The sequence below is a fragment of the Taurulus bubalis genome (genome assembly GCF_910589615.1).
Source record: "Taurulus bubalis genome assembly, chromosome: 4".
In the NCBI taxonomy this organism is placed as follows: domain Eukaryota; kingdom Metazoa; phylum Chordata; class Actinopteri; order Perciformes; family Cottidae; genus Taurulus; species Taurulus bubalis.
The window spans coordinates 15,167,548-15,311,726 of NC_136592.1; the positions used below are offsets into that span (position 1 = coordinate 15,167,548).

The 144,179-nt window shown below is 39.6% G+C and overlaps 8 protein-coding genes across 11 annotated transcripts in view; 4 read left to right on the plus strand and 4 right to left on the minus strand.

Annotated features, from left to right (window-relative positions):
* Positions 1 to 686, plus strand: part of myo1ea (myosin IEa) — a 30,930-nt gene extending 30,244 nt beyond the window's left edge. The window contains exon 28 of the mRNA XM_079216679.1: positions 1 to 686. This exon is cut by the window's left edge and continues 882 nt beyond it. The gene's annotated coding sequence lies outside the window, so the exon portion shown is untranslated.
* Positions 687 to 2,395: 1,709 nt separating this feature from the next.
* On the minus strand, positions 2,396 to 26,222 carry rnf111 (ring finger protein 111). Of its 2 annotated transcripts, XM_079217413.1 has the most exons (15): positions 26,152 to 26,222; positions 22,730 to 23,689; positions 19,316 to 19,448; positions 12,440 to 12,594; positions 11,022 to 11,210; positions 10,411 to 10,793; positions 9,722 to 9,974; positions 8,129 to 8,492; positions 7,899 to 8,024; positions 7,624 to 7,741; positions 6,194 to 6,274; positions 5,461 to 5,556; positions 5,090 to 5,176; positions 4,592 to 4,698; positions 2,396 to 3,908 (listed from the first exon to the last, which is right to left on the minus strand). In XM_079217413.1, exons 2-15 carry the CDS (start codon positions 23,604 to 23,606, stop codon positions 3,791 to 3,793), a joined length of 3,087 nt encoding a protein of 1,028 aa, XP_079073539.1. In that variant the 5' UTR covers positions 23,607 to 23,689; positions 26,152 to 26,222; the 3' UTR covers positions 2,396 to 3,790. The 2 variants fall into 2 exon arrangements, with proteins under 2 accessions (XP_079073539.1, XP_079073540.1); XM_079217414.1 differs by lacking the exon at positions 5,090 to 5,176.
* A 2,617-nt stretch (positions 26,223 to 28,839) lies between these two features.
* Positions 28,840 to 40,536, plus strand: sltm (SAFB-like, transcription modulator; the record flags this gene model as incomplete). 2 transcript variants are annotated; one of them, XM_079217265.1, is made up of 20 exons in its annotated part: positions 28,840 to 28,977; positions 30,334 to 30,421; positions 30,514 to 30,569; positions 30,971 to 30,998; positions 32,263 to 33,058; positions 33,620 to 33,663; positions 33,777 to 33,889; positions 33,995 to 34,144; positions 34,264 to 34,376; positions 34,464 to 34,624; positions 34,715 to 34,806; positions 34,943 to 34,999; positions 35,101 to 35,246; positions 35,339 to 35,519; positions 36,033 to 36,157; positions 36,623 to 36,796; positions 37,591 to 37,899; positions 37,994 to 38,150; positions 39,167 to 39,321; positions 39,412 to 40,536. In XM_079217265.1, 20 exons carry the CDS (start codon positions 28,843 to 28,845, stop codon positions 39,521 to 39,523), a joined length of 3,192 nt encoding a protein of 1,063 aa, XP_079073391.1. In that variant the 3' UTR covers positions 39,524 to 40,536. The 2 variants fall into 2 exon arrangements, with proteins under 2 accessions (XP_079073391.1, XP_079073390.1); XM_079217264.1 differs by having other exon boundaries at positions 28,843 to 28,977; positions 36,623 to 36,787.
* A 4,307-nt stretch (positions 40,537 to 44,843) lies between these two features.
* mindy2 (MINDY lysine 48 deubiquitinase 2) lies at positions 44,844 to 59,537 on the minus strand (the record flags this gene model as incomplete). The annotated part of the gene is made up of 9 exons (XM_079217451.1): positions 44,844 to 45,032; positions 45,967 to 46,185; positions 47,186 to 47,359; positions 48,290 to 48,432; positions 49,368 to 49,470; positions 49,993 to 50,151; positions 56,257 to 56,321; positions 58,255 to 58,312; positions 58,629 to 59,537. 9 exons carry the CDS (start codon positions 59,535 to 59,537, stop codon positions 44,844 to 44,846), a joined length of 2,019 nt encoding a protein of 672 aa, XP_079073577.1.
* Positions 59,538 to 61,859: 2,322 nt separating this feature from the next.
* adam10a (ADAM metallopeptidase domain 10a) lies at positions 61,860 to 88,290 on the plus strand (the record flags this gene model as incomplete). Its single annotated transcript, XM_079217257.1, has 16 exons — positions 61,860 to 61,911; positions 67,560 to 67,710; positions 75,410 to 75,528; positions 76,823 to 76,981; positions 79,222 to 79,322; positions 79,794 to 79,955; positions 80,125 to 80,217; positions 80,429 to 80,616; positions 83,347 to 83,506; positions 83,643 to 83,826; positions 83,913 to 84,063; positions 84,165 to 84,348; positions 84,473 to 84,584; positions 84,742 to 84,962; positions 86,253 to 86,379; positions 86,648 to 88,290. The coding sequence occupies 16 exons, from the start codon at positions 61,860 to 61,862 to the stop codon at positions 86,752 to 86,754; spliced, it is 2,271 nt and encodes a 756-aa protein (XP_079073383.1). The 3' UTR covers positions 86,755 to 88,290.
* A 2,569-nt stretch (positions 88,291 to 90,859) lies between these two features.
* On the minus strand, positions 90,860 to 97,424 carry lipca (lipase, hepatic a; the record flags this gene model as incomplete). The annotated part of the gene is made up of 9 exons (XM_079217036.1): positions 90,860 to 90,974; positions 92,008 to 92,226; positions 92,660 to 92,774; positions 92,948 to 93,190; positions 94,301 to 94,534; positions 94,661 to 94,778; positions 95,028 to 95,207; positions 95,532 to 95,716; positions 97,343 to 97,424. 9 exons carry the CDS (start codon positions 97,422 to 97,424, stop codon positions 90,860 to 90,862), a joined length of 1,491 nt encoding a protein of 496 aa, XP_079073162.1.
* A 5,164-nt stretch (positions 97,425 to 102,588) lies between these two features.
* Positions 102,589 to 112,318, minus strand: aqp9b (aquaporin 9b; the record flags this gene model as incomplete). The annotated part of the gene is made up of 6 exons (XM_079217281.1): positions 102,589 to 102,751; positions 106,489 to 106,706; positions 107,616 to 107,734; positions 108,062 to 108,199; positions 111,335 to 111,461; positions 112,217 to 112,318. The coding sequence occupies 6 exons, from the start codon at positions 112,316 to 112,318 to the stop codon at positions 102,589 to 102,591; spliced, it is 867 nt and encodes a 288-aa protein (XP_079073407.1).
* A 2,949-nt stretch (positions 112,319 to 115,267) lies between these two features.
* Positions 115,268 to 136,652, plus strand: aldh1a2 (aldehyde dehydrogenase 1 family, member A2). 2 transcript variants are annotated; one of them, XM_079216693.1, is made up of 13 exons: positions 115,268 to 115,400; positions 122,997 to 123,101; positions 123,833 to 123,973; positions 124,408 to 124,537; positions 126,483 to 126,544; positions 127,210 to 127,338; positions 129,765 to 129,878; positions 132,618 to 132,720; positions 133,291 to 133,475; positions 133,605 to 133,769; positions 134,365 to 134,522; positions 135,470 to 135,544; positions 135,726 to 136,652. In XM_079216693.1, exons 1-13 carry the CDS (start codon positions 115,284 to 115,286, stop codon positions 135,796 to 135,798), a joined length of 1,557 nt encoding a protein of 518 aa, XP_079072819.1. In that variant the 5' UTR covers positions 115,268 to 115,283; the 3' UTR covers positions 135,799 to 136,652. The 2 variants fall into 2 exon arrangements, with proteins under 2 accessions (XP_079072819.1, XP_079072820.1); XM_079216694.1 differs by lacking the exon at positions 129,765 to 129,878.
* The last annotated feature ends 7,527 nt before the right edge of the window (positions 136,653 to 144,179 follow it).

The following is a 144,179-nucleotide window of genomic DNA, read 5'->3' on the forward strand; positions in this document are numbered from 1 at the left end:
CTACCTTGGACACAGACATCTTCACTCGTTCATGCCACAGCCGGTAAGTCAAGTGTATGAAGGACAAGTTGTAAAGCGAGAAATAAGCGGAGTTACTGAGGAGAATCATTTGTTTACATGAAATGATAAAAAAAAAGGCATTTTAGATCTGATTCTGTATATGTGTTCATATTTTAGGAGTTGTTGTTGGATAGAGTTTAAATTAATGTTTTCTTGTATTTTCTTTGAAGGATCTTACTATTCAGATTTTTCTCTGCTTTTGATACTCAAAAGGCTGCTTTATTTCTGGTTCAGCTACAGATGGATAATAATGGTTAGCACAGATTAGGGTGAATGGATTTTCGTTCGTGCAAAAGTTGTTTTTGGTGAAAGACATTTGTTGACATTTTTCCGTGGCACTACAAATAATTCCTTCTGCTTCTGCCCGTTTCTGCACATATTTTGCACTGCTGTTGCATTACTTACACATTCCTTAGTATTTTTTAAATCAAATAACCACATTATGCTCTAGTCAGTAAAAACAAAAACACCTGGGATCTTCTGCATCTTCAAATATGGTTTGGATCTTGGATGGTTGAAAACATCCTTGTGCAATATTAAAAAGTGGATGAGTCTTTTAATAAAGCATGTCATATTGCATTTTTTATGCTTTTTTGTTTTATCAGAGAACACATTAAATGAACAATGATCAATCAGATGTTTATGTATTTTAAAATATTTACATCCCATCCAGACTGCAGTCCAACAATCTATGAATACAGAAATCATTAGTTCAGACTACTCTAACAGACCAAACCCCGCTAAATAGTTTTATTTTTTCCACACAGTTTTTAGTGAATGTTATTGCTTATTTATAAGCAGTGCCACACAGTTTCCTTACATGGTCAAACATCTATTTTTACCTTTTCTGTCCAAAATAAAGTAAATCGTTAGTAATTTTAATTTCATAATTTATTCATTTTTTTTAAAACTAAAATACAAAAGTGTAATTTGAAATGTAAACTGCATTTATAGAAAAAAAGAGGCAAAAATCATGGCAGAATAATATCTAACTGTATGTGACACCTTTCTCTCAGATAAACACAAACTTTTTAATGGAAGGCATTTTGACACATGCCACAGGTACAGAAACAACACAGGTGTAACAGTCATGAAGGTCACCTGTCTTGCAGAGCCATAATGTGATAATGGTGCTTTTGACACCTGGTCTTTTCTTTATACAAGGAAACTGTCTGCTGTTAAAATCTGAAGCAACACTGCATTGGATTATTTATCTTGGGGAACCTGGAGACCTCTCGTCGTGTCAAAGTGTCTTTTGCGCTCCACTGGAAGTTCTTGGTTTATGGTATATGGCCACAGTATGGTACTGCACTTCATCTTATATTTTTATTTTAACTTAAGGTTTCATTTGAATTCCTCAGTCAGAACATATTTGGACTCTTACATATTTATGTTTTCTCTCTGAACATCACTGGACTGTGGACCATCCCCTTTATTTCACGTCCGAAAACTGACCTCAATGGCCCATCTTTGATACACCTCTTAAATATTTTAGTCTCCTCTGTTCAGTGGTTGCTACAGATTGAATTAAACATTTGAACAATTTTCTTTTCACATAAGCATATTTTAGGCAATCCTTTAGATATTTGTATAACGACATATTTTACTTTACTGTTCTAGTAAACACACAGGAGATGAATCTTTGTCTTGCCTCTTCGCTCTCTGTTATTTTACTCACACTAATTACCTATTTGACTAAATTTGGTATGAGAGAGAAGGGTGACAGCGGTGGTTACAAACCTGTTGACATGACCCCCACAAGGAGCTCCAAGATGTTCCAAGAAACATATTCCAACTTACAAATTAACATATATACTATACATGTAACATGTTCTAGTATTTTTTTTTTAAATGGTCCATAGTGAAATATTGTACTAAAGGAGCAATTCACCCTCCTGTATATGTGGAGTGTATTTGTGCCAAGTGAATTTACGTATTTAAATCTTGCTGCCAAATTGATAATCATTTAATACTCAGTAAAATACATACAAATAAATAAAAAATTGGAACTGAAATTGTGTTATCTTAAAAATCCAACTAAGAAAAGAGAATATATCCAACTAAAGTGTTTTTCTGTAAAGTCTTTCTTTCTATTTAGGGTAACTCTTAAAACTCGTATTGCATTTGATCATTTAAACAAACTGAAGATGTTAAAGGATTTGTGTCTTTACATTTTTTTCAATTGATTCTGATTCATAACACTGTTCTCATGACATTTCATAAAACAGCAGTTTCATCAAGAAGTCCACATTCACTCAAACATGATTTTCAAAGAGGAGACCAGGGAAAAGAATCAATTAAGAGTTATCCAAGTTTATTAATATTATTTTTTTAAACTAATATAAATCCCACAGAATATGATCCTGGTGCCTTTTTAAGTCAATGAATGCATGGATACCTGCTTTAAGTACTGCATTTCAACACTCCATTCAAATTATTATTATTTTTTTATATTCAGAGTGGAAATACATGGCCTCAGTCATATTCACTACTATTTTCTCCTACCTTTTTCTCTCTTGTGCAAGTCTATGCGAGTAAGTTAATCAACAGTATTAGTGTTTTTCTTTCAGCAGCCAAAAAGGACGCTGCTGCTCAACTACAGAGAGACAAAGGGGGGGGGAGGGAAGATAAAATGGTTTGAAGTGTGAGAACAAGCAGTAAATATTTATCCCAATAAGAGCTGTGTGCACGCACGCACGCACGCACGCACGCACGCACGCACGCGCACGCGCACACGCACACGCACACGCACACACACACACACACACACACACACACACACACACACACACACACACACGTTGCAGGCTCATGTGAAATGTCTTACACACATGTAGACCTGAGATCATCTTAAAAGACACCTAGTTAATTGTCATTGTCACAGGCCCATCTGCAGGGAGGAACCCCAACAAAAAGAAAAGATTCACAGCCGGTCCCAACGATCGCTCAGTTTAGAAAGAACAGTCAAGAGAGGGATGTGACATTCTTTTTCTTGTTCTCAAAAATACAGAAGACGGTGATAACGGTGTTTTTGTCAAATGAAGGTGCTGGAGGGAAGTGTAATCGTAGCAAAGCATGTGCATATTCTGGGAAGTGAGGTGAACATTGGAGTTTATTTCCACTCGAGAAATACTGGGTGTGCACTAATACAGCAGCTCATCTGTTAACTTATTTCCCTAGTTAGGAATGTCTTGATTTACTTAAAAAACATATTTCACTAACAATCCACATCTTCTAAACAAACTAATCAATACAATGATTGGTAAAATGAATCCTGCAATGTTTTTTTTTTACTGGAGGGTGACATTCTAGTAAAGCAAGGCATTAGGTTTACAGAAATGCATCTTTACTAGAGCAGTTATCCTCACCTGCGAGTTGTTAGGCTGTGATAAGCCAACGTTATATGTGCAAAGAAATGCATTGCAAGGAAACATGCAGAGAAAACAAAACAAAAAATGACACATGAGGAAACAATCAAAAGCTACATAAAAGCTTTATAAATACAATAAAATCTTAAACCCTTAATGGAAAATTCTAGCTGTTGTAGTAATATGTGATAGCTGGCACTCTAGGCTCAATGCTTTTTTGTCAGGTGTTTTTTATTTTTATTTTCTCGTAGTAGGGCTGCGCAGGTCATTCATGCCATCTTTGGTTGACTGCAGTACTGAAGAGAAAATTAATATGATCTCAAAATAAACTTTCAACAAAAGGGGTGGTTAGAAAAACAGCATCAACTCTCAGCAGACAGCTGCGCCTCAATGTCCACTCTGCAGATGGGGCACTTCTTATTGGTGAGGAGCCACTGATCCACACACAGCTGATGGAAGAGGTGCATACATGGTAGGCGTCTGGAGGGGAAACAGAGGCAAAAACAACAATGACTTCTCTTTTGGGTAAACCAACAGTACTGAGCAACAGATTTGGGTTTTGGTAATTTCATGGGATTTGTAGTCGATAAAATATCACCAACCGTATTAAAGATCTGCCCTCTGATCTTTCTTCAGTCTTTGCACTTTTAATAAGTATAAATGATAAACACAAGCAAGGAGATACCGTACTAGCTAGGAAAGTTGAGCAATTATGAAAACATTTATACTTCAAACGTGGGACATGAAGAACTAATTCCATCAGAAATACAGAGAAGCTTTTTTATTTTTGCGAGAATGAACCAACAAATCTAAAATAAAAACACTTTGAAATTTGTGTTTTCCTTTTCCTTTGTGTTATAGTTTGAAAATGTATACTCAATCATTTAAATGCTATAAGTGATGACTGAATAATTAATTTAATTAAGAAAGAAGATAAAAACATGACACTCATCACTTCCTACAGAGGGCAGAAAATCACATTGAAAAAAACCTGAGAGTGCCAAAAGGCCGTTCCATGAGGCCGGTAATATTAAGGCACTCTGAGGTTTTTTGTTAATTACTATACCTTTGGATTTAAAAGAATAAATATCTCCAGAGACTGTGGCAGAATGGAGCTACTACAGCTGCCCTCCCACATGTCACGCCCCTGAAAACGTATTTACCTGACGTCCTCCCCCTCCTCCAGTATTGACAGACAGATGGTGCATTTTTCTTCTGTGTCTTCTTCATCTGCCGCCTCATCTTCGTCTTCCTTAATATGCAGCTTTCTCTGTTTGTGAGAAACATTTGGAAGCATGACTTTTGATACAACGCATCGATCGGTAAAGCTGCCTCAGAAGACACAGTACATATGGTCTGTTTAACACATTACACTGCTCAATTTAAACACGGTGGTAACATCAGTACATATTATGTTTGAATAGAAATATATTGCCTATAAAACTGTTTAGAACTAACATTTAAAAAAAGAAAATACAAATTCCTTTGGGTACAGAGGAATGGTCATTTTGTCATGAAAACAAACACTTTCTAACTGCAAATTATCCAAATCAAAGTTATTCTAGAGCCGAATTCCCTGGCCCCCAAGACACTAATCCTAACATCTACTGTACATGTGAGCAGAGACATGTTTCCAAATTGATTTGTTAATTATTTCTCACCGATTCTGGGGTTGCGTGCATATTTTTCCCAATAGATGCCCAAGCTTCAGGGGTTAACTCTTGGTCAATGTCTCTCTCCAACACCTTCTGTATTGGGTGGCAGGGTGTTAGATTGCTTGTTTAGATACATTTGGAAACCTCTATGTAAACTTTTCCTCAACAAAGTCTTCACAGTTGCAATCTAAAACACACTACAGTATTTTGCTTAAACATCAGACGTTTGCAATGAATAAACTGTAACAGACAAGCACAACTGTCTGTGCTTGTCTGTTACAGAATAAACTGTAACAAACAAGCACAACTATATACAGTATCTGCAAAATCCAATACACAATATATACATAGCTACACACACTGTCATTAGTCCTCACCTTCTTGTACTTGTGTGGGTAAGTGCACCTCTCTATGGTTCCCTGAGAGGCTCCTCGGTTCACAGTCCCCAATCTTTCCTCCAAATGCAGCAGGTCCTGAATGGATGCAGTAGAAACAAACCACTATGAGAATGATGCACATTTTGGCTCTGTTGGATACAATTAGTCTTAAGAAAAAATCACACCTGGACAGATAGGTTTCTAAGCTGGTGCTTTTTTCTGACTGAAGGTTGTCTTTTCATTTAATAATCTCATGAGATTTAGTGGTTGAACCCTGTGGCTGCGTTAAACTTGTTTATAAAATGTTTAGAGTTCAGTTCATGCAACGTGGGGATCTGCTGTGACAATTGAATGTCAAGACATTAACTTACTTCCCCTAAGGATGAAGACTGTGACATGTGGTTGAACTAGTAAGTAGACCTTGAGTTTGAGATTGTCAAGAAATTAAACGTTTTCTTTGTATACACTTCCACTACATAATTATATCCTACTTTCCCTGTTCCCTATTTTGAATACAAATAATCAAATGTGTTCTCTTATTACTGTTATGTGTTCTCTTTGTAGTAACAGTACGAAAATATTAATCAATCAGGCGGCGTTGAGTAAAGCAATTATAAAGTTAATATTTATGATGGCAGTGATAATTAAATGGGAATAAATTGCATCTGAATTGCCTGAGTTGTGTTGGAAATGAACACATTTAAAAGAATTAATGAATAAAAGCAGTCCTCACCTCATAGGTTCTTCCAAAGCCAGTCATCCGAGATGAGATGTACCGAATGTGCGGGTAGGTCACTTCAGATATGCCAGTGTGCTGTGAGGGACAAAAGAAAAACATGCACAGCACATTTTCTCAGAATAATATCAGCATTTCTCTCTCATAAATGAATACATTAAATCCTTCTGAACCAAAGGGCTCATTTTTCATCTCAGAATTTCACAGACCTTACTTTTATTTACTCTTAAACTTCTGGTGAAGGTTCAATATAATGCATGCTATTAGTCGGCGAGTCATTTGACTTTATATATTGTATTTGAGCAACTGGCATTATCTTAGAGAATAAACCTGCATTTAGAAAAGTTCACTTCACCACATTGTTACATGATCACCTTTTAAGTTGTTATGGTGAACTTGTTATTACAGAGTTTCTTATTTAAACATCCGGCAGTTACGGAGCAACATTAGCATTCATTTGGAGTCATGTTTCGGGCTTCCTTTTAACTATTCCGAGTGAAAAAAAATATGACTCGTTTGGTGCTAAATGCTGCACTATGATCCCCAGCTAGTCGCCGATAGCATCTATCTGCCGTTTGGTGCTGAGCTGTTAGTATACATTGTGGCCATGAGAAAGTGAGAGTGAACCAAAACAGAAAAGCTGAAACTCACTATAAAGCTTGATAAAGCTGAGGCGAGCTGCATATTTGAAGACTATTTGTAGGTTCATTATTATGAACTTTCCCTTTTGCACTGCCATTTGATACATTGTTACTATAGAAATATATATCATAGCCGCTTTAAGTTAAAACTACCCTCTGTAAACCGTTAGTGTTAGAGGCCGTTCTCAAATTATATGTGAGATTTAACATGATTTTTCTCTTTTAAATTATATTAGAGGGGCCTATGAAAGTGTTCACATGGCAAATATGCAATGATGAAGGTCATAGATGTACACAAATTAGACAAACTAGTGAACTCTTCCGAGACTGTTAATCAAAATTCAGTTGCATTGCTTTTGGTTCCATATTTCTCCGCCCTAATTTCAAGCACTTGTGCTGTGATGAACTTTGGACATGCTCAAAGCATTTGGAAAACAGCTACCTGACTTAATGTGAACTTGCATCGACGCTACAGAGAAGAACCGATTGTAGAAGACAACTAACGTTCGTATATCTGAAGATGACCAAGTAAAAAAGCAATAACATCATAAAAAAAGTCTACTTTTTTTTAACATGATTCGTCTCGAGGCTTGTGGATTTGTTGAGTGTGCACTTGAGCTACTATTAATTGCTACTGCATTATTCATGTGGTTAACCAAACCATCCTTGAAATAACTGATGTTATAAATAAGGGGCAAACACCATTAATCTAAGCCAGACTTTATATAAAAGTGATTCTTTCTCATTTATGCTAATGTATGCATTTGTGCTGGGGGTTTGTCTCACCATGAAGGGGATGGGGAAGTGGTGCAGTCTGGGGGGAGGGTGGTAGTGGGGCAGGTGGGAGTGCAGGTGCCCTGAAGGGTACGGTGCCACAGTCACTCCAGCCTCGATGCCAAGCTCCCTGTTGACAAACACATTCATCATCGTCAAAACTTCCTCTGGTCGATCTCAACATAAAACCAATAAACCGTGGAGTCACGTTCAAAAGGTGTAATATTTGATGAACTGGCATTAAACTAAAACGAGCCATCTGCCAAACTTTGTTGCCCAAGACTGACCATGCTGTTCTCTGCTCGGGCTGGCGAGGGTGGGATGACATAGTTTGTGGCACATGGATGTGGTGTCCATGTCCGTAGTTGGGGTGCATTCTGTGGGGGTGTGGAGGCGGACGCTCGTGTGCTCGTCTGCAGGGATAGCAAAGTACAGGTGTTCACGCATGGAGTTCCATCTTTTACAAAAATATGAATACCTGATGAGGAAAAACCAGCTGGGTTTTGGCGGTACTCACGTTGGGTGCTGCATCATCCTGCGCCTCTGGACCTCCATCCTCTGCAGTATCTCGTGTTGATGGAGTCTCTGCACCGAGGCCCCCAGCGCCGGCATATGGTGCGGCAGGGTCTGGTGGTCCGTAGGCAGGTGCTGGGCCAGTGGGGCACTTGAACTAGAGAGGTGGTGGGCAGTCAAAGGTGGGGGAGGAGCAGGGGGCACGGCGTGGCCTGAAGGGTGGGTTGGCAGTGGCGGATGAAAGGTGACAGTGTGGGGAATAACATATTCGCCTTGTGAAGGGGGCTGAGGTGTAAGTTGGGGGTTCCCATGGGAATGAGGACAGGCGGAGGAGGGCTGATGATGCAGTGAGCGTGCTAGAGAGCCATCTGGGTTTGAGGAAAGAGAAAAGGAAAAGAAAGAACAAGAAAAGAAAAGATAATATACTCTATATTTTTGCTATTGTAAACAAATCCCATGGAAAAACAAAATTCCAACATGCGTGAGACTCTCTGTCAATACTTCTGTGTGGCGCTCAGAGTCCACTCGTTCTTACTGAAGGCACGAATGTATGCTTTCATTTTCTAAAAATGTATTTGTGAGTATCCAGTATGGAGTTGACTCGAAATACAATGTGATCAAGAAACATGATAGCTAGTCCAAACAATGTGGCTCATTGATGTGTTTTTAATCATTTTTGTCTTTGGTTGAGAGTGAAGTTTTCTTCTTGGACAACAATGGTGCTCTACAGCACAGAGGACTAAGCTACATCAGGCTACACAAATACTTGCTGAAAGGATCCATTCATTTTTTGACGTTGGTCATTTTGTGGGATTTGTTATCATTAATGTAGAATGTCAACAGGCTTATTATCCTTTAAGGAAATTACAACACGACAAAGTTCTACATTTGTACTTCATGCCAGCAGACACACATCTCGGCTCATCGTGTTAAAGATGATGCCTTTGAAGCATTTTATGCAGTTTTTTTTGTTGACACAAACCTTCACTGTTCTCTGGCAAAGACAGAAGTCCACTACTGTGAGTCATCCTCTTAATAAATATTCATGTGTTCTATTGTTGTAGCTCTTCTTGATGCTACTTGTCAAAGCAGTAGTACAAGGAGAAGAGGAAAGCATGAGATGCGAGCATCAGCAGCAACTAGCTTCACTCTCCAAACCGAGCTGTTCCGAGGAGAATGATCAATTAACTACTTCTGCTTGGTACAGTTCCCACAGCACTTGGCACATTAACCACCAGGCTCTGTTAATTACTATTAGCATTAGAAGCGCAGCTGTCTTCCAATTTTTGCAAGCACTATGGCACTGCAAATAAGTGAATTCTCCAAATGCAGTAGCACTCATGAATGTCCAACTGAAGTTACATTTCATAATTGTATTTGTCTGCGACAGCATATCTTCTCTGTCAAATTACTTTGTATGTGTTCTCCTTGGACAAAATCAGAAAGTATATGTTTGTATGTATAAATATATATATTTATCCCTTTCTGGTTTTCTTTCATGATGGCGCCCCCTAGTTTTGCATGAATTCCAACAGAATAACAGAACAACAGTAATGAATGTCTGTTTTTTTCATGCTGCTTATGCCAATATACTCACAGGAGGGGTGCATGTAATGTCTGCAGGGCTGGGGTTGTGTTTGTGGCTGGGGCTGAGCCACCATGGAGGCGCTAAAAGATTCCACCACAGCTGGCTGGCTGGGCCCAGGGGTGGCCTGGGAAACGTAAGTAGGAGGCCGTAAGGTGGAGCCTGGGCAGCAAGGGTCAAAGGCCGAGGTGCTGCCATGGAAACTAGGCCCGTTGTTTCCACCGCTCCGAATACTGCTGTTGCTCAGGTCCACTGGCAGCGTTTGCTGTGAAAGAAAGGTGGAGGATAAGTTATAGAAAGAAGAGGGGTGAACTTATCCTATGGAATGCTGAATGAGTCGCGCACAAGTCACTCAATTCTAGTCATATACTTTTCATGTACGATGAAGTATCCTTTTTTGTGTTGCATTTTTCTCTCCAAATAAATAATGTATCTAGGAGGAACCTTTGTGTGTTCTGTTGTCCTCAGTCTCCTGCTAAATGCTCTTTCAAGAGTTATGGAGAGTTATGACGGTTATGAATCAATGTGGGTCAGTGAGTTGAGATGCTACACACCTTTTTTACCTGTATTATGACATTCAGCAACACCCTGATGGATAGTCTCTTTATCAGGAAGTTCCTGTTCAAGCTCACCTTTACATAATTAGCCATTTAGAGGCAGCTGACTACAGTATGTTGCTACCGAGTGCAGCATGGGCATACCTGGTCATGGTAGAGGGTTGTGTTGCTGCTGCTACTGCTGTTACTGCTGCTGCTGACTCCAGCACAGGATGCGGGCAGAGCACTGGGTCGCTCCATGGGGCAGCTCGGCTCTTGAAAAGGCAGGGTGCCCGGGGGCTGTGGAGCTGGGTGATGGACGTGGTGGATGAAGTGGTGAGCGTTGCTGTGGCTGTGGCCATGCTGGGAGCCACTGGTCTGCTGAGAGGACGACACCTGCAAGCAGCTTGAATGGGAGTGGCTCAGGGACAGGTGACCAGGGGAGGGCCCTCCACACGGGGAGTGCTGCTGGCAGCAGGATGGGAGTCGGGGCATGGCCGTGCCTGCGTTTTCTCCTGCTGTACTCGACAAACCCGGTCTGCTTTCATCTGATGAGAGTAAGATCAATAATTTTAAAAAAGTAGAAAAAGAAAAATGGTGACCTATAGCGACATGTGACTACACAATATAGACCATTTCTCACTTTGATATATTAACATTTCAGTAATATCAACAACGGAAAGGAAGTCATTTTGGACCCCAGCCGCCTCAGAGCAAAATTGTTTAAATGAAATGGTCTCCAGCAGCTAGTTTCAACATGCCATGTCCCGTCTTACCCTCTGTGCGAGCAGAGCCGCCTGGCCTCTGTGTGTGCATACTTTCAGGTATTGAGCCTGGGCAGCTAGTGGAAGGGCCTGGGGCATCATGGAGCTCTGAGGTAGAGGCATGATGGGAAGATGATGAAGAGGATGACCTGATTGTTTGAGGGTGAATGCTGCCAGAGGTTGTTGGCACAACTGAGAGATCTGTGGAGAAAATAAAGGCAGGAGACGATTTAGAAAAGGAGGATTGATATGCATTAACTGTACGACAGGTATCACTTCACCAGAGTCAATGCATTTAAAAAGGACAGTCATACAAGAGCACACAAACAAAGTCTTATTAAATATACATGACACCATATAGATGTACCAATTGGTATTTTAATTCATGTGACAACCTGAAATCCAACTTGACACTTAGTCTGGAATAAATAACTGAGCGTAGACTGTAGCATGCGAGTAATTGTAGAGAAGAGCAGGAGAACAGCAGGCCGCATTAGCATTCCAGTGTGTGCACTACATCTGCTTTTCATATTCACAAATTAATTTACCCTCTTTCTCCTACGAAATGCAAAAACTCTAATATGCACTGCTCTATCATTTACTATCGGTCATAGTTGTGGGCTAATAAAGAGTCACACAAATGCCTTTGTGACAAAGTCCTTTATAGAAATTAAAGTAAAAGGGGTTAATGTCGACAACAAACTCTTAATTTTTATTGCGGAGTGATTAATGATGAACATTAGTTATACAAATTATCATGATCAAGAAACTGTTATTGTTAGATTTCTCCATGTCTAGCACATATTTAGATAGAGATCAATAGATATTTTATTTAACCCCTGGGGTAAATGCTCATGTCACAGCAGCAGTAAGCAAACGGAGCCACACTGAAAATCGTGGAAAGAATTAAATATCAAAAACACAAGCACTATCATAAGAGTACAAACTAATAAAGTATGCCCATTAAACATGTGCATGCGCATAATGTGGAAATTGATGTACGCTGTGCAAAATAATTTCTTATTATGAGTTCTATCTACAATGTACAGATGTATTACACTGTGCCAGAGTGTGTATTCGTGAGTTCAGTCCACTGATATCCATATTGCGACAGTTGTGCAGAAATAAAAAAGAAAACCTGAAGAAACTTTGTGACATTAAAGTTGTTAAGATGCTTTTCTTCACCTCATCACCAATGCCATACGTTTGACTGTATGGATTCAAAGCTAATATCACAGATCACTTGAGAATACAGTCTAAAACCTTCACATATTTGCAGCAGAAGATACAGCAAAATATAAAAAAGGCATCACCGCTGGCAGATGACTTGAAAAATGAGACCTGTGGTGAAACTATGTGTAGTTATAATTTAAACAGACACAGTTTTAAAAGTATGTGGATGAAGGATCTTTCACAATTGTAGTTCTTACCATCTTCATCGACAGTAAGATCTACCACCTCCCCAGCATTCTGACGCAGTGGTTGGATGACGGTGGAGAGTCGGTGACGTCCACGTGGCTCCTGGAGACGATTCTGGGAGCAGCTATTAGCCCAAATCCTGCCAAGACCCGCCACTGAGCGTGACCTGTGGACATACAGACATGAAAAAAACTATTACAGCCAACTGCAGTAGAGGAACCAGGAATATTCTCACATCTCAGTGAAGTATTTCCCAGACTCTAAAGCTCATTTCCAGTACAGCGGGTGCTTTGACAAAAGCCTGCTGGTGCAAAGGTAGGCAAAGAAGGAACAGGGGACAACTCTGACAAAAGCATTTGGCTCCGGTCTTAATATCTAGTACATTAGTTCTGACTAAAAGCTGTTTTTAAATATTATCGTGTCAGTCAATTAGGTAATTTACCTTTTGTGAAGGAAATACAATAGCCAATAAACAGTATTCACCTTTCTTCATGGTAGACATCTTGACATTGCAGGAAAAGCATTGCTGGAACTACTTACATTACAACGGCTCTAATCTGATTGGGTATGTTGGTATATTTCCAGGGTCTTAGCTCTGGCACACATACATGGAATTACTTACATCCATGTTATGAATGTCCACAGTAATGAACGGTTATTAAGAGAGCTTGATTTTTTGCAGAGCTGGCAATCTGACTGCAAAGTATCAATATCACACCTGATGCAGTTTATGTAATTTGGGGATTTAGCATGATGATCAATCCATATATGATTATTTATACAGCCTTTGTCCTTTGAATACACATTGTATTTGTAGCATGATAACAGGTACCAACCAAGAAATTCATTTTAAGACACTAAAATGATAGCCAATATATTCATCAGAACTTTCCGACAACATAAAACAGGAAATATTACCATAGCTCAAAGTAATGCCAGCTAAGATTTACGGTAGGTTTAGCTGAACACATCACAAAAACTGATATGGAAATCAAGCTTAACTTACATTTCTTAATTATGTACGTACAAGTATATGAAGCTGCTTCATGTTCTCAAAAAAATTTCCATTTGTGTCCACACTGATTTTTCTCCATCAAGTTGTGGCACACAAGTTGACTTCAAATTATTAGCACATAAGCATACATTGTAACTATAAATGTACAGATAGCTTGTTCTCTCTGGACAACCACCCCCCACCACTCCCATCTACATATCAGCATTATTTCCACCAACCTTTTTTCTTTTCCCGCTATCTCGCTCGAATGCTTTGTACCTCTCTTGCCCTACCTTGGGCCCTTCCTTTTTTTTGTCCTTTTAATTTTCTCTCTCAAAGGCTCCTATCCCTTTCCCCCTTGCTCTCTGAGACTGGAGTGAGAGCCCAGGGAATAGCTGCATTTCCCCCCAGAGTGCTGTAAAGCCAGGTGATCAGAGGGAGGAGGGATGAGCCTGAGGGACAAGGGACTATTTGCGAGTGCCGTAAAGCCGGATACCATGGAGCTCTGTGGCCTGGGGAGTTCACTGTTGTTCCCCGAGAGCGTAAAAAAAAAATGCACAGGCGCAGAGGGAAATGGCTGTGCCTTGTTACCCACAGTCGTCATCGTAGCTACAGAGCTTTTGGTATGTCAAACTAAACCATAGACTAGCTCAGTGGCTCTTAATAAAGCCATAGAAACGTAACAAAGTATTAGGTAATTCAATACATTCTTATTGCCCGTGTTTCCTGCGGACCAAATACACACATACGTGTGTGTGTGTGTGTGTGTGTGTGTGTGTGTGTGTGTGTGTGTGTGTGTATATATATGTTATGCATCTCTTTGTCTCGTTTCTTTGGCCTCCCCTGATGGATACAGGCTACATATCGGCGTACAGGAAAAAGTGGTTACAAGGACTACATGGATGGGAACTATGCACTTGATAAAGTTTGCAATTAAAAAAAAATGAATTGTATCAAGACTTTTTGGCCCGGCCTTTATGAAGCTATGTTATTAACAAAACTGACAGATATGTTGTTGTCTTTTTTGATGATTTTCCATTTAAAAACTTCAATAACTGGAACTACGGAGCAAACATTCGGTGTCTTGTTGCTCAAAATACATGAGTTCAAAGACTTCAATATTATACTGTGTATAAAGTGTCAATCAAGCATTAATAGTATGTAATGCTATGGATTGGTTAAATTATTGATCTATTTCTCTTTATACTAAAAGAGTTTGGCTTTGATCTCATTTCCCTGATGTGTTTAACACAGGAAATGCCTTTCACACTGCCGTTTGTGATAGGGGGGGATTCCCATCAGCTTATACGGCCGGCTTCCAATTCAATTTCCTGTGAGACATGCCGCACAATGCAAGTGGAATAAAGTAGGAGGAAGCTTATTAACTTTCATATTTCACAAATCGCTAAAGCAAACTTGTACACACACACACACACACACACACACACACACACACACACACACGAGGGTGGTATGCCGAGAGGGGCACAGGGTGGTTGTGTTGGTGTTTAATTGGCCGGGCTCCTCCGCTCTGGGTTGATTCCACGGAGCAGCAAGAGCCACCAGGGAGGGGTTCCTAATTAAGTAGACCTGGGATTATTTTGTAAATATCTGTTTACCACCATGATCTCCTGAGGGTAAGGGGGTGTAGCCAGGAGGAAAACAATACATTGTAAACATGGACACTTTGGGAATGGGTGCCTTGGCAAAGCGGAGGTTGTGCCAAACCAAGGTGATGTGAACCACATGCCCCAGGGGTCAGAGGAGGGCTGAGCACTGCAGTAATATAGAGTCAACTACTGGTTTGGGAGTTAAAAGGAATGAGATCATATAAGGCGGGAATAACACTGTGTACTAGTGGAAAACAATTTGGGAATTAAACTTTGCAGCGATATCTAGTTTGTCTTCACAATTAGAGATACGAGGGCTTTACTTCCTAACTCTCAGCAACAATAGAGAACTGCTGATAAAATGAATACTGATGTTTATCACTTATATAAAATAAAGAAAATGTATCATTGTAATTACAGACCTGCCTTGCAAACCCATTACATTTTATTTAAGCCCATCCTTAATCCTAGTTTATGGTTCTCCGTCAGGTCGACGGCGTACCTACGCTGTAGCTACGCCGTCGACGCAGACCCCTACGCCGTAGCCTGACGCGCACTTCCAAAAAATCCTAACTACGCGTCGCGTTGACGTGGACCGTAAGCGCTGTGATTGGTCCGCTCAGAACGTAATTTCCGGCAGTTGCTTTTTCCCAGCCTCGACCGGTTTAGTGGTCGTACAGACCACCTCCGCAAATGTCTTCTCTGTCGCCTGCGCTTCAACATTTGCAATATAAGCATTTGCTCTTCAATATTGATGAGCTCCAACTTTAATGCAGCCGCTCCAACTTGGTCGCCATTGTTTACTGTGACCGGAATTCGGCTATAACCCCTGAAACCACACAGACACCCCCCGCCCCCCTGGCGGCATGGCGGTAATTGCAAGCAACGCGTTCCCTCGACGCAGAACTTCGAATGCTCAACGACTAACTACGCCGTCGACGTGACGGAGAACCATAAACTAGGCTTTATCAACACAAGAAAAAAATATATATATGCAAAATAACTATTCCATGTCATATCGTTCAACTACATTTTTAAAATTGTCTCACAAATATACTTTTACTCAGCAGCACATTACAATAGAACATACATGGCTGAACCTTTTGTAATGCAAGAGAAACATTTTGGAAATATATATTCAGAATGATGTGTAATGTATAAATAAGACAGAGGCTATACGTATCATAAAGCTGTTAAGTGAAATCTGTTTAATGTCCAGGTTGAGTGGAATTGGTTAGTTTTTTAGGTTGATGGGATATGTTTGGGGATCAGTCATTCAGTGCAAGTGACTTTAATAACGGTTTGTCTGTAGCCATCTCATATACAGGCACATCGCTTTTTTTTTATAGATGGAAAGGATCTACTCTGTAACCATGATGGCAGTAGTGTTGTAGACACAAAGTCCAATGGCATTTAAAAGGTTTCCTGTCCTGAGCTGATATGCAGAATAAGGACAGGGGTTGTTTTTTATATCCAAATCCGCTAAATAATCCATGTTTATTGTAACTCAGTGCATTTTGGGTAAACTCACTGCCAAACATGCCGCACAGTGCACTGTTAAAACACTTGATTGTTCTCATAATGCACTGCTTTGCAAGTGAGCGACAAACAAATAACCAACAGCCAGCAGTTCAAATGAAACTGAGGGGAGCAGGTTTGGGTTGTTAATGGTTGTTTTGCCCAACTTTCTGTAAAATGTTGCTCCATGTTCGTAACGTGCTGCTGTTGGTTGAAGACTGTATTTGAACCTTCTGTACAATCTGGGGATGAAGAGAGGAGACAGTCCGAATCCTGTCCACAACAAGTTACAGACAGACACTCCTCTGTCCACAAACATGACAGATAATACCACTAGACACCACACGAAGCAGCAAAGGAAGTGAGAGAATTTTCTTTATCAATGAAGGTCTGCTTGAGGCTACAAGCGCAATTGTGCACCTCTTTTAAGTAGGACAACGTACACTCACTTACTAATGGAGTCTAATACAACAGTCCTGCAATAACTCCTACCTCCAGAAAAGTTCAAATGTTCCATTTTTGTTGACATTGTTCTCAACATTATGATAGTTTGAGGATGTAGTTTATTGTGTATTCTATGACCATGAAGTTGAACTTCTCTGAAAAAGTTTCAACAAAAACTGATAATGATATACTCTCATGAAGTTTGGTAAATATCATATTTTACTTGCTATTTCCACATAAATTAAATTAAATAAGTTGCATCAGGGGGAACTAATCCATCAAACAATCACAAACAACAACTCAATTAATTGAGTTATCCTCAAAATACTATAACAAAAAAAGCCAGAGCCATGATACAAAATGTGTATGTATTTGTGTATGTGTGCACATGTATTGTTCCTATATTGACATAAACTGCTCACAAACACATTCCCAAATCAGACCACTGGCGGTGTCAACAAAGCTTTCATTGCTCATTCTGTTGGCCTTTGGTTCCCCGCCCTCCTGCTCGCTGCTGCCCATCCCCCCCGTTCAGGGAAGCTCATCCCTGCATTCTCTAGAGAGCCAAGACATCTTTGACAGTCGGGAAAACAGGAAGATTAGACAAGCCATAGCATTCCAAGCATGGCGCAATCCCTTCTGGCTAGAGAACTATTTTCAAATAGTACTGATACATTAGTATAAAGTAGGATGGAAGGAAAGACACTTTGTTGGAAAAGATTAAAAAGGGATACAGATAAAGGTTAACACAGAGGCAGAGGTTTGTGAATTGAGCTGCATAATCACCTACATGAGGAATTAGGAGAGTATTGAGACAGGAAGTCATATTATGAGAATTGGGAAATAAGACTGAGGTTGAGGAAAATGGGGTTGGCTGCAGAGAATGGCAGTGGGAGCTATCTAATGTATTGCTCTCACTAAATATCTAGCAGTTCTCTGAGAAACAGAGCACTATGTTTTAATTCTTACATTGTCCACTTATTAATCCTCTGAATATTTCTTAAAGCCTTCTTGACAACCCTATTTAATCAAGTCCTTAAAAGACCATAGCATATGATGACATGGTAAGCATGATATGGAATAGGTTACATAGTTTGTTCTGGTCTACAATGTGTTTTAAGTTACTCACTGATAGTGATTGATGAACATTGGCTCTGTACTGATCTTGTGGTCAGAGATATTCCAGTAAGCAAGTAGTCAGACATTTTCTTCTTCAAGCTCTGAGTCGTGCATAATTAATTCTACGATATCACAGTCATTACCGGTGAAAAACCTCATACCCCTGTGTGCGTCTACTTATAATCATAGTTGAGATTTTTTGACAATGGGCTTTTAATTCCCATTAAAAGGTGCATCTGAAACCCAAACATTATATATCTCAAATTTGTTTCACTTCCTATGGCACTTAGTGTTAATTAACAAGCAATAAACTAATAACGGTAACATATTGTTTTAATATTAAAGTGGTATATAACTAAAGGATCCTACAACCTGCTCAAAGTGACATGTTTTGCCCCTAGCTGTTCACCCATGCCACTGGCTAATTATGAACCTTTATTTACAGAACCGGTTAGCTTTACTTTCTCGAAATAATTAAACAACATGGGCACTGAGCGCGATGTAGCTACGTTGCTAAAAACAACAAGGCATGCAACCGACTTTCTCTGGGCAATGTAAGCTAAGGAAAATTCATGAGCAAAGCACTGGAGTACACTGCAACCCACCCACTCAGCTCTTTCGTCCTGAGAACCATAAGCTCCTTTCACACATGCATTGCAACCCTGAATTTATCTCAACATTACCCCGCGTAGCTGTATGTGAGAACGCAAGTGTCCGAATCCGTTGGACCACATATTAAACCTACTTTCCCCTGCCAGCTCCCTAGTTCAAAGTCAGTGTAATGTCTGATTGAGCTCACGTGTGAATAGAGCTGGTCACTGTCTAGAGAATTCACGGTGAACGAGTGGGCGTGTTGATGACGTTTCCATGCAATTGGCACGAAATCGGAAACAATACAAACATCCAAGGGTGAGCAAGTGAGGTCATTTAAATGAAGACGGCAATGGAAATGTCTAACTGGAGAGACAACGCCAAAACCCTAAGACAAATTCAGAGAACAACAAGAGACTTAAAAAAAAATACAAATAGGTGAGAAAGCATCTGGCATGGACAATCTCCTGTTGTTTGCTATATGTGTGAAAGGGCACCTCCGGCCCTGATTCTCATAATTCATAGCCCTTGCCATCTGGGGAAGTTGAGTTTATGTAAAATGAATGGAAGCTCGTTTTTTCAATGCATGCTGAAAAAGCTGAGGGGCCTACCTGAAACCATCTCCGACTGTGACAATCTCCACCTCACTGTCTGTTGAGGTGACGTTGATCTCCTCGCTTGCAGGTACAACAGGCGCAGGAGCTGGAGTTGCCTCAATCACCACAACATCCTCATCCAGGGCACCTGAGCACACAAGATTAATTTAGTGTAGAATAGACATACAACATACAATTTGACAAAGGCAACAAAAGCATCCAACTACAATTAAATTAACAGAAAATACAAACTTGATCCAAAAGTTAATTCATTGGATTATAACACTTTATTTATATTAATCTGCAACTTTTTACATAAAAGATTGTTTCAAATAAAACAAACAATCAACAAATAAGAACATTTAAGTCTGAGCATGCTTTCTGTACTTTTATACAGCACAGACATGTACGTCACACTTTTCCTGCTTTAAAAAAAAAAAAAAAAAATAGATTTGAAATACAGCAATCTCTTTCTTTTTTCCATGGCTTAGTCTAAAACCAAGCATGTTGTGTAAGTGGCCAGATAGCATGTCTCCAGTTTCATCATGCTAACAGCAGTATCATCAGGCTCAACAGTTTAACAGAAGAAATGTAGGTCATCAGTGCTCAACTCTAATTTGCACTGGGATTGGCTTTTTCTCCCAAATCTGTGCTGTGTTTGGTTCACTGTGCACTACATCTCACTTTATCTCTGCCTGGGCGAGATACCACGAGAGCCCCCTTAGGTGTGTCACTCAGAGTAGGAGCACTCGTATATATCTTGACACAAATATTGACCATAAAAGGCCAGACTATAACACCAAAATCTATATTCATACTACCTACTTTTTTCCATATTGTTTGCAGATGAGTTTTTTTAAACGATAATTAAAATTCTATGATCTACACAGTGATATGCTACAATTACTATAGCTATTCTTTCAAGCAATCTTCACATTTAAAATGAGATAGATGTTATCTATATTTCTACCCATCAAATTGACCCCATGCACTTGATCCAGGTCAATATTTCATCTCCAGAGTTCCTGCATGTTTATTAATGACACCCACATCACACATGTAAGGACTGTAGTTCATCAAAAGGCACTGCTCAAGCAAATCATGGCAATATAACCAAATGCATTATTCTCCTCAACCTTTGTAATGGCGCTGCTGCCAAGACCATTGCAGGTCAATGAGGGTATTGCCTTACCAAATAGATGTTGCGTTATTTTATATCATGGAATGCACATCTTAATCAACAGGTTATATGTAGGGTTTAGGGTCAGACATAAATCTATTATTTGAGTCCCCCCCCCCCCCCCCAGATCATATACACACACACCATATAGTAGCAGACACTATATGTTTATTTGAGCTTACAGTCTCATGCCTGTTTGTAATTATTGTTGCAGTTTCTCAGTGCAAGTAAGAGTTATATGCAAATATATACATACAAATGTGTGTGTGTGTGTGTGTGTGTGTGTGTGTGTGTGTGTGTGTGTGTGTGTGTGTGTGGTTAACAAAGTAACTAAATTCTGCTGCAGAAGAGTGTACTGTGTTTTTGTGCACAACAGTAAGTGCCTTGCCATAATTCCCCAGTGTGATTTCTATTCCAAATATCTCCTGAGAACTGCTGCTTAGCACCCTCTGCAAGACTAGCAGCCTGGCACTCTGGTGAAGCCTTCATGAGGTTACACATACAACAACACCTTACTCACAGCTTGCAGAGAATTGTAAGCAATTTGTGCAGTGTTTGGTGAGGTAAAAATACCTACTACTACTAGACTTAAGATCACTGTATATCAAACTCTGGAACTAAAATATCAAAAGGTCCATGTAACAGCTCTCTGAAGTCCAACTAGCTAATTGATCAGTTTTTGGTCACAGAACAAGACTGAACAATATATACACAATACACAATTTGTAATTGCTAATTGTAATTGGCGCTGCCAATCATTTTGTCTGACAAATCCGCAGATTTGTGGAGTAGTATTACACTGCTACATCACACACCTGCTGCAACACGGAACATCTAGAAGACGGGTTTCATCACTTGCTTCCATGCTTTCCCCTGCTGTAAACAAATGCCTTGTTTTCCCTGCGAGACCTGCTGTTTCTATGCAAAGGCTGTCACCAAACAGTGCCTGAATTTTCTCCCTCCTGCCTCCTACCCTACAACTAACTTTCCATTCTCCCTTAGGGCCACAGCAGCAGATACTATTGCTGAGGCTAAATGGCTACGTGAGGAAAACAATAAACCAGGGTAAAGGTGGGGCTTTTTAAAAGATATACCGACTTCTGTTTGTCTGTCTGTCTGTCTGTCCTACTTTGCTGAGAATGAGAGCAGAAAGCTATGGTTTAGATTTAGGAGCTGTATAAACTCGTTGCTCCAACAGGTAACAGAGGGCTGCAGTTTCCATTACAGACTGCCAGGTGTAGGGCCATGAAAAGCAGAAGGGAGTAGCTATTCCTTTATTAGCTGCGCCCCAGCAATAACAAAGACATACAGACTAAAGTCGAATGCGTGTTCCTACATTCATCATGTTTATGGGAGACTCAAAAGCTATAATATAATTTCTTACTTTTTTTTTTATAAACAGACTTTGGACACACTACAGTAGCAGTGGGTTGCCATGAGAAAGACAAGATATATTTTGTGCATGTTTTACTACAGGAAACAAGATGACTACCCTTTCTCTGGTTGAAAGCCAGAATTAAATTACCTGGCACAGAATACAAACCTGTAGACTCTTGATTAAGCTTCAGTAAACACACATTAATAGAGATTGCTCACCTTCTGCTATAGAAAATGTATTTCTGATTGTTCAGTGAAGGGAACTGGACATCTATGGTTTAAAAGTTTGATAAATGACAATACATGTGTATTGTGGTATTTGAATGGACACACTAACAAACATTTTTGTTATGAAAAAGTCCAGCTGCAATTGCAAGTTGCACAATCAATGTCGACCTCTTCTCCAGCACAAGCACATTTCTGTTTTTCTGTTCTGCTTTTCAGTGCAATGTACTTCAATTACAATGTTAATTCATGGTGGATTGTGATTTTTTTCTGCGACTTTCTCTGTTACCATTCTGCTTGTTGATATTAAACCCATGCCATCTAATAAAGAAGGTTAAAAAAAGGCCCTGATATAATGTTTAAACCATGTATAGTTTATTGTATTCACTTTTTATCAATAAACTTAATATATAAATAAATGTAATGAACGTCAACACTACAAACGCACAGTCTGGCCTCATATAGTCCACAGCATTACGGTGATCACGGTGTGAACACACAGTATTATGCTGCGCAAGCCTCAATTCTTTTAACCATATGATACAGCCTATGTAACCACACGTGATGCCGTAAAACAAGAAATGTTGGATAGAATACAGAGATTAAAACGAGACATAAAGAAACAAATGTACTAGAGTCGTGGTTACCTGTGGCTACAGTAGCACTGTTGGGCTGGCTGCTGGTGCTGCTGACATCTACATACAGCTCATCTTCTGCTTCAGTAGAAGAGGGGGAGGAAGAGTCACTACTCAGCTCCTCGCTAGAACTACTGGTGCTATGGAGTAGAGCATACTTCCTACGGGCAATCACTTCACGTTTCTTCCTCTGCAGCAGTAGTCGCTCCTTTTGCTTCTGAGTCCGCTGACCCCCTCCAGGAGCCGTTTTTACAAAGCGCTTCCTATGTAGGGGCCGCCGGCTGCTCAGACACGGCCGCTTCAGCAGTACTGGCTCAGCTTCAGACCGCACCCACTTATGAGAGCGATTCCCCCGAGTTCGACCCAGAACAGGTTGCAGGCCAACTCCAGCGGCGCCTCCTGTTGTCAGGGCAGGAGCCTTGTGTTGGCCCCCTGTTGCTCCAGCTTCCCCCTCCTCCTCTGAGCTGAGAGTGTCCGAGTCCCCAAATCGCAGGCTAGAGGAAGGGGAGGAAGCGCAGTCACTAAAAGAGGACTCGTGATTATGTTCATCCTCACTGGGGTGCTGTAAAAGTTCTACCCTGGGACGCTGAGGGGCCAGTGAACTCTCACTGATGTGGCCCTCCTTCAGTGAGCAGTCTGATGGCCCTGCCTGTTGGCCTTTTCTTTTTCTGCGACCAGGGAGGGTCCGTTCTGAGTCTCTGTGTGTTTCTGTGTCCCTCAGTGGCCGATGCCTGGACTCACACAGGGTCTCAAATTCGCTGCCTGCCTTTCCAATCACCTCCATGTTGTTAGGGAAGCTCTTGGCTGCTTCCATAGGCTCTGGGTTCACCAGTGGCTCCTTCAGATGCTCCTGTCTGCTGGGGGCCTCTGACTGCACCTCACTCTTCATGGTGGCAGGTCCGTCCTTAAAGGGCAAACAGCAAGTGCACTCGCATCCGTTCCTAAGAGTCTATCCGTTGCATCTCACAAAACCTGAAGAATAAGGAAGAAAGGAAATGATTACGGGTGCACAAGCTGCTGTGTTGCACGACTGCCAAAGGGCAGATCATCATGTTAGTGACATAATTAACACCGTAGGAGCATAAAAGAGAGGCGTGATCAGTAGTAGCTGATGACAGAAAAACAAAGTGTATCATCTATCTTTAAACGTGTACCATATTTTTTTTCCCATGATGTAGATTATATGATGATTGTAGTTCTCCTTTCGCTGTCTTCACTGAATTATTGAAGTGGTTGCTTTATTGTTGATTTCACACAAACTATCAATCAGACAGAACTGAAAATGTGATCTCAAAAGGGGATATCTACCATCTCATGTTTATGTCTTGACTTTTGGACATTTATGTCTTTATTTGGATCTACGCTTACAAATAACTCCCAAGAGAAACAGACTCTTAAAGCATGTGGTAGTGGAGACATTTTCACAGTAGTGTAAAGTCTCCCAGAGCAACGCCAAATTCCAGGATTGCTGAAATGTAGGCTACTTCATAAAAACAGAAAAAACTTTGTGTCTCTGGTAAGACACTATGTGTATTTTCATATGGCACATGGCTTACTACATCCTCTGTAAGCCAAAAGTCAGCTGTCAATAAACCTGAAGGCTCCTTTCAATGCGATGAATACATTTTGTACATTACCGATTGCTGCTTTTAAGAAAACTGTGATAGTTTATGAATAAATACTCTTTGTCAGTTTCAAATACATTGATGTAAAGAAGACTCTACTTAGCTGACTTTCTTGCAATATATCACACACCTTATTGCCCCTGAATGATGATATAATTATTATCATGAGCAAGATATTGTGATACTGCTGCATGTTAGGAATCAATTCCAGTGTTAAAATGAAGTGAAATAGGAACGTTACCTGTAGTGTACACAGTTCAATACACCAAGGTTCTACAGGGAATGCTCAAAAAGTTGAGGGATATCTCTTTTGCAGATGTGTGTTTTTAATCACAAAGGATGTTGCATATCTGCAGTGATGTTCACTGATCAACTGTGTTTTAATAATGTTAGAGACAGTGTGAAGAAAATGCATTGTTCACACGTGGTGATATTGCCCACAGCAACAAGCCAGCTGCACTTATTGATATGATGTAATCAGAAAACAAATTCATGGAGCTACTTCAGCAACTGATTTAGGAAAGTGTTGTACTGACCCTATCTATGTGATTATGTGTACAAGTAATGCAAAAGTCTCATCTACATTGAACACTATTCACAACATTGAGATTTGGAGGGTCAGTCAACATCCCTAAGTAATTGTACCGAACTTGGTATAAGCAAAGTATGGAATGATGATAAAAATGTAAACATCCAACTACTGCATTAAGCCATTTAAAGCCATTTGATTCCACTATAGGACAGTTGTTAGCAAAATCAAGACTCATATAGAAAGTTTAAGAGGACACAGCAACAAAAACTTCTATCGTGTCCCCATCTCTCTGTCAACGTATCAGCAAAAACATGTCACACAACATTCCTGGTCATGGTTGCTGCAGAGTATTTGTACTGCAGTAGGTTGTACAGGGGTTCATGGTGTTCATGATGTTCCTGTATGAGGCAATCAATTATATATTCTGTCATAGGCAGAAAATGTACCAAGCAATGCATTTTCATTATTCATTCACAACTCATGTCCTAATAATAATAATAATAATAATGTCACTGGACCTGAAAGCTGCAACACCTGTAAAATATGACTGATGAGGCTGATGATTCTTAAAATAAGCCGCAACGCTCTTTCTGCTTTTATAGACAACTCACTGATAAGTGAGAGTCCTTCAGATGCCACAGAGGAAGCTGCGCAATGACATGCATGAATTCAGGGGCCTCAGAGGACAGCCCTGAAGGGAACCAAACCCCCCTGCACCAAGGCTGAATAACGCACTTTTATAATAAAGCAGCCCATTTAACAACAAATAAAGGATACTGCTGAAATCACCAGGTGAACCAATCGCAGCTACTTGTAGCAGAACATGTATGGTGCACCAGAAATGGCAACAGTAAACCAATTGAAAATGTACGACTGAGACAGGACTGCTAAGCTACTGCTGACGATACTCACAGTGCCTTCTGGCTGTGAAACGACCATCAACCACTCTGACTAGGCAAGCAAAAACAGAGCTTCATATATTTATTTAGCTCGACAGTATCGAGCCTGAAACGGAGGCTAAGCATAGTTTCTACAACGCTTAACAATTCCAATAAGCTCGGCTGCTGTCGGTCTGTCTGTGCCACAAACGCTGCTGGAGGGACTGGGGCCAGTATAACTCGTGTTAATGGAGAACCACTAAAAATACGATGATCCAGTGTTAGTAACCTGTGGTTAGATTATCACGACGACAAATCAAGAGAAACCCAAGTGGACAGCTAGCCACCTAGCTTGACACATAGTTAATCCAGACAGAAGACAACAAAGACAGCACGTACCTGGGTCTAAGTCCTTTTTCACACTGTGTCACCGTCCTTTCTGTAACATGGGATGTTAAATCCTGTGGGAAATAATGACAACCGTTGAAACCGAGCATTTGTCGAAATGGTACTCTTAACTACAACTAGGCAGGCCTACAGCGAAATCGCGATCCGAGGACGTTAGTGGCTGGGATTGTGAAACTGACAACACAGTCCCGAGCTGAGCCGAGAGGCAAAATCGAAGGCAATGGGCCCTGGATGGCTACGAGCTAAGCTATCGTAAAGGCTAGTTCACTTCACTCAGCAAATACCCGATTAAACACAGTCATTTTGACTCGCAAATTAACCCTGTGGGGTCTTAAAAGGTAGTGCGGTCTCTCGCTTATGTTTCTGTTTGACAAGATAGAAATGTCTCACTATTAGCCCTCGACGAAGTTGCCATTCCTGCCTCTCGATGCATCCACTCTTGTTTACCCAGCAGGTCGTCTGCTCGCTGGCTCCGGATCCAAGAGTCGTTCTCCTGCCTGCCGCACTGAGGCGCCAGATCGCGGCCAACCGTCAACTACTTTTCGACACTTTACGACAGCTTGATTTAAACACTTTTTACTTTTCGAAGATGGACGTGTAGATGTAAAATACTTATGTGGAGAGGACACACTCTCCTCGTCCGGTTTCGTGTCGATAAAAGAGCATGAGGAGCTTTGTGTCATTATATACATGTACGCCCATGTACAGATGATAATAGAAATTCATGCATCATTGTTGCATGTATTGCTTTACTTAATCCCAAATCCTCGATTCCAAATACTGGCGCGCCCACTAGCGGATATGTCTGACGTGTGGAGACAAAACTAGAGCCAGTGATTGAACCCAAATCCAAGAACATCAAGAATGTCTAATTGCAAAAATAAAATGTCTATCCATACTAATAACCAAACGGAAACGTAATAAGGAAAATGAAAGGCAGACATCCCACAATATCTAATTATATATGCCTGCCAAATGAAACATTTTATACATTACATGTATTAAGATGACACTTTTATCCACAGTCACTTTCAATGATTTAAAGATGTCAATGGGTTAACCATGTGGATACAATTTAAAAAATTGCAAATAGGCCCTCCTCAATTTAATCTGCACACCTTGAAATACAACATTTTGAGATAATAAAAGACAGAACAAGTTTTTATGGGCCAAGGTGCAGTCTGAACAGATGAGTTTTCAGTTCAACAAATAATCCAACCAAGGGTCAGTTATATATCAAACACATATAACCAGAATCAGAAACCGTTTATTGCCAGGAATGTTTACACAAACGAGGAATTTTGCTAGGCGGAAGGTGCATACATTAGACGAGACAAACAATCAACAGTCAACGACAACAACAGTGCAATGATATTTAAATCAAGTATAAGATAAAGTGCTCAGACAAACAGATAACGTTAATGTAAGTGTATGTTAAAGTGACATGTATGTTTAAATATGAAGTGTGCAGTGGAGTGACCGGTAAGAAGAAAAGAAAAATTGTCTGAAAAACTGTCCGAAAAATTGTTCTGGGGGTGGAAAAATTGTCCTCGGGGTGACAGAATCAGTCAGTGGTGGACCCGGGCTCTGTTGATGAGCCCGACTGCCGACGGGAAAAAACTGTTGGTGTGGCGTGAGGTCTTGATCCTGATGGACCTCAACCTCCTGCCAGAGGGAAGGGACTCAAACAGGTTGTGACCAGGGTGAGAGGGGTCAGCTACGATCTTTCTAGCTCGCTTCAGAGTCCTGGAAGCGAACAAGTCCTGGAGGGACGGCAAATTGCAGCCAATCACCCTCTCAGCAGAGCGGATGATGCGCTGCAGCCTGGCCTTGTCCTTGGCAGTGGCTGCAGCATGCCAGACGGAGATGGAAGAGCAGAGGATGGACTAAATATTATAGAATAAGAGGGAAGGGTGTCTATAGTGTCGGTTTAGATGTAAGCCGACACACACAAATGTTGAAGTTACTTAAATATGGGTAGCCTTCAAAATAAGGACAAGAGCACATTTATAAAGCATGTGATTGATAAAGTGCAGGTGCAGGGAAACTCAAAGCCAGATCTTGCATTTAGTTCTGAACACGATAGTTTGCTCGAGTAGATTTAAGTAGGCTATCTGAGACTGGTGAAGTTTAGGATCCAGTCTAGTGGAGAGCATATATGTCTTTTGAGAGCAACAGGAGAGGCAGCTGAATATATTCTCTTTACATATGTGCACTAATTTATGGGCTAATTATAAGGAGGAAACTCTGCAGGTCACTGTATATTTTCATTAGCCCTGATTTGCTCAAGATTACATTCCATATCATAATTAGCAAGGCCTGCATTTCAAAAATGGTTCTTACGTTTCTCACTCCCATTGTATTGAAAAAACTTGAATCACCTGCCTGTAAAGCTTTCTTGAATACACGCTGCTAAAGTCAACGCACTCCGTCAAGAATACAGTTACCCCTGGTTTTATTCTTCACTAAATTAGGGAAAGAACGCGTGATTGAATAAAACGGATGGGAGACTATTCTTCCCCTGAAATACAGTGCAGTAGGTTTTCAATGTGCCAGTTCATTCACTGATCCTCCAGGACAGGGGGTGGCGTTGCGGCATTTAAAAACGACCAAAATAAAGACACGAAGAAGAAACAGGAAAACGGTTTGCGCTCGCGCACGGTTCAGTGTATGGGAGGTAAAATGGCGACGGGTGCCATTTCCACGGAGTCAAAGAAAATATCAGATTTAAGAGTTGTTGATCTAAAATCCGAGCTCAAACGAAGGAATTTGGACACTTCTGGTGTAAAGAGCGTTCTTCTCGCAAGACTGAGACAGGTAACTAGACGAATAAGCAAAGTCCGAGAAAAGGTGACCGAGCTGGGGAATGCGATACAGAGCTGCTAAAGCTAACGTTAGCTAACGTTGTGAACGGATTCCTGCAAACATTAAGTTAGCGTTATGTTAACTGCTAAACAAATGTAAATGCCCACTGACTCTGTTTAGCTTTGGCAATGTGACTACAGCCTATAAACCGCTGCACACACTCATATATACCTACAAGGGGAAGGTTAACACACGTTGGAATGGATCCTGAGAGGAAACGATAGTGTAAGTTAGCAGTGAAGTGAGGGGCCACAACACACAAGAAAGGCCCATGTAGGCTGTCGGTTCCTCCAAACAACGTGAATCTCCTCAGCGCTACGATGTCAAGTTGACCATTTAGCGTGAATGTTCTTTTAACATTAACAGATTGCACGCGATAGACTTCAGCCGTTAAGGAAGTGTCTTTAACGTAACCTAATTGTTGACTGTGGAGGAACTTGCACTTGCGCGTTTAATAACGTCTGCAGCTTTGTGTTTCGACTTTAAGTTGTTAGCATGATCACGATTAACTAGTGTTTTGTTCATTCTAGGTATGAATACATGTTTTCCATATTTATCAATGCCTATTATTTAATTGAAATAGACTGTCTTGATGATGGGATGCCAAAATGTGCTTCGTTGGAAAGTTAGACTGAACATATTTTGGGGGTTAAAAATAACAATCACATTGTATTATATATTCGTATGATTAGCAGAGTGAACATTTTTTTAAATATTGCAATTGGCCGAAATGTTTTAAGTTGAATTTTAGGTATTATAAAATTCCCAATTATGTTTAAATAGTGTTGTGGTTTGAATTCATTGAATTGTTAGTATCAAATCCCTCCATTGACTCTAGATTGTTTTGGTTTAGATTTAATACATTTTAGGTTACAGGTATGACAGACTGAAAATGTAGCCATAGTAACACATCTTTGGATGCTAATGTCATAGTCACTATCAAAAGCCATTCACAAGAGAACCTCACATGTTTTACTTTTACACATCAATTTGGTCAAAGCTTTTGCTGCCTGATAAGGCAGAAACGATACACTATTGAGTGGTGCCGTTTTTATTGGTCATCACTTCCCTTCACAAGACTGATGTGATTGAACAAACAAGCAAAACATGACCACGATTGAAACTAATTTGGATAAATTATGTAATCTTTTATGATATCTAGCGCACAGTTTATTCTGTCTTCCTGGCAGATGAGTTTGCAATTGACTAGACAATTGGTGATGTACAAAACCAGAATGGACAAAGATATTGTGTTTTGGGTAAACAATATTTGAAACAGTTTCTTTTTTTAATTAAATCTGTTTATAGGCTCTTGAGGATGAAGATGGTGACACAGAAAATATTCAAATCCAGCTTTCAACTGATGCATCAAATCGGAAAGGTGGGAAAGCAAAAGGTAATCTTGCATTTGATTTAGTCCATGGCATAGGGTGGCTATGTAGCAGTGTTTTATTTATTAATTTTCTTTAAATATATTTGACCTATTAGGGAAAAAAGTGGATTCCGATGCGGACACAACAGGGGAGGAAGATGTGCTCTCTAAGGTGATTGGCATAGATTTCTGTTGCATAAATAGATGGATACTTTATTTATCCCTAAGGGGAAATTAGTGTGTGTGTGTGTGTGTGTATGTATGTATGTATGTATGTATATGTGTGTGTGTGTGTGTATATATATATATTTATTTATTTCTCTGTTGCTGTTTTGTAGAGATCAACCGATGCCATTTTCTTTTTAACATAAAACAGTTAAGATACTTCTAATACTGAACATGCTTAGATATATTCAACACTAACTGAATGCAAAACCATAAACTCAATTCACACTGTGTGTGTGGTTAGTGTCTGGAAATAAACTTTGGAAAGTCTGTTTCACATACTTATAACAACCTTTTTGGTGCTGTAACTAAACAGTTGTGAACTTACCTCAGTGTTTTCTTTTCTAGGAAACTGAAGAATATGAATCGGAAAAAGGTATGTATAATATGCTGGCGCGCTAATTCCCAACGCTAACGTTTGGTTGTTTCGCCTTTACAGCTTGCATTTATGATAAGACCTCCTAATAGAATGCATAACCAACATCTCAAGGTAATTGATGCTTCTGCTAGCTACTGCACTATATAGGTCACAGTGTGCTAAAAAACAGCATCACAGATATGCTTAGAGACCAATTCTGTTTTTTTTCTGTGGGTTTCCATTGCCTATGGCATTCAACTTCCCACATTCCCCAGGGAAACAAAAAGTCATGGTTCACAAACAAGCTGACATTTTATTATGTCCAATGAATTGTAAGAAGCAACAACTCGTAGAACTCAAGGATCATTGCACTTTCCTGTTGACATTTTAATCGCCGAAAGTGGACAGACAAAGGACAAGGACAAGTGCAATTGGCAGGTCTGAATACTTCGCTACCCTCACCTCGGGAATCAGACACCTTATTACAGGTTGTATCAGGTGAGATGGCCTGAGAATGAAGCTAGGATTTGGGTAGCTCAAGGACCACTAGACTCCTCCACTTTGTCAAGATGCTGAAGCCTCGAGTCAGGAGACAACTGAAAGGTCAAGAGACTTCATGCATTGCAAGCAACAGCCATCAAATTGGCCATATTCCTGCCAGCTGACCGCAGCCCCCTGCATGATGTGGGCAGTGAAGAGATGTGACTTGCACCATGGCCTAGGATTGGAAGGACAGACCGTTGTGACCAAAGGGACAGACTTGTTCTACACGGTTGGGCACAGTTGACGAGACACATTAACAAAGCTGGTTGGTTTTGATGATGAAAGATATTTTTTCAGAGTGCTTTAAAAACCTACTGATAAGACACTGATATTGATTATTGAAGAAATATTGGAAGATATTTAAATGACTACATGGACTGATCAGCTGGGGATGTATTTTGCACAATGGAAGAAAACCTGAAGGATGAACTGATGATTTGAACTTTGTCACAATATTCCTTCCTGGAGAACTGCCTCACATTGTAAGAAGCGTCTGGAATTGCACGTTTAGTATAAAGTATGACTCGAGTACTTAACGTGTGTCAAGAAAGGAAGAGCACTGAATCATCCCCCGTTTTCAGTGAAGAATGTGTGTTTTGTGTCTTCCTGTGGTGTCTACGCCCTCGATGACCATTAACACTAAATGTGCTTTCTATTCTACTTTTTAGGTCAAGTAACGTGCAACATGTCAATGCTAAAAAATGTGTTTTGCCATGTTTATCCTTGTTAAATCCCTCAGATGTAACTGATACAGATGATGGTACTCGTGAAAAGTCTAAGCCTGCACCCTGTGAGGACAGCCTTGCTCAGCCTGAGGCTGAGGCACTGGCCGAGGCTGAACCAGAGTCCGGAGCTGTGGCGGCTGAGACGGATTCAGAGCCTGAGCCAGAGATGGATGCTGAGCCAGAGATTGATGCTGAGTCCGAGGCAGAGGTGGATGCTGAGTCTGAGGCCGACCCAGAGGTGGATGATGATGATGATGATGATGATGATGCCGACGCCGCCGACCACCCAGAGGTGGACGATGATGATGATGATGACGACGATGATGATGATGATGATGATGAAGCCGCCGACCCAGAAGTGGAAGATGAAGACGCCGACCCAGAGCTGCATGGGGAGGCTGAGGCAGGGCTGGAGATCAAACTGGCTGAGATCGATGCTGAAACCATGTATTCCTCTAAAGAAGCCGAGGACGATCACCTATCCGTCTCAATCCCAAATGAAGATGCCATCACCCTAGATGTTGATGCTGATGATCTCCTGGAAACAGGTAAACATGTGAAACTTCCAGATCCAGAGGCCGAGAAGGGCACTGATGAGCCAGGGGCCTCTGCTGAGACGGTCCCAGATGATGACATGACGGTGGAAGAGACCGAGGGCCACAAAGATGGTAAGAAAGATGATGGGTCCAGGAGTGATCCCACGAAGAAAGACGGCAGAGAGGTCCTGAAGAAAGCTGAAATGGGAGACAAAGAAAAGGATTCTGGGAAGAAAGGCCCCTGCGCTACTGGGGCATCAGGTCAAGCAAAGAGGTTTGTCTTTCTATGTCAGTTATTCAAGTCCAGCTCACTAAGAACACAACATTGTGGGTAGCCTCAAGATTTTTTTTGCCATATGGGAAATGTTCACTGGTGTACCTAATCCTGCCAATTACTACTGAGTTATTTTGAAGTTGGTTAACTTTTGATATTAACCAGCAGCTGAGAAAACACCTTATTTTGTTACTTTGACCTTTGCAGCAATTTTAAAGCCATTTCCAGTTTCTACAAAAGGCATTGTAAAAGAGCTTTAGTGTTCGTGATTTTTTTTTTTTTTTTTCTTCCGGTCAAATGATTCGCTGTGAAGTTGAACAAACCTCCGAAGATTTCATTGGTCCAGGGAATAAATTGGCTGTCAACCTGACCCATCTCACCACTGGAAAAGCAATGAAGCCTTTGAGACATTGGTTCAGAGCCACACCTTGCCCACAGGATTTTTTTTTTCTGAACAGTATAAAATATGTTTTTATCCCGCTAGATGTATGCCTATCACTTTACATCTGGTTATATTTAAGTTCACTCATTTTGTTTGTTGTTACAACATTTGCTTTGTAGCTCTTCAAGAGACAGAGATGGAAAGGATGCAAAAGATGAAAAGGGTAAGAATTATGTCTGTTAGAAATATAAAATCCAAACTAATTTAATTCAACTTGATGCAATATTTTTCATTCCCAATGACTGCCGAATGTGTTTTGGAAAACCTCTTTATCAGGAGTCGTCAGCAGTAGCGGCAACAGCAGCTCTTCTCGTAACATATGGGTGAGCGGCCTGTCTTCAAACACCAAAGCAGCTGTCCTAAAGAACCTGTTTGGCAAATATGGAAAGGTAATTAACGTGCAGTTTTTTTCTGCTTTTGAATACATCTGCAACTATCACTTTTACTATATGTCTAGTGTCATAGAAATTTTTTTTTAAATTTTCTTCCAACAGGTTTTGAGTGCCAAGGTGGTTACAAATGCTCGCAGTCCTGGTTCAAAGTGTTACGGCTTGGTGACGATGTCGTCCAGTACAGAGGTGACACGGTGTGTCTCCCACCTGGACTGCACAGAGCTCCACGGACAGCAGATATATGTTGAAAGGGTAAGTTAGGAAGCAGATGTCAAAATGTTTTTTAAGCCAGATTGGTCTAATGCGATCTTTTTTCATTTATGGAAAAAATGTATCCCTGTGTCATTTGTATGTTACTGCTTCCATTTCAGGCCAAAAGTGATCCGTTCAAAAAGGAAAGCTCAAAGAAAGATGATGAGGACAAGGCAAATTCCACCAAATCAAGTGATAAGCGCAGTTCTACGGGGATAAAACTGGCCAACAAGTGGGTGACAGAAGGAAACTATATATATATATAATTACTTCTGTGTTGATTTGAAAGCATTTATCATTTGGTTCTCTTTATGTTCAGAGCACAGCAATCTTACAAAAAAGAGGATAAGAAATTGGATAAACTCTCAGAAAAGGACAAAGATTTGTCCAAGAAACCGGAGGTCAGAAGTGGGAAATCTGAGTCGGTTTCCTCTAACTCGGGGCAAGATTCTTTGAAGAAAGATGACAGAAAGCATGGACGTAGGTTTTATTCACACCTCTCTGATTTGGAGAATATGCAAGTAGATATGTCTGTCTTCTCTGACTATTAATTGAAACTTTTTCTTCTAGGGATGAAGAGCCCAGTCATTTTACATCATGCCAAAGGAGACTCTAATTTTGGCAAAATGAGACCTTTTAGAAGGGGACGGTATTTTGATAAAGTAAGACCTTTATTTGTATTTAATTATATTTTTAAGCACATTTTGAATTTGCCACTAGACAATGTTAAATAAGTATTTTGAATATTTAAGACTCTTATAATAAAACGCTGATATTTTTTCTTTTCTTTTTTTCCAGCCGTTCGTCAACATGAATATTCAAAGGAGGCCAAAATGGTTAATTCCTCCTGAAGAGGTGAAAAACTTGATCATGCAGCTTAGTACTGTCTTTTAACATGTTTGACCTTTTTTGAGCATTTAAAAAAAAAACTTGAATTTCTTTTTTTCCTCTTCCAGTTAGAGATGATGAGATTCAAACCGCGACCTTTCATGAACAAGGGGGAAGACAATGACATCCTGCCTTTTGAAAAGATGAAGGAGCAAAGGATGCGTGAACGGGTGGCTCGTATCGACCGCGTTCGTAGAGCCGTAGAGTTGCGCAGGTAGTCTGCTATAGCTCACTGTTTGTAATGCATTATTCTACATGTTTTCATTGTCTTAAAGTTCTAAGAGGAGGGATGTTTTTTGCTTTTAGGCGGCGGGAAATTGCTGAACAAGAACGCAGGGAGCGTGAGTGCGTCCGTCTGTTACGGGAGCGTGAAGAGCGGGAGAACCTTCTCCGGGAGCGCCAGAGACTTGAGATGGAAAGACAAAAACTGGAGAGGGAGCGCTTGGAGAGGGAGAGGCTTGAGAGAGAGAGAATCCGCATCGAGCAGGTAGAGAGAGCCAGCCATGCTGCCATGAACAGTCATTGGGGCTGCTGTAGGGTAACAGGGTGCCAGGAGACCAAAGACCAGCAAACTACGTGCCTCTTGATGGATCATTAATGCATGAAATCTATCCAGATGTCAAGGAGTAAATTAGTTTTCCTTGTAACGGATTAAATGTAACTCTGGACGTGAAAAACTCAGGCCATGTATTTATATAGATTTTTATATATACATCCAGATTTAAAGGCTAAACTGTCCTAAACATTCACAACTGAAATGAATGATCAATCTTTTTTTATTGAACAGCGACAGTCAAGGAAGGACAAAGGGGATAGACAGCTGTGTGCAAAAGCAAGAATACGTTGGCTTGATATTAGATGGCTTGTTTTTATAGGCATCCAAATTGTTTTTAGAAAGTTGTTAAAGCCACTCAGACTGATATTCCTACTGCTTGTAATTGTATAATGATATTCAGGTTTCTCAGTATTTCTAATGATGCAATTTTAATACATCTTTCAGGAGCGACGTAAAGAAGCAGACCGCATGACACGTGAACGTGAGGAGCTGCGAAGGCAGCAGGAGCAGCTCCGTTATGAGCAAGAAAAGAGAAACAACCTCAAAAGGGGCCGTGAAGTGGAACACGGGTATATACACAATTTAAATATTTTTCCCTCAGCAGTTTAATGGTGTAACTATGACCCAAGTTGTTTCTTATGGAGAAAACCAACAACATTGTAGTTCTTCCCGTTTATTGTAGCCTCGTGGTTTTGCTGCTCAATGGCAGTAATGGAGGTTTTACTACGAGACATTTAAATCAACCCATAGACCCTTTAACCCTCGTGTTGTCTTGGGGTCAAAATGACCCATCAACACACATACATATACACTCGTACACGGGTCATTTTGACCCCAAGACAACACGAGGGTTAAAGCAAACCCAATGTTGTGGTTAAAGGTTCTCTATACAATGTCTTAAAAAAAGCAGCAAACAACAATTTGCTTTGTAAAGATATCGTGGAATAACGTCTTGAGTAGAGAATGATGTCGCTCTCCCTGTGTAGAGGCAATAGATATGATTTGAATGAGGTATGCTATATTTAATGTTTCAGCCGGAGAGATGATACTTATTGGAATGGCAACAAGAAGATGCAGTCTGAGTCTGATGCCCGTTTGAACCAGGGCTCAAACTATAACCGACAGCAGAACCGCTTCTCAAACTTCACTCCCAGGGAGAGGGGCCGGTTTCCGGAGGCTGCTGCCGAGCAGCCCAACACGTACGACAGGTACCGGTGACGAAAATATAGGAATTGAGGTAGTCCATTGTGGCAACAATATTGGTCACAAGAAGATATGTTGACATGTCGCATTAGGTAGACAACATGTGTCATTCAAAAACTAGATTTACTACCTCAAGTTGCCAAATAGTCATGGTACTCTTCCTTGTTTGTCCAAAATGTCATCACCTCATCATTTTATCAACCTCTGGTGAAACTATACATTTAATGTTGCACGGTTTATCGATACTAAAAAGATACCGCGGTAGCTGTACGTTAAAAATGATACAATGTTGCATATTTTTTGTATTGATACTTCATTAAAATAACGCGCGATCAGAGCTCGCCACTGTTCCGCTCCCTGTCATGCTGCCTGCACACATTGACTGCATGGAGGCGGGGCTCAAGGAGGTGGGCCTGCCCAGCGCACGCATGCACACACGCACAGCACTCACTCACAGCAAGTGATCAGGGGAGACATGGCCTCCAGTGCAGGAGCTCTTGCCGACCATCCTCGACTTGTTGGAAAAAAAGATACCAGAAGTGAAATATGGAAATACTTTGGCTACATTGCAGACTGAAGGAAAGCCCTCTGAAACACAGAGATCCGTTTGCAAAACCCGTTTCAAAGCCACACAGACAAAGGGAGGCAAAGCACCTTTCAGACAGACACCAAACAATAGGTGTGCGTGCGCGCCAAACAGCATCCCGTCATGCTCGTATTTATGTATACGATATCAGACCTAGGTATAAAATGCACGGCCTGCCACTGGACTAATCCCATTTTGGTCTTTTGTTGCAAGACGTAACCGGTTTGACGGTGAGCCAGAGGCAAAGAAGAGTCGCCCTGCTCCTCACAGGGAGAGCTCTGGCTTTGAACGCTACCCTAAGAGCTTTGAAACAGTCCGCAGAGCTGAGCCACCTCCTCCTCGCGCCGATCTCCGGGACACTGACCGCCGGGACAGAGATGAGAGGCGGCCTGTGCCCATGCATGATCGCCCTATGGGAGCCAGAACGACGATGCCTGGCATGTCGCACAACCGCTCACCCAGGGATGGAGGGCATGCATGGAAGACCGATGGCGGCATGAACTCCAACAAGGGAGATATACGGTGAAACATATTATGAGTGAATAATAATCATCAGTTGACTGTCTCTCCTAACAGTAAATGCTAATTAATTTGGTTTTAAATCTCTCACCTGCAGTAATGCTGGGATGACCAGAGGACCCATGCGCATGCGTGCAGAGCGGCCAGGCAGAGATGGTCCAGGCCCAGTACTCAGAGGAGGCACCTCAGCCAACCGCGGAAGGAGCAGCTTTAATGATCGAGACGGAGGGCGACCCATGGGGATGAGTAATCAGGTCAGCCTACCTTCAGGCTAAAACTCTGTTTATACTAGCTGTAGTGAAGCCGGAGCAAGGCATGCGCCAGAAAATGGGTTCGTCACGGCCTGCGCGTCTGCAAGTGGTAGTGGTGCTTGGTCATGCACGTCGGAATTTCTGTAACTTTGCACATGCGGTCACGTGTCACAAATAGTTTACTGATTTTTAAAAACACTATTTACACCTCCTAGGGATAATACAAAAGGCCATTTTGCTTTAAAATGCTTTAGAAACAGGAGGTCTTGATCTTCAACCTTCGTTTCTTTATAATGAATGCAATACAGGGCTTGTATGAAGGCAATACAGTAGTCAATGAATATGAGTTTTTCCACAATGTTAATAAACCTCAAACCTGAATATTTAAGACAGTAAAAAGTGATGTTTCTACTTTCTTAGGAGAATGTGTGTGTGCACAGTTATTGGGTAACTATTAGTGTGCAGACAAGTGTGCACACAATTCCAAATAATTTTCAAATTAAATAAACTGTTAATAACATTTTAATAAAATTTAAAATATAGCCTTATGATGTGAATGATATGCTTCAGCAGTCTTCATTTTTGCAGAACCAGAAGTTGCTCTTCATATCTGTGACGGCTGGCTTTCGCAGCACATTTGGAGTTGCTTGTCAGTGACAGGACAGACCTTCCCTGCATCTGGAGCCCATCGTCCTCTCTTGAAAAATCCCACCGGCTTTCTCACGAGCGTTATATGTTTTGTCTTTAGATATCGCTTTAGCTTTGAAGCCTTCAGTGCTGCGTTAGCTAGCGAGGCTAGCGTTAAGCCACACTCAGGGCTCCGCCTCGTTAACTCCGTTCGCAAAACTCTACTTTGTGAAGTCAGGATTATACTTGCACACACATTTAGACGTTTGGCATGGTGTTCGGCAGTACTTTCGTCTTCATTATTTCGTTTTAAATACTACACTCGCACTCAGTCTCTCGCTCTCTACAATTCAAGCGAATTTGAATCTGATGCCAATCTTCTGTCTCTGCAGCCATTCAGCTCTGGCCGCCAAGTCGTGGTGGAGCGTCACAGCCGGGATCAGGGACTGAGGAAGGAGTGGCACGGTGGATCAAGCTCCCAGAGTGGGGGCTTCAGTGATAGTCGCAGAATGGGAGACAGCCGGGGGAGCATGATGGCTCCTTCGAGGTATGCCAAACTTACAAACCGTGATTACTGAATAGTAATGACCCCTTTTCTCACACGTCTTACATTTGGGCTTTGTTTGTTTTTGTGCAGTCACTCTTCTTCTGGAATGAACCGTATTGTACAGATCACCAACAACTCCATCCCCAGTGGTGGCAACGTGGGTGGATTCAAGCCCTTCAAAGGAACGCCACGGCAGTTTTAGCTGCATCCAAATTCTGCCACTTTAAAGCACCTGCAAATTTAAAGACTTTTCTGAACTCTTTATTTTTAGAATATCGGCTGTTATAGGTGGCACATTTGTAACCATGAAGTTGATAACACTGTTTTATTTTGTATAGACAAAGTGTTGAACTTGATGTGGGGTTTTCCTGAAAGTTCTGCTGTTACCATTGAAGAACCCTGTGCATACGTTTGACTTAACATTTAGGAAGATATTGTGCAGCCCCAGGTCTTTGTAACAACAAGGTTTCAAGTGCTGTTATGAACATCTCCTGAGTATTGTATGTATATTTTCAATAGCATAGTGTCACACTCTGTAGTCCTGTGTAATGTTTCATTTTAGTGTATTATAGAGTGCATTCAATGTCAGGGATCATTCACTCATTTGGATTTTTTCTCTATGAGGAAACAGATGACATAGGAGTATTTTTTTCTTTCTTTTCTTTTGAAAAGTCATACTCTGTGTGGATGTCCTATTTTGTAAAAAGTAGTTGGATTTGCTAAAACCATGTCAAACTGTAATCTATCATAAAACTCCCTAGGCCATGAGTTGAGACAGGCTTTTGTGTTTGAAATAAAATGTGACATTAAAATCTGTTAATGCAGAGCATTCAGTGGTGTTAGAGTCCCTGAAAGGACCCTCGCACTTAATTAGATTTGCTTATTGTTATTCCAAGTATTCTACAAATTCGATTCCATTTTGTAAATCGCCTGATGTTGGGACACACTTTGTACTTTGACAGCTCGCAGCATGAAATCTGCATGTTCATTTAAAAAGACAAAAGGTTGACACTTTAGTAGCGCAGGCAGTTTAGTCACAGCTCACCATCTTTTAAGCGCCGTATTGCTTTCCCCCGTTTCAATTATACGTTTTAATTTAAGAACTGTTAAGAATTTCTTTTTAGTTGGACCAACAAATCCAGGTCTGCACTGCATGGGTTATCACACATAATTTACCTAAACGCCTGTAGCAAACAGTGTTTGATAAAGCTTAAATTAAAGTAAACTGATGAGCAGAATTATATTTGCTGATTGTTGTAGCCTCATTGTCTCTCCTCCGGTCAAGGCCAGATTAATCTGGTAAAAATGTTCCGATGTGATTTGCTGACCCCCACCCAATCGTTGTCACTGAAGTGTATGCTTAATCCATTTCTTGGAGGATTCATCTGATCAAACATATCAGATTGTTAAAGTTATTAGAGATCATTACAAACGACAAGACAACTGTTGATCTTAGTCTTTTATTATCCTGGTACTTCTAATCAGGTTGAATGTCCCTCGTCTATAAGGCATTTTTATTTATATATGACCAAATAATGTATGTGGCCTTTCACATCAGTCACATAATGTATATGGTGATATATCACCATATATAGATATATCACCATATACATTATGTGACTGATGTGAAAGGCCACATAATTATTTGGTCATTTATGTAAATAGATGAACATTGAAAACACAAATGAGTAACCTCCCATAGTCACAAACACCTTCCTTTTGCTTGTATGTTTCATGTGAAATATAAACATAATGGGCCATACAGTGGAAATTATGTTCTCAGGGTAGTTAATATTTTTACTCTGCCTAACTTTTCAGTTCACACTATACATGCACCACAAAGTATAAACTAGGAGTTTGACATTGCATTAAAGAAACCGTCTCCCTTTAGATTGTTCAGCACTCTGTGTCTCATACAGCAAGAATGAACATTTCCCTCTGCCACACATGACACACACTAGCCTTAGCAAGCAGCCTTTCCCTTTTTTGTAAAAGCTATTAGTATTTCTAGAAATGTGTGTAGTTAAATGATGGACTCTGGTCTGTAAAAATAAATTAGGGGTGCACATACAACATTTTTTGCTGATTGAGTCGAGTACCAGTGTTGGCTACACAAACTTTCTTTGTAGAAAAACTGCTTCTGTTCCACTCAAATGACATCTATGTTTTGTTGTAACTCACATCTTCCTTGTCATCTATGAGATGTGTGCTGGTACTCAGGCCTTTGTACTGGTAGCCTTTTGTCTGGTATGTGTGTACCACTAACCTGAATATATCAAATTGCAGCAAGTTCTATTGAAGTGGTACTTTTTTTACAAAAGTACTTTCATTTTAAGCCCAAAAATGCAACAGCCCTTTTATACTTTTACAAATTAATATTCAGCTGGTTTAAGATACCACTACCATGTTGAGATAATTCTTTTGGCCATTTTTTTTTCAGTTTTCAAAAAGGTACCCAAAGGACAACAGCACTCTGTATGTTCTGTATAAAATGAGGTATGTTTCTCTTCTGTTAGTGCATATCAATGTAACAGTGCAAAACCAATTACAACGACTATTTGTTCAACGACCACCTTGTCAAAACACTACTTTTACAGCATTTACCCCACCATCACTTTTACAAGGCATACAATAAAAACCACTTTGAGACACTGAACACACAATCCTTCTGATCAATTAGTCTTCGGAACGAGGATGAAACTAACACATTACAACAAAATATCAAATTCTGATAGTAATGGCTAGGGATAGCAAGCTAATGCAGTAGTACATCTGAAATAATAAGTCACTCTTCAGTCATACCAACACACTCATACAAACACCAAGTTAAAATGTTTATCTTCAAACTGACCGACGTGAAGTTACATTTCTTAAAACTTCCCCTGGAATGTTTAATCAGCATGTTCACTTAACGGGCCAAGATATAAATGAGGTGAAACTCAGAAAAGACAGATTAAAGAATAAATAAAAAAATGGCACAATGATGCCGAAAGCTTCCCCTCTGCCTTTATGCATTCACCTTGTGAGTATGTGTTATTTACTTAAGCTGCATGGGGAAAAAAATGCTAAGGAGTCAGTGAAAGGTTTACATAATTAACAATGTTTCTTAACCTTGTTTTTATTGTTTCTATCAGGTAGTCCAGGTTAACACAAAATTAGTAGCTTAATTCATATTTTTAGAGTGTAAAGTTCAACAATGAGGGTCTTAAATAATATTGTGTTCTTCAAATTGTCAAAATAGTTGTTGTGTTTATACATAAGCAGATACTTAAAGTTGTAATGGAGAAAGTGACTACAGGCCAAGGAACCGTGCCAATACATAAAAGACACTGGAGGATATGTCCCTTTGCTTAAGGCCTGAGAGCATTTCTGATGTTCATGTGAAAAATGCGTGGATTGTCTCGTTCTAGTAACACGCCCGGTTCCTTTTGTCCTATAAAATGTTGAAATGTTGTAAGGCGTTATATATATTTACAAAACATAGACTTGTTAGGGCCGAACAAACATGGAGCTCAAACTCCAGCCATCACATGAAGCCCATAAGGGTTCCCACACAGTAGGTAGCCTGCTGTAATCGTCCTGTTCAGTTGGTTCTCACTGAACACTATAATGGAGACCGTTTTACAAGCACTGCAAAGACCTTCTATGACAACCGTCTCCCTCAGTCTGCAACAGAAGGCTTGAGTCAAGACATCCACTTGGAATGTATAGATAGAAAAGTTTCTCTGGAGGCAGTCCCATGGTACAATAATGGCACACACCACTAGCTAAATCCATTATAAGAATGCATCAGGTAAATATGTACATCATGTGTTTGCTCGCTGCAATGAAATGTGCACAAGTTAATAGGTGATACCACAGAATTTAGAAAATATATCTTATGGTCCAGGACAGTTCAATAGGTGAACTTTCATTATTAGGCCTTATTTCCAACAAACTGATTAATCTTGCCCTCTGAATTTGACATTTGTGAATTTTTACTCAAAAGAGAGCTAGAGAAAAACTTAACTGGGAGAATTGTGGAGAACAAGGGAGAAACTATCAACTCAACACAGCTACTGCATGAAATGAGTCGCGTTACCAACATTGTAATTGGAGTTGAAACTCATTTTGTAAATCTCGGTGTCACAGAATTGGGGGTTTCAGGTTTGTGGCAAATACCAGTTCATGTTAACCAATATTAATTTAACTCTCATAGTTTTGAAGAATAATACATGCAAATTACGGAATTCTGCAGTATTTCCTTTCAAAACCTGACTGCAGTGGAACTTCCACATCCAGAACCAAACAGAGGAGATTATGATAGTGCGTGCGTGCGTGCACACACACATGCACGCACACGCACACGCACTGCAGTTTATCAGGAAGCTGCAAGAAGAGACTGAGAAAGAAAGGGCCTTTCAGAACTAGCATGAACTCTAAACCGGGTGTGATCTAGTACACACTGAATCTGCTCAAAGATAATTGTGTCTCACACATAAACAACTTCAGATTCAGATAAAAATGTGCAACATTATTCTCAGTTTGACTGTCCCAAACATAGCTTTTGTGAAACAGGACATGAACATAAAAGACTAGACGAATGTGTCGCTGAAGCACAAAAGATTTAGCCATTTCCAAATTGAGACTTGTTACATCAACGATGCTCAGTAAATGCAACATGTATACGACACGCCAATTATACCCCAAGTGTACAGTACATACCACACACATGAAAACAAACACATCAAACAGAGCAGAATACAACACCACCATACTCTGGTAAGGCAAATCTGAAATGGGCAAGCTGTGACGAGTATTGTTCCATAGCTACAATAACTGGCAGCTATCTGGCATTAAATAACCCTTCGGTACATAGTGTTTTGGAGGGGACACAAATAGTGTTAAACTGATTTCCTACACGTGTTATTGGGAGAAAATCCATCTTCGTTTACAGAAAAAAATAAAACCTCATCCAAAAGCTACCGCTTACACAGATACATAAATAAAATGTGAATCTTGGCATCAACTTAAAGAAAAAAGGATGGGTCCGTCTATAAACATTTTGCAAATATTGATACGTACCAAAAAGCTTATGAGCTTCAGTCATGACAAATGAATGATTTTGTTTTTTGGAAACGAACATGGTGAGAGGGTGACATTTTGTCACTTCAGATTATGTCGCTATAAAATATACAACCCCAAATAAACTTGACCCCACATCACAAATATAGTGCACTGTGCAACTTGTAACAAAGTTTGGCCGACTATGAAAGATACACTGTCGTTGTCATCGTAGTGTCCCTTCCTCTGATGTCCAGGTTCCTCTGAGGAAAGAGGATAGCAGGCACCAGTGGTTTGGGAACAGCAAATCCTCCGTTTGTCATTTTGCGTTTCTCCTCAAAACGTCTCCTTACCTTGTTCGTCGTCAGGTGGGGACCGGGCGTTGTGTGTCCAGTCCATGGAGGAACAAATGCTGTCCCCTTTCTCACAGATAAGCAAATGCACAAAGCACACACACACTCACAGAGACACACTGTATGTTACAAAATAACACATTTGTCTTTATCCTTCGATTCTTTCTTGGCTTTGCGTTCCCCGCTTGAGGACTGTTTTCCTGGGCTGGGTGTGGCTCCAGCAGCTGCTGCCGTCCCGGCGCCAGCTGCTGCTCCGCCTGCTCCTGCACCTCCTCTGTCGGCCTCATCTCCCTCGGCAGGCTCCTGCTGGCCTTGCTGCACAAACAGGACAGTGGGGCAAGTCAGGATACAAGTTCAGAGATATGTGTATATCACAATGCAAAGCTACTTCTCTGTACTGGAACATGGTGATAAGGTTTAATATTAATGTTTGGTTTAAAAATATGGCAGGTTGTATGTACAAATTACAATCACCGTAAGTGTATGAAGCCATTCAATCTTTATTTAAAAAAGGCACAGTAATGTTGGGAATCTCCTCGTGAATAAGGTATTGGGCTATATTTGAATATAAATGTAATAGCATACCGTAAGATATAACAACCCTGATATGGGGTTAAATGCAGGCTCTGTTACTTAACAACTTAACATTTTGACAGTCAATTTTATGATTTAGGTATAGAGAGAGGTAAGAAGAAAGTAGGAATAAACATGAGGAAATGATTTTAGTTTTTTTTAACACAATTGATATGCTGTACAAACATTTATGATGGAAAAAGGCACGCATATTTGGAAGAAAAATTTAAATAAAGATTCTTTAAAAAAAATAGGACTGGTTGGAGAAAGACAGAGAGATCTCTTGGAGAAGCTAACAAAACCAAGAGCTTCTAAAAAAAAGTGGATTGTCAAATTGATTCTAATTATGCTATGTATAGAAATAATTGAATCGATATGCTGTACATCTCGCATGTGTGCAACATGGAACAGTAATGACTTCAGTGCCTCATCAGCTCCAGGGACAATGCTGTGTCTTGACCTCAGTGAAAGGATGCAGCTTCACAAGGACAAATAATACTATATACTATCCCTCATCTTCAAGTTCTCCTTTATAGTTAAAGTCTCTGAAGCAGACAACCACCTGTCTCCAAAAGGCAGCATCTTCCCTCTATGCTACTTTAAATGCCCCACGTTTGTTCAAAGTCCTACTTCTCCTCCTTTTCTCACTTGCTTTTATCTCCCTCAACCACCCCACCTGTGCCTGTGCTGCTGCTGCTGCTGCTGCTGCTTCTGCTGCCGCCGCCGCCTGCTCCTGCTCCTGCTCCTGGTCCTGGTAGTACTGGGAGGCTCGTCGGTCCTCCTCTTCCTGAAGTTTTTTTGCCAGCTCTAGGTCACTGATGCCCTCAGGGAGCTGCTCCAACTGTAGATCCTGGCTTTGCTGCTCCTGCTGCAGTGACAGCGCCATCAGATAGTCCTGACACATGCACAAAGAGAGAGAAAGGCTTAATGATTTATGAGCAAAGCTGTCACTGTGCTATACTGTGCTCTGATTAGGCAACTGCTGAACTACCTCAGCCTGTACTGCAAACAGACCAATCCACACGCAAGCATTGTTGCAATCCACAACTTCAGTCATTTTTTTTTTATTATATTATATTTTTTTATTATTTATTAACAGGGCCATTTGTGTCGGTCTTCATTCATTTTCATTTGCTGCACTATCTTCATTATTCTTTTTGTAGTAATTAGTTGCAGTGCAATTGACAAAACACCCTTTATGCTGTTGCTATCCATTGTATTACACTATCTTTGTAATATGTCATGTACTTCGTCATTTACAAAAGACCCAATTTCCCAAGTGCGGTCATTACAAGTTTTCTCCAATCTAAGGGGATTGACTATGAGTGCAGAACATTGCCTGAATGGATTTTTCTCACCAACCCCATCTCGGAGATAAGGAGGTGCTGGGCCGGAGTAAGCAAGGAGAATAAAAAGTAATATCCCCCATGCTCTTGTCTAGTCTGTGTGTGAGAGCAAAGGTAGACCATTTATCAGCAGGCGTTTGGACCAATGTCAGCCAGAGCTACAGTTAAGGATGGAGGAGGTGGGCGCCATGCTACCCTGACATGTGCTTTTCAGGCTGTCGTGTGTGTTTAAAAAGCTATTATTATTATTATTATTATTATTATTATTGAGCAACTTCCTTTGTATTCTCTCTTCTTTTTTTATAACCTAGGCTGAATAACCTGAGCTTTTTTAATCTAGTTTCTTTTAGTCTCTCCTTTCCTCCAGTGTTTCTCCAATTTCTGTACAGTAGCGCAGTAAAGACCAGTATGACCTTACTGTTCTGGTATTCTGTCTTGGCCTATGTGATACACTGATGTGTGAAAAGCACATCATGATAAAGCGCAATCATGGGTTTGGAGTGGATAATTTGCTGCTTCTGCTAGTCTTGCCTGCATCAGTGCTCAGACCTGGTCTATCTGATCCTGCTGGCCGCGGTACACAGTCTCTGGATTGGAAGGAGGCCGCAACCGGAACTCCGAATCACAAAAGTTGCCGTCTCCGTCGACATTGTGCAGACTTTCCCAGACGACCTTCTCCTCTGTAAGGAAACCTTGGTCTGTAACCAGGAGGTATAGCTGGCCCTAGGAAACAAGCACACACACATATTACCAGTGTCGCACTGTATGCCGACATACTGGACTGTATGGTTTCTACTTTTAGTACACACACCCACACCATCTGTCTATGACTGTTGATCCTGTGTGATTGGTGTGCATCTAAAAGTGCAGCTGTGTCATTTCAAAAGAACTTAGGCTGCCATGATGCTTTGTCAGACGGTTATAGGAGACATACAGTTTCTAGTACTATTCAAAATGAGAGTAAGCAGGCTCCATTGCCCCTCCTGCAGATAAAAGGAAAGGTCTGTACAAGCTGGAGTGATATGGCAAGCCAACTATGGGCAGGCACTGCTAGAGATTGGATGAAAACCTCCTAAAGGGTCATCATTATCGGTCTAAATCTGTTATACATAAATACGTAGCTTTCCTCAGTTTGAAAAACATGTTATAGCAAATCTGTGAACACTGCAGGAAAGTACTGAGACTATTATACAGAATAGAATAAGAAGTAGATGGCAACACTTGATAGCAAGGTATTTTTCTTAATCTACTGTGAATAATACTTACAAATGTAAAACATGTAATATATTTTTTTATCAAACTTAACTGTTCATCAAAGAATAAGTAAGCATTTGAACCATTTCTTATTGAATAGCCTGCAGAGGAGCATTTCATTAAATCAAATGCATACAGGGCCGTCTCCTAAAGATTGCAGAAGGAGTTTTGCTGATATATGAATGAACATTAGCAATGAAACAGAACAAAATATATCTGTGGAAGAGGCTTAAAAATTGTCCTGTAAAAGTAAACGGCTTCAAGGTGCTCGTCGCTGACTGAAGGGACAGTTCATAACACATTCTGACCTATTTAAGTTGCTGCAATCTCTAAAGTAAACTCCACAAGTGATTCTCAATCTGACTCATGCAAATGATGCCAACACTACTTGGTGTTTACCTTGTATTTGATCATGGTGCTAAAGTGGTTGTTCCTGAAGAAGACACAGAGCTCTCCCTCCTGTACGGTGGAGGTGAGCTCACATAAGCCGTGGTACGTAAGCTGAGTGGCTGTGCCGCTCAGAAACTGCTCCGCCACGATGCCTGGGGCGAGACAAGGGGAGGAAGACACACACATGAACACAAACACGAGAGATTGGATTTGTGATTGATGAGCAAACGAGGAAACATGGAACCATGATGAGTGTTACATAAATGCTTTATCGCATCTTTGATCATGATTGTAGACGTGTATTTTTTAGAATATACAGACAAATTAAAAATTGACTTGACATTGAGTGATATTATGTCCATGTTAGTTATGATGCATTTATTTTGATAAGCTTCACCTCTTAACCTCTGACAAATGCAGTTCTGAAGATACTCAATTATTTAGCTGAGCAAGGAGCGTAACTTTTAATGTGACTAGTAAATTAACACATATTCACTGGATGAGTCATCTGCACAACAATCAAGCAAACAGTACTTATTGATAGGCCACCATTTGGAAATAATGTTGAAAACCCTGCTGTCATGCTTGTAATAACTATTTAAACATTCAGACTCTGCTCCGACAGAAAACTGCCCAACAATGAGACACAACTTTTACAGATTGGTGGAATAGAGCTATTGCATACTTCCTATTAAATATTTAAGTACGCTTTAGCATGGCCACAATCATCCTCTGAGATCTTTATAATTAGAGTATATCAGTCCATTTAATGTGGCTGGTAGCATCAGCGTCAAAACACTTAAATAGAGCCCTCAGCTAGAAAAACTAATATCACAGAGGGAGGTGAATCTCCCATCTCAATATCATGATCAACAAATGTTGATTTGGCAGCAGACCAGCTGACAACTACTCAGGAAGCTTAGTGTTGAATGAGCAAATATTTTTATTGGAGAAGTTACTGACAGCTGGGAAGACAAATGTGAGCTGTGGAAGTAGGTCATTTAGATGAGCCACATGTCCTGGTTTCATTTGAACTTGGTCTGTGGTTTTGGTCAGAAAGCAGAGGGAGTGAAGAGAAGGCACTCACCTTCCCCTGCCAGCTCACTGTTGTCTGACTGCTTGCAGGATATTATCTTCTCTACCAGCTGGTTGTAGCTGCAGTTGCCAACTGCCTTGACAGTGTCATGCATCTGCAAATAAAAACAACGAAGAATATTTACCACGCTGTGATGCCGTTTTACTAAAAGCCAAGGAAGATTTATACAAAATGTCTTATCGAGAGAAACATTCTGGTGACAAGGGATTCAAACTTGATCCCTTTTTGATACAGTTCAACTAAAACGCCCATTTACCCCTTACCTATCTTCATTTAAATGTGGTGTAAATGCTGTAATCTCAAATTAACAAATCAACTGCACATAGACTGCTTCCAAGAGAAGTCTGAAACTGGACCAGGACTTTGTGGAAGTAGATATTACATTAAATGTAATTCAAAAGCTAAACTACTGTTAAATGTATGCAACCCATTTAGGTTGATCCAAAACAGACAAAAACTGGAGGGAAAAAATTAACCGAACTAATATGAAAGCGACCTCAAACTGCAGTCGTTGTCAGGTACAATATTTCATTACTTTCAGTGAATTTGAAAGAGACGTGTCCAGGATAGAGAGGGGGGCAATACAAGTAATTTGCTTACGGGAGGTCCATCTCACCTGCGGGTCAACCAGCCAGCCATGGTAGAGAGGGATGTCAAGCAGATCAAAAACAATGCATTCTGGGGTGTACTCGAAGACTCGCACCCCTGTGAACTTCACGTTCACATCCAGACCGGTCTGCAGCTTGTGCAACACTGCCATGGCATCACTCATGTTCTAGGAAACAAGGAAAACAACGGTTCAGACTTTTGGAAGGAATATTTGGTAACAATGCAGTAGAGAGATGAAACAATATGAACTTGAGGTATACGCAAACAAATCTCTAACAAAAAGCCATATTTGCTTGTGTATTGAACACATTATACAGAACCAAAAGCTGTGTCCAGTCCAGATGTTTTCGTGGGCTGTGTTTGTCTGCTACATTATTTCTGGTTGTCTGCATACAGTCAGCATAGCTGAAGCTATCAGGGATTGATTTTTCTACCAATCAAGAAGCCATTAGCTGCCATTTATTCCTGTACCATACAAAAACAGCTTCCACACACTCACACCTTAATTGATTTTATTTAAATATATGTTCTTTATAGTTACTTTAATGTGACGAAGTTGACTGTTTTCATATTTACTGCACTTACTAGGTTTCACTTTGATTACTGTGATTCAATGTCCAAACACAAGAAGAAATGGAAGTCACTGCTAGGAAACCATTTAATGGTACATCTCTGACTGAGCTCTCAGGATCATCAAGAGACATGATATGAATATTACGAAGGAGTGGACAAATTATCAGGTGCATGTGACAATATAATACAATCCACTAGCCCTGCAAACTACCCAACCGCTGTTTGATTGTCTGATAGCTGGCAGTAGAAACGTGACGAGGGAGGAGGAAAGGCATGCAATACAATGGTCCTACATTTAGGCTTTAGCTGCAAAATATGTTTTTTAATCCATCAGGGATTTCTTTATTTTATTAGTCCCACAGTGGGGGCATTTATTCTCTACATTTTGACCCATCCGTAGCATTTTAAGGAGCAGTAGGCTGCCCCTAATGAAGCGCCCGGGGAACAATTTGGGGTTAAGTGTCTTGCTCAGGGACACTTAGACATGCAAGCTATGGAGAGACTGGGGATCGAGCTGGCTACCTTGTGGTTGCAGGACGACCACTCATCCCCATGAGCAACAGCTGCCCGCCCATGAGCTAAAGCCAGCAATATAACGTAGGACTCAAACTGTGACTACATGGTCAGAAACCTAAACCCTGAGCTCACCATGCCCCTAAAATGTTTTTCTGTAGTCAAGTCAGATGGTTCACTTCTTTGGCCATTTTAGTGATGTAGTCTCTTAACTTAAAGTGTATTATACTGATAGTTGTTCTACAGAAATCAGTGCTCATTTTTGATATTTTCTCAGGGCTTTAACATTAAGTTACAGGATGATTCAACAATGTTTCAAACCACTACAGAGTTCATACTATAGCTTGGATCTCACTCTAGTGTGCGCCATAATTAGTTAAGAAGGTCAGTAGACCTTCGCAACAAAACAATTATAAATCCAGGTAAAATATCGACTTTAAACATATTGTTGTGTCTTTTTGTCCAGGTGATGGAAGTTGACTCATTGGATGCGGCAGTAGCATTGACATCACTGTTTCACATGATACTAATGCCCATCACTATGAACTGACTGAGCTGTGATACCAGAAGGAAAACACAAAAGTCTTGAAAAAGTAACGGCCACTAGAGTCTAAAATTCCCCTGGCTTTGTACGAGACAGTCAGTTGACATTGAAATGTAGACAAATATCAAGCTCATGGATACGAGGTATGTGTCATCACACCAGGGAAGTGATGTTACACAAAACAAAGCCTGAAGGCATCAAGATGTCTGGGGCAGGTTTACTGTCTTATCGAGATACATCTACTGAATTAAACCCAGAACACAACAGGGTATAAGAAAAGCTGTTCTTGATTGACAGCTGCTAATGATACTGTGTGCTTACTTTATTAACGTTGCACAGACCCTGAAAAAGTATTGCTTCATTTTTCTTTGGCCTTCAGCAGTTTGTAAGAAGTTCAGCATGGATTTGTTTAAAGTTTGTGTCGCCAATTCCAACAGCTCTTTACCACCGTGTTACCACTGTGTTTCTACATGTGGTGAATCACAATGGCAGATGCTGATTGTTGCAAATGTGACTTCCCTAAAACATTATCCAATTTACAAAAATACTATTTTAGGTTTTCTTCTTTAAGCAGCTTTTAAGCGCTCATGAAGAAGAATGGCTTCACCAATTGCAGGGTGTTTCCAAGTTTCAATAACATAAATCTACCACTCTGTTTCCATGGTTTTAATTGTATTTGTCTTCTGCTCTTTTTTCTTTTAACACTGATAAGCAAACATCAGTTTTGTGAGGTAGAAAAATCTGAACTGTGCCTTAATTTAAATTATGTTTTTATCTCTTGAAGCAGAGAGAAGAGTTTAAATAAATAATTTTTTTTCAGTGACTGAATGATTGAAGAGACCGTTTCCACTACATCCTTTAAGTATGAGTGAGGATTTAACCACGACTGCACTGTGACCACTGTTGACGTTAAATACACATTGCATCATATATATTCCATATAGTATGTCACGTGTACGCATCCATACACACATGTGAACCCAACAAAACAGACGAGTCTCAGAGAAATGTTCCCCAGCTGGCTCGAAACCTCTGCTGCCATTTAAGTCATGCAGCGGAGCCCTACAACTCATTTATGAGCATGTAATTGTGAGTTATGTCAAAGCTTTCACAATAAACTACTAGAGAAGGTAAACGGTCACAAAAAATGACTTGGAAGCAAAGCCAAAGCCAAACTTGAGTCTACAAACTGCAGATGTATTTGCAGTTGACCAGCTGGGGAACAGGGCTGAATATTAATTAAATACAACTGTTCAATACAAAAATGCCAATAAAAGAAAAGAAAAAAAAGAGTTACAGTGTGTAGAGTGTGAAGAGTTTTGCCTGGTGTAAATTACAACATTGGAACACAATTCCATGCACGACACATTACATTATATTTGATATATTATGTTATAGGTGACAACGCTTCAATATTCAGATTAATATAATTAAACTATAGTATCGACCAGATCACTTTAAAACAAAAAACACATATTTTTAATGTGAATTTTTATTTTTCATGATGATTGCAATCATTTTGTGTGTGCACCAATTATGAAATGTCACATGCAAACATTTTCAAGCATTTCAAAAGACACATTTTGATTATTTCATGTAGATTAATCAGTATAATGGCCGTCAAATTGAAAAAGAAATGAGCAAAAGGTCACTGGGCAGTGACTATTTTTCAGTTTACAGCAGAGATACTGCACGTCCCATGAACGGTGAGCTACGGTGAGAGCTGAGGGGAAAAGCCTTCAGCTAATCCATCCGAGTGTGTGGATTAAGACACTTATGAGCAGAAGTGATGTCAGGATTAGCAGGGCTGTGTAATGGACAACATCTCTTCACTGTAGGGCAGAGGGCTCCAACAGCAGATGATTAGCATAGCATCACTTGCATTCATCTGTGCTCGTGTTGGACACACTTCCACAGTATAATATGAGGACCGGGCTGTGTCGAGGACTTTCTGTATTCTTACATTCACTCTTCAACCTAAGTGTTTAAGGAGAGGCCGCTCTGCTCAACTCTCTACGTTGAATTTCCCCCAAAAAGCACCTGAAAATATAATAATAACATATAATCCTGAGTAAATGTAATTAACTGGTAGTTGACAGAATATGGCATTCTGTGCCAAGATGAGGGATTTGGTTCCAAAGCGTTCCTTTATTAACGCCAGAGTCCTAGTTGATAATAGATGTGTGGCAGTTAAAACATGCAGCCAAGAAATAAAACATGTATCTATAGGAAAAAGAATATTGGAGAATGAGCCATCTTCCTCGTGCTGCATTTTAATGTTAAAATTAAATATGTTCTGCTCAGCAACGTACTTGAAAAACTGTTTTGATTGTGAAATACATAGTATTGCTGATACTGTGATCAAGTGGTGTGCCATTGCTAAATCAACCCATTTTCAGGGAAATGCAACTATCAGATTTTTTCATGAGCATGTATGTTAATGCAAACTTTATGAGGCTGTCTGCATTCATGTGAATAAAAAAAAATACACAGCAGATCTATAAACCTAAAGAGCAACATGTCAATCACTGCAGGACAAAAGTAAACCATTACATAATGCTGTGACCCATCAGTGGAAGCTGTAAATAATGAATAGTTTACAAGACTGTAATGTCCAACAATGTGGGTCATATACGTTCATGAATCCTGGTACACATCAGCACTGCACTGCTCTACATTGCTGCTGGATGCATCATTGTCTAATCTACAGTTTCTAACATTTGTCAGCACCTATATACACACATATGGATGACAGAACAGCTCTTAACATGAAGCGACTAAGCTAAGATGCATGCGTGTGCATTGGAGCTAATGTAATAGATTGCATTAGATTGTGCATATGTACCTAACAAACAGATTATGTATAGCTTAATCTCTGATCATATAAGAACATTGATGCTGCTTGAATTAAATCAGTGTCCAACACCACAACCTGTTCACAACCTCTCCATTTACTCCCGTAAATCAGTTTTTATGATTCCAAACCATTTATTTGTCTCTGACATCTCCATCAGCAATTTCTCTTTATGTGGTTGTTTCACTTAATGTCGCTGCTTACTCAGTTACAGATAGATTACTATTCAGAAAGCTTTTAATTTGATTACCGGGGAGTCCAAACAGCATCCCATTCATCAGCAAACAGGCAAGGGTTAAGAAAAGATGCGAGATCTGAGATAAATGCTTTTTTTAATTCTAAGTTGGGATTTGTATCTGCTTTACTCAGCAGCAAAAGAAAGGCCCATTACTGTGAATGACTGTTAAAAACCAAAGAGGCTTCTTTGACATGATAACCCATTTCATGAACCATCATCGAGGATGAATTGCCTTGCAAGAGGGTTGTTGAGCTGGGTCCACTGAGACAAGCGCAGAGAAAAAAACCCTCTCTCACTCTAACTTACACAACTCCGGCGAGTAAATATTTAACAATAGCTAAAGAGCAGCCATGCAACTGCTATTTTAATCCTCATACACTCCTGTGGCAGATGATGTTTTTTAAGCTGAATTTATAAATAGAACAACTTCTGTTATGAACTCCTACAGCTCTTTCCAAAGTCATGGTGACTTCAGTTGTATTTTATAACGAACCAATAAGCAATGAAAGCATATCTCTTCAAGATATAAACAAGAGGACACCTTGTGTTTGACATTTCAGACTTGCTCTTAGCTCCCAAAGCCCGGCCCACTGTCGTCTCCACATACTGTGTCAACCACAGCACACGGACATCAGGACACCCACATGCTAAAGAGCTCTCAGGCCAGTGTCTAGGATTAGACTGCCATAATAACTATGCAACACAAACTCTGACCACTCCCTTACTTTAACAGTGCATGCTGAGGCCACCACTGATTTATTTAAGAGGTTGTATTTCAGCCAAATGTATATTTAGAAAGGCCTTTGCAGTGAGCTTCTATGGGGCGACTGCACATTCTCTCCTCTTTGAAAAGGGGACAAGTGTGGCTTCAAATCATTTACAGATGTGCTGGTGCTCTGCCACGCAAGGCGGGGCCTCTCCCAGCCCATAAGCAGGAAGTGGAGATGGGAGGAAGCAGGGGAGCTGGAGCTCCATCTCCAAGTGCCACTCATGGTGAGCCACACACACGGCCTCAGTAATAGCCAGGAGCTGAACCAGCCATGCGTCTCTAAGCATTCACAGCCATGTGAAACAACATAATCTGACACTACTGACCCATGTTGTTCCCTCGGTCTCGCAAGACACCATTTATGTATCCAATAGGGCAGTGGAAACAAGCTGAGCTGCAGTTTCATGTGGTTTGTAATCAACTCAATGCTTATTTCCACATTATGGAACATCCACTGACCTTCTCTGCTAACTCAATGCAAATTAGTTTTAGTGTAAGCAGCGAGCTGCTGAATGCACGTCAGAGCAGTGTGCACCTCACTTTAAAGACTGTGGTGATAATACATCAATGATGACGGTGAGAACAGCTGAGATATTTGGAGTGTGTTGATGAGACAAAGTAAGAGCTCATGTTCAACTTGCACAACTCTGGTTTCCACTCGGAGAGGGAGTTCATCCCTAAAGCCCTGCGCTCCAGTCAGCAGCTTACTAATGCACACACATAAGCAAAAACACATGCCTGTTCAATAATAATATTCCGCAGTGATTAGGCAGGACTCACCTGCTCATAGTTTAGCCGCTGAGCCTCCGATATCTCTTTAGGCTTGGTTTCAAGAATGTAGTCTCCTGCAGTGCGACAGAGAGAGAGAGATGCTGACATATGTTGACTTGTGTTGCATCGACAGAACAAAACAACCACTGACTTGATGGGAGTCAGATGTTATGAGGTGTTTTTATGAGCCGCATTTCATGCTGGACCAGCTGTTTCCCCCAAGAAAAGTCTGTGTCAAACATGTAGCATCAGTCTGTCCGCCGTGGTGTCACCTGAGAGCTCTGTGGACTCGGCTCTGTAGCAGAGAGCACAGCCTGCCAGCGGTCTGCTCCAGCTCTGTGCAGCCTGATCAGCGCTACTAACGTGCTGACCACAACACCTCAAGTCACATGTATATTTTGGTTGAAGATTGCCGTTCTCTTGAATAGTATAGTGCTTATACAACTTTTAAAGATATTTTCCAGTATTGGACTTAGTTATAATGGCAAAAGAGGTCATGCAAATATATTCTTGTTATTGCCGTGTTATTGCAGTCCCTACTTTTTAAGCTTTTTTTCTTGTAATTTGTGCTTTATAATTGTAATGACTGAGCTAGAAAAGCACGGTGATTTCTTCATGTGCATGCTGTGAGGGACCATGTGACGGTAAAGACATGTTTAAATCTATTTTTGGTGAACAAACTTGCTGTATGAACTAAACTCAAAATGATAGACCAGTCAGGCTCATATACTATTTGTAGCCGAGTTCTGCAACATGTGAACTTTACAAATTTGGACTTAACAACAGACTAACTGCTGGTTGCAGTTTTGAAAAATGTGTCCGACTTGATTTCTATGCGGTCACCGTAGATGACGATTGTTTTTCAAGCTTGGGGGGCAGCAAGCTGAGTGGTTTTACGACAGCGTGTCCTTGACAGGGAAAACACCCTCACTGCTCTGTACTTTGAACTGTGGACTCACTCACCCTGGTCATCCCTTAATATCTGTATCTGTCTGCCTCTAGGCGTCCGGATCACTGGCCATGCTACACAGCGAACGCTGTGCAACGACCACTTTAAAACACCACATCTGAACTACATCACTATTCATCACTCTTGGTGGTTTTGTCTGTGTGTTATGACAAACAGGGCAGGGACAATATTAACTTTGTGTGAAATTATTATGCAAGCACATACCTCCCAAATACCAAACAAGACAAAAAAATACACAGTGATTATTTAGCAGTGATTTATAAAGATGAGAGCACTGTTTGAGCCATGGACAGAAACCAGTTCAACAATCACACTGAGGTGGCAATCACCCTTAAAAGATTGCTTTGATGTGGGTTACTTTAGTCTACTAATGGCAGTGGATACTAAAGGCCCTGACAGGAGACACTAGTGAAGACTGGCTCTACCTCGAAGGAATCCCTGCTGTAATCATACACTCTACTTTGATATTGTGGAGTAATTTTAGTTATGAAGGGCAGGACACAGCCAGAGAGAAGAGATAGCTCCGGCTTCCTTTGCAACAGCAGCAAACTTAACCATGGGGGATTCCCCTGTTCTGGTCTCTTCCTCTGTTGACTCTGGAATATATATATCTGACCTCTCAAATTGGAGAGGACAAGAAACACAAGAATGTGTGCTACGCTTTTGAAACTCAGCAGCAGTTGCTTTACATGCTTTACGTGTGGACTCATGGGTAATACTCTCCTAAAGCAACTCATTATTAAAGTATGCTACTTAATATATCAGAATCAGCTTCAGATTATATATATATATATATATATATATATATATATATATATATATATATATATATATATTAACTGACGTATCACCACGATCATAAGTATTGCATTTCCCCTCATTTGATTAAAATAAATAAAAAAGCTGTTCTGCTTACTTAAATATTCGTTATTTCACTTTAATGATTCGCTCATTCCACCTGTTCGCTGTTTGTTTTGATCATAAGTATTGCATCAACTTCCTCTTGAGAAAAAGCTTTAATAGCTCAAAACACTTACCAAGATACTCCATCAGTTGCTCAACAGTTATAATTTCCATCATAGGTGGCATCTTAACCTGCAGCAGAGAGACATGGACACCCATTGTTCAACTAATTTAGTACCAACAACAGGAAAAGAGTGTATAAAACACCTCATGCCAACGTATCAACATGTACTAACATGTTGATATAAAATGATATAGTGCCGACATGTCTTGACATAAATTACTTTACTAACGATGAGGGATAGAGGCAGTGTTGGATGTGTATGTTAACCATAAGAACATCTGAACGGTAAATCAATGCTTAAAATAAATGGTCCTTTCTCCAGAGAAACATTACCACTGGCAGAGCTTAGAAAATCATAGATCTATGCTCATCTCGGACCTTTACCTTCCATGCAAGCAGAAGCACATTCATTATTGCCAGTAATGGACAGGGGCCGTTCTCGTTTTGGGTGATGATCGGCGTATTCTCCTCCCTCCACTTGATCCACTTAATGTGGTATATGGACTGGCCGGCGGCTCGATCCTTTGCGCACGAAGTCTTCGTCCCATCCGCTGCCCCGTGCTCGCCCTGCAGGGCCAGGGCCAGTCCTCTGTCCTCCAGTCCCTCACTGTTCAGGTCGGAGCTGGGGCAGGAGTTGAGGTTGGAGAAGGACTCAAGTGAATCTATGCTTCGGGACTCTCCGACAAGGCTGCGATCGGGGTCACTCCCACTCGGCAATCCCTCCGACAAGGTGTGATCACCGGACAGCCCAGGCTTGACGTTTGCTGTGATTACTTTGTCCGGACACAGCCGAGTCGGTTTGGCAAGTCTTGTCGATTCACTTTCTCCACGAGCCAAAACCTCAGCCTGTGCATGTGTGCCTTCCTTGGCGAGAGGTGCGGACGGGCTATCAGGTTTGTTGTTTACTAACTTTGAGACACCACCCTCGCTATCTTCTGCAGCCAGCACCGAGTCATGCCCCATCCCGTTACTGATCTGATCCCCGGACCCCGACCCGCTCGTCTTGGTGTCGTTCCTCTTACCTTCCTGGACTGGGAAGACGTCGATCACTTCCGAAACGCCAGACTTCCCAGCACTGGGAATGACATTAACGTAGCTAGGAGCACTAACATTTGTGGTGCTGTTATTGCAACTAACGTTCACCAAAGTACTGAGAGGAGCCTCACTATTCTTGCATTTCTCGGCTGCTCCTTTCCCTCCGCCGACAGCCGTAACATCGCCCATCGCTCCCGCAATCGTGGCACACAAAGACCTCCCGTCCGTGTCTCGATGCAGGTTTGCATTTTTCTCCATTTCGATTTACAGACTGTCGACAGATTTTTTTTTCAGCTCAATTGCAGCAGGAGCTTCATTCCCAAAGACGCCATGACGACTCTGACGTCATCAGAGTGAATCGCTTTCAGGCCGAGCAAAGGGGAGGCAGGCGGTGGTGCCTTTGGTTGGGCTCGTATTCTTCAGATTATCAAATTCATCGCTCTGATTTAATATCTGTGGCCTGTCCAATATATTGATTGATTGTATTAACAGTATCCCCTCAGATGTGTTTCAATGTCTGGAATGACTAGGTTACTGTTTACATTTGAGCTGATATTCATTATAAAAACGAATTTGTAATATTTTTGATGGGCATTTACGACAGATGCAAAAGTACTACTCTTCAAATTGTTTACTGTCTGACTGTAAGCACAACATCACCGGTGTCCTCAGCAAGGTAGCGAAATACAGAATACAAAAAAGTTAATACCATGGCGGGGTGTATGCTTGGAGATTTACAACAGAAAGATACTAATGCAGTTGGCTGTATGCACAAACCGTTGACAAGTGCCTACTTTTACGATTATTCCTGAATGTAGACTGAACGGAACCTGCCGTGGCCTGAATCATCTCGCGTGCATGGTCCGAGTGCTCGCCACTTTGTGAGACGATAAAAATCTCGCGTTGTCAGCATTCCGTATTTCTAAAGAGCCTACAATAACAACAATAACTTATACATGATTAACAGTCATTGTTACCGTATTGCCTCCGGATAAACGCGACTTTTTGAATTTGTTGTTAACAAACACATGAAAACCAAAGTATTTGTTTATTTCTTTAGTAGTGTGCAAAAACCCAATCACCCTTAATTCAAATGAATTTAATTTGAATAACTGTCTCCATTTATAGAGTATAATTATCGTACGGTATCTCTACCCTTTTCTAACCACCATATTTTATAACTAGTCTTCATCTTCTATCAACATGCAGTAACTGCTTATACTCGCTAGATGACAGCAATTACTCGTTCGAGCTGAGACCTGAGACTGATCTCTGCATAAAACCTGCATAGACCATCCAAAAACCCACCCTTGCCCCTGACAACCCATAACCTAAAGCTAGAGAGGTACAGTGACAGTTCAGAGGAAGGGTTGCCAAGGAGAAATGTGCTTTCTTTTCTTTCCTCATTTAAATAGAGTAAGGTATGGTTTACCCTATAGGTTTATGATCTTGACAAGGATAGATCAGATTTTTGTCAAACCGTGCAGAGTAATATATTAAGCCTCTTCAAGCATTCAAACCTTGATGAAAAAGAGCCTTCTTTGGGGTTATGTTAGTTAGCCACTAATGTTACATTTGAGCATTCACTGAATGTGGTAATTTAATACAACATAGTTTTATTTAAAAACTATTTTCATACTTTTTAATCTAGATACATTTTTAAAAATACAGAATTTGCTTCCAAGTAATACTTGTACGCAGACCATCAGGGCACCAGTCACAAGCATGGACATAAAGCACCTGACCTGCAGAAAGACAGTACAACAGTACCAAGTGCTTGAGAGAACCATAACTACATACTATACCTTAAGATTCCCCACATAACTAAACATAACCATTAGTAACTGCAAGCCAGTTATACTGTGAATTGTATTCGTTTACATAGACTCTATTGAGATGGAAAAAAATAAAATAACAACCGGTGTCAGATGCACATGATGACACCAGAGATATCCTTCACAGTATTTTTGGGGGGTTCAAAGGTTATTTGGGTGAAGTGGAACCAACTTAATGTAACTTTGTGGCTAACAAAACAATAAACCAAACCAGGAAATGGATGGAAGGGGAAAAATAACTTAGATATATTTAAATTTATATTCATACCACATGTCTCATGTCTCAATTTCATATTTCCTCATAAGTAGGAATGTATCCTCCATATAACCTCACCACTATGAACAGTATGAAAACACTTGGTAAACCCGGAAGTCATGACTTGCGGATGTAAACAACGTGCAGACTCATTAAAGTGCCTCAACAGTTCGGTGCATGTTTGCAGGCTTATGGCCGTGACATAGTTTTGCTGAACGGTAGTTTACACGTGACTCGTAGTTGTTTTTAGAGTCCCTCGACTAGTGTACCGCAATAATACTGAACGGGTGTGTCTGGGATCTCTTGGCAAACCCGGCCGGAAGGGAGGGGGCCTGTCTGTCTGACGTCGGGCTGCGGGAGACCGGTGTTTGTGATGTGAGCTAACTAGGAAGGGACTATACCTTTAAGTGAAAGAAAGCGAAACAAGGAGCAATCAGCGGGATCGCTGGGTCGCGTAGCTAGTTTATTGGACGTACAGGGCATTTCGATATGATATTTGTCAAACTAATGCTCATGTTTTGCTGCCTACGAGACATTACAGGTAAGTTTCCCCATTTATTCACACGGAAAGGAAAGTGTTCAGTGATCGCAGTGGCGCTAATCGGATCAGGCACTTGTACTCGGGCGACCTAACTCGCTAGCTAGCTGGCTAATGTTGACGGTAAACGGGTGTGTTTGTAGCCGCTAACTTCTGTTGACTCGCAAGGGCTCCCCGGGGCCGGTCATTCGGCTCGTGTCATGTGGTCGTCACGTAGCTAACGTTTAACGGAAGGTGGTGTCGGTTGAAAACTGTTTGACAGTCCCGGAGGCACACTGGCGCTACAGCGCTAACGTCGACCGACGGGTTACATGGCGAGGAAGTAGCGAGGTTAACACACTGCTAAGTTACAGTTACTGGCGTTAGAATAGGTCAAAACAACTAATGATAGTTTAACATTAAGTTTAGCTGCGTTGGCAAATATATAGCTATATATTACAACTTACCAGCACGTTACTCTGAGCTGGCTTTTGACGTTCCACCTGCCAGAAGCAACTCTGTGAGCAGGTTTAATATTTCTGAGGACTGTTTTGATGTAGACAAAAGCGTGCTTTAATTTCAGTAGTTTTGATTGATAACATTTAAATACAAGTCATTTTCTCCACCCTGATGATAAAGCAGAATGCTTAGTGCTGAGGAATTATTTCCAGTTTTCATACAGTCACAAACCTTATGACAACATTAAAACTACAAAGGGCCATTAGGGTACTTCTCATGTTTTTAGTTGATCACGTGTGTTATAACCCTGGTTCATGGCAGAACATAGTCTGGAACATAGTCTGGCTGAATTTTTTTTCATAAAAAAAGATTATGCGATATCAGGTTTAGAAGACAAGACTTGAATTTTTTCATTCGGACTGGCATATTAGCAACCATTGCCAGTTCTTCTGCAGCAGTGCTAGTTGAAGTGTAGAATTTAGGTAAGAAAGCATTACCGTTTCTCTATTTGGTTTTACCTTGCATCTTCCCATTCATTGACCAGAAACATACTGGTGCTTCAGTTGCATCATGGGGCCGTGTAGATAAAAACTTCTACGGTTGTTGTTGACACAGTGGCTGTTATTTGGCCTGCTTACAGTGATGGCACATAGTAGAGCATTTCTTCTGGAGCATTGACTTTCGTAATGACAATCTTGGTCAGATGCTTGCAGGTTACAAACACCCCTCTTACTGTTATTTTTCAAAATACATGGTGATACACAAGTTGAGGACATTGAGACATTTGAGTTGCCCTGATGTGTTGTGTTAGCCTGCCTGCCATCACCCAGCATGCATGGTAATGTGAGGCTCATATCGGTTGTGATGCATGCTGTTACCACCTCCTCTGTTCCTGTCAGCGGTTTCCTGTCTATCAAGAATTGCTCTTGAGGCTGAAACAGATTGCACTGAAATCCCGATGACATAGCCTTTACTGTGAAACTGACTGCCAGATGTTTTCTCAGCGTTTGTTGCTGTCTGGCTAGACATTTCAGCTGCTACATCTTATTCAGGTTATCTACTTAGGCCCAAATAGAATAGGATTGTTCCGTCAAGTCATCATGCAGTGTATTTCTTTTCAGAACAGTAATAACAAAAGGTGCCTAAGAAAGAGGAGTGAGTGTCACAGAAATAAATTCAAAAGGGATTCATTTGACAACACTTTAAAGCAATTAAATCGATTGCAACTAAACAGATCAGATATAATTGACCAAATATAATGTAATCTTGTTTGAAACAATTGCCACATTAAATGCATTTAAATGTCAAATAAAGTATTATTTAAAAAAAAATATTTCATGAATCCATTTTGGTGAATTATTTTGTTAATTTTTTGTTCATTGTGATTTTTTTTGCAATTGTTATCCAATTGCAAATTATATAATATAAATTCATGAAATAATTATATTATTATTATAGAAAGAAACAACAAACCCATCTTACCTATCTCTCTAACCCAGGGGTGTCAAACTCATTTTAGTGAAGGGGCTGCATGCTGCCCATTTTGATCTCAAGTGGGCTGGACCAGTAAAATCACAGCATAATAACGCATACATAATGACATTATTTCTCTATGTTTAAATCATTGGTGAAGCTTTTTGGATGATGAACCCTATTTTAAGGTCTTTCTACAATAAACTAGAAACATAAAGACCAAAAATTCAGACATCAGCCCACTGTTTACCTGCCTGGGCTCTCTGCAGATTCCCTCGCAGTTGAGCAATATCTCAGTGGTCTAATCAATTGCGACTCAATGGATGGAATGGATATTGTGCCTGTTTTTCAATCAGTGGATCAGTGGTTTGAGGCCTAGCTCAGCTTTTAAAAAAAAAAAAATCTTTTTTATCTTCGGCAATTTTAACAATTATCCCGCGGGCCGGACTGCACTCCCTGGCTGGCCCGCTGGCCGTATGTTTGACACGCCTGCTCTAACCCCTAAAAGTGGATAATTTTTGTCATTGTTTTTATGAATCCAATTTGTTCATTTCGTTGTTTTTTTTTTTATCAAGCTTTTTATTTATTTAAAATATTTTTCTAACTTAATTTATTTTTCTATTACATTTTTCATCTATTTCACTTATTCCTGTTATTATGCAAAACTGTAATGAATTATATTCCGCGTTAGGTCAATCAAAAATGAAAAATAAATAAATAAGATGCACGCCATAAATGCAATACAAACGGCACTGCTTTTACTTTGAAGGCGATTTATTTATGTGTGCACGCGCTTACGCAGCCTCGCGAAGGGCAGTGTTGCCAACTTGACGACTGAAGTGAAAGCGTATTGTTATGCAGTTTCTGTTCTCAGCAAGCAGCGAGTGCTGCTGCGAGCCGCTACGCCGGTCCAGAGCTCTCACAGGCAGTCAGTCTCCGCCTCCAGATTGAAAATTAATCGCGCATGCGCAAAGCCGCCACAGATCTGACCTGCGGTCTAATACACTATGGCAGAGCACTTTAAGTCAGTATCACTTATGGATCTTTACTCTTCTCTTAAAGAGGAGAACTTTCCTCACATGAGGAGGCATGCTCAGAAGATGTTGGTTCTCTTTGCATCTACCTACACATGAGAACAAACATTCTAGTGATGAAGTTCAACAGATCAGATCCTCTCTCACTGATAACTATCAGCTGTCCACATCTCCACCTCATTCAACCAGACTTCAGAGCACTTGTTCAAGCCAACGAACTGAACTGGAAAACATCAATATATGCATTTTTTTTAATGAAGTTAATACATTGCTGGTCTTTAACATACATATTTAAGGTAAGGTTTAAAAAAATCTTAAAAAATGTAATCACATTTTTTACATTTTTGCATAGCCTTATTGTAACATGTATTCTTACCAGTAGTGGCTCAAAACCATATAATTTACAGTTTTTTAATAAAGTAATAACATTAATATTGAGATAAGTTCAGCCCTTCACAACGGTCCAAATTTCTCATGCGGCCCCTTGGGAAAATGAATTGCCCACCCCTGGTTCAGTCTCATTTTCTGTCTTTATTTTCATCGTTGGAAATTGACTAAAGAAGAGGCTGATGGTTAGCATATTTCTATGCTGCATTCATGGACAAGTTGCTGCTAGCCCTTTACAGACACTCCTTGTTTGAGGAGGTGTGACTCCCACTACATGGTAGTCAAAGTCAGCTTTATTGTCAATTTCTTGACATGTACCCAAACGTACAGAGGAATTGAAAAAACTTTTATCTTGTCCAACGGTGAGGCGCATAACAGATAATAAAGTGCTAATAGATTTTTTTTTTTAAACACAGTCCTACGGTAATGAACAAAATAGTGTTTAAATACAAGCAATATGAACCACCATATCCCTTTGGACCAGTGGGAGTCTCTTTAATAATGTGTATTTTTCTACCATTTTTCTTTTACTACAAAAGCTTGAGTTTAGCTGTGTGTCAGCCCCAGCATGTTAACCTCTTCTGCTCCTTGCGTACACTGGCGTCCTCGGACGACTATACTCTCTGTCAGAGGCTGTAGTAGACTTGTAGGGCGAGAAGGACTGGTATCATATTTAACAAACAAAAAACGAAGGAATCCACTGGTACCAACCATGTCATGCTAGCTTGTCGGGAAGTAGGCTAAATAAGTTAGGACCCTTAAGTTTGGCAAGGGAATAACTGGCATGACCATATTCACGGGGGTCTGTTTTTTATATGCACTATAAATGTGTTATTTTGTCCTATTCTAAAAGTAGTTTATTCTTACTGGGGTTCCTAAACAGTCCTGTATTTGCATATTGGAAAGCTGAGACTCTTGTGGATTTATATCTTCATATATGGGGATGCTTGACTCCATGGTAGCCATTTTAAAGTTGTGAGACCATTTCTGTACAAAATTACCTGTTGTGACTGATAGTTTAATCACAGCCTCATGACATTTTACAAACACAAACTAAAGACCCGGGGCATTCAAGGGATGTATGGCACTCCAAGGTATATTAACGATACTGGGTTGTTGAGCAGTTTCCCGAACAGTAGTTCTAATTGTCACCCAATCAAACACATTTATTTAGAAATTCTTGCACAAAATCATTGTAACAAAGTATGAGACATAATTGAGCATAAGGATAGCCCTCATTTGCTTCCTTCATGAAGATTTAAACATAAACAAAACACAATGTTTATGACTAGAAAAACCTTACACACAGTGCTGAGTTGCAGCTAAAATTAATCTTCTCTCTGATACGACACCACTTCTATGAGCTCACACTGCTGATCTGTTGTCTCCCCCTAATGATCGCGTCTCCCTCTAAAAAAAGACAAAATGGTAAAAAGGTGTGGAAATGAAGAGATTGCAAAGGTGGATTTTGTAACTTCCAACAGAGCCAAAATGTCAGACTGATATTTAGTTAGTAACCTTAGGAATGTAGATTAGCATTTAAATAGCTTGCAGCCAATTCAGTCACTGTTCTTGCACAATGACATTCAGTAGCACTGAAACAGAACCTCAGTCACCTGATGGGCATCATGTGCTCCTCATTTGCGCTTTAAACTGACTTTCTTTGTCTTTGTGAAAAGAACAAAGAAATAGTCAGTTTGAAAGCTGGCAGCATTACATCTCTGGGGTCACATCAATACACTGAACAAGCCTGTTAAGACAACTTGAGTGATAGCTGGCCACTATGATACAGATTCATCCCTGTTTTATCAACCTTTTTTTTTTCCATGAAATACATGTTGACAACTCTGAGTAGGACAGGCAGAGGTAAATGATCAAATTAATGATGGCTGAATTACATTTAACTGCTGCAGGGTCCTGCTATTGAACATGCTGGCTCCCTGTCATGGTTCACAAGGAAACTCAAATAGAACAGAGCCACTGTGAATATTATTGCTAGTAAAACCTGTGCTCAAAAGAGATTTGCAATTGTGGATCTTCTTGAAGACGCTGTATGTCTGATGAGTGAAATGCGTTGGCACTGTTTTGTTTGTCCATTAGTTGTAAACAAGGTTCATCAAAAGGATCAATTGTTTTAACTTTTTGTTTAATTTGTTGCAAGCTCCAATATCTGTCTACTGTGTCAGTCATATTATGTGTAAAATGGATGAATACTCAGACTAATAACTTAACCAGGCATTACAGTAAAATAATAAAGCATAATGTTACTATTGCAGAAAATGTTTGTTGTTAATTGTTGACCATTGCACTCTCTTTTAGGTCAGTTTGGGAACCCCTTGGACAAATATATTCGCCATTATGAGGGTTTATCATATGACACAGAAGCCCTGCACAACCGTCACCAGAGAGCCAAGAGGGCCCTCTCTCCTCAAGACAAGACTGTGCAGCTGGACTTTCATGCACATGGAAGGTCAGTTAAATTACAAGCTTACACAAACACTGTCCTCCTCACTCATTCATGCTCCCTTCTATCTTTCACTTAACCTCATACTATGTTCAGTTTTTTTGTGTTTATTATTATTTGTCCTACTCTATGCACAGTTGTGAACACATGCTGTAATCGTTTTATTGAATGGACCTACAAATAAATACTGTTTTACCCATGAACGTAGGGCTGTGGTATGAATTTTTCAAATACCGTCATACCGGTAGTGCATAGTCGTAACAACTGTTGTCGCTCTTTGGCAGGCAGCAACATTTAATGTTCACAGCTCACAGCTGGCGCAGCGGTCGGAGCTACTTACGTCTCAGGGTTAGAACTATAGTCATGGTTTAAAAAAAAAAATTACACCGCCGAACTGCATGCTGGGTACAGCTCGCACAGGAAGAGACAGAAGAGTCTCCTGTGCGACGGAGTTTCATGATAGTGGGCATGGTGTACTCGAAAAAAAATACCGTGATATACCGTGAAACTGCCATAATTTTACAAAATACCATGATATGAATATTTGGCCATACCGCCCGGCCCTACGTGAACGTTTAGAAGAACAATATTAGTACCTTTCCTTTTAAGAAAATATTTTCATGTTGTGTCTTTTCTTTTTTACCTTGGGCTGGGCTTATTACGTTTACTTATCATGCCATCACCACAATATTGTATCTATTAATTTGCAATAAAACTTGTCAGACAATGCATTGAAATGTGAAATGGATATGGAAATCTTTGTTCAGTTTCCCCAGTGACATTAGATGTGCCATGTCATGTTATGTATGACTCCGTTCTCTCGTCAGAAACGTTTCATTGTGCCGCTGACCCTGTGCTAACTTTTATATGACTCATAAAACAGAAACTTGAACTTGGTTTTACCCTTTTTTTCTTATTGAACCATCTGGTCATACACAGAACTGCAGCGAAAGACAATACATGTCACCATAATACTGGGGAGTTGCATCAAAATACCAGAGCTTAAAATCCCCATGTGTTTTTTTTTTTTTTAACCTTAGACCAGACATGTGTGAGAGTTGAATTAACTTTATTTGTGGGATCAGCATTGATCTTGTGTTGAGTGAGTTTTGTACCAGGTATCTAACATACCTGCCTCTGTGTAGCAGGCTTCTCTGAGAGTACCTGTGGCCACATTGTGGTTATTTATTTAATTCTCTGAACAAACAAGACTAACCATATTATTGCAAGCTGTAATCAAATTCTGTTTTAAATGACATGTAATTCGAGATGAGCCGTTGTCAATGCCAAGTAGTCCAAGTACAGTGGGGACATCCCTGTTTTGGAAGCAGATTATTTGAGGTAATAACACTGTTGAAATGTTCTCAGATTTGTATCTGCTGAGTTCTTGCCACTTGGTATAAAGTGACAGCGGGCTGCAGCAGAATCTGTGTGTAAAGCCTTTGGACATAAATGGCTTCTAGTAGTACAAGAATACGAACAAGTTATAGTTTCAAATGTTCACTGTGACATAGCTGATCGTTTTGTACTTCAGGTATGTTTTTGTGAGACTGGTGGTTCAATTTCTACCAAATAAAAAACAAATGTTTTAACTCTCATTTGAGTCAAAAAGTGGAGATACTAAACGGACCCAATGACATGGCTCAAACTTTTCTTAAAGTTTTTCTGAGTGCAATGATATGCTACAACTGAAACATGGACTCATGCCTGCCCTTGCCTCACTAGACCTCAGTTTAGGAACGCATAGTACCTCAACAGATGACATACGTAGATAATGTTGACTAGTTGCCTTGCCTTGGCTAACAACAACTGCTTTCCTGCTGCCTTTTAATTTATACATGAAATCAGCTCTTCAGTATCCTCACACACTTGCGCACATACAGTAAAGTACATTTTAATATACTGACTTGTAAACACAGTGCGGTTCTGGGGCTATTCCTACTAATGCAAAACAGCTTTCCGTTTGTCACTTTCTGTCTCACGCTATTTTAAATTCACTATCTATTTGCTTTCCCTTTTACTCTTTTTAATTTTACAATAGTTTACCTCAGCAGCACTGCTTTTTTTCAGCAAGCTCCCCCTGCTTTCCTCTTCATCAAGGCCCTGTCAAACGGATCCCTTTCCTGTGTTTGTGGGCTCTTTCCTGTCTTTGCTGGCCTGGGAGAAACAGCTGGTACTGCATGGATGAGTGCACTGTAGTATCTATAGAGAACATTAACACTATTTTGGAGAGGGTGTTGGAGATGGTTTGCAGTATGATGCAGTTTAAGAATCCTGGCTAACTGGACCTGCAGTATATTTATGTTCTGTTTAACAAACTCTCATGGATGCTTTTAGGCAGCAGAGGAAAGAGTAGTCATACTGCAACCAGATATTTTCAATATGGAGTACTCAACCCCAGTTTACTGGTAGAAGATGAGAGTATGTAATAATGCCTCTGGCTGGACATTCATGACAAATATTATTGAATAAGGTTTTGTTTTAACTCTGATGTTTCGGTTGTCGTTTGTTGTGTTGACTGACATCATATATTGTACATTTGCATTTGTGTTTTCCATAATTGTGATAAAGTTTTGTTTGATAAAGGCTTGTTGTAACAAGAGAAAAGCTTTTTTGTGTATGCCCACTCACATGAGTATTTGTAGCTGGATCAGGTGATGGAACATGCAGGACAGACAGCTGGGGAGGACTTTTTACAAAGAGAGGTGACAAAAACGTAGTATTATATCATGCTGGGAGAAGTGACATAATTAATAGTTCAGTTTAGTGTCCGACTTGCCAAGAATACGTTTCTGATTTGTGAAATATATTTTCCCCTTGGAAATACATCAATATATTAATGATTTGCAATTAGCTCATTTGATTTTGAAGTTTAATTATCACTCTCATAGGGAGTAATCACACATTTAACTTTAGTGGTAAAAGTTTAGTGATGGTGTAATTAACCGACCAAAGCACCAACATAGATATACAGTTAGAAGTTGTGCGGTATAGTTGATTGCTTATAGATAAATTACTGTTATTGAATGTGGATATTGGCCTCTTTGTAGGCACACCATCTCTGTCGACATGGCTTGAGGGCCCTTCATTACTTTCAGCCGACCTGCTTTCTGAGCAAAGTGTATGACGGTCAGATGCTTGCGTCAGTATGTTCAGCTTTTGGGATATGTCTGAATAATTTATCAGTCAGCTGTTTCTGTGTGATAAGAAGCACTGGCTTGATCCAAAGCCTCTCATCTTCCTGTTTGTTGCAAGCCATGTTTATTTGTCTGCAGGTTTTTTTTTGTCTGGATGATGCATAGTGATTTCTACGCTTATTTGATTTTTTTAGTTGGTAAAACCATCAACCATTTTGGGGTCATTTTTAACTGTTCAGTGATTTCTTGGTGTGAATTTATTAATGCAAATTCCTTCCTTTTCTGAAATGATTTTAATTTGAATCCACTCATGTTTATTCATAATTGCTTAGTTAGTTTCTACATCATTGTTTTCCCTGAAATGTTGTCTTATCATTCAATAGGTTTTGCGTTCCCTCTGATCCACAGAGAAAGGCTGAGCTGCATTATGATTTAGTATTATGTATTGTTTAGTAGACCGCAGTTGGCTGTGTAGCTGGGATTATGACTATAGCCATGGGATGATGTGGCTTTGGTTGTTGGTTGCCATTGTGATTGTGGTGTGCTTTGGCTGATATGATTATGGCTGTGACACACTAATTTTATGATTGTTGTTACACTAACTACAATAGCCATATCCATAGCATCATATATTAAACAACAACTGCAACTATAGTCTAAACAATAACCATAGCCACAGCTTCACACATCACCGGGCAGAGCAGCAAGAGGCTGTATAGTGTTTGAGAGGAGTAAGGAGCTATAAATGCATAATGTAAAGTGTCATGTCACTTCTCCTTTCTGTAGTATCTGCAGAGCATTTTCCCTGAACTGGCAGTGTATAACGTGCATCCATTCCATATTCCATATGCATCAAGGGAATTAAAAAAAAAAAAATTGCGAGGGAATGCAAACCCTTTTTACATATTTTTTTTTTTTTCTTCTTTATATTTATACTTATGTGTCAACTTAAAGCGAGGCAATGCAAAGTAGTAGTTCAGGAAGAAGAAGGAAAAGTGTGACCTTTGGGTGCTCTGCAAGTTTGTGTTTTTCCTGAGGAAAAAAACATATTTTCATAATGAGATTGCACATTTATTCATTGGTAATAGACCCTTAAACACAAAATAAAGAAGCTAGTCCATCTTTGTGCCCAAGCCCCTTCGTGTGTCAGGGGATATGCAAGGTACGTATTGTGGTTTAGTTCAAGAGGTTGGACATAGACTGGGGGTAAACTGAAACTGAGTCAGGGCTGTTGGATTTTCACCCTGGATTTCAGTGTTCATATCCTAGGTGTCCGTTCACCTATCTCAAAAATATTATGTAGAAATGCTGTAATGGACAGTAACTGGCGATAAACATTTAAAATGCCTTCGCAGATCCCTGATAATGCAGATTACATTTCTGACTGAATAATCTATTTATGGATTCATCTGTGACCAGCGTGCCATGATGGTATCATGGGAAGACCACGCTTTTGATTGGCCATAAGTGAAGTCATGAGGGCATATTGATTGTTGTAGTGGCCACTGATAAGGTAGAGAGGCCAAGAACTATGAGTGTCCCAGGATGAATAACAAACAGATGAATGTATACTAATACTGAATTTTCATAGTTACAGGGAAATGTGGTAATGAAACAAAGGATAATTTATCATCCATAAATAAAAGCATAGCCTTTTCAAAATACAACAGTAGTCCTTTATTTATTTATTTATTTATTTATCAGCGCTCTCACATAGGAATGCAGCACTATCATATATATTTCAAATTTATGAAGGATTCTCTAAAATCAACTGGGGGGGTGCATAGAAACTGCTCTTTTCTACCTGCGTCTCTCCCGTTGACTGCCCTTTACTTCCCTATCGTTTCCCTTCTGTATGTGAACTGCAGGATAAGAAATAATTTTACTTTGTCTATCGAGGTCTGTTTCATGTCTGTACTACGGAAAGTGCGGTTAGTACACACACGCAATATTATTCAGTTGACTATTGGCAAGACTTGACCAATCATATTTGACTATGTGGTGAAGGGAAAACTGAATGCTGGGACAGGTCAATGAGCCATCCTGGACAGGGATATCCTGGACCGTATTTTCAACATTATCTGCTATCTCACAAATATTTTCTGTCCCACTCCTCTAAACATCTACTGCCTGTTTCTTATTCATTTGTTTTTGCTCTATTAATATTTGTTTGTACTCATTCTTGCATTGTAGTAAGTCTGCCTTTATGTACTCGATCCTTTTTCTCCTTCTGAACACACACACATACCTCTGCCATTATATGAATATATAAATATTCAATATGCTAATTTATAGTTGGTGTATAGCGTACATAGCGTAACATTAGCTCTTTTTGCTGCTGATTGCATTCACCCTTCAAAAATCTAAAGTGGTATTGATTTGTTAAGATTGCCTTGCTGAACAAAACATGCAAGTATCCTAAACTCTGTTTGCCACCAATTTTATTTTCGGCAATAATCTAAAATCCACTTTCTTTTAAGGAACCAGTGCGATGCTAACTTCTGCGGCCTGTAACAATATTCATTTCTGCAGCACTCAGGCAGGGGGCTTAAAATAAAATGCACTATTTGGGTTGTGGTAATGAAGGATCCAGTGTTTTTGGAGATTGACCTATACCAGTGGTTCTTAAACTGTGAGGCGCGACCCTCTAGTGGGGCGCGGGGTTTAAAAAAAAAAGATATATATTTTTTTTTTCTTCTTTTTTTATGTAATCCTTTATTAATATCACAGTGGGGAAATTATTCTCTGCATTTTACCCATCCTTAGTAATTAAGGGGCAGTGTGCTGCTGTGAAGCACTGGGGCTTCAGTGTCTTGCTCAAGGACACTTCAACATGAAACTATGGGGATGAACCGCTACCTTGTGGTTTCAGAACGAACACTCTCCATGAACATGATAACTTTACATAGTACAAAAGTACAAAGTAACACGGACATAAAACGTCATTAATAAATACATGGAGAAATGCCTGTACTTTCCTGGAAATGTTTACGTTAAGCCGTTAACAGGTTACGATTGCGCGACGGCGTTTTGCTAAAAGTCTCCGTGACGTCTTTTCTGCTGCTGCGTCTCTCAAAAGAGAATATAGATCTAAGCTCAACATTGCATGAATTAATAGCGGCCGTATAAAACACTACCATCTCATTTAAAAAATATTTGTAGAGATAAGCAGCTCACTGCAGCCACTAATACTGCACACATCTGCACTCATTTTGTTTTGCACAGGTTGGACGTTATTGTTATTATATTGAAAATATATTCAGTGCAAAACAGGTTATTTGGAGCCACAATAAGTATTTTTCTTGCCAAATATTAGTTATTTTTTGCATTTATTTGCATTGTTCTAACAAAATGATTGCAGATATTATTAGTTTTTGTCTGATGCGGCGATCTGGTTTACTTGAAAGGGATTGTAATTTTCTTTATTGTATTATTTGAAAAAGCACGGATGGAGTCGCAACAAGTTGGACCATTTTGTTACAATTTTGTTGGGGCGGTGGGGCCCGGACATTTTTCTTCCTTCAATGTGGGGTGTGACAGAAGAAGTGTGAGAACCACTGACCAATACAATACATAAAAGATTTAAAAACAGAGGCAGTGACTACACTTAAAAAATGTAAACATGTCTGCCAATGTTAATCTCTGGTTATATGTGACTACTACCTGCCTAGGAAAGGTGATTTAAAAATAATAATAATTAAAAAGAACCAAGCAGTAGACCACTAAAATGATTAGGCAGTCAATAGTTAATCTACATTTTCCCTATAATGTTTTTTTGATCTCTTTGCAAATTGTGCTAATGTAAGAAATTAAAAATAGTACAATCCATAAAGGGCTCCGTATGAGGTATCAATGAACATCATTTACGGTAAGTTATTTGGAGGAAGCTCTCGCATTGAGACCGATCCTTGTGAATACTTCAGAGAGTCCTGATGAGGAGTATGCCTGAAATGCTCCCTGCATTGCCTCAGGTTTCTGGGAAGCTTGTGGCTCATGTGCACCTCATGTGATGCATTTTCTTCTTTGACATAACAAGAGGATTATTAAAAAAAGTAGTCTGGCTGTGCACAAATTCTCATGTGCTTTGCCTCATGATATTGTAGAGTTGGGAAACAGCGAGACAGTAGGCGTAGTTGCAGTCGAGATAGTTTACTCAAGCTCCACATAAAATGTACAATACTTGTGCAGTACTATAGCGGCAGCGCAAAACCCCACGCTTCCCGGAAACCAAACCAAACAAACCAACCCAGCCCCCGGAAACCCCACCAGCTCTTAAAGGCACAGTAGCCCTTAGGTGAATGTCTCTCACAGTCCATATGTGGGTCACCACAATATAATTCTTCTTTGACTCATTGAGTAACAACCAGCACAGCAACATTGTGAAGCTCAGTAAACAATGTGTGAATGATTCTGCTTTTCTGCTTAATTATCTGTTATATCAAAGTATAAAGGAGGACATTGACATTTCCAGGGTTGAGGGTGTGTATCGTGACATGTCAGAGTATAACTTTGCATTTGGGTTTTAATTGCTATGCTAGTTACACATTTTCTCCTATTCTTCTTTTCAGATATTTTAACTTGCGGATGAAGAGGGATACAACTCTATTTTCCCCAGATCTCATCATTGAAGTTTCGGGAGAGGAGGCACCCATTGATACGTCACATATTTACAGTGGAGAAGTCTTTGGTAAATCCAGCGGTTTTCACACACTACATCCTGGGCAGAAGCGCAGTTTCTTCAAAACAAATGTTTCAAAATCAATTATGTTGCTTTTATATTCAATTAAATTGAAACCCTGTATCATCATTTTCATTGCAGCATAATTGAATAGTTTATAAGAGAACAACCTTAAAGGTTGCAGTAATTATCACAAAACAACACACACAGGACGTACTTTTACCTTTCATCCAGTTACTCCTTCTGCTCTCGATCCCTTCCCCACCTGGACGTCTTCCTGCTGCTGCCGTCTCCAGCAGAGTTGAAATGAACAACATAGAAAACAAGTCTGGTTGTCCTGTTGTGATCAGTGTTTGTGAAACAAAGAGAATGGGTACCAAGAAACAGATAGATGTATACCTCCCTTATTGAAGAAAGAACCCCCACAATAAGTATCCTTATCAGTTAAGACATTTCTGAAATGAAAATAGAAATAGCTTGAGTTTGAAAACAGTTTTAATCCTTGGACAATATTTAGCTTTTGACCTCACATTGGGATTTCATGTGAGTTGTTTCACAAATGTGTATAATCATAATATGGCAGCTTGAGCAACATCATCCTGCTTTGTATATTTTTAATTTACCAAATTCCAACATTTGGGAATGATGCAGATTCTAATTAACCACGCAAATTAAGTTGTGGTCAGATCCAGCACAAAGCCAATTCTCACCTTTCTTCATTCATGCAAACTTGACCAATGTACTTCTGTGCAGTCTGCGTGACAACAGTTTGGATTAGCGGTGTCAGATTTTGGATGTTACAGAGGCTGATAAATGCAATGCGGATCCCAGTTTTCTGATAACATTGCTCAGATTATATGGCTATGGTGATGTGTTCTTTATACAGTGACAGTTTTTTTTAAGATTATGTCTAATTTGCAATATATCACCGTGTTTACGGTATTGCAATGTATTTCAATATATTGAATCGTAACGCCTGTTTCATGATATGTATTGTATTGCCAGATTACACAGATAGACATTCTGCACCTTTCTCTTTTATTTATCACAAATGTTGTGTAAATTAAATACCACTGTAATCATAGCCATTCTTTAAAATGCATACAATGCAAGAGTTGTCATACTTGCAAATACCACTGTCTTTTTGGTAAAATTGTATGCTGACCAGATTTCTTTTCTTAAACTGCTTGAATATGTAGATTAGTTTCATTGTGTTCTTGATATAGACATATTTTACTTTGATCTTTAGTTTCTTTAGAGACAAAGACTATGTTGCCTCTGCTCATCATCTTTTGTGCTTCAGGTGAAAAGGGCACACTGACCCATGGCTCTGTGGTCGATGGGCGCTTTGAGGGCTTCATTAAAACTCACCAAGGAACATACTATGTCGAACCCTCCGAGAGGTACCTAAAGAACAAGAATGTGCCATTCCACTCCATCATCTATCATGAGGATGACATCAGTAAGTATTTGCCATTGCTCTTGCAATGTCACTTCATTTCCAGATAATATTTACACGTGTGGGGAAAGATTGTGACTTCCTTGCCTTTTAGATATGTCAGGGCATGTTTCTTTTTAACAGTCTTTTTGTAATGTCTTTGTGTAGGAATGGGTTGACTGAAGATTTTTACTTTCATAATAATATTGAGCAAAACTTGTGAATAAGTTGCTGTGGTGCGTGTTTTGAAGAAAGGTGATAATGTGAAGCAGTTCATAGACTAGCCTCACAAGCTTGAAGAGAAGGTTATGTTTGACAGACTGGTAGCGGTAGGATTTGGGTCTGGGTTCCGGGCCATGGACAAGATGATCAGTATTTATACTAAATGTAGTATTGGAGCAGGACACAGCATCTATTGCTAATGTCAGACTACAACCAAATGATAACTGCTCAGGAGACTGCAGCTAATGGGAAACTGCAAGTCAACTCTGAAAATGTAATGAGTAGATTTCAGACAGACAAGGTGTGGTTGTGGTGGGTGAACAACATGTCGAGTAGAAACACAATCCAGTGACTATAGACTCATGATTCCAGCAGACTGAAAGTCTGATATGAACCCCGCCCTGGCTTTGGGCTGTGTGAGTGTGCGCATGCGCGCTTGTTCCAGAGAAGTGATAAGCAGAACACACCTGCATAAACATAAACGAACACATATGCATTGACACAGACAAAGGGGGGTTCTTTGGAACGTCACTGGAAGGGCAGTTTGAGCTGTACTCGAATAGTCCTCTTAGAGAATTAAACTACAGTTTTAGATTTGACTCATGTCTGTCTGCCATCAGTAATATCTTGATTTTTATTGTGCTGGTATTAGTGAAAAAGAGGAAGGATGGTCCTCACTTCTGTCTCTCTGCTTTTCTTCCAATACTCTTTCACTTCTATCCAAATTGCAAGGGCCTTAGGATTAGTAGTTGATTGAGACGGCATTCACTGTAAAGGCAAAAAGTGCTTCTCTGAAAAAAACACATCGTCTGTTGTTTCAGTGTGTCTCATTCAGTTTAATCAACACAGAACTGAATCTTTACGGAATGACCAACAATTGTTGCCAGACATTCAGCCTTATGTCTTACCCCACTATTAATGGGACCTTAAGTTTTGCAAATACAAACTGCTCAGAGGCAATTGACTATTTACAGTTTGAATAAAACTAACATCATCAAAGCAGAGAGCACATTGATTTAGCCAAAAAAAAGTATTGCATCATTAAAACATGAAAAAAAAATTGTTTAACCCATTTTGTATTTCAACATCTTAAAATGATAGAAATCACCAGAACCCTGTCATTAATATAGTAATAATAGTGCATGATAGCTTTTTACTCTTGCCGTTACCTTTATAATTTGAATGCATCGGTTGTAACAGCTGCTTAGCTCAAACAATTTGTGGTATGGTGCTCTTTTTTTACTTTCTGTATGTAATATTTTCACTTTAGATAAGACCAAAATAAACATCTATTCTCCGTCATCAGTCTCTTTGCTCATACCTCTTTGATCTGAAATAGCTTTTTCAGAGAGGTCGGGAAACTTTGAATCATTCATTATTTGATGTTGGATTATTGTATAGGTGTGGCAAGTGGTGAACTGAGTTGTGACTATCAGCCGAGGTCTTGATTATGTATCGTGAGACTTATCCCATCTTGTTTTTGTGGTCCAGTAAAGGCAGCTGCTGAAGCCAGATGGCCATACTGTAGTGGGGCACAGATTAATATGTTGTAGAAGTGTGTCTAAAAAATGCATTCATTTTGTACATGATGTGCAGTCTAGATATGAACACATCGGTTATTGTGATTGTACAAATACTGTGATAATTCCCTGAGTAGTCTATTAGTGTTACATGATAGCATTGTTTGGTATCAGAAGTGTTTAATCCAAAAAAACAGGAAATTCCATTTATATTGTACATCATAAACTCTGTCTCAAGTTTTTGGCCTTTAAGTTTCAGAAAACCAATGTTTTCAGATTATGGCTGTGTACCTTTTACTGCTCAGTGAGGAAGGAGAGAGAGAAAGATGACGTTTACTTGTCAGTTAGGATTTGTAGAGCGTAAAGCCATATCGCTCCATCTTTTTTTTTTATGCAGCTACTCTTAACACCCGACTCACCCTGATTCACCTTCTTCAGCTCACCACACATGGTTTGAAAGAGATCCGTGATGGCAGTGTAAACCCTTCACAACCATTCTCTTAAATCCTCCCTATCTGCCAGATTATCCTCATAAGTATGGCTCAGAGGGCGGCTGCGCTGACCACTCAGTGTTGGAGAGGATGAGCAAGTACCAGGCAACTGCAGTAGAAGACCCAGTGAAAGTAAGCGCCAGCATCACAACAAAGCCCCTCCCCGTTCTTCCAGCTCATAATTAAACACACAGATGGACAAGGCTCGTGGGAATAAGAAGATTATCTCATATCCAAACTACCTTACACCAACAGTATAGGCATGTACAGTATATTTTAGCACAGGTGTACAGACGTTCAATCCTAACTATTGTTTGAATGTTGAAGCCATGCTTAACAAATTAATTAATTAATTTTTATTGCTGTGTAACGTTTCGAGCACCAGTCTCTTTCTCAGGCTTCCTGGGCCTGGTGCTCAAAACCTCACACATCAATACAAATCATTCTAGCGGGAGCTACTTGCAAATATATCTTTTTTAATTCTGCTAGATATTTCTCTGGTCCAGCACTCTTCCTATCAGACACTGGGTCTTGTTGAACCTTTTAAATCTGTGTCCCCACTCCATCTTCCTTCCCTTTTGATCATGGTGTTTTTTGGTACAGGATGTGAACAGTGTGTCGAGGGAGGAGGAGAGCTCCTATGGTCCTGTTATTCTGAGGAGAAAGAGGGCAGTGGAGAAAGAGAAAAACACTTGCCAGCTCTTCATCCAGACTGACCACCTCTTCTTCAAATACTATGGCACCAGAGAGGCTGTCATTGCCCAGGTATGCATACAGTGTTGGCTGGCACCTATAAACTCAATCACATATCTATATTTTGTTTTGAAATGGCAGCCAAGGTTTAGTGTCTTCAGTGCAGTCCCTTAAAAATAACAGCTGTCATATGTTGTTTCTTTTGGCTTACTACAAATCTAATCGATCACTTTCTTCACAGATATCCAGCCACGTAAAGGCTATTGACTCGATTTATCAGGCCACTGACTTCATGGGCATTCGAAACATCAGCTTCATGGTTAAAAGGATCAGAGTGAGTTGAAGATTCAGTTTATATAACAACTGACCTGAAAGGATATGAGTGGAGAAGTTAGCCTCATCTTTTTTAGCAGTGAACATTGTGGCGTTGACCTTACTCAGTGTGAACCTTTTTTTCTATAGATTGTATCTGCTAATCTGCCAGTATTGGGGTCTCTCTCCTCCCTCGTTCCTCTTGTTTGATTGTTCAACTCTCCTTTATTTAGATAAACACCACCAACGATGAAAAAGACTCAACTAACCCTTTTCGCTTTGCCAACATCGGAGTGGAGAAGTTTTTGGAGCTTAACTCTGAGCAGAACCACGATGACTACTGCCTCGCTTATGTCTTCTCTGACCGGGACTTTGATGATGGGGTCCTCGGCTTGGCTTGGGTTGGGGCTCCTTCAGGTTGGTACACAACACAACCACGCACTCACACAACTCTGGGAATCACTTCCTGTGTTGCTGAGAGACATTTAGGCCGGGTCGATGCTTTCTAACACAGCGACTTACTCCAGGTTAAGTTGAAGGGCATTCTTCCAATTTGCTACCCTGATATTTTGCTGGATACATTTTCATCAATTATTTTGTTGAAATTTTGAATTTTGTTTTGTTTAAGATCTGAGAGCTCAGCATCTTTAGCATAATACTGTAGTGAGCAGAATATGCAGTGGGTGGACTGCTGGTTGCATAAAATGGTATGATTTGCATTATGGGGAAATGGATTTTGTCCACAAAATGGAAAGGCAAGTCCCCACAATGTGACTGTGTAACATTTATAACAGAGCTGTTTGTATACCAACACCAACATTACGGTCTTTTGATCTATCCTAAAGTTTACAACGTGTCACTTAGTATGCAAGTTTAACTGAAACCAGAATTGAATTGCCTCTGAGGGTAGCTGCCAATAATTCTGTGGTTCTGGCGGAGATACAGATATACTTTCCGGATGGGTTTTGCCTATTTTACTGTCCACACCGACTGTTCACCTATATTCAACCAAAGCCAAACGTGTCTACAAATGAAAAGCAGAAAGCATCTGATTCTAAAATCGTGTTCTGTTGCCTATAAAATCTGCTTCCATATGCATATATCTGTTTATAAAGATTACACTTATGATGGCTTCTCCTTTCCATTCCTTTGAATGAGTTCAGATACCACCATCTCAACTTGAAGAATACAGCAACAAACACAGACTAATCAATACGGGCAAATTGGCACTGCTGTAAGCTGAAAGAATCGATTGAGGATAAGAGATGGAGAGTAAAATGGGCTGCAGTGAGCTGTCGGGTGATTATTTGAACAAAGGGATGCTGGAATGAACGGTCATCAGGGAGGATGGTCGAGCACAACGAAAGTGTATCTTATTTGATGTGAACAGCAGTTTTGTTGCTTTAGTGGAGGAGTGGCACAAGAACACACATACACACACATATGTGCGGTAAACACATAATGTGCAGCCATATTTGTGTATACTTACACATAATGGACACATTGTTTATTGCTTTAAGTGCTTTGGTTTCTTGGCTTTGTTTCTGTGCAGCTCGGACCTGAAGTTGCCTCCTTATGACTGGGTTTATGGATTATGGGAAGAACAACTGCAATGCCAACAGGCTTACTGTTAACTGTGACTGCAAGTGGTCTTAATTCTTATTTGGCACTTTTGAATAATTAATAAAAAGCACATAAAAACCATCAAATTCATCACATACAGATATGATCATTTTTGTCTATATATATATATATATATATACGCATACACATATTGTAATTTTTTTGTAACATATTGACATGCAATGTCAATACTGTGGAACAGCACTGACAAAAAAATGAATCAATTATTAGTCTTTGTTCTTACTGTTTTATTTATTTCTGTATTTTTATTTGTTTTTACAGTGACATTAGGAACCTTTCCACTATCACCCATCTTAGCGTATTCTGTCTCATATATTTTGTTAAAGCTATCTTTTCTAATTGTGTCATTTATTTTGCTCAATTGATCCATTCCAGTCAGTTGGTGTGTTTTAGAATAATATATGTATATATATCACAATATGCACCTTAAAAAAAATATTTATATAACCATATACATGTGCATGCTCAGTTATGTTTTTAGTGGTACTTTTGTTTAAGCTATCATTTAGAATCGTGAACTATCACTACAAACTAAACAGTGTGTGAAGTGCAGGAGTAGGTCATAGTGGTGTAATGGACCACTGTCGATATGTGATCCGTACGGACCCCCCCTCACGGTTCGGCATGTGTGGGGACCAGGGTCTAATTACACAGTTTAACTTCTGGATCTTTATCCACCAATATTCATTAAAATATGCAATCGGGACACACGCATTTATGCTTTTCTAGTCGCCGATCTCTGATAATGTTACTTTGTAAACAATCAATCCGTGTTTAAATTGTCAGGAGGACAAAGGTTCTGTTGGGTGGCATTATGATGTGTTCAGTTCATGTTGTTCATGTTGTTCAAATGTAATCTCGTAAAATGTAGTTTTGATGAGAAACTTGAATAAATCCAGTTGTTTGGGACTGTTTAAAAAAAAAAACGAATGAACATAGTCCAGTTAAGAACTGCTATAATCAAACAACAAAGGGATCTGTATCTGCCAATATGGAATATCAATGATCGGCAATTACTGTCAGCGGCAAAAAAAGAAATCAGGGAACTCTAAAAGTGATGAAGTTAGTGTAAACAATCATAAATTCAAAATGATAACTGAACGCTGACCATTAGCGATGCTGCCAACCTTACTAGCTCTTAAAATCTATCAATTTAAACACGGATTGGTTGTTTACAATGTTACATTATCAGAGATCGGAGACTAGAAAATCATAAATGCTGATATTTTACTGAACGATCGTCAGTGACACCACTGTGATGGTTAACCTTAAAGTGTGTAATTAATCTGCGGTTCACATGTAAGCCGAACCGTATGTATGGACAGTGGTCCGTTACACCACTAGGTTGGACGTACCCATCTCGTGAGCATGATGTCTCAGGAACACCTGGAGGGTAATTATGACAATCATAGACAAATGTTATACGGATGTAAACTTTAACTTGACTGGTTGGTGGAGTCATGCAACCACGAGGTGATAATTCTAGTTATTCTCCTTCCACAGGAAGCTCTGGGGGCATCTGTGAAAAGAGCAAACTGTACTCTGATGGGAAGCGAAAGTCTCTGAACACTGGTATCATCACTGTGCAGAACTACGCCTCTCATGTCCCTCCCAAGGTTTCCCACATTACTTTTGCTCATGAGGTTGGGCACAACTTCGGCTCTCCTGTAAGGACTATAATTTTCAAACACTTGCCTTTACTAGTACACTTCTTTCTTTCTTTTTCAGCGGTACAATATACTATATGCATCTCTCTCTTAAGTCTTTCTGCCCTCTGTCCTTTACTTGCCTACTGTTTTACAGCATGACTCTGGGATCGAATGCACCCCTGGAGAGTCTAAGTTGCAGGACAAAAAGGAGCAGGGCAACTACATCATGTACGCAAGAGCCACATCAGGGGACAAGCTCAATAATAACAAGTTCTCTACCTGCAGCGTCAAAAATATTACCGCCGTTCTGAAGAAGAAGAGAAATGACTGTTTTGTTGGTAAATTCTCTTTTACAAACATATCTGTTGCTTGCTACGTGTGTGAGAGAAATTCTGTCTTCATGCTGTTGTGCTTTTGTGTACAGAGTCTGGCCAGCCTATCTGTGGTAATGGACTAGTGGAAGAAGGAGAAGAGTGTGACTGCGGCTACAGTGATCAGTGTAAAGACCCCTGCTGCTTTAACGCCAATGAAGGGGAGGGCAAAAAGTGCAAGCTCCAACCTGGCAAAATCTGCAGGTCAGATGTGATTAGCATGCTGTGATAAGAATTATTTAGCACAAATGTTGCTGTTAATTGCATTTGTTTGACTGCATATATACGTAATTCTTGTTCTGCAGTCCCAGCCAAGGCCCATGTTGCACACCAGAGTGTATTTACAAGAGCACGAATGACGCATGCAGACTGGAGTCAGAGTGCGCCCAAGAGGGCAGGTGTAATGGAGCTACTGCTCAATGTCCGACCTCAGAACCAAAGGCAAACTTCACCTCTTGCCATGCCGAAACACAAGTCTGCCTCAATGGGGTATGTTGGTATTAATAACCTCCTTCTTTTTGTGTCTGGTATGTGAAGTTCGTAAGCTTGTGTTTGTATTTCAAGTAAACCTTTTGGAAAAAAAAAAAATCCCCTGCAAACTTGTTTGGAACAGGTATGCTCTGGTTCCATTTGTGAAAAATATGGTCTGGAGGTATGCACCTGTGCCAGTGAAGAAGGCAAGGACGAGGCAGCTGAGCTGTGTCACGTGTGCTGCATGGACAAAAGTGAGTGGCAAAACTGTTCCTGGATCAAAATACTCAATCAGAGCAGTAATATCAAGCTAGAATCATGTGATGGCATCATTGACAATAGTTGGGTCATCTTCAGGATAAAGAACTGAGTTATTGTCAGCATCCAAAATGTCCCTTCCTTTGCCCTCAGTGAATCCCAGCACCTGCAGCAGTACAGGTTCTGAAAAATGGACCCAATTCTTCAACAAGAAGACAACAACGCTGCAGCCCGGCTCCCCCTGCAACGACTTTAAGGGCTACTGCGATGTGTTCATGAGGTGTCGTCTGGTGGACGCCGACGGGCCTCTGGCAAGGCTGAAGAAAGCCATCTTCAATGCAGAGCTCTATGAAAATATTGCAGAGTGGATAGTGGTGAGTGCCCCAGGACAGCAAATGCAACATAGACCTGGGCCCTGTTTCTCGTACCTGGCTAAACAAAGTCAAGCAAATGTCCTAATCTCCAGCTAAAATTAGCGAGATGATTGACATCAGGCTATCTGGGTTTCTTCACGGCTGATCCGCGCTGAAACGGTCTCGTTAATTCTAGCCAGACGTCAGTCATCTGGATAAATGCGCGCGCCCGCTCCTCTTCAGAAGGGATAATAATGGAGCACTGACAATGTTCTAACAGTACAATGGCAAATAAACTCAGAGGAACCTCTTTTTATTTATCTAATGAGAAGCAGGAGATGATCATGAAGGCATATGAGGAAGTCAATACCGTAGTCATTCACAGCAAACGTGTTGCGATAATTCCAACGTTTTTGCAACATTGTTGCCGTGAACGCAACTTTAACAGCGACCCCGCTGCGAGACATAAGCGTCGCAAATATATCAGACAAGTTAAATGCGTCAGTGTTGGGAAAATGTATCGGCACATTTTAAGTGTTTCATCACCCAAATCAATCAGATTATATTTACGAATAAGTATATACTTATGAGGATATATGTACTGTATGAATCATTTACTATATGTATATACATGTATGTGTAGATTACCATATAACTAGGAGTTTGAATATGTGTATGGGCGGATCAGTACGTATGTATTATTCATAATCAGAAATTCAATCAATTGAAGCAGTGAAAATACATTGTGTGAGAACTAAATAAACTTAAGAACAGCGCGGCATGCAGCGGCTGATAGTCTATGACTGTGAGACGGGCGATCAGCTGCGCCTGTAGTGATCAATGTCCGCGGCTCGAGAAGCTTTCGTAAATAAATTATTTCTTGCCGGCAAAATCTATAGCGCCGCGTACAGGAAGTCATGATGAGGTAAAGGATGGATCCTGGCGATCTGAAAGAACTCTCTCCCTATAAAACTAATATAACTAATATCGCTCCTTCATCAATGAGGATGTGAGCTGCCTTTTTTGTCCGGTGGGAGTGTCCAGCTTATCCAGTGAAGTTCAGTAAGCCTGCCCGGGAGCAGGTTTACATTTTTGGCTGTGTTGCTATGGTGATTAATCTAAGCTTGCTTCGAGAAACCGAGAAAGCCTGACCTACGTCATCTTATCCTGACAATTAGCCCGCTAACTCAGTAAATCAGGTACAAGAAATAGGGCCCTGTCAACACAATGACACACATACAGATAGACACTTTCTATGATGTTTTTCCTGCCTGTATCTAGATGTCTTTTAATATATACTCTGTTATCCAGGCGCACTGGTGGGCAGTGCTGTTGATGGGCGTTGCTCTTATTATGCTAATGGCTGGCTTCATCAAAATCTGCAGCGTCCACACCCCCAGCAGCAACCCCAAACTGCCCCCACCAAAGCCTCTGCCAGGTACAGTACATCATATGTGTTTGTATTTACATGTATGTTCACATACACCCACTTTAGATACATAGTTGAGTGCAACTTAAGGAGACAGATGTTACATGTTGAGACTTATTTTTGTTGTTTCGGGTGTAGGGGGTCGGGGAATGTGACTATTTGCTATTCAGTTTTAAGATTTTACATGTTACTGCTATGTTTGCCTCATCTTCTGCTGTGGGAACCTTTCTGATGGTGTAGAAATGTTGACCCTCACTGAGATGTTTATGTCCTGTAGGTACACTGAGAAGGAAAAGGCAGCAGCAAGCAAACCAACAGGCACAGGGCCAGCGCCACCAACGTCAGCACAGAGAGAACTATCAAATGGGACAGCTGAGACGCTGAGACTCTGGTCTGCTCTTTGCCTTGTTTCTTCCTTGTGCCTACAATATGAGCACGTCAGTCCAAAGAGTTACCTTTACCACCTATTGCAAAATTCAAAGAACTTGCAACTGGAGCAATTTCACTGGACAAAGCCCAACGTGTTTTGTTGGGCCTAGCAAACTCACTCCGTTTTTATAGGAAGTAAATAAATACCTTTTCCAAGGAAAGACAGGAGGAGAAATTCACTGATCTCTGTTTTGTGGTCTTAATCTTTGAGTGTTTTTTGTTTTTTACCAGAACGGAGAAAAGAGATGCAGCTTTGTACTAGTCGCCCTCCACTGTCCTTAATCTGTGCCACCTTTTTATTTTCCTGTTCTTCCTCTCAGCCAAGTGCTGCCATCATCAGCACGATGGCAGGACTGCAAGTCACATTGGTATTTACTGTCACCAAAAACCGCAGAGATATTCCGTTTTTACCGATGTAATTACATTATTAATCAAAGCACTGTCAAAAGATTTTAATTTTTAAAGCATAAATATTCCTTCAGTGTGCAATTGTACAGGTGTTGCAGTAGTTTTATTTTTCTGCGTTTCAAATGAAATTGATTTTCTTAAAGATTATTTACTGTTTTAATTCACTTTCTCAGGATTAATACAACAACAGCAAACAAGTGTATGAAGTGGAAAAGATGACTGCATGTGTATTTCAGGGTACAACCACTCCTGGCTGAAGCCCGTACAGAAGGGTTCACGTTGGGATGTAGAGGACAGGCACTATGAAAAGAATTTAGATAAATGACTTAATGAAATTATCATGTCATCTGTTATCAGATAAAGAGGAGATGGATTATCTGGATGTGTATGATATGGTTTTGCAGCTGCGTTTACATAATTATATAGTCTTTGTACTGCAGAGTGTGTCTTCATTCAGAGCGATGATAGTGCAACCAAAACGGAGAATGTGTTCAAACTTAACTCTGAGCACAAAAAAAGGCCTGCATAAGTTATTACAGAAAAGAAGTGTCCCATTGGGATTGTCCTGCCCACATTTTCACTTGTTGTATTCTGTCCACTTTTTAAATTTCACACACTGTTGTGTAAGAAATGACAAAATCTGTTAAAACCACTTAAGAACAGTTGGATCCTCTCAGCCTCTGTATCCAAATGAGGAACCTTTCTGGTTTAAATGTGATTTAGCTTTTATTGATTTCACTTGCAGTTCAGATTATTTGTATTTGAGGAGGAATTGAATAAATTGAGGAAAACTAGAGCTTCTAATTGTATTGTTGCTGCTGTTAACAGACATTGAGCGAACAATCACTATTCGGCAGCCTTCCACCGCTGTTCTGTCCTTCCTTTTCCTACTGATCAGGATTTTCTCAAATAACTTTGTTTCCCTTGTTAACCCTCTTGTTTTGTGTAACTGCAGTAAAATGTGCCTACTCGGAGAAGTTTGACTGAAGTTAGTGTACTAGTGTCAGTGCTCTTTACCGAGACTGAAACCATGCTCGAGCTGGCAGTTGGTCCGACCACTGTTATCAGTCTGGACTGCTTGGAAATGACGATTGATCTATATCTATATATATATATATATATATATATATATATATATATATAGATATAGATATAGATATATATCCTTCAAAAAATAAATCACAACTACAGTGTCGAAAAGGAGCCTATATTTAAACAAAATCAAAACCAAGGCACCAAAAACAAAACAAAATCAGCAGGTCGTGACCTCTTCAACTAAACCACAGGACAGTTGAGCTTAAAACAAAAAGGGATTCAAAATGTCTTGCATTCGGTTCTCATTTTTAAAACTATATAGATATATAGATATATATATCTATAGATATATATATATATATAGATATAGATAGATATATAGATATATAGATATAGATAGATAGATAGATATATCTAGATAGATATATCTAGATATCTAGATAGATATATCTAGATAGATATCTATAGATATCTAGATAGATATCTATAGATAGATAGATATCTATAGATAGATATATATCTATATCTAGATAGATATCTATATCTAGATATATATCTATATCTAGATATATATAGATATATATATAGATATATATCTAGATATATAGATATATATATCTAGATATATATCTAGATATATATAGATATATATATATATATAGATATATATCTATAGATATATCTATATATATATATATATATATATCTAGATATATATCTAGATATATATATCTAGATATATATCTAGATATATATCTAGATATATATCTAGATCTCTATATATATATATATATCTAGAGATGTGTATATATATCTATATATATATATATATATATAGATATATATATATAGGCCAACACATTAAAATCCAATGTTGCAAAACAAACTTTCATATTATACTTCATAATTTGTTTCAGATTTTTAGAGATCATTATTATTATTTACTTTGTATATTATTTTAATATTCACAAACTCTAATTTGGCTTCACTTGAGTTTTTAGTCATCTCCAACTTGGGTCAACTTGACTGACAGATGGATGAGAGTGCAGACGACTACCAGTTGAATTACTCACAGACTATACAATTATGTACATCGATAGTTTCTTAAAATTATGATATTAAGACATACTTATTTTTTGGGGTTTACCTTTGCAAAAGTGTTGTATGGAGCACAGCTTCAGCTCAGCATTGTGTTCTTTGCAAGATGTGAGGCTGTTGCGTTATTGATCAGATAGATTCTATGCAGAGCTCAACAGCTAACAAGTTAGCCTCTTTACAGAGAAATGCCTTCAATGTTTTCCCCTAACTGGGCACATGGAATATTCTGTTGTGCGTTCATTGCAAACTAGTTATCTATGTCTATGTGCTGTCATTTGAACAGACAAAAATACAATCCTCTGTTGCTTCTTTTTCTGATTTTGTTTGTCTTTATGGTGCTACTGGTAGTGCTTTTTCTTGGGTCGGAGCTTAAACTATTTTTTTTTTTGTCTTTGGCAAATTTTAAAACTTTGTTGTGCGTTCATGCATGTGTGTGTGAGTGAGAATGAGCTTCTTTTTATAATCATCCTTATCCATTTTATTGACATGGTCAAGATGGTAAGATATGGACAATACTGGGTGTTAGGGTATAATACTCTGGGATTTTTTCTGTTTCACATGTGTCGCTGTGATGTTGAGAAAATGTGCACTGAAGTGTAAGTGGTGTAAACGAATAATCCCAAATGATAAAGATTCTGTACTACTGTCTGATTTTAATGTCTCCTGTGTCTTATACAGTGTCTTTGCTGGTCTTTTAATTTTTCTTTACATTTGTTGGTCTGTTTCCCATTCTGCTTACTTTGAAAATGTTACTTAATTTGCAAAGTTATTGTGCAAAAATATAATTTCTTTTGAATGACTTGAAATGCATTAATAAACCAGAGTTGATCAAACGTTTGTTTTCTCTGTTTTGCTTAATAGCCAAAGGTAGTCCTATGATTGTCTAACAGGTACTGTGTTTAAGTCATGTCTCATTACACCATACGAGTTAGACACTCAGGGCAGCGATGACATCACAGGAGGGTCTGACATGAGCTTGTGTTTACTTCAGTGCTGTTTAAACCTGCTTCTGAGTTTACAGATGTAAAAACAAACCACAGAATAGAAATAATGGGTATATTGCTCAGATTTGACGTATGTATTTATATGATGGTATTGATTGACTAATGTTGTTTTTTAAATAATGAGGTTGATCATTTTACATACACACATAGAAAAAAAATACATATATATTTTTGGGAATTAACGTCAGCAAAAAGTCATTGAATGTCCAACTGTGTTCACTGTCTGGTTAATATTTGAATTGGCAAACCTTCAACTCTTCATACCCTTGAAAGACATTTGTTTGAAGGCAAACATGTAAATATGGGCTTGTTCCTAAAAGTACAGTGTGCAATGCTTAGCTTATTAATGATTTAACATGCATCTTTCAGACAATCATTTGTAAATTACTCCATAAATCTGCACAGCCTCACTTTGAGAATTTGAAGGACTTTCATGCAATTGTGAACTGCCATTCCATCCATTAGAGATCTTCAGTCTGTTTAACAGATTAAGAAACCCACTCGAGGCTCTGAGCCTAGTTGTGCTTTCTTCTGTGCTGTTTTGGAGCATCATCTTTACAGCGCACAAACACGTTATCTTGCGATACTTCAACTCGTTGTCCATCATTTGTCATGGCACAGAAAAATGTCCTGCAAAACAGAAACAATGTAGTTGACATGGTGCTGTTAAACAGAAAGTGTGTGAACAGTGAACTGTAGCAGAGAGTGTGTGAAACAATCCACTAGGTGGCATTAAAAGTCTGTGAAAGAGTAAATGTTAATGTTTTTTCTGCTGTCAATGGGACCCTGCAACATGTGATAGTATCTGCAAAAAAGTAAACAATATTATTTATCGAATGGGTTTAGGTGTATTGTATGTAATTAGTATGATTAATGACTCAAATAGTACATGCTTTTTGACCACTACCTTAAATATATACATTTGATATTAATACTCAAGTAGTAATAATCATCTAATACTCATGAGTACAGTGTATTTACTCATCTACTACTTGTTATGCAGTACAGTTGTACTTTTTTCAAAATAGTAGTATAGTCTTTTTTCCTTCACTACATTAATATGACAGCTAGATGTTTTGTTTTGCAGAGTACAATCTTCTGTACAAAAACTATCCTCAGCTTCTAAAATATGATACACAATGATCTTAAACAGCCTCCTCTTTAAATACTTACTAACGTAGAAAGCATGTTTGAAAGGCTGGTTGTAATATTGCTTATATTGCTTATTGTGTTTGTAGTATTTATAACTCGCATGACTAATTGACAGATTGTATAAAAAGAAACTAGAAACAACTTCAGATACCTTCCTGAAGGGGCAAATACACAACAGAGAGCTGTGTTGAATTTTTGATGGAATTGTGTCTTAAGCTCCCACTGGTCTGACCTTTGCTGTGTGTGCATTTTCAACTAAGAAGGTGATATATTTAACAACCAACAGTTTATCAATTTGTTTAAATTAGCTCCACTTTTGCCAGCGGAGTTAAAATCCTGCTTACATCTTTATGTAATACAATACTGTGAAAATCTCAAAGGGGCCATTCAGTGGTACTTTTATGTTGATAATACTTCCAAACTTGCCGTAATGTACTTTAACTTGACTATTTTTTTGTATATTAGCATTGCTACTTTAAACCCGCGGCTGCCTTGTAAGATCGAGCTGTACCTCTCCTGTGTCTCGCCTGCTTTGACGCTGATCTTGCCCACAGTCAGCAGTGGCTTCCTCTCCCGGCCGCCCCAGGGAACGATGTTCTGCACCCAGTGCCACATATTCTTCCACAGAGCCGATCCTTCCCAGTGCAATTTAAGCAACATCAGATCCCCTAAGTCTTTGTCCAAGGTGATCAGGAAGGTGTGGGTCTTATTTCCTGACATCTTTTCAGTGCTGTTAGAGTTTAAAAAGGAAAACACAAAAACAAGGTGGACAAAGTAAGAGTTCTACATCAGGGAACATCTTGCAACAGACAACATTTATTAAGTACAAAACAAAGTGACAGGCACCAATTAAAGCAGGCCAGCACAGGATATTTCCTCTTCATACACTGGTTCGTCTAAGGTTCTTTGATACACAGAACATGAAGAATAACACAGTTAGAGAATAGTGTCTTGAGTAAATTATTCACTCTCATCAACCCCATTTATAGTTCACTTTCATGCAGCAGCTCCAGTTGTTTCCATGTGTGTCAGCCGCTCCCCTTAACTTGCCCTCTTTCTTTATAAGGTTGAGAGCACAGCTGCATATTGCATGTGTCAAAGACAGAGTACACCAAGCGTATGTGATGTACTGTAAGCCTGATGGGAGGTGGTACAGTACTCACACAATGATGGGGACGTCTACACTCTCCGTCTTTGTTCCAGTGAGAGAAATGGTAAGAGTGGGCTCGATCCCCTCCATCTGGTTGACAAACTGGATCCTAAACTGGTAATGATAGACTGTAGGGAGGGAGGAGAAGAAGGAGAAGGAGGAGGAGAAGGAGGAGGAGGAGGAGGAGGAAGAGGAAGAGGAAGAGGAGGAGGAGGAGGAGAAGAAGAAGAAGAAGAAGAAGAAGTTAGTGTGCAGTTCATAAATATAATGACTAGAGATACATAAATGTACAACCACATACGTTTGTAAGGCATCTGCGAGCGCGTGTTCAGGTAGAGCCTCTTGCTGCTGCCACCACGGACCTTTTGGATATTATAGCCCAGTGTGTTGCAGCGATGCTTCCGACAGCCCAGACAGACGCCTTTGTCAAATGCACTTTTGCCACTGCACCTGTAAGCCATGCTCTGTTTGTCTTTATTCAGCAGAGAGTCCATGAATAGATGGACGGACCGCTCATGAGCACATTTCACTGTCTGCTCGAAACCTATGGGAGGAAATAGAGAGACATTGATTTTCCTTTGATCTGAATTTTCACCCAAATATATTCTCCTTTAGATTGAGAGGCTGTGGAGTACCTTAATCATAGTGTCTGACCATTATTAGTGGATTGACTTCATTATCACCAAAGTCTGACAACTCTCAGACCGTCCTTCTGTCACATCTCCTAAAAGCGTCTCATTATGTGTGATACTGATCTGCTCTGCAGCCTTTTCTCTGAGTAGACTCTTGTAGCCTGGAGGCAGCTCAGCTCAGAGGAATGGACTGAGCAGAGGACGGCACATGTTGCTAATTAACTTGGAAGGATGACAGATGCTTTAATGTGGCTCTCACGGTCATATTATATGGATGTGTTTTTGATTGAGAAGCACCATAAATCCCACAGCCACTTGTGTTTAACTGGAGGGAATTAAACTCATCTGCCGGAGCTCAGATCGAGAAACTGTCAACAAGCAAAAGATGAATTGGTGCCAATATATTCCTTCTCAACCAGTGTTTTGAGGTGGAAAAATCAATTAAGAAAAAACATGTCATGATAGAGCAGAGGAAGAGGCAAACCATTAAGCGGTTAAGCAGAACACACTGCTTCAATTGGAGTTTTGCATTTTCTTTCACAAATGCAGGGTTGTAAACGGCACACCGGAGTAACAGAAACCTGCATGGCAAGTCTATTCAGGCCTAAAGAAGCCCGTAAATATTAAAATCAATCATCCAGACAAAAAAGTGTCCCTGAGAAGTACCAGTAATGGTATTCAATCTAGATTTTTTTCGGAGAAGATGTAAAAATGTTAAAACATTTAGTTTGGGTCTTATCACAATGTTCTTTTTAAGGCGGCATGCTGAAATCACAGAAATTCCTTTCTCAAGGCACCTAATTCTACAAGTATTTCAAGTACTTTCTCCAGCCTCACATGCCATTTCCATTTTTAGCCTCACTCCTGCAATAAAACGAACACTTTCTGTCGAACACTTTGGTATTTCAGGGTGTATTAAACATTACAGCCTCTAGGGGCCACTTGCAGAGCTTTAGATTTTGTGGTCCCCAGTGGACCGTCTTATATAATTTCTAAAGTGTTGAAGTGTTTTCTTATCGTACCGTGGAGCCCATACTGGGATATGTGGTCGTAAATGTTATGCAGATCACATCCAGGTTGGAATTCTCCTCCGTTGGGGTAAAAGTCATAATGTGCCACAGCTTGCTTGATGCCCACACTGAGGCCCAAACGTTTCTGGGTGAAGGTGTGGATAGCATCCACAAAATCTGCATCGTCAGGAGACAGTCTGTCTGTCGGAGACATGCCTTCAAAAAGTGGCCCTGCTGGATCGAGACCTGAGCAGATACAATATGCAATCAAGAGCTGTTTAGTTACAGACTATAATATACATTATATTTGTTTTGGGTAGTGGATTTAGAAAACGCCCAATTATTACCCTAACCGTGAAAAAAAAAACTCGCCTGTAATTCTTCCAATCTTCTCCGAACCTTCCAGATAGCTTCCAGCAAATCCAGAGATGTGAGCCCCAAGGCTGTAGCCAATCAAATGAACCTTTTTAACTGGGTACTGGTAGTGTACCTAGTGGGGTTTATGACAGATACATGATTTATGAAGAGATCTGACAACTTAAATCTTCTACCTGCATGGTGCTTGAAGCTTCAGTAAAAAAAAAAGAAAAAAGCTTCAGTAAAAATTTTATCAATTTATCAGACTTCACTTACTTATGTTAAATAGTGAAAAGGTGGCATTCTAAGTGGAAACCTCAAAAATGGTATTTACTCTTTTTTACTTTAATAAAGTGGCTTCAGCAGAGAAGTTTCCCCTGACCTGGAGTGACTGCAGCAGGTGAGCTATGTCTTTTCCAACAGTGCGAGTGCTCTGTGCAGCTGTGGGGTAGTGCGTGTGAGCCAGGGACAACCAGTCTGTAATCACCACGTTGATGTCTATTAGATTTGTCTTCAGGGTTGTGGCTAACCTGAGCACCCAGCTCTCCATCACACCATCCAACTTTGGAAAAACAAGACACAGTATAACTCTTAATTAAATTGGTTAAACGTTATCCACTTCAACCAACTGCATCAGGAATGTTAAAGAAAGTTACAATATTGATGTGTAACTTAATTCACCTCAGTTTTAAATGAGTCCCTTTCGGCATTTTAGAGAGTTTCTGTATGTTACCTAAATGTGTTGTTATTTCAGCACATCCCAGGGATTTGTTTGTAAGATTTACATCTGAAACACCGCCAGCGACAAGTCCTCCATACAGGCCTGAGTTCCATGTTTTGTATGCAGTGGTTCAAGTCAGTGAAGTGGAAGAAAAGTTGACCTTACCGACCACCCGTGAGTGATGATGATGATGGGATTACTGCTGTTGAAGCCACAGGAGGTGAGCGTGTGCAGCTGCAGAGGATCCAGTGTGCAGTTGTCCTCACCTTCTAAAAACATCCTGAAGACTGAACTGCTGACGTGCGGCTCTTTCAGCCTCAGGACTACCCTCTGCTCTCCGTCCACTGCACCTTGGAAATCAAACAGCACAAGAGTCGTCTGTTTGTTCTTGGTAACTCTGCCTATCAGAACATGCTGAGGTACTGGATGTGTTTACTTTGTGATGAATAATTACAAATAACGCATGGAAATGCACCCTTGGGAGCAGAAGAAATGTTTTAATGAATGCATTGATACAATAATAAGTAAACAGGAAGACACTTCCTGTTGAGGCCCATTTGGATTGCAGGCTGACTAACGTCCTTTTAAAAGCACTCACACACTTTAAAGATCCCTTTCCAAATAAATATATCATTACATTTCCTTTATGGTTTATCATTGATTCATGTCAAGCTATATTTATTATTCTCACATTTTAATGTTTATAATGCCAGAAACTCAGGCGTCCTAAACGCCCGATGATACAGTTGCCCTCTGATGAGCTCTGGTTGCTGATACGATCAAAAAACATTTCCACAAAGTAATGAAAAGTAGTTATCCATCCATCATCCGCCCCTCTGCTCATTAAGCCCACATTTTCCTTGGTGTGTCTCTTCACTGTTATGACTGTTCATCCAATTCAAATTAGTCATCATCATTAGTAAGAGAGCACCAGAGTGTACTTTACAAATCTCAGACTGTAATTAGTAAAAACAAAATAACTGCAGCAATGTTTGCATGCACTGTGCTCTGACTGATACTTTCCATGTGGCCCAGACAGATTTTTAATCTCTACTATTTTATGTGATAATTCACCAAATCAAACGATTGAGGGACAAATTGGGGTTGTGTGAAATGTTTTTTTCCGCAATTATTATTAGCAAACTCAACATCAAACACAGTTGAAGCATATATAATACAAATAGCCCATATTTAAGAGACTTTGAATAAAACAGTAAATGCCCAGAAATATTTTCCAACTATTTGGTTATTGTATCTCTTGTATAATTTCAGCAACAACCAACTGTGGTACAACAATTCATTCACCACTCTACTCCAAACATTATCTTGTCAATATTCAAAACATATAAAATACAAAACAACAACACGTGTCGTAAAATCTCCTTTCCTTTTCCTTTTGAGTTGTTTAAAATACTTTTTTTTGGCTGACCTTCAATAATAATTATTAACAAAACAAGATATGAATAAATCATGAGATAACAGCTTGACACATAGCTTTATGTTGTTCAGTAAATTTTAGACAGAACATTTGATAAAATGTTTGATATCTAATATATTTTTTAATCAATAATCTTAGAAAAAGAATACAATACACCTTGGATATTTGTGTTTTAGGTATTTGTTAGGTTGTGAAATATTGATTTCTTATTGTGAACACATTACTCAGCATCAAATGGTTTCAGAAAAAGAATATGCATTATGTTCATGGTAAATTTATGGTCACTGTTTATTGTAAATTTAAATAAACTTCTGGGGAAATTTGTGAGGAAAAATACATTTTTCAACTGCAGTTTGGTGGCTTTATATTGATATTGATTTCGTGATTTGTTGCTTAAAATATATGAACTGACAATATAATGGCTGAATGGGAGTGGTATAATTATACTTAGGGGATCCATACATAAAGGCACGTGAGCCAATGCAACAAATGCCTTTTATCAAAAAATGTTGGGATCATTTAAACACGTTTTACTCACCTGCTTTGTTTCTTCTGATTTTCTTCCCTTCATTGAGATGATACGCTAACAGCAAACAGCACAGGATTTTGACCACAGACATGGTGTGGCACAGACACTTTGGTAATTCCTCAGAGTTGGAAACACATCGTGCTCTACTGTACAGAAAGAGAGGCCACATCAGCAGAAATGGTTATGGATAAGGGGACATTTGGTCCTATCCTGATTGGCTGAGGGCTGGACCGTGTGATCGAACACATTGTGAAAGAGCGAAGGGATGAAAGGGGGGGATGGTACGATATGCACTGACTGACTCACTGACTCACTAACTGTGACTGAGAGTAGAAATGACCTCAGACCATTTATTCAGATCCTCCTCATGTCCCACCTTTAAGTGCGAGAAATGTCCTTCCTTGTTTATCTTTTACAGAACTACCAATTCCAAGCCGAAGTTTAGTGTACAGACAACACATTTGTGACTATATGTGGAAATGTTCATGTGTTAGCACTTCATGTAGCACTTCATGTCCCCAGTGTACTCAGAATAGCAAGAGATTGTGTTCAGAAGTTATCTTTGTGTTTATGTTTAATGATCCAACAAAATTAATTATTATCTAGATGAGATTTCAGCATGCTGTTTCAGGAGATTATTGATCAAATCAAGCCAATTCTCATTTATCTTTGTAATGTCTGTGGGGTTTTAAGACAAGAGAGTAAAATGCCTGTACTATCACTATCACATTTTCACTGCACTGTTTGTATGTACCAGTTTGTCACAGGTGTTTGATGTGACTAACACAGTACACAAACAAAGGTTAACGGTCACGCAATGGTCATGGTGACCCTTACATACTCATGCAAGTCGATACCCTAACACTTTTCTTTCTAAACTATTTTATTCTTTCTTTCTAAGTGATTACACTGATACTAAGAGTGGGCTTTGTTGGGCTCTGGTCAAACATTTTTAACTTATGTTGATCAATATCTTTGATTTTAACACAAAATCAAATGATTTTAATGGAAAGGGGGAAAGAGGAAAGACAAACTTAACTCCAAATGAATGCCTTGTAGCCCAGAGTATGCTGGATGTAGGAAAGTTTCCCCCCATCATTCCATAAAACACCTTCTATTTTCGGTGTCTGCATATCTGTCCATTTGTTTTGATATTATTCTGCCTTCATAGCAACTTCACATTTTAACTGCTTAAAGAATTAATTGATTTTCCAGTATTGCTCTATTTTGAAATAAACCAGAAATTGCAATTTGAGTTCTGAATAAATGTCCCATGAACAATATTCTCAAATTAAATTATTAGGTTCATAATTGATGCTTTTTAAAGTTTCTGAGACATTTGGGAAATTCAAATGATTGCATAAGGTGTTATTATTTGATGTCTAAATCAATTTGGAATTAAATCAACTCAGGCTGAACATGCTTTTGTGTTGTTATGCCAGCTTCTATGATTAAGGTAATATTAATTATCCAGCGGCTTTCAATGTATTTACACCAACAACATTCTTTAAATCATAGAGGCCTTTAATTTACCATATTTGTAATTATTAGATGTATTCATGAAATATGCCAGAAAAGAACTGTCCCATATTAGATCAGCAGCCACACACATACAATTATAGTTTCTATTGTACAACCTTTTGAACTGTAAACATTTTTGTTTAAAAGCATAAGCAAAAGAGTGAAAGTCACAGTTTGTCTCATGTGTTATGTCACATCTGTGGGGGAACGGTTTGGAAGAGCAAACATGAAGAACTTTTGCTTTTCCAAGTACTGTGTGTGTGTGTGTGTGTGTGTGTGTGTGTGTGTGTGTGTGTGTGTGTGTGTGTGTGTGTGTGTGTGTGTGCTTGTGTGTGTGTGCTTGTGTCTCTGAATGCTGTGTTGGCAGCCACTCACTGCTTTTATCTTTTATGAACATATACACAAATACAACAGTTTATCAACACAAAAGACAAAAATACATTACTACAAGTAGTACTAAAAAGATGCGGGCCTTTTCTATAGATTAGTCAAGAACAGAAAACTGATGGAATACTTTCATGTGAGCAGAGGGCTCACATGCAGTAGCTGGTGTGGTCCATTATTATGTAAAGCTGTTCAAACGGAGGATGCACTCTGAAAGAGCTCTGAAACCATTTAACCGCAAAAACACTCTTCATCCATTCTCCATGAAGTTATATAAGCTTTTCCAGTTGTCTTCTTTTATTTTTTAATGCTGTGCTTTCTACTCATATTGATGATTAATGATTGTGTATATATTCACTTGCGTGTTTGAATGCTCTGGACTAAAGTAATGACTAAAGATTTTATTTGTTGAATGAATGCCTGGTCTATAACAACCTGTTTGTGTGTACGTGTGATTGTGTGTTTATGTGTATGAATGGGTTTTAATGCTCTTGTACATCTATCTTTGTGAGGACCAATTTGAGTACAATTTAGAGTAAGGACACTTTTGGAAGTGAGAACAATGGCCGCTCCTCGTCTCTTTAAGTGTTCTTTTGAAAAGGACATACTTTCATAAGAGTTTGATATTGTCATAACAGGTAAAATAGAAATACAATGTCAATAATCGTCTTTATTCTTGTTCTATAATTTCATAAATACAACAAACTATAGTTTTTGTATATATTATATGACTATGTATACAACTTTATAAGCGGTGATATCAAATAGCTTTTGTGGCTCCAGACCAATTTTATTTGGTGGAAAAAATAGTATAGTATGGTATAGTGGTATAGTATGTCAAAGCTATTAATAAATAAGCCATAGGCTGTGTCTAAAAAGACATGACAGTTTTTCCAAAAAAAGTAAGGAAAATGTCATATTATGTTGAAAAAACACACAGAAGAGTATCACAAAAAAGTCATCAAAAAGTAATTGCATTTCATTTCATTTTTTTTTTTTACAAAAGTCAAAGTATGTTGATAAAAGTCATAGTATAGTTTGTTCAAAACAGTCATAAAAAAGTCTTAGTGTAGTCCAGGGGTCACTAGTAGGTGGACCGCGGTTCGGGTCAATCTATAAATCTTTTTTTAAGATTTATTTATGGCATACTATACTATACTATAACTTTTATTTTTTGTAATACTACTTTTATATACTGTACAATACGTTATTTACTTAGTTTGTGTGTGTATATCACGGCAGCACAAGGTCCTGGTGACGCCTACTGGAGCGGGAACTACCAAGTGAATTTACTTTGCCCAGTGTTTATTTTTCTGTCTTTCTGTGTGTGATTTGGTCACTGCAATAGCGTCACAATCGTCCAAGATGCGCATCTAGAAATGTTGGAGGTGTGAAGTTGAGATCTAAGTGCAGGCCAAGTTTGAAGATGTGTGAGGTCACAGCAAGGGCACCGGAGGTAAGGGAGCTTTTGCCCACTTTGTGCACTGGCTGTCACGGCTGGAGTGTTCCCATTGCAAGATTGTCTCTAGTTGTTTTTTTGTTTTTTTAAGAAAATCAACATAAGTATAAACAAACAAATAATTTAAACAATCTTTATTCAACATTAAGATACACTGAATAAGACAAAAAGCTAATTCAGATGGATAAAGGCAATACATGTTAGGAAACTACTACTTATAAAAAGCAAATACGCAACAACAAAAGACATACAACAAGTTTAAAATGTTAATGTCAAGCTCCCACTCTGGACCGATGCAGTGACACCAAAGTGTGTGACAGGGAGAGACAAAAAATATACACCATTTCATTGAACAGCTGAATAGATTCAGTGAAACAAACACCTCCAACTCCTTTTCAAACATAATGTGCAGTATTTATTCTAATTCAAACATAGGCCACAGGGTCTGAAATATAAAGGGCACACCCCATGAGTGTTAAAATTGTTCTCGGGAAAGCAGGGCCAGATTTAATTTAATCCATGTCCGACAAAAAAAAAACACTGTTTGATGTGTGTGTCTCTGCCTTTTGTCCTATTACAAAAAGTAAAACAAACAAATTAAATGTAAGTAATTGTCACGTCTATGTGTTGTAAAATGACATTCAGTGAAGTGCAATATAATCCCACCATCCGTGTAAGACTATGTAGTATAATTAGTGTAAGTACATTAATATCAGCATATGGTAGGTCTTTATGTATCCAGTTGTCTTTCAGGCTGGGGAACAAGCCATTTTATTATAAAACATGTCTTTGAAAATGTCTGTGCTCACGTGATAAGACGCGTTATGTATCACAACAACACAGTTCATAAGAGAGAGTGCATTTTACATTTCCAAGTATTATTGTTCCTTTCTTGTGCTTTATTACACGTTTTACCTCAGCTCAAATGTTTTAATGTAAACAGTTTACAGTCAGTGTTGGCATGTTGACCCAAATACAGCATGCTCACTGACACAATACACCAAGGACTTCAGTATCATTAGCAAAAGCTTCTGCTGGAAACAAAATAAACTTGTTTTTGTGTGTTTCAATGTAGTAATCCAGCAGCATATCACAAATAACGTTTGTGTGCTGCAAAAGTATGGAGAAGACTGAAGAATAAGCAATGCCAGGAAAATCATTTAAGGCTGGATTTTCTACATAAACGTGTAATAAAATCTATAACGCTGTAAGCAAGATAAAGCAATCAATTACACTTTTTTTTAACATACATGCAAAGGATAAAGTCAAACAGAATAAGGAAGTCTGTCCATCAAACACATCATAAGATGGCTAAAAGTAATATAGATTACAATATTTTTTTTACACTAAATTAACTTTCTACCAAGGGCTACTAATATTAAATATACATGTTGCAGGTAGACAGTAGTAAAAAATAAAAATGCTGTACAGAAACTTGGCAAATACTTCTAATGAGGGGAGATGATGCTAGGAAATAGGAGACTATGGAGAATACTGCATGTCGACAATGGAGAGGAAACTCTCCATAGTAGGTTTTGATTGTATGGAATTCAAGGAAAATCTTGATGTCCAAAGAGAAGATGTTTATCAAGCGTCTTTATTATTTTGATATATGAAAGAGCCCCAGGCAGATAAAATCGGTCTATAAATAGACCAGACCTTTTACAAAAAGAGACTTAAAGGCTTCATAAAACAGTCATGCATATTGTATAAATGACTGTGACATTGTGTAGTCAGATGCATGCTTTGTATTAAATATGAACTGCAAATTTTCTCTGCATTTTTATATAACAAATGTATAAAACTGCTTCATCAAGATGGACATTTTTGCCTAATGAGGGTGAAAAATTAGCTGCGTTGTTGCTTTGCACTGCTACCCTTGTTCTTAATTTTAACTCATAGTTATCATTTCATATTTGTCCTGGACGTTGTTCTCCTCCTGTTTTTCAGGCTCTGGATGGTGCAACTCAATGCAGAGAAAGTAAACGCATGCCCCTACTGCCCCGCCTACCATAGGCCCTGCCACAGGGATCCACCACCAGCAACCTCCAGCTCTGCAGAGAGAATACATACACATCAATGACGATGACAAAATGCATGCCAATAACCAATGTATTTATTATTATTAGATTATTTCATGCAAGATTTAAAAAAACAGGAATAATAATCATTTGAGCACTGTGTGTACTTTTTATTGTGTAGTGTGTAGTACTGTCCCATACTCTGGCTGTTTTAAATAATTTTCATGGCATACTGTACTTTGACATTTTCATGACATAGAATGTTATGGCTATAAGTTTGTTTTTAACCAATTAAAATTACAGATATTTTTTTAATGTAGTTTCATGATTAAACTAAATTTACAATTGTTTTAAAATGGCAGAAAAACATTTGCAGACCCGTAGTTTACATTTTGAGAAATGAGCTTTTCCGCTTCCTTGCAGAGAGTAAGTTGAAAAGATTGATAACTCTCCCATTTATGGACAAACATAAAGCTAAAAACAGCAGCCACTTAACGTATTTTAGCACAGAGAATGTTAATAGAAGAAAATAATTAGTCCAGATCTGTCTAAAGGTAATTAAATCCACCAGCACATCTAAAGGTCATTAATTAACATGCTATATCTGCTTTATATTTACCCTATTGACATGAGAGTACATGCAGGACACTTTTGAAAGAAATAAAGTACACTGCCTCTCCAATTTGAATGCTTATGTTAGTATCATCCTACCAGAGGTGAGTTATATTCAGTTATCCCAGATTACAGTAAAGTCTTAAGGAGCTCTGTGTGTTAGACCAACTGCACGTGCCCTCATTTCTCCCTCTGGCCGACCTCAGACAGATCCAGAGGAAGATTAGAGTCCTGTTGGTCAATGTGTCTGTTAGGAGCCTTTGCTGCAAGACAAAAGGCTAGGGTTAACAGACCTGATGCACAGGCCTGAAAGTAAACAAGTGCCTGAGCAGGTCATCTCTCTCTTCTGTAGGCACTCAGGAAGTAGACGAGAAGGGAGGTGGATAGATTATAGACTACTAATCTATGGTCACAGCTAAAATTATCAGGCCAGGAGACAGTGGGTCACATTGACGCCATGTGGACAATGCATGGAGCCAAGTGGAGCCAAGTGGAGCCAAGTGCCACCATCCAATGGATTTGACTGTATTTGTAGCTGCTGTATTTATATCATAAATGTAAAAGATTATGCCAGGTTTAGCACACACTTGCATAATATGGACATGATAGCACCAAGGGCTTACATGTGCATTAAAGCAATCGTATATGTCTATAAAGCTATATGAGCAATCTGGTGATGGTTGCAACTGTGACATGGAGACAGAGTAAAACAGTATCTGTCTCATAGCAAGCCTTCAGACTGCCTAAATTCTTTTTTACATTTTGTCATTAGGTCAAATAAATCAAATCCAGAAATCCTTTCACACTCTACTTTTGTTAAATGGCATATTTATCCAAGTAAAATGTATGACTAAGTCTGATGGCCACATAATATTCACTCTTAATGCATGTCAGCAATGGCGTGCACAGACACTTCTAAGCGCAAGGCTTAAAAAGAAAAAGCAGAGCCAGTCACAAACAGGGCTCTGAGGGCAACGACAAAAACAGCATTAATGTATATATGTCAACACGTGGTAAAGAAGCTTTGATTTACTGGTTTAAAAAGTCAACTATGGCAGTGACTGCTATCGAAATAAGATTTCTGAGATCCGTCATCAAGCCACAAAGGTTGCTATTTGTAAGGTTGTACATCTGTAAAAGCCTCAACGTGTGAGAGGCTACAGAGAACCTTTTGATGTTCAGCTCAGCAACTAGGAAGATCTGGAAGCTCTGAGCCTTCAGTATCTCATTGGCAGAGTTCATCGGTTAGTGAGAAAGCTCCTCTGTGGAAAGGTGCCAGGTGGTTGAGATCAACTCCTGAAATGCGACCAGCTTTGGATATTTTAGGGTGCAACAGTTAACATGCAGAAACATGGCTTATTAGTGTTCCAGAGATTTTGTAATAAAAAAAAAGCCTCAAAACTGGAACAAACGTCAGACCGACTGAACGCAATCATGAGGCAGGACATGCAGGGCTGCCTCCAAGGAAGTCAGGTGGCATACAGTAATATAAAGAGAGACAAAGTCTACTAGGGAGGAGCTTGGGGTGGATGGATGGATAGGTAAAAAGTTGTATTCCCAACTCAAATACGGCAGCATGGTCTGTGGCCTATACACCTCAGACCTAGCCCTCTAGCGTCAGGGCGGTCAGTTTCGTCTCATTACATGCAAAGTGTCTTTTGAAAATCCACTTCCCACTTTGCAGGAAACATACCATTTCTGCTCTTTACATCACACAGTTTAATATACTTTAGATTTAGGTTTACTTAGTTTTTAGATGTACTTAGGCAACAAAACTACTTGGTTAGGTTTAGCCAACTAAAGTACTTGATTTGTTACGTAAAGTAAGTATGTTTGTTATCACTTGCTCTGAACAGCTAATAATGACAGATGGGTTCACGTTGAAGTTAGTTGAAAACCTGGTGCATCTTATCCAGATGCTAAAGGGTGCCTTGTGCATCGGTATCAGATCATGAGGGCAGCAGGCACCAAGCAGCGGTAATGGGTGAGTTGGGAGTACTGGTTGAACAAACATGTGACTTTCACAGAGGATACCGCTGTCCGTGTTCTGTGAAACCAAGTCAATGTTGCCATATTTGACCTCACTTTTGTTTTGAATCTTGCATACTCAAGCAATGTCATGCGAGTATGATCTTTTCCTCAACCTAACCAAGTAGTTTTGTTAACTAAACAGGTTCTATAGGGGGTTATGCAGTCACACTGAACACAATTTATGGTGGCCATAACTTTTATTATTATTATACCTACTTTTGTAGAGGAATACGTTGAATCAAGATACTGGAAATAGCTTGCTCTGTGACGTGTCCGTGTTACATAACATTGTGGAAACAACATTTCAGGCCTGGACAGACAATCGAGAGGTCACACCACTTTGCTTATCAGCCATATGTGTTTGTAGATTTTGGAAATGTTCCAGGACGTATCCTTGTAGGATCATAGTATACAAAGTCTGCTGTTGTGAGCCATTTAGTTTATGTAAATGGAGCATGACAGCTTTGTTTGCATTCTTGACAAAGTCCAAAGTGAACTGGAGACAGGGTTGCACCTCTCCAGTTTGCAACATGCAGACAGGATCTGAAATGTACTTTGTGACATTAAAATCACGTGATGTTATTGCTTTTTGTTTTATTAAATTGCGATCCCATTTCAAAATTGAAGTGATCGGGTATCATATCTAGTTGTCTCTAAAATTAAATATGACACTTAAAACTGTGTATAAATTATATAACTATAAAAAAGAGGAATCGTAATAAATATATCTGATTTGATTAAATTAAATCAGTATGTACTGTATGTACAATAAGGAGAGAATACAAGGAAGAATGAGAGACGGAGGAGCTCGGGAACTGAAGAATATAGAATTGTGTCATTTGAGTAATGAAGCATTTAATATTTCATATATGTGTGCATGCATTCACTCCCTATTCACTTAAATCCCAGAGCCCTTTTTCAAAATGCAAGAAATACATGAAATATGTATTCAGATTGTCAAGAGAGCAGAGATGGAGCTACAAATGCTGCTCGTTGTGTGGGATAGAAAAGAGACTTACTCAGTCTCTTACATAACGCATCTACTATGTTTCAGGGAGTGGTGACAGTGTGAGCCGCCGTAAATAATGGATCCCTAGTCCTTTATGGTTTTTTTTCAGTCAAATTACCTGAATACGTCCATTCCCCACCCAGCTACAGCCGTGAAGAACCGTGGGCCGAGGTCTCGTGCCGGGTTGATTGGGTAGCCGCAGTTTAGACCCATGGACACTCCGATGGCCATGATGATCAGGCCAATGCAAAGAGGCTCCATGCCTTTTGGAGCACCGATATTCTTCTTGTCTGTGATGGCCAGGATGCACAGGATCAGTGTAGCAGTCGCAATTACCTTGAAAACAAAAGCATCAGACAATTAGTGCACATAAGTAATTTTCACAAAATTCAAAATTACAACATTTCTTAATGAAGTGCGCAATTTTAGAATATAGAAATAAAAGAACATAACAAATGACTCTTTTTGTTGTTGTTGTTGTTGTTGTTGAATTACCTCAGTGACCTCTGCCCTATGTTATTTTGTATAAGCTTATTAAGGGGCTTCCCCTTTCCCCTGGTTTCAGTATGTATTAGGCAGCTTTACTACACAGCCCCATATGGCTATATATTTCACATTATTGACATATTATTTAAAACAATTTGTTTTGTTTAATTTCACAGATTCTAATTTGACCATTTAAAGGCACATGGTCTGTGATCAAAATGCCCATTATCAAATTTCACCATGTTTCTGATGGTGTAGCTGCTTTGTTTACATCAGTAATGCATGTAAAAAATATTTAAATCATGGCCTTATTGAAATATATTCAGTTAAGAAACATAATGCTTTTCATCTAAAACACAAGAGAGAAATACTGTACTGAAGTACACAAACTAACATTTGTGTCTCGCCTCGTACACATCCAGAACAGATGGTAGCTATTCTCAGAATCGGAGCAGAATTGTTCATACATCAGCAAACAACTCGCTTGTCCATTTATGCTTACAACCATCCATGACTGCACTGAATGCATTGCTCACATGCATCTCTGTATGCTCTAGTGGGTTCCATTGACACTGAATCCTGTTGGAAAATGTCATTGACAACAATAATTCTAAATAAAAAAGAAGAAAAACCAAAGCTTTTACTTTCATGTTATCAGGCAGCTTGTATAAACTGGTTAAAATGTTGTTATCCATGAGTATATCAGTGTATTTTCCAGGGGAAATTATTTATAGATTGCAAGTTAGTCTTAAGCCCCACCTGATCAACAAACCCATTCATGACTGAGAGATGTTTTGCTGGATAAGATGCAAATATGTTGGCAGTGGCATTTGCACCAGTAACAGCAAATTCTCCATTGTTATATTCCATCAAAGCATCTGTGGAAGAGAAAACACAACAAAGATAAGTGACTGTTTACATAGTTACAAGCTCCTCCAATATTTGTGTTTTATTACTCATAAGACATAAAAACAGTATTTAGGTAAAATAGTGAAATTGCTTTGCTTGAGCATAATGCCTCCACTCTAATATCACATTCAGGGAGTTCTCACACGAAGCAGGATTAAAGCTGGATAACCTCCCTCCAGTCAATGCTTCACACTTGATAGGGTTCTTGGTTTCCTCTGTAAGGTTATCTGGATAACTTAGTAATCCTTTCTGAGACAGTTCTCTTGTAATGATGACATTTACACATTTACACCCACCATAATACAACCCATAGACAGCACAGGATCCAGCAAAAGCCCCCAGGAATTGTGCCAACACATACACAGGGAACTTCTTCAGAGGAAGCTTCCCCAGGATCACCATGGCCAGAGAGACTGCAGGGTTCACGTGGGCTCCTGGAACGATGCAAGAAAAGAAGATGAGCAAAATCTAGTAACCTCTATATATATATATATATGGTCCTAAAAACCTGTCTTACCAAAAGGTCATAACTAAAATCCCTTTATAGTGTATTATTACATAAGACAAAGAAAAGAAAATCATCATATTTAAGAAGTGGGAACCAGCAAATATTTTATATTTTTGCTTGAGAAATGACTTAAAGGCGTACTCTCAGGATAAAGGATTGGACTATTGTAACACTGTCGGATTGACTATGAGAAACTTTTAAAATTGACGTAGCAGAACCAGCGATATTGTCTTTTTTATTCCACACATTTAATCATTCTTGTCATAACGTCGACCCTACATTTCCCCCAATGCAACTCTACTGCCAACAGTTTGGTGAGATATTTGGGTATGTTATTTAAGGAGCAGTTAATTTATCTTTGAGCAGGTAAACTCACTTATTTCTAACTCCACACTCTCAATTCTTTTCATTTTCAAACTTGTAATCATCAGATCCAACGATGCTGACTCAAGTGACATTACTTGAGGCAATTTACCAGATTTCACGCAGCTTAAATGAACACATGCAGTAGTACTCCCCGAGACTTTTGATCTTTTGTGTGAAATCAAGTTCTCCTTTAAATAACAACTAATTATTAAAATAACAGCTTATGGTTTTTCTATCAGATTACTTATTGGTTAAATTGCTAATCATTTCAGCTCTAAATCAAATATCAAACATCTATGACTAAGCTGAGAAGGCCGACTTAGCAAAGCATCTTAAAAGTCTCTTGCGTCTTCTCTTACCAGATAAAGTCAATTGAGTTCAGTGGATTAAAATAAAAGCTGTCTGATCATTTAGTGCCTGTGTTCAAGAGCTCATTCATTTAAAACGTTCAGGATACTTTCAAACAAAGAGCCCTGGGTTTGTGTGCCATCAAAGTGGGCCTATTTTCCTATATTCTATATTGTCTTCAAGAGGCGTGTTTGAACACATTCCAGTCAAATGTTACTGGGCTGTGATGACAGTGTGAGGTCGTTTATTTAACACTCTGGGATCTTGGCTTTGACCCCACTGTGGTAACACCACTGGGGGTATCAGCCATGCGCCCATTGTTAATCTCCCCATCCTGTTCACAAACACTGACCAAGACAACCAGCCAGACCGGCCTGTCTGAATTGCATCTGACATAATCTGCCTGAATCTGCTTAAGGCACACGTAGACTGCAGGTCATTAGAGTGACCATGATGTGTCACACTTACGGTACACTGTCATCTAAAATCTGAGACTACAAAGTGAAAACAACTGTGTTTTCGTCTCCTATGGGGCCGTCCTGCCAGGGAAGCCTAGTAAGCCAGGCTTGTCACACCTGACCCCCCTCTCTCCAGAGACCCATGCCCCAGTAAAGCTCATTAGTCCAATACCTATGATCATCTTCAGAGATGTCGTTGGACAGAAGCTTCCCACTGAGCTGTGGACCCCGGGGCTGAATGGCCCAGTCATGCAGCAAAAGCTCTCCATATATTAACCTCCCTGTCCTCAGGCTTTTCTGCTTTTCCTCTGAAGCTTTACAACTCTTCTCATTAAACATGTAGCACGAGTGACACTATATAGTCGGGACGACCAACAACAACAGCCATCATAAACTAAATGGAGATGAAAATACTGTTTCTCTCTGCTTTTTCCCATTTTCAATTAAACTTAAATTTCTCACTGAATAATTGAACAATTCTAGATTTAGTTTCCCTAAATCACTCCTGACACTTGATAATTTGTGCCATCGCGAGACTGTCAGGGATACAATGCATTTTTAAGGTTTTAAAGGAATAGTTCAATATTTTTGGGAAACACGCTCATTTGCGTTCTTAACAAAACCCGCCAGCACTTCTGAAGCTCCCTTAATAACATGTTATATCTCTTTTGTTTAATTTTTTTTTTTAAATGTTAAAATGATTATATTGTCGGCCTGCTCAGAGCCAAGAATTAGTCTGACACAAAACCCTTGTAAAACCATGAATTGTTGTTTTTACACTAAACAAACAATGAATGAGCTTTACAGGTGTGGTAGTTGTTTCCCATTGTTCCAGTGTTTATGCTAAACTAAGCTAAGCTAACTGTCTACTGGTTGTTACTTCATATTTAATTGATAGATTTGAGAGAATAAGTGTATTTTGCACTTTCCAACAGTAATGGAAATGACCACATAACAGTCTAAGTCTGCACAATGCAACATAATGATCCCCTTTACTGTTGATTGATTGGCACTCACCATTTTGGCTCAGCAAGCCAATGAGAAGCACTGTGACATTTCACAACTATCAGTCCCTATCATTGCCGGCAATGCACAGAGGGCTCCTCTTGCTGTAATCCTGGAGGTATGTACCCAAAAAAAGTTCTATTTGGACATTAGGACACAATATCTCCAGAGCGTAAGCACACTGACACCGCTCTTACACTGAAAATCCTCCCATTAGAGATGATAGCAAAATACTTCATGTGTATCAGTAAGTCTTGACTTCCAGACCAGAAAAGAGAAGACGGTTTAATTTACTCCATTATATAACACTGCAAATCCATAACAAAAGTGTATGTATGGTCTTTATAAACCATTACTTTATCTAGATCAGTGGGCAGTTATATCAATCATAAGTCAAACATCTGCGACCAAAGACACACCACAGACAAACGCTGAAGTGATGACCTTTGTTGACAGCCTGTGTTCGTAGCTTTCAGGTCAATATTTCAAATAATTATGTTTTTTCCTTGTTTTTTTTCACTGAGAATCCCAGAGAAAAACCTGAGAAAAATACTTAACTAAAATGCTTGCAGGTATATCTGAAAAAAATAATCACTCATCTGTCGTAATTATTTATTTTTTTATTTGCCAAACATCCCTTCAATGCAGCTTCTTAAGATATCTCCTGATATCACTGTAAACTGTATGTATTTGAAAGCAATATATACATTTCACCTTGGGCTTTTGGAAACTTGTATTTTTACACCATTTATTGATGGATGAATCGATTAATCTTCAGAATAGTTGATAATGGAAATAAACATTTAGCTGCAAGAGTTGAGAATGATTTAGTATTGTCCTGAATGTGATCTGTGCATGTGTCCATATGTGTGGGCTCCTTTTACCTGACACTCCCCCTGCCATGTAAACAGCCATCATGACTCCCAGAGTGAAACCAATGTGGATGGTCAAGGGCTCCCCGAGAGCCCCTTTACTCAGCACCGTCTGGGCCACTGAACCACATCCAAAGAGCTGGGACACAGACAAGAACAAAAACACAAAGGGTGGAGGTAGAAAGACTCATTGTTTTTAATGATTCCAATTATAACCATCATTAACACTAGCACTCTTGTCCACCAACAGCCTCAGACTGCCACAAACAATTTGGCCTGTTTGGAGTCTGCAAAAAAATAATGAACCCCATTTATCAGGTCAAAGGCAGAAGAAATTGATTGAAGTGTTGGAAGGAGAGCAGTTTTCCAAAATTAAAAAGGAAGCTGCATCGCTTATCTGATGTGCATCAGGCATTAATGTGGACCCAGAGAGGTGACAGGTGGAGGCGAAGACAGTCCAGACTACCATAATAACTGAAAAGCTGGCAGCTGTTTCAAGGAAACAAACATTCTTCTCTGTACTGCAAATAATTTGCGGTACCTAATTTAATCCCATATTTATTTTTTCCATAACCTAATAACTGGGACACAATGACTTATTACAGTTTTAATGAATCATCTTTGATGTTACTTTGCTCTTCTGGAGGAGATGTGCAGAAGAAAAACAGTCCCACATCAGTCACATCTTGTTATGATTGTCAGGAGCAAATTACAGCTGCAGCACTTCAAAGAGAAAGTCTGTTATTCCCATAATATACTATCTGTTAATAGAGACATATGAGAGACAGCAGCCAGAGTCCCTGGAGACTCAGTTTGACACCTTATTAGCATACTGGTTCAAAGCTTTAAAGCGGCTGTTTAAGCTGGATGACAGGTGCAGAGGGAGGTACTCACTATCAGGACAAATATCCCCAGAAATTCCGCCAGGAACTCCTTAAAGATGTCCCGCCTCAGGCCAAATCGCTCCTTCATCTTCCTCTTGCTCTCATTTTCCATTTTTTTCTCTTTTTTTTGCCGCGGCTCCTTGATGTCTTCCTCCGATCAGAACAAACAGCTAACAACTATGAGCGCGTCTGTGTGTGATTGTCGGCGCTGGTTGCCGCCTCCCACTCGGTGCGCTCGGGCCGTGCAGGCTGACAGGCACGCTAAGCTTTCCGCATCTATTTCCCTTTCTAACCACAAGGGGTCTACTTTTTATTAGAGGAATAAAGGCTCTACGTTATTGCCCTGGCAATAAGCAGTTGCTGAAAGTATTACGCCTATGTTTAATTTACACTGATATACATTTGAAAATGTGTTTTTTAAAATATGTTTCATCAGATACACAAATTACATTAAATTGGTCTGCATCTTTAAATTATTTTATCCTTAAGGAATAACGTGCTTTGACAAGAAAAGCTAATGTAAGATAAGATATTCATCCCAAAATATATTTTAGTAGATCACTAAACTCACAGCCACGAGACACTGATGTCCAAAATGACATGTGAACAAACTCACCATTATACTACTTTCGCCATTTGATTAATGTTCAGCAGTTAAATACTTCCTTTATTATTGACAAACTGGTCAGTGAATATATTACTTATGATTGATTTTTTTTAAATTGTCTATTCAGAGGTTTAACTCGCACTCATTTAGGATGATGTAGAAGTTTGAAAATATAAACTTGGCTCAGTGAAAAAAAAAGAAAAGTGAAAAACTTTCGGGTCGATGAAAGTATATTTTTTAGAACGAGTCTGAATATTTCCAACATAATTTCATGACGATTACATGTTATACATCTCTGATGATTGAGGCCTTACCGTTTCAAAAATAATTGTCTCAATTCAGATTATAAATAAACTTGTAGCTTTGCCTCATTTTTTTTTTAAGTTAATAAAATAATACCAATTCGCCTTGATGAATCGACCGTCATGTGTCTGTTTAAATGTGCCAGATAAATGGTTGAATAATGGGGGTAAAATGAGTATATAACACAACTCTGAAACAAACACACACACACACACACACACACACACACACACACACACACACACACACACACACACACACACACACACACACACTTATATTTATATTTAATTGCATCTGCGTATTTTGGCTCTGTTGTTTATTCAAACTCTTTATAGATTTTTTGCTGATAAAAACAAAGAAGACCACAACAACAAAAATACTCCACATACACATATCCAATTAATCATCTTTTTCTTTTCCATTCATTTTTTAACTACCAACTTCCCAGATCTCGTTGCATTTTTGGGCATGTTTTCCTTTTGTCATATCAGAAAGTTTTCTCACTCACCTGTCTTCATGCAGCTATGGTTCCACTTATGAGTCACATTTCCATTTATCTTGCTTTGCTCATTCCTTGTTGTTACAATAACCATCCCATATAGCTTATTAAACCACTCTTTATAAATACAGTTACAACTTTGAATAAGTGATATCTGACGCGTCCGAGGCCCGGTCCATCCAACAGAGGGAGCTCCATGAATACATTTGAACCGCCGCCTCTAAAGTTTGTCACACCGGTATGTCTTATCTTCCGTTCACTGTGCTTTGTGAAAAGGTGAGGCGACAGGCTGAGGATGGGATGTTTTGAATGCATTAATCAATGTCACTGTTTCAGACACGTCGTCTTTGATGTGAAACAGACACGTTGAGAGTGTCGCCCATGCTGTGAGAAAAGGGTGATGTGCTGATGGAGAAACAGCATCCTCCGGGAATTTGCAAATGATGGGCCTGCATCTGTCTCCACACTCCTTTGTCCTGTCAAGAGGCTCCGATTATGAAATCCAGAACGTAAAGGCCCTTCCGCTGATTGAGTGTATCAACAAATGAGCTTGTTTGAAACTACATTGTTATTCCACTGACCACAGATATATTTCTCTAAACCACAAATCAACTTCTGATTTGCCCTCTAACTGTTACATTCGTGTGAGGAAATCGAGACGTGCTTTAATTCCTTTAGTTTTCTGAGACATGATCGCCACAACTAATTGGTGCATGGATGTTTATTGGGAGGTTTAAAGGAGGCGCTGTAAAGAATTATCACCTGTAGGACAAATCTCTGCCTACAACACCTCAGCAAGTAGCAACAATCCTTCTAGTCAGCATTTACATAACATCTTAGACCATGGGGAGGTTGTGTTAGGCAAATAAAGACCACAGGGTGATAGCAAGCCGAGAAAAGTAGTTTGACACCTCAGTGCCACTTAGGAAATGGTTAATGATGATGTCAGAATGTGACTGAACATGTTTTCGTAAAGAGCTAATATGCCGTTAACTTTCAGTCTCAACTCTTATGCCAACATGCGCGAGAAAGCCTTATAGTGCTCAGAAAAATGGAAATGTGAACATCTAACTGCATGACAACTGATGAAGATTGTGCACATCATAAAACGTCCAGAACAGCTACTACATGGACGTTGTTTTGGCAGAAAGATATGACGGCTTTAATATACTATTGTGCTGCAGTAAGTTTGTGGAACTATAGTCTGTTTTAAGGGGCCCAATTATACCCTTAACAAATAGGTCCAACGTCTTGTAAAGCCACAGTATTTTGTTCACATACCATAATACCTGTGATTAACACAATGTTCAAGTCAAAACTCTTTTATTATTTTATGGCGCAGTGTTTTATTTATTTTGGTAAATCTATGAATTACTTTAGAAAGCTGTCGGCTGCTGGTTGGTGAAAGCAGAGGAGACGCAGTGTATGGGAGTGTTAGGTGGGTGGGGTGGAAGTGTTTCTCCTCCTCAACACGCATGGCTGAGGTCGTTTATGTAAATGCGTGAATTTAATTTCCAAAAGGACAGCCCTTTTCTTTGCCCAATGAAAAAGAACTGCGTCTGACACCTGGCTATAAACCCAGGAAGAAACCCAAAGTTCTAATCAGAAATCTGTTGAAAAACCCCTGAGAGGCGCACCAGGCAGACGAGTGCAGAGACAGCCGCGATGACTTCCAGTAAGATCGAGATCCCCGGAGAGGTGAAGAGCGACCCCGCAGCTCTCATGGCATCCCTCCAGCTGATGCCCTCCCCGGTGCCCGACCCGGAGATCAAGTACACCCAGGTCTGTTTCTCGCCGCCGACCGGCTCGCTTTGCGCCTAACGATCCGCTTCTGCTCGTCGATGTCTGATCTGTTTTCAACTCAACTTTTCATGTGTCAGCATCAGCCCGTGCAGCTCACTCAGAGCCGGGGCTGGAAAAACTTCTGTCTAAACTTTGTTACTGATTAACTGATTGTACGTTTTAAAGTCCCGATGAGTCTCTTCTGTGTCCACGTGCTCATCTCGGAATTAAATAATCAATAACCCATGGACAAGATAATTTAAACTATATAAGTTGATAACAGACTTTTATTAACAATAACTTGTGTTGGTGCTTTAATGGTCTCACGTTACTTGACAAACAATATTTTTATATTTTAAAATTTGAGTCTATCAATAAATTGTCATAAAGACTGATAGTTTAAATCGGATACACATTGGCACGTTATAATTGTTACAGATTTTAGGAGCACGATCACGTTGTAATAAGACATGTTATAGTTGGAGCTTTAGGAACGTGTCTTACATACATCACCAGGACAATTATATTTTACGATATCATATTTTTTTTAATGTATTCCACATTGCACCTGGAGACATAGACCAACGTCATCTCATGTTACTGCATGAAACGCTTTAATAAAATGTATTTTTCAATTCAAGTTGAAAGAAAGTAATTAAATGGATACTTGTAAAAAATTGCAATATTGCAAGATTAGAGCCAAATCTTTCTCTTTATTTCAAATGTTTCATCATGATTATAATGTTTCACTTCAATAACTTTGTGGTATCCAATGTGTCTTAAAGTTCTTAATTTAATTTGTCTTTGATTACTCACAATGATTGGTATCAGTGGCAAAAGCAGAGTTTGTGGGCAAACAAAACAACCCAAATTCTTTCTGCCAGGTCTTGGTCTTTTCTTTCAAAGACTTTATACGCACATTTTAGTCAAGTCCAAAGATGTGGCAGTAATTTAAAGCATAGTCTCATGAATGAGAGCATGGTTGTTTAGTAAATGTTTAATTCAAAATACACGTCAAAGAAAAAAATGTGGTATGAGCAGTTTTTGGATGGTCGTTCAGTCAGAAGTGTGTGGGTGGGAAAAAAAAGATGCAGGCACAGCTGGAGAAAAGAGTTTGAGTCAAACAAAGAACTCTATTTGAGTCACGAAACAAATCATGTTGCAGATACAAAAATATGCTTTCAGAGAGATTTTGATTAAAACATCTGGTGAGAATCTTAAAGGTCCTACATTGAGCGGTTCATTCTTCAACATTTTGTTACCATAATAAAAACATAGCAGTACACATACTCTTGCATAACTGAATCAATCATTAATCAGTAAATCACAGTCTTTAAAGCCTTCGTGCTTTGAATGTGAGTCCCACCACAAGTCATTAGCCAATACACACATGTTGAAAATGGCTCTTGTATTTTTGATACCATCTCTGCAATGTCTTGATAGTTTATTCTTCTTCTTCTTTTCATAGACACATATGCACACATTTGACGCTTTGAAGTACATTTAAGTCATCAGTTAAAGATCCTGTGAGATTCTTGTAATATTTACTGTGTTTGCAGGATGCAACCTTCTGCAGTTGTGTTCCTACTGAAAGGATATTTTAGCTGCAGAGCAAGTGTTTTGTGATTACTGAGATTAAAGGGCACGTCTCACAGAGGTCAGATTCACGATAGCGCGGTGTAAATTCAGTAACTGCTATAATTGCTCTGTGTTAACACATACCTCAGTGTTTTAAGTGCAAAGGGCACGCTGCTGCGGCAGCGTGAAGATACATGTAGTATAGGCTGTTTCCATTCCCTCTTAGTGCAGAGTGTTGGTTAAAGACTTGGACAAAACGGTGTACAGGAGGAAATTTAGGGAGCGACTTGGTGAATTAACCCCTTGGAATTTGGATCATCCAGTCCCTGTTGGTTTGGTGGATATAGGGGGCAGAAGGGCCCTGATTTATGGGAACCCCTGGCGTGGGCTCCCCCCACACCCTGTTCCTGTTCTCCACCCCACTGACTGCAAGGGAAACAAGCAATGCTGTTCACTGGCCTACAGGACGTGTGGATGGAGCTACAAGCTTCCAAACACAGATTTATTTGTCCTCAGATACGTTTTTTACACTGTTACATTCGACTTTTCTCCAACATGAAGGCTATATTAAGCTTTTCCTAAGTTACATACAAATAAATGTGTTCTTTTACAATGCAAAGATTACATGTGAGCCACCCTGGACATAGAGATATGGCTGATACAGTATCACTGCTTAACAGGGTTGCTTCTAATAACATGAGCATGTGATACTGCAGTCAAGGTTTGCCCCTTGTCCTTTTCACAAGTCATGAACTTCTCACCGTCAGCGACACGCTGATCGTATCAGCAAAGATATCTTCCTTCTTGTGTGCATTTATACAAGATTGGAGTTCTGTTATTAGTCTATTGATAGCCACATATGCAACAATTTTAGTTTTTATACACCCTCTCTCTTGTAGCTAAAAGCTTGAGGAGTAAAGCTCTCTCTCAGTTGTCCTGTCCCCTACCCCCACATTTCTATCACTAGAAGGCTCCAACAGCTGGGTTACAAGACAGAAACAGTTTAAAGGTTGATAGGACCACGAAGGAAGCCATAAATAAGAGAGCTATGTTAGCTATTTATTGATGTTCTCCACTTGTGTTAGAAGTAGAGTAGAGATACTGTTTATTAATAATTAAAGCAAATAGAGAAACTTTCCCTGCTTTTTTAGGTGGGTGATACTTCTGGCCCTTGTAGTTTTTCACACCGTTCACTGATGATGAGTTGTTAAACCGTTTAGTGGGACAAATTTTACAGGGGTGGTAATAACTCTTCTTCTTTGTCTTTGAAGGAGCAGTCTGTAAAATGGTGTGTGTTGTGAAAGTGTAAAGTCAGCTCATTGTTTTTTCCTCCACAAAAGTTAATGTTTTAACATGTTTGCAGTTTAGTCAACCAATAACAATGTATGAAGACAAATCAGCTTTTGTAAAATGTGGTTTGTAGGTTCAGCTTACTTTTACTGCAACCTAATTATTTCATAGGGTAATAACAGTAAATTGTGCTACAAATAGAAAACTAACAAAGACCAGATTGAAGGATCCAATTCATTGGCCTTGTTTGTTGTCTCAACTACCAATCTCCTAAACTAATCAATAGTTACACATTTTCTTTGTTGCTTTGCTCACGGTGACATCAGTGCACCTTCACCATAGGAACCTTTGCAGAACCTGTCTGCCGAACACCAGAGTATTTGTAAAGCAGTCTATGCTGAGACAACCACTCAATTTGGATGAATAAGAGGCTCCATCAATCTGTCACTGATTGAGATAGCACAGATGGAGGCTTGGGGCTCCCCGATGCTCGGTGCTGTCCACCAGGGTATAAATTATGACCCCGTCTCACTGTGTGGGTTAGTGGCCCTGCCTCGCCAGAGCCTGACCTGTAGTTCTGGAGTTTTTCACTTCAAAACCACCATCTTACTGCAATCAAGATCAAACAGAGCCCAAGTTAGGGGATACTGTGCAACTCAATGATTTATCACAACGAGCACAGTGAGAGTTCTCCCCCTCTTCTCTGCCTTTGCCTACACAATTTCCCTATTCGCACACACATGGCCACATACTCTCTAAAACACATCTCTTTGATTGTGACAGGGTAAGTGTGCACTGTCATTAATATGTCCATTGGTGTGAAATGCCTACTTGTGCACCGAGTGTAAATTATCATCTTAGCAGACACGTCAACATCATGTCCCCTGTCTCTTAATCACTGTTTAAGGAAGAGCAGTGACAGCAAGGTTGCCCTGTTAACTTCCCATACCTTCAGTCTGCAGCCCTCTTGACAAGCAACGTGTAAATCCTTACGGTGTCACTATGGAAAACACTTGGCTTCATAAATCTGTTGAAGTATTGGCTCTTTTTCTGCCAAGCACGAGGCACAGTAGAGACAGAAGTGCGTTTTAAGTTTTATGTGTGTGTTGTTTTCTTTTTCTTTTGCTCTAGTCAGATATGTACAAATTGAAGTTTTGGGGTTTGGATGCAGATTGGATAAATTAATGACATAACTTACTACAGACTTTAAACATGCATTTATCAGATACGTATCTGACCAGAAACTTTCCCGAAATGATGGATTTAATTGTAAAATGCAAAACCCAATATCCCTTTCTGAGGTTTTAAAAATATATAGGAAATTAGCATCATATGAGCCTGAAAAACTGTCTGATACTCCAAGGACGTGCAAAGTCTCTCTGACTAGTGGAATAATTTCATTGCATAGGTTTGTAATTACTTCTAATGTAATTCATTATTTCAAAAAAATACTTCTCACAAAACTTAAGAGTCCGAATGAACAACTTCAACCACTTGCACACACAATGGTGAGACAGAGACGTTTGCCAGTCAGTGACAGCGAGGCCGCCCTCACCAAACCCAAGAGCGCAGGGTGGCATTGTCTGTGAGTGTGTGAATAAAAAACATGAAGGCTCCATGGTGTCAGACATGTGGAGAGAAGTAGGAGAAAAAGCACCAGCTGGTCTCCACTTTCACATGCTCTCCACTAACTGGTAACAGTAGTAGTTCTAAGACTTTTGAAACGCATCCAGAGAGGAAATACAGTTCCTGTGATAAGGGAAGGATATGAAACTTCCTGCGCAGACGAGTGTTGCAGGTGCCCGGGAAGCTAGAACTTGTCTGGCTGTGGAATCTTGGCGTGTTGTGTATAAACACACACATATATAAACCCACACATTAAAACCCCCCTCTCACCAATTCACCCCATCTCTTAACCTTGCCCCTCTGAAAAGAAAAGAACCTATTCCTTCATCCGTTTGCATCCGGGTTTTGAGAAGAAGCAAATAGCCAAACAGATATTTTGTTGGCTGCAGAAAGTATTTTAACATGTCTTACATCCTATTACAGTTCACTCCCAAAAAGGAAATTATTACAAAAAATCACACACGGTTTTGTTCACATGAAAAAAGTCAAAGACATTAACATTTAACTCGGTGCCAGAAACAACGAATCTTGATTTTTTTTTTTAATGAATTTTGGGTGTACAAAACCTTTTGTAACGGATGCATTAAACGACCAAATTGACAAACAAACAAAAAAAGTTTGAAACGTGTTTGTGTATATCATGTCTAATCTTTGCATGGCCAGGGTCTCCTGGTTGAAGTGATTGACAGCTTTTGAAGAAAAGCCTGGGAGTTGCTAAATGTTTGCAGCTGCCCTGTGGCCCATGCAGAAAGTCTTGACCTATATGCTTACTGCTCAGCTTTAATCCACATCAGGCCTCCTCGTTATGCGTCAGGCATCACAGATCACAGCTTTTTGTCTGTTGTAATGTGATTTTTAATCAATGAAGCGGCACAACATACTTTTCACCTTTGTATTTTAAAGTTGTGCATTGCATGAGCAGAACATAATAATATATTTTGAAAAATCTCTGAGTACTTACTGGCAACGCAGATTTGTATGAACATGAAACCAACATGTTATGGGATGGTAACGACCCTGCAGAGAATGGAAAAGAAAAACACGATTTGTCATTTGAAAATGTGCACCCTTGCACTTGCTTTTTCATTGTTGTGTTCTTTGCCCCTCGCCCAAATGATCCTAAAAGCAATTTTAAGAAACCTCAAGAGTTGATTTACACCTCGGCCCTGTCAACTTAATCAAGTCTCTCAATGGAACGAGACAAAAGTCTAACACCAGTCCAAGTCCAGAGAGAGGACCGAGCCAAACAGCGGCTGACATTTGTCCTTTTCTTGCCGTGATTTAGGTGGCGGCCCGCTCCCCTGTTCTCGTGCTTCATCCTTTCTCCTTTAGCAGCGTCTTGTGAGAGGGGTTACGCCATGCATAAAGCTACCCATGGTCTGCATTCTTGCTTGGACTGTTGAGGCTGTCAGGGGGCTCCTCTGATTTAGGGCGCCCCACTTCAGTGGCCCCTATAAATTAAAAAACTAATTCAGTGCTCTACAGGACTTTCTGTTTTTGTAGCTGGCCCTCTGCTCCTTATCGTTACTGACAATTTTATGAAGTGCTCTTAATGAGCGTCAGATTAAAGGTGGCCTCTGATGGAAGGCGCCTGAGAACACTGGGCTGGCAGAGAGAAGCCTCTCTGGCCTTGTCTATCTGTGTGTGTGTGTGTGTGTGTGTGTGTGTGTGTGTGTGTGTGTGTGTGTGTGTGTGTGTGTGTGTGCGTGTGTGTGTGTGTGTGTGTGTGTGCGTGTTAAGGTGTGTGGGGGATGGTGTGTGTGACCAGTACAAAGGAAACGTAGAGGAATGAGTCTGTGACGTATGGTTCTGTGGGGTGGTACACACAGATACTGAACACCTTAAACGTCTGCGTGTGAGTTATTCATACACAGAGAGACCGCATTATGAGCCTGTGAGCCGTGGGAATGAAGAGGAGGAGGGAGGCAGAGTGATGTGTTTGCTGCGACTCCAACAGTTCTCAGACTCCCTGGCATTTTATACCAACCCGAAAGTAAACACGGGTAACAGTTTACAGCCAATTAAATAGTGCTTAAAACGCAGCGTTTATAGAGGTAAACATGTTGGAGAGTTTAGGGAGGCTTAGGCCAGTGGGATACTTGAACTCTGCTCTCAGGTTTGCTCTCTGTGCATCTGAACTCCTCTAAAGTAGAAGGACGGTAAGAGCATATGTATATACAGAGGGATTTGTGCCAGCAGATGTTCTCCCTACACTCTATCTATCAGGCAGACTGACAGCCATTAAAAACAGTGTGAGAGTAGTCTGTCTAATGGATCTAAACATGTCAGTGAGGAAGGAGCTTTTTCTTATGACCTAGCTTACGTAAGATATATTTGCAAATTTCAAATCACACATTGCTTTTTGTTCCACCTTTCATCAGCTTATGAAGGGTTTGCTTGTAGTTTATGGGACATAATTCTCAGCGTTGTGACTCTGTAAACATTTATTTTTCCTTTGGTCTTAATAGATGTTAAATATGTCCTGTTTGGAATCCCAGGCGGTTGTTTAACGGAAGACCTGCTTTAACGCATCACAGAAACCAAGCGCAGCACGTGTTTTATGATCTCGTAAACGAGCAGCGATGTTGTGAAACGTGTGTCTGTGTGCTTGGGGGTGGGTTAGTGGGTTGGTAGGTGGGGGTCTGGTGTCTGATAGGGATTTATCTGCACCCCCCACAACACCCCCACCCCTTTGTCTGGATAGTGGAGCACTCCCCAGAGAGCAATGCAGGACAGGCAGGAATCTCTGTCCAGATTTCCCGAGATTCTCCCATATCCCTTACACAAGAGCCGGGAAGAGCTGGGTCTGTCTGTTCGTCTTTCACAGCCTCAACTACAAGCATGTGATGAAATGATGACAAAACATAACATATATTTTAAAGCAAAGATAGTCATCATCTCCCACTCAGGCTGGTTTGCTTTGTAGTCAAATTAAGTTTTTATGAAGTTTGATTAAGGTTTTTCATAATCACTTTGTGCATTTTGCATTTAATTCATACAAAGGAAACTGCATTCATGATTTAACATTCAGATTATTTGATGTATCTGCTTACTAAAATACTAAAAACTGCATTCCCCCCCCCCCCCCCCCCCCCCCTTCAGCTCTTCATTAACAACGAGTGGCACAACTCTGTTAGTGGGAAGGTCTTTCCTACCTACAACCCGGCTACTGGAGAGCAGATCTGTGAGGTCCAGGAAGCAGACAAGGTAAATACAGCATGGCATATTCCATTATGTTTTTCTTTGAAAACAAGGTCATCTTACATATCTTCACAAGTATTTACATATACTATATAAATACTCCAGGTAAAAGTTGGGCACTTAAAGTATAAGCAAAACAATCTATTTAATGTATCAGAAGTAGAAATACTTATTATGCAGAATGGTCTCTGTCAGTGTTATAATATGATTGTATCTTTATAATTGATACATTAACATGTCCACATCACTTTAATATTGTAAATCAAGAGGGAGCAAACTTGAACTACTTCATATACTGCTGAGTGGTTTAATCATTAACAAGTGGGTACAACATTTCCCTTTGCAATTTAGTGGATTAAAGAAAGAGAGAGAAAAAAAAGAGAGAGAATAATCCAAATTGTACTTAAGTTTGCACTGCTTGACAAAATGTATTTAGTCACATTCCAGCACAGGATAGTTTGACAATGAAAACTAAGTTTCAGTTTTCCTTCTTACAGCCTAAACCCTTGTTTTAGTTGTCTAAACTAGCTGCTTCCATCGGGCAGAAGTGCAATTTGAAATAAATCTCGTATGATTTGGTGACAGTTGTTCTTGTCTGTCCTTATTCCTTATTTAAATGTTGAGGAAAAGAAAAAGAATCTGAGAAAATATTCAGGTATATGCTACGGTCATGAAAAGTGCAAAGTGACACCTATTTAATGGATTAGTATGTAATTATTATGCATCTTATCTCGTAGGCTGATATTGATAAAGCGGTGCAGGCGGCTAGACTCGCCTTTTCTTTGGGCTCCGTATGGCGAAGGATGGACGCATCTGAGAGGGGCCGTCTGCTGTCCAAACTGGCTAATCTGGTAGAGAGAGACAGTGTCTATCTCGCTGTAAGTTATATTGTCATGTCTCTGAACGAATTAATGTGAATAACTTTTCAATTTGAAAAAACTATATGATTATCCCCATGTCTATATAACAAAACATCCTCTCATCCACTTGAATGTTACCCTATTCATGTAACCATTTATTGCAGAACTGTAACTGCAGAGTAGTATAACAATTATTCCTTTGTCTGTTTATATCATTTTATATCTTCTACAAAGCACATTGAGTTGCCGCTGTGTTTGAAAATTCTCATAAACTTGCTTTGACTTAAAGAGAACATATAACTGTAACTTAGGGGCTGTATTTGTAGGTTAGTGTTATCTTAGTGTCACATTTCACCCACGGGAGAGTGTAAAGACGGGAACAGTATGGAATTATGTGAGGATCACAAGGTTATATCACATATTTCTCAACCGTCTCCCCCGTTTCTCTTCAGACTATTGAGTCACTGAACAGTGGGAAGCCTTTCCTGCCCACCCTGTTTCTGGACCTCCAAGGAACCATAAAGACACTGAGATATTTTGCTGGATATGCAGACAAGATCCACGGTACTTCCATTCCAATGGGTAAGATCCCTCTATGAGCAGTACAGCAGATTTTTAGTGAAATAGAGAGAAGAATATTGTTGGGATGCCTGGCTAGGTTTGAACTGAAATACTATCAACAAAAGTGTGTCTTCACTAAGTTCACGGTACTAAAAGTTGGTTTCTTGGTCAGATTATGACAATCTGACCAAGTCTTCTCTGACAATACATATACTACCATGCTATTTAGTGAGCCAGAACGAGATTTACATATACAAGTCTGCATGCTTTTCCGGCTATTACCCACAGTCCTCTGAGCAGTGAACATATGAGCAGGAGGCTCAAAGTTCAAAATAATGCAATTTGGGACCCACAAATAGATTTGTTTATTTTTCTCTGGGATAAAACATTATACATTTCAAAACTGCAATAGCTGATACTGGCCTATTGGGGGCACTGGAAACATGCTGGAAACACAACACTAACATATCACCTTTTACATTGACATGCAAAACTTGGTAGCAAACAGTTGCTTATTATTACAACCAGAAGTTTCGGAGCATCATACATTTTTTAGATGTATTTCTGGTCACCTGACCAATGTAAGTACAATATTCACTCTCTTTTACCTGAAGGAAACCCTTAAGCTACTAAATGTACCACTGTGTTCACCAGCTAGTGGCTAACTGTGTCAGTGGCTGCTGTCTGGCATGTTATTCGGTTGAATAAAAAAAGGGGTTGTAGAAAAAGCACACTCAGCAAAGTAAGGTATCAAATTAGCGATCAATCCAAACATTTATTGTCCTGAGGAGGCTGCCATCAGTGTCCCAGCAGTTAAATTTGTGGGTTAGGAGAGGAGAAAGTTGGCTGTCTGTTTCAACAGGAAGCACAAAAAAGGAAAATAGAATAAGAGAGAGGACATGGGAAACCTCCTGATACCACCTTATTGTCCCTCTCAAAGCTTCTCTTGTACACTGCTGCCAAACCAACCGTGCTAAGCATTCTGCCAGGGCTTTGGTTTAAGCTTCAATGCTCTATTAGACTTTCAGAGGAAATAAACAAGGGTATTCCTGCAGCCTGTATGATATAAGTCTGTCAGTAATTGTGTTTGTTCACCTGTCAGGATGAAGTGCAAGCCATTTCAACAACCCTTCAGCATTTATGCAGTTATGCTAAGATTATTGTGTTCAATTTGTCTTCCCAGATAGTGTGAAATGGAAGAGGAGTAACATTATGTGGAGAACCTTTGGCTTCACAGTTTACTGTAGTGTACATTGTTGGTTCCAAATTGAAATATAAATCATCTTGAAGGAGTCATACTTCCAAACAAACCTCACAGATACTTGAGCTCCTCCTGAAAATCTTGTGTCTATTAGGTTGATGGTTTCATTCTCCAAACAATAACAGCTTTGAAATACCCAGCATCTACTTTGGTAATAAGGAGAAAGGCTGACATGAGAAACTGTACTACAGTTTTGTATCCATTGTCATACCTTACGGCATCCCTTTGAAAATGATTATCTGGCTTGTCATCAACCATTGGTCATTCCAGGCCAATTGCAACATGAGGCAATGTTTCATCAGCTGACAACTGCTGTAGCAAATTTAGACACACATTTCTCAATATCAATTGTTTTTTGTGGAGAATGAACAAGCATGGCACACCCTCAGCAAGTACCTCCTTTTACTTCAGTAATGCAAGAGGAATGAGCAAACATTTCCAGCATAACACCCATCTCTATGACCTAAAACAGTTACACACATGCCTGTGCTGTACTTGGCTCGAAAACAAATGTAATCTCTCACTGGGGTAAAGCAACCAGGAATGTTGCGTGTGGATTCATTTACAAATTAACATGTTGAGTCAACAACACCGGGGTATCAGGTGGTGAAATTTTTCATGTCTTTCAGGCTTTTTACTAACTCTTAAAGCTAGAAATGATTTCCCTTTGTGTGTGTTTCTATGTGCGTGTGTGTCCCTCCACAGATGGAGAGTATCTGACATTTACAAGATATGAGCCCATTGGAGTTTGTGGACAAATTATCCCTGTGAGTATAACACTTCCTTATTAATGACATATGTTGAATACAAATGGACATAAAAGCTTGAAGAAAAACAAAGCTGATAACAATGAATTGGTTGAGTGTCAAAGAGATGTTGTTGAGATGTTCTGCATTTTCCAGTAATTCCCAGACAGTCACTGTTTATATATGTAAATCCTGCTGGTAAGCCCCAAAAGTTACGGTGCCAGTGAGTTTGACTTATAGAGAACGAGAAGTGAGAAGCAGAAGAGCTAGGAAGGGATTTAGTGGTAGAAGAGAATGGTGAGAAGGGAGGAAAAGATCAAGGAGTAAGAGACACTGTTGATTGTGCAAGAATTCAGAAAGCGTGTGGTTCTGCGTTAAGCCCCATGGGCTCCTGTGTAAAGCAGAAATAACACAGGCCTGAGTTTTGTACAGTGATATGGGTCTATTGCACATGTGTTGCAATTTCCCGGCTTTCTCAGAATACTGTGGGAAGAGAAAATACTGTACAAGTGCCGAGAACATTTTCTCACTTGACTATGTTTAGACAGAGTGAAAATGAGAGTAAGTGACTTAAGAGCGATGAGTTATTGAGCTTGACTTGTGACCACCCAGTGTGTCAGTCTGATGCATCATGTCTTTTTTCCGCTGTGTGTGTGTGTGTGTGCGTGTGTGTGTGTCACGCACAGTGGAACTTCCCTCTGATGATGACAGCATGGAAGCTGGGTCCAGCAATCGCATGTGGAAACACTGTTGTCCTCAAGCCTGCCGAGCAGACACCTCTCACCTGCCTCTACATGGCAGCTCTCGTCAAGGAGGTAAATAATCTCTTTGCCAACTAACCACACGTGGCGGTTTGCCAACATTTTATTTGAGCAATCCAATGTTAATACTCCCAATAACTGAATGCGAACCACTTACAGGCTTCAGTTTGCCAAGAACACAGTGTTCACTATGAATCTGGCCAACACTTTATTTGGATAATTCATTATTAATGTAACCAAAGAACAGATGTTTGATAAAGTGTCACTTGTCAATCTGACACATCTCTTCAGAGTCTGTAATTCTAATTTTCCACCCTGAGATTAACACCAGTCAGCACGTTTGCTAGAGTTGAATGGTTAAAAGGTCTAGATCACAAAGAGATTTTAATCTCTGAAACGCAGTGGCGGGCCGTGCATTTCAGACTTGCGCCTTCTTATCACTTGTGCGTCAAAGAATCCGCCCAGCTTGTCAAACTAAAGACCTGATTTTTTGAAGTCCATGACAATCAACCACAACATCCACTCCCTGTGTACTTTGATCTGCAAAGGCCTGCTTAAACTGCTTTGCTGACATAGAGACACCGGAGAGAAAAAATGTGATTGGATGAAAGCTTCTCCTTAAAACAAGCTGCACTGCAGGCAGTGCAACAGAGGAAGACAAGGAGCTGTGCAATGAGAAAATAAGCTAATAGGGAAAAATAATTATAATACATGTAGTGTATTTGTGAAGAATTATAAAATAGCTATAATTTTGTGATTCTGTTTAGGCCAGCAGTGAAGGCTTAGCAGGCCCTGACGGCCCACCACTGCTGAAACGTTTCCTGCTACCCAAATACAATAAAAGTCAATATAATTGTGTTTGTGGTGTTTATATAATTGAAAATTCCACTTTAAAAACTCAACTACAACATGTCTTTGATGAAACAATGCTCTGGTTGCTCAGGATAATTCACACACTTCTCTGTGGACAGTTTTTATAGCGACTGAGATGAGAAAAAAAGATGTTAAGTATATGAACCAACAAATATTGTTGGAAGTTTATTAAAAGACTGCACAGAGCCACAGAAACAATCATAATGTTATTACTGTTGCAAATAGTTGGCTGCTGAGCTATTGTGCTGCATTCACGTCATATCGTTTAAACCACAATAACGAGCTGCTGAGTGTGGAGGATAAACGTGCGCGGCAGTTTTCAGTATACTGCCAATTTCTGACATCGTGTAGCTAAAGTTTGCACTCGGGCAAACAACTCGGAGTAAAGCTTAATCATATACTAGTGTCTATCTAGTCTAGTGTAGTACCAAACTGACACTTAAAATCAGTTTAAGACGTAGACTGAAGTCGTGCTGATTGTAGCGACATTATAAACAGTGATATGTTTACTTAATGATGTACATACTTAAGTCCATTTGAATGGTGATGTGGGACTTTTTTTTTAACAAGCTACTTAGCCAGTGACAAATCTTTTAGCTGAATTTAACGAAACATTTGGAATCAGCAAAGTGTAAAGAAAAATTAGAAATGAGAAACAAGCAAGAGTACGCTATAGATTTTTTAATTATTCAACCAAGAAAACCAGCCAACTCTTTTCCAAAGAAAGAAGGTAGCAGCACTCACTCCAAAAGTAGCTACATCTAGCATAAACGTCTGACAACACTGACAGCCCGTCCCTTCAAGCCTCCCTTCAACCCCCCCCCCCCCCCCCCCCCCAAAAAAACAATTTATCATAATGAACGTAAATGGTTGATAGTTAAGCTCGCACTTTGGGGAAGACTCCGGTTACGAGCAATGGGTGCACAGGTAGAATATGCGCATAGGCAGTCAGGTAGCCCGTCCAATAATTTATTTGTGGCCGAATATTTTTTATTTATTTAATTAAATTAAAAAATTGTTGGAGCATTTGATTCATGTTTGATTGCTGTCAGGGTGTCAAGATCTGTTCAACAAATCTAACAAAAATGTTTTTGAAGATTCAACTCTACCTGTAAAGTCAATAGGAAATTGAATATCAGTGCTGACAAATTACAAAAGAGACAAAGAGCTTAATTTACAGTTCAGCTAAGCTGGTCAAGTCAACACGGTTAAATATGATTGATACAAGTATGCAGTAAACCCAAATCCAAAAGGTGGTATAGCAGTGCATTATGTTGTCAATGTCAGTAGTAACAGGGATAGCCAGTTGTGTAAAATACAGGCAAACACTAAGTTAAACAAGATGGGAACAAGGCAGCATCCCACTAATGCAGAAAGCCTAATCACGCTGTACAAATCTCAGTGTCCACATTCTTCCCGTTTCCCCCCTGCCCTCTCTCGCCTCGCCTCTTTCTGGAGACTATCTGTCTGTCGCCTTCGTCTTTTTGATGTTCTCTCCGTTCTTTGCTGGTTGGGTTGGGTCCGGATTCCCCCACACCGCCTGTGGTTTTGCTTGGCTCTGCTGTCATCTCCGCTAAAACTTGTTTCCTCTCATATTGTTTTGACAGGCTGGGTTTCCACCGGGAGTCATCAATATTTTGCCAGGATTCGGGCCAACGGCAGGAGCTGCGATTGCTTCGCACATGGGCATAGACAAAGTGGCTTTCACAGGATCAACTGAGGTACTTCTAATAACTAATAAGCTCATATCAACAGCTGCCTACTGCTCTCTTTTGTCAGCACAAGTGACACAGTGACCAACATGTGCAGAGCATAGGAGCAGGCTGGGTAATTAGGGGACGTTGTGTGCCTGTATTGAAGTCTAAATGACAAACAAATGGGATCTTATGCTGCGTGCCCTGTCATTACTACTCATGAAAGGGGGCTCTGATGTTATCTGGCACACATGCACATATTTGCACTGTCAAGAGTATACAAACACATCTCTGTGAAAAACACTGCCTCTCTTCTGTTTCCCCTCTGCTGTCTCTGCTGTATTAACACACCTTCACCACACATTTCATTGAACTTACCATCAGGAAAAACCCTAGTAACTTTACAGAACAGGGGCTGTTAATGGAAAGCTAAATCATCAAGGACATACACCATGTTAGGTGTTGAGCGGTTGGAGGTTTTGCGGTCTGAACACATTCCTCAGGCCAGAGGAAAAAGTCAGACTGACAGCAGATTATTTTACTGCAAGATCATTTATAAAGATTTGTTATTTCTAACCCCTATGTATAATGTATGTTTTGCTGTGTCCAGCCAGTACACACATGCATATTTGGTAAATGAGCCAGGTTTATGTAATGTTCAGATTAGATTATTGTGATGTATGGAGATCTCTGTTTTGACTCTGTTTTATACTCACTTTGACTAAAGTGAGTATATGTGTTGAGAGCAATCTCCAATCAGCGTATACAGGTATAGATTACTGTCCCTGAAAATCCATAACAGAAACAGTAACTAACCCAAATTTGACAGCACGATAAGAAATATATATTCAGCTATAACGTTGTGTCTTTATGATCCAGCATAGTATAACACAAAACATGCATTTTCCTATCCCGGTCTGTCACACACTCAGACACACTCAATCAGTGAATGCACGCGAGCTGACATAAATGCACCTACTAACACAAACATCTTCTTTGTTTTATCATCTCGTCTTGATTGAACATTTCCTTTGTGAGTGGCCTCTGTTTTTTTATACTAGTTTTCCTGTTGTTTCATGTGATCTGGAGTCAATTACAGAGAGCATGAGGCAGTCCTGTAAGAGACTGCTGATGCCCAGACAGTGAGTCACCACGCTGTAGTAGCAGTGGTGGGGGGATACTGGCCCCCACAGCATCTCCTCAGGGTGGAGGGTGGCGGTGTAGCTACAGGTGGATTTTAGGACCACAACTCATCCTCATACTGATTCACATGTGGCTGTGACTCCACATGGAGGAGTCTCGCAATCCCAGCGTGTTTCCTTTACCCCTGAATAAACACGCTAACCTCCCCTTAGTCAGCAGCTATTTGTTTCCCATCAAAGACAGACGAAACACATCAGAAACATTGAATCCAGGCTAAGTATTGTGTTGTTTTGCTTTGGTACAAGCCACAGCACAGCAGTTGATACCGTTCTATTCTCTCGTTTTCCATTATATCTTAGTTCATTAAAGCGACTCAGACATGAGATAAGACAGTGAGAGAAGATGAGTATTTTCCATGCTGGTGGTGGGTTTTTCAATTGAAGACTGAAAGGGAATTTTTCCGCTTTATCTTGTCAGTTCTCTCGGAAATTAAAACGAGCTGTATGAGTAACAGGAAGAGGAATACTTGTTTAGGGTGTAATGTTCGTGAGGAGAAGGTGTAATAAGTTTCTCAGGCTTCTAATCTTTTGAGTTTATATAACATTTCACAACATTGAAAAAATATCAGTAAAAGCAGCTGATTTGACTCAGTAGAGACTCATGAGAACAAGTTTGACTGATAATATCTGGAATGAAAGCAAATTACATGATAATGAAAAAAAGAATGAACAATTTGATAGGATTTATGAAGGAAGACTTATAATGGCCACATCATTACCATGACTACTCAGTCTTAAAGGAATAGTTTGACAATGTGGAAAATGCAATGAGAAGATTGATTTCACCCGTGTTTGTGTGAACTTCATGTTTGCATTCACTTTTGTGTCACTTTGACATTGTGAGGAAACCAAATATATACTTTTCTGCCCTTAAATTGCATTATAATGCTTAAGTCTTAACATTGTCATGTAAGACCAATGCAGATTTATTGCTCACTGTGATTACCCAACATAAACACGTTTTGAGAATTTGCTTATTCATCACAAGAAAAAGATTGAAGATCAAATGACTGCCAGGGAAAGTAAATATTTGAAAAATCTAAAATACACTTTATGCATTTGAAAATGGTCAGAACAAATGTTAAGCACACATGATTTACAGTTCAGGAATTAAAATGAGTAAAAACAGTGGCATATGGTCCTCTGAAGATGAGTTGACCTGATCAAGCAATCCTGTTCTCCAAGGTATTATTTATGTTACATAAAAACCACAGCAAATCCCTTACTGGCTACCATATTGACACACCAGAGTCGTTTCATACCATCCTCAGGTAGTTACTTCACCACCTACACACCTTGTGGTTGCTTCTTCCGGCCCGTCATTGGACATCAGATGCAGTTCCCTACTGAAACATCATTTTATTTTCATATTACTGCCTCCAAAAACCTGTAATAGATATTCGTTCTGTGTTTGCAGAACTTGTGTTTCAGCTGGCTAACCAGTGCATTCCCTGTTTGGAGCTAACCAACCTCTCTAAGCTATTTAATGGCTTCATCTGATTTACTGATCTGGCTGCCGGTCTGCATTTCTGTGAGTAAACGCCAAATCTGTTTCCTTCGCTAGGTTGGCAAGCTGATCCAAGAAGCAGCTGGGAAGAGTAACCTGAAGAGAGTGACGCTGGAGCTGGGAGGAAAGAGTCCCAACATCATCTTTGCAGATGCTGATTGTAAGTTTTCAAGTTATATTTTATTCAGTGCTCCAGTCACCCTCACTAGGTGGTCTGTCACTATCACTATTTTGTTAAGTCACGTGTCCCATTCTCAGGAGGAGTAGATAAACACACATGGACTGAGATTCTTAAAATGCTCAGAAGCTTTGTAGTGCTATGAAAACCTGTGGATGAATGGGTTTCATATGAATTCTAAGTGGCTCACCAAGCTGGGGGTGCTGAGGCTTTCAAATGCTTTCAGCAGCCGTGAGAGGGGCTCCCTAAGGCCTGTAAATCAGGAGAATGGACCCTGACTCAGTCGGGTGCTTCAGTCGAGACCCATAAATCACAGGGGTTCGTTAACCCTTTGTGCGCAACAGCAGGGTCCTGTCTCTCAGGTGTCAGGTATCATATTTGCACAGGAAAGCTCCAATAAATATCGGGGCAAATGTTGTAACAATATACTAAGCACATTACGTATATATTTGTTTACGTTTTTGCATATAGCACACAATTCACATTTATTTCAGAAGAAATAAAGAACCAATCTATCAAGCTATTGATTTACACAAATCCCTTTCTCTCCAGTGGACCTGGCTGTAGAACAGGCCCATCAGGGAGTGTTTTTCAACGCAGGCCAATGCTGCACAGCAGGCTCTCGCATCTTTGTGGAGGAGCCCATTTATGATGAGTTTGTTCGGAGGAGTGTGGAGAGAGCCAAGAGGAGGATAGTCGGCAGCCCATTTGATCCCACTACTGAGCAGGGTCCACAGGTGAGGTCCACAGATCTATATCTATGTCCACCTTTATCTTTCACTTTCAAAATGTGCCTTTCTCCATCTTGTTTTATTTGTCTTCTTTGTCCCGGCCTCTCATATAATGTCAGTCCTCCACCTCCACAGATCAGCCTGGAGCAGCAGAATCGTGTGTTGGGGTTCATCCAGAGCGGCATCAGTGAAGGGGCCAAGATGGAGTGTGGAGGCAAAGCTGTGGGCTTGAAAGGGTTCTTCATTGAGCCCACTGTTTTCTCTAATGTGAAGGATGACATGCGCATCGCCAGAGAGGAGGTACGATGATAAAGAACTGAGATTTTGATAACTCCAGCACAACTTAAGCTTGTTTAACCGTGTGAAATGGAGTGGTGGATACCCTGATTCTCTTCTCAAGTAAACGTATTAACATTGACTTGAATGGAATATCAGAATATTCCATTCAAGTCAGAGTCCCATATTTAAAACTTTATACAAGTCAAAATACTTAAATACATTAAGTATCAAAAGTTAAAATTAAAATTATGCAGAATTATCCATTTCAGGGTGTTATAGAATGACATAAATTATATCATGTTATTATAATGTTATAATGGTATTATGGATGCATTAACGTGTAAGCAGCATTTCATGTTAGCTGGTCGAGCTGGAGGTCATTTGAACCACTTTATAATCAAATTAAATACTTAAGTTAAGTTTATCTGTACTTGATTAAATGCTACTTTCCACCATTGGTAAAAATACATTCTGGATGAAATTGTAGTGCAAGATGATTGGTGGTAACTCCTATTCTTAACCCTTCACACTTATTTATACTGGACCGGTAATACATACTTATAATATATACAAATAAGGTAAGTCAATTAACTTGTATATTACTATCTGTTTACAGATTTTTGGCCCAGTCCAGCTGATCATGACGTTCAAAACTATTGATGAGGTGATAGAAAGAGCCAACAACACAGATTATGGTTTGGTTGCAGCTGTATTCACCAACAACATCAACAAAGCCATGACCATAACCACAGCCATGCAGGCTGGCACTGTCTGGTAAGTTTCATCTGCTGTGTTTTCTTTAAGTTGTGCCACTTAACTGTCATTACACAAACCACAATGAAATGTTTTCCTTCCTTTCTTCACTTCTTTCCCTCAGCGCAGATATTTGAGTTATAAAAGCAAACAGACTAAAGCAATATGGCAGTGCAACACAACAGTGCAGAATATACATTATTAATGTAAACTGACACCCGCATTTTATCATTTTTATCAATGAAATTATCACAAATTTGTAGTTCTTGATTTTGCCTAAACTTGTTTTTGTTTCTTTTGTATTTACCTGCAGATGGCTATGAGTAGAGGTAGAATTATATTAAAATACAGGCATAATATTGGCATCTGCCAATAATTGTTCATACTTGACGACAATCCTCTGCTAGCTGAGACATTGATGCCGCCCACTCACTTCTTTTGACTCTTGAGGATTTTGTTTGGTACCAATGGTCTTTTCTTACCCTCTTTTTTCCCTCAACAAATCCTGTCTATTCTAAACAATATTACCTCAAAGCTGATCCTGACCACAGCTTCTTTAAAAGTAGCAGACAACCAGGAATCGTCTCATGATCATTTAGATATGATGATTTTTGCATTGTCTGTTGTTGTTAACCTCATGGCCATTTTCTCAGATTAAAAAACTCTTTGTCTTTAGGCTGTACCTTTCCCCTACTCCCACAATCCCAAAATCTTCTTAGCATCCATTCACCATTTCCTTCCCAAGATGGTGCAGTAAATTCACAAATAGACAACCTGACAGCTTTAAACAATAATATAATGATATTGTTAAATACAGAGGGTTTCAAGAATAGCAACAACAATGAAGCTTGAATACTTTAAACTCAATGAATCTTTAATACTTTCGTACAAAATGATGCACCATTTTACAATATCAAACCACAGGAGTCAAACGCACAAGAGTGATCAATGTTTTATGTATTTCCCAGGATAAACTGCTTCAACGCTCTCAGCACACAGTGTCCATTTGGAGGATATAAAATGTCTGGCAATGGTCGTGAACTGTGAGTACGACTTGACTTCCTGCCTGAATATACACAAATGAACCACGATATTACTAATACTGACTTTGGGTTTTGAAAACTTTCCAAAAACTTGTCATGTCATACATCTTTATAAAAGATATTACGCATGAAATTAACTAAATGAGCAGAATTGTTTCATTTTTCTGTGTTTTGTTTCCAGGGGAGAGAGCGGCTTGAAGGAGTACTCAGAAGTGAAGACCATCACGATGAAGATAGTCACCAAGAACTCTTAGGAAGCCACATCAATTTTGGGAGGAGGTAGCGTCTTCCTCATCACTGACCCGTCTCTCATCAGTCCGTCCACAGTGGCAAACTCCATAAACCATAAAATCCAGTTATCTCCACGGTAACTACAGGCTGTGACCACTCGCTGCCCTCCCAGTTCCTCCATCCCCACCGCATTGCTCGCCATGGACAGTCAGCCAATCCTTGTCCAGCTATCCTACCTACCTTGCGTTTGTGACTGTCTCCAGTCTAACTGACAACCACTGAACTACCCCCACAATGTATACCTCCTCCACTAACTACACTAAAGCACTCACAGAGACGATGGGGGAGACTGCTCTGACTGCAAAGCCCAATATCAACCCCCTTGCCAGCCGCTACACCCTGATCCTTACCCCCCCAGATGCTGGATGCTCAGAGACTCAATCACCGCACTTGAAATTAACCCTTTACTAGCAACTTGTCATGTGTTGGGAGGAAGTTTCTCTTTGTACTGTGCGGTATGATCGTCAAAACCTTGTGTCATTTTCTTGGTAGAATTTATGCAAGCATGTCAGCTCATTCAAGACCACTGATATTGTCAGCCTCAGATATGAATGGATGAAATGTTAATTTAGAATTAAAATGCATTTTAAATTGTTTTCTTTTCTTTGTTTATATTTTAGCTTGTATGACTTAACACTGTATGTCAACCTTTGACTGATGTAAACGTGAAGAGTTTAACCTCTTAAAAGCATTTTACTCTCACCTGCTAAAAAAGGAGTAGATGTATTTTAAACATTATGTAACTGATTTTCATTGATGTTCATCTATGTTTATGTTTATACAATCATATGCTATAAAATTATAAAATGACCATAGCTGTTGTTTTTTTCAGTAAAAATCTTTTTGCTGGAAAATAATTTGTTGAGTTCACTATCTTTTTAGGATGTAGTTATATAAGTATTGTATTGATGCATCTCTTTTGGAAATTGGACATTGATCCAAAGGGATGATTTAATTGACATATTTGTGTTTGAGTAGTAATGAAAGACATATTTACTGTACGTAGCTAAGTGGTAATAAAGACAGAGTTCAGCAGAGGTAGCCTTTTTTTACAGAAGAATAAAAAAATATATTTAGGAGAACTGCAACAAACAAATCCAAATTAAAAATGCAGCAGATCAGATGCTTTCAGAAACATGTAGATTGGTTGAAGGGGGGAGGGTGGGATGAACGACATCCAAGGCCGGCAGTTGCTTAATAACGTGTTACGTTTACATTTCTGACCAATACACCTAGGTTACATAACTGCACTGGTTAATATATTTAAACTTTGTCGGAGCCATTGATTAAGTCATAAAATAATAATAGATGAAAGAGAATAGGTAACGTGAAAATTTATCAGGATTAAATGCAAATAGTTCTACCATACCACTGAAGTAGCTCAATGGAGTATACCCACGATTATTATTATTTATTTTTTTCTTTCCTGTGGTCTCAAAATGTAATCTGTGCAAAAATCCTAAAACAACGATTTGCTTTTTTTAGTCTGAAATATGTTGATTTCAAGTGTAAGAAATGTAAGCATGGCTAATGCTGTTTAAATTAAACTAGAGGTAAGAGTTAAAGACATACATTTAAAGTAAAATCACTTTTTTTCAGTATGTTGTATAAAAAGATCATTCGGGACATCGGTTCCTCCACATGAACGTTAGTTTATTGACATATGCACTTACATTAATCCAGTGCCATCTCAAAAGAAAGGGATGTGGACGTGTGTGCATTGCGAGGGGCTAAAACAACAGAAATCTGGTTGCTGCGCTTGTTGGAGATGAACAGCAATAAAGAAACTGCACTGCAGCCTGTCTTTGGCTAACAGCTTTTAAATAATCAGGCTACAGTTTCCCACATTTCCCTTCCCAGTTGGTATCTGCATTCTTTCCAAAGAGAAGATGAAAAAGTGTGCCCTTATTGCAGCACTCTGTTAACACAACAGGGAATGCCAGTGTAGACCATGAACATACACTCTTAAGTTAAAAGTGCAGCCATGAACCTGTATGTATCTTCTAGCAGGATAACTAAATAAATTAAGTCGCACTGGGTCTCACACAAGAAAGTCCACAATACAATGAGTCAAGTAGTTGTATCCCCTCCTAATTCAAACATATCTATTTTAGCTTACCGTTGTTGATTAACTCCTCAGCTCTTTTAACAACTGAACATCTACCTTCATTTTTTCCCACAATTCATTTAGCATATTAAGAGACGGACACATTACACATTAGCAATTATTTAAAATCATTAAAATGATTTTTAAAAGACAACTTTAAGAACACATTATCAGCACATATTAGTGAAGCTTCCTGGATTAATGTGTCAGTACTGTCTGGAAGTGCTGGAGAAATCTTCACATGGAAACTTCTAAAATCTCATTTTGAGAAAGAAATGATCAAATCAGGCCAAAATCTCCTTTGTGGGAACCTTTTAAAAAGCCTTTTTTTCTTAGTGACCCTGCAGTTAAGGACATCAGCTTGAGAACAGACCACACACTGACAGGGACATTCACCCTTTGTCCAGATGGACAGTTGTCCTTCAAAAGTCATGTGTTTAGCTTCTGTTAATATTCCAGCAATATAGCGCCACTTTTCCTATTATCTGTTCTGTCATAATATTCTCTCACACGAGTTAACTGACAAAACAGACATGTCTCTCTGTGTCTGCTGATCACAAGTGATGTTTGGTCCTTTTCATTTGTCACTAAAAAGGCATTTACTGTTTTGTTTTTGTTTGTTATCAGAGATTTTTCAGAGATAGCACTCCGTGTGTGTATGCGTGCATGGAAGGTCTGATTCTTCTCAGTGAAATGTTGAGCAAGCCTCTCTGTACGTGCCTCTCATTCCAGTGTAGTGTGAGTCAGGAAGTACTGGCTGAACAGATCTGGAGAGCAGAGACTCCTCCACACAGTGAGGCTGTGACAACCTAATGTCTGTATGCGGGAGTGAAGATGACAAGACTGTTTAACATCATAGAAAATAACAGCTTTCTGAATCTGTGAATTTGCAGTCCTGGGTTCAACCAAAGCTAAACAAGACAAGAGGTGCAACTTCCAAACTTGCAGTCGTTTAAGCCACTCTGACGCCATGACTGAGGGTCAATCAGTTGGTCCAGCACATTGGTCCAGACTGGACTATCTCAACATATTTGGATTGGCACTTCATCAAGACATATTCTACAGACTTTTTTATAACTTTTCCTTGACAAAGAGGCTTATTTTTATGGCTTTTCCTTAAATATTTAGACAACTATGGATGGATTGCCATGAATTTTGGTACAGACATTCATGGGTTTCACAAGTTTTGAACAGAATGAAGACAGAGGTCTCATTCACAATATGGGTCTCTTCATGGTGGGTATGGAGAGGAGGAATGATTTCAGCATTTTTTTAACTCTTCCAACATACTTGTGAAAATGTTATTAAGATACCACTATCGGTGTTGTTTGCCAAGAATTGAAGGCAGTAGTGGTGGGACAACATCCGATGCTTTGCTGTGATGCTTCGCTGTGAGTCTTTGTGCGATGAGAGCGAGCTGGCAGAAATGTTTTTTGCTCTGTGTACTTCATAATTCCTAAGAAGATAGACAATTTGTATCTCCTGGTCCTAAACTGATTGCCCTTTGCCCGCAAGATGTTCCGTATGCTAACCATCAGGCGGCTACTGGAACTGTTACTTTCATGTCGAGGTGACTCCAAAACATAGGAAATCTTTATGGCCACTGTTCCACTATTCCCAGAGAGATTTGGACATGGTATGGGAAAACGGAAGTAGATGTGTTTGCCAACCAACACAACACCCACTACTTGCTATGGTCCTACCTAACATAGCAGGACAATCTACCCCTGGGGGTGAATCATTTGTATAGTGCCATGGCCAAGAAAGCTGCTCTACTTGTCCCTCTCCTGTTGGAGAGAGTGAGGCAGGAGTAGTTGTCGGTCATTCTGGTAGACCCAGAATGGTCGTTCGGGACCATCCCCCAGTTCTGGCGAGCTTTTTCTCAGGAAGTGCAATAGACACATTACCCACTATGGGCCATCCCCTTCAGGTTTCACTCCTGATAGGGATAGGCTGAGGAGGCCTGACCTGTCTGTACAGGTAGTACAGACAATCCAGGCAGAAAGAGTGGGATGCACCATTGCCTCTTGACCAAAGTGGTCAGGGTTCCAACACTGGTGCAAGAAAATTAAGCTAGATCCCCTTTCCTGTGCAGTTGGGTCTATTCTCCACTATTCTTCACTATTTCTTGGTTGTTAAATTGTATGCAGCAGCCATTTCACAGAATGGTCTTTGACCACCACTTCATAAGGAGGTCCTTGCAAGGGGTCAGGAGACAGCACCAGATGATGCATGCCTCCTCCCTGCATTGGGAACTGCCATGAGGGGTTATGTTACATTGAAGGTTATTCAGCATGATGTTGTATTTCTTCCACCACCCCACAGGGAACATGGAAAAGGTTACATCAGTTTTGCCCAGTTTGTGCATTGGCATGTTTTGTTAAATGCACGGCCCCCATCAGATAACCCCATCAGCTGTTTTTGTACATGGTATCATGCAAGAAATGCCTGGCAGGATGGCTTTGTGAGTGCATCTCCCAAGCCTACAAGCATGTGTAGAGATACCCTCCCACTGCGGTCCACAATATTGTACCCTTAGTTCTATAAACACAGGCAGAGCCCTCTACCAAGGTGGCCTTGTTGCTCCTGCAAAACTTGCTGCAGTAGGATGGCAGACTTTGGTGTGTGCTGCCTTATTCTGTGGGATCCTAATGCAAATTTACATTGGGCAAATGCACGCTCCCATTGAGGCCAGTAGAGGGCCCTGGCAGTGTTTATAAAACAAGGGTTACAATACCTTAACCTTCGTTATGTTTCTGAGCGATCATGTGTAAAACCACATTCCCCCGACCCCCCCAAAAAATGGTTAAACAGTGTATTGGAATGAAACCATTCAAATATAATTGCGGCAGGCAAGGTCAGGGTCAAGTGTTGGTTGGGAAATGAGAGCCGGGTCTCTGACAAGAAGCACATGATAACAATCAACTTTTATATATCTATGTCCTGCTTTGTTAGTAGGCAGAGTAAAACCTGCTTAACCTGAAGAAGATAACAATATGTTTGAGAAGCTGATTTTGTGTATTGGTAAATTAATTGTGCTTCCTGAACAAGCAACATACAGTGTCCTTATTGTTTCATATCCTGTGTGCAATGCAAATAATAATAATCACAGGACCATTGTTACACAGAAAAGATACAGTAACAACCTTTTGAAAGGGATAGTGATTCCCTGTCGCGTTTATGTCTATGTGAATAATAGGTCACTAACACCTCCAGTTTAATTCATCACATAAAACATATTTTACATTAAGAAGTGATATCCTTAAAGACTGGTCAAGCCGTTATGGGATAGATAATACATTGGATGATTTAAACCGTGCCTTGGAATTACTCCAAGGTTAAGTGGTAATCCCATATCAATCATCACTTGAGTCCCAATACAAATGACCTGGACTATGTATTTATTGGAAGGTGCACTTATGGAGCTTGATAAGTATCATTCACCAACCATTACCCTATGCTCAGAAAGATGATCTATGAGGACCATTTGCATGCTAATCTCTCCAACTGCTCAATAGCTTCAAAGGTTCAATTTTTCAGCACAGTTTCTTAGATTCAACCACTTGGATATAACTTCTCGAAGAACAGAATTACTGAAGTGATCAATTGGTTTTCCATGGTGTGCCAAATTCATTCTGGGACTAATGAAATGACTCATTTGTACCTTAAGGACTTAAATGAGTTGGTGACATTGCGGCTTTGAATGTCATCATAAAATGTGTGCTTGACATGTCTATAGCCAAGTGTGAGTAGTGCTTTCTTCAATACAATGGGGCCAGAGAGGGAGAAGATGACGCCTCAGACTGACCTAAAGGGAGGTTTGATACTTCCCTACTCAAGGTGAAGACACCTAATTGTGTTGCCTTAGCTGGCTTGGAACTATAACAAAGTATCCCATTGGTAATAACAGTGCAGCAAATATATCATATACATTATATGTTACACCATCAGGAACTATTTTTTAAAGTTGGGAGGGGTGTCAATTTGTTCACAAAGCATATCCAAATATAACTATAAGCCTGCGTCGAGAGTGATGTCAGTGTAATGATCATAATGCTGTCAAGGATGTTGAAATAGTTTCCATCTGTCTATACAATCAAGTATGAGTCAAAGAAGGATGTATGGATGTGATGTAAGATACTCATTTTTTCTTGCTCTCTATAATACTTTAAATTACAGCCTGCACATTACAGTGTGAAGACTGTATTGGTAACTACAGTACCTGAGGGTACAAGGGAAGATGTACTGCACTGATACCCAGTTTTGTCATATTGTCTGATAATCTGTAACAGTATCAATGTATCTTGCTTGTATCAAAGTGTATTGCTATTACTGTTGTATGCAGAATATTATGACCGAAGCTTCCAACCACATGTACAGTATCATGCATACACGTTTAATTGTTAAGTATCAGTCTCAAACAATGACTGTTTATATATCCTGAAGTCTCCCTCAACCAATCAAATCTGTTTTATAAATACTTTTTCTAGCAGCTTCATTATTCTGGAAACAGTTCCCAACATGTGCTCCAACATTATAAAAACTGTAGAAGAAAATGTTTATGGCAGTTTTCAAACAGCCAAGAAAAAGCAAAGTGAAAAAAAAAAAATCTTTCCTCTCAACCTAAAAAATAACTGCAAACCAAAGTGTATAAACACTGAACACAGAACTTTTAAATGTTTACAACAAATTAGTGTTGTTTACATGTTTGGATGTTGCAACAGGCGGCATGTAGGAGCTGATCTCCAGTGTGGCTTTTATTGTACACAGAACTATTTGTTTCTGTTAATAATACAGTGCTACTGAAGTGTATAATAGAACCAGGAGTGGTTTTACAAATAGAATAATAATCCATTTGGAAGTTCAGCAAATGCTGGTTTGAAAAGTAAAAAAAACGATTTGACCATTTAACTCTGTTCCCGGAAAGAGGGCCAAGTAACGTGGCCACTAGCCAGTTGTTCCGCTCATTTTCTGTAACCAGTGTAACTCAGCCTGAAAAACATGGTGGAATTAGCAAGCTAATGTTAGCTAGCTAACTAGCCAACCGCTAGATGAGAAAAATCAAACAACTAAATGGTTCTTCTAAATACTCTTGTCACAGAGTAGGAAAGCCATTAACACTTATTTACCAGATTTTGGGAAAGGCGAGGAAGGGGTTCTGATTAGAGGGGCGTAACCATTATTTTATTTCACGCTATAGATTAGTTCCAAACTGTTAGAATTGGCCTTACAAGATTAGGGCTGATTTAAAACCGGAGGAGGAGTTTTGAGCCATTTTCAACCATGAAAGGCAGATTCTTATAAATTTGGTAAGAAATGTTGTTGTCAACACCAACATTTGTTCATCATCTAGTTGTTTAACTGTGCAGTTACTCTTAAAGATGTCCTTTTATGACACAGGTTTACAACATTGATACAGGGTAGTTGCAGGAAGTCATTAAAATCTATGGTATCGAGTCTCTGCAGGGCCTGAAATCAGTTTAAGTACATAATAACTGCTACGGAGCTCCCATTACTCCTTCCTCTCCAACACTACTGCTCTCTACTACTCAGTACACTGTGCATGTACTTAATCACAACTTGTTTGCACGCCATCTGAGGCCTTTTATGGTACAAGACTCAGATAAGAACATGCCCAAATTACAGTATATTCTCCGTGCAGGTCGCAAGGAACCAAACATTAGCCCTCTGCCAGAATGTATCTGCTCCAAGGCTCAAATGGTTTATTGCAGTTTCCACACAAATTAGCATTTCATCAAATTACTCAAACTGACAGACACGTGGCAAATCCAGGGACATCTGGGGCCATTAATAATCCAGTGTTGTTTAAGAAGTATGAGTGTACGTCCAATGCTATAAAGGTGTACTTTGTCTGAGTGAGTTGAGTACCCTACTAAAAGGACAACAACGTATTACCTATTAAAAAAAATCTCATTATATGGCCGCAATATAGCATTGTATCTCTTATGCTAAAACACTAACCTATCTATGTCTTTGGACAGTATCTTTCTCAAACATATGTTATTGTTCATCATAGAAACAGAAGGTACCTCCCCTTCACACCTGTGATGATTGCTTATTCTCAGTAAGAGGAGTAAAACACCCATAGTGCTCTGATGAAGGCTTGTTTTCTGAAAATCGTCAGCATAATAAAATGCTAAACTGAAGCTACAGCATTATCACAGTTCCTTAGTAACTGTGTACATTTTTGTAAACCTCAGTGGATATTATGTGAAC

Coding starts and splice junctions, on each gene's coding strand:
- rnf111 (XM_079217413.1), bottom strand. CDS start 23,606: ATGAAGAGTGAGGTGCAGTCAGAGGCCCCCAGCAGACAGGAGCATCTG. Junction 19,449..22,729: donor CAGTGCTACTGTAGCCACAG/GTAACCACGACT, acceptor TTGTGTGCTCAG/GTGCCCTGGATGAGGATGTT. Junction 7,742..7,898: donor CCCGAGCAGAGAACAGCATG/GTCAGTCTTGGG, acceptor GTTTGTCAACAG/GGAGCTTGGCATCGAGGCTG.
- aldh1a2 (XM_079216693.1), top strand. CDS start 115,284: ATGACTTCCAGTAAGATCGAGATCCCCGGAGAGGTGAAGAGCGACCCC. Junction 123,102..123,832: donor AGGTCCAGGAAGCAGACAAG/GTAAATACAGCA, acceptor CTTATCTCGTAG/GCTGATATTGATAAAGCGGT. Junction 123,974..124,407: donor GAGACAGTGTCTATCTCGCT/GTAAGTTATATT, acceptor GTTTCTCTTCAG/ACTATTGAGTCACTGAACAG.